This window comes from Carettochelys insculpta, chromosome 4 (assembly GCF_033958435.1).
Source record: "Carettochelys insculpta isolate YL-2023 chromosome 4, ASM3395843v1, whole genome shotgun sequence".
Lineage (NCBI taxonomy): Eukaryota > Metazoa > Chordata > Testudines > Carettochelyidae > Carettochelys > Carettochelys insculpta.
The window spans coordinates 66693723-66837901 of NC_134140.1; the positions used below are offsets into that span (position 1 = coordinate 66693723).

The 144179-nt window shown below is 40.6% G+C and overlaps 1 long non-coding RNA gene across 1 annotated transcript; it reads left to right on the top strand.

The window, feature by feature from the left end:
* Positions 1 to 478: 478 nt before the first annotated feature.
* On the top strand, positions 479 to 71636 carry LOC142012557 (uncharacterized). The gene is made up of 5 exons (XR_012645394.1): positions 479 to 636; positions 41158 to 41269; positions 41749 to 41874; positions 42213 to 42436; positions 70299 to 71636. It is a non-coding gene; the product is annotated as an uncharacterized LOC142012557 (long non-coding RNA).
* Positions 71637 to 144179: the final 72543 nt, after the last annotated feature.

Sequence of the window (144179 nt, forward strand, 5' to 3'; positions counted from 1 at the left end):
GCTGCCTCCCTATCATAGCTCTGCTGGTTGCTTTTGGAGGGATCCTTATTCTTACACACACACTTCTGCTTGGGTGAGTTGGGGTTGAGTCAATCTGCTTCTGAAACAAGCTGCAGAGTGGTGACAGAGTGCAGTTGTTCGTGGAGAGGGGAAGCCCTAGTGTTGGGTTTTCCAGAAGATGGATTTTGTGGCTTCCAACCCAAACAGAGGTGAGGTCACAATGCAGGAGTGGGACCAAAATGCAGGATCTTGGGCTGCTGTTTAGTCTGGCCTATTAGTTGTCAACATCACGACATATTATTTTGTATACAGGCAGGGAAGTAAGAAAGATTTCTATTTCTAATTTTTAGGAGAATACTTGTTTACATGGTATGAAACTATTTTTGCAATACAAAATGTTTTAGGAATCAAATAAGGAGTTTTCACTGAATCTTGAATTAATTAGTTTGTCCTAATATGTACTTACCACCACAGGTACTGTATTGGCAGCTTACGAACCTACTTGTTATCATATTGGGATAAATCTCTCTGTAACTAAACTACTTCAATAAGTAGGAAGGAAGCAAACCAAACTAAAACCAGAATTCAAGACGGAAGTTCACCCAGACCATTCTGAACTCAGGAGCAGTCGTCAAGGTGGGTTTTGTTTTGTTTTGTTTTGTTGAGTTTCTGACACCTCAGGTAAACCTAATAAAGATTTAAGTGCACCATGCATGACCCAGTTATAACAACTCATATGGGATGAAAGATGGGGGAATGTATGCCTCCATGTGTACCTTGAGTTCTCATAGGGCTGTTCATCCAGTTCACCCGTAAAGTTAACAATATATAGTTAAGGAGATGCTAAGATCCGCTAATAATTTGCTTCATCCTATTTTACTTTTCTCTCTAAGCCCTGACTTCCTTTTCTTAAAATTATTGATTAAAATTAAAACCCTATGGCTCTTATTTATTTGATTTGGAAAAAGACAGATTTGGGATGAATGACTCAGAATTATTAAAATACCTGGTTGGATCTGGGCTGTGTGAAACTTCCAGAATTAATTCTCTAACTAAGCAAGCAGCAAAATGGCAAATGAAATTTAAGGTGGGTAAGTGTAAGGTAATGCACATTGGGAAAAACAACCCCAATTATACATACAATATGATGGGGGCAAATTTAGCTACAACAGATCAGGAAAGGGATCTTGGAATTATAGTGGATAGTTCTCTGAAAACATCCACACAGTGTGCAGTGGCAGTCGGTAAAGCAAATAGGATGTTAGGAATAATTAAAAAAGGGATAGAAAATAAGACGAAGAATATCATACTTCCCCTATATAAAACTATGGTGCGCCCCCATCTTGAGTACTGCATGCAGATGTGGTCTCCTCACCTCAAAAAAGATATATCGGCGTTAGAAAAGGTTCAGAAAAGGGCAACTAAAATGATTAAGGGTTTTGAAAGGGTCCCATATGAGGAGAGGCTAAAGAGACTGGGACTTTTCAGTCTAGAAAAGAGGAGACTGAGGGGCGATATGATAGAGGTATAAAAAATCATGAATGGTGTGAAGAAAGTGAACACAGAAAAGTTATTTACTTGTTCCCATAATATAAGAACTAGAGGACACCAACGAAATAATGGGTAGCAGGTTCAAAACTAATATAAGAAAGTTTTTCTTCACACAGTGCACAGTCAACCTGTGGAACTCCTTACCAGAGGACACTGTGAAGGTGTGGGGGAAAAACTGCTATAAGGGTTAAAATTTTTCTTTTTCCCCAACAACAGCAGCAACGCTCACTATCTCAGCCCTGGGGACCCCTAAGAACTGGGCAGTGTCACTACTGTGGCAAAAATGGCCACTGGAAAAATGAATGCCGCAAACGCCAGCAGGACATGCCACAACAAAATTGGGTTATCTTACAACACCAGAGCTGGGGTACACTGTCCCCCAAAGGTCCGAGGCTGGAGGTCAAAGCAGTGAGGCAAGAGTGAGATCTAAAAGGAAACTTTATTTGCATGCATGCAGGCTACCAAGCTGCAGGCTACCAAGGCTACCAAGTATCATGCTACCAAGCCTGCATGCATGCAAATAAAGTTTCCTTTTAGATCTCACTCTTGCCTCACTGCTTTGACCTCCAGCCTCGGGCCTTTGGGGGACACTGTACCCCAGGGGAAAGTGGCTTCCCTGACAAAGGCCAGGACTCTAACAGAGTTTAAAAAAGAGCTCGATAAATATTTCGAGGTCAGGTCCATAGATGGCTATTAGCAAGGGGTAAAGTATGGTGCCTAGCCTTTTGTCGAAGGCGAGAGATGGATGGCAGGAGACAAATCGCTTGATCATTGTCTTCGGTTCACCTCCTCTGGGGCACCTGGCAGTGGCCACTGTCGGCAGACAGGACATTGGGCTAGATGGACCTTTGGTCTGACCCAGTATGGCCGTTCTTATGTTCAGATGTGTTCCCTGGTTCCCTGTTCCCAAACTCCGGCTGAGCTGAATTTCAGGTTGTTTCCTTTCTCTCTCCTTTGTGAAATCCGTTATACTTACCACCCCCCGATCACACCCACTGCAAGAGGTCATTGGTAAAGCAGCTGGAGAAGGAAGAAAGAGGCTAAAGGTTTCATGGTATCTCACAGCTGCTACTATACTGCCTTTTTGAAGTATTAGGGATTGTTCAGAACACACACAGTGCATTCTCCTGAAGTTCCTCATCTTTCTGAAGTCACAATCCCTTATCTTAGGTTTTTGTACAGCACCAAGTACCCGTGCCATATTGCCAGATTAAAAATGAATTTTAAAGAGGTCATGAATAATTCCAAGTTTATTGTTTTGCAGTGTGACTCTTGAATTATTACATCTCTGCAAACAAAGAAAAAAATCAAGTAAACACTTCTTTACTGTTAGCTCTGCTTTTGCCATTCACCCAAAGGTAGTCATTGCCTGTGGCACTGTGTGAAGACTGAAAAACAGAATGTCATGAACCAAGGCAGGGCACATTCTGAGATCCTCTAAGAAAGATGTAGGACAGTGCACAGAATCAAGCTATTTGCAAGGAATTATGCAGCACTGACAACAGCTGTAGAAACAATTGAGAACCTTATTTCTGAAATGAAAGGCACCATGCCAGCTGGCAGACAACCAAAAGAGCAAAGGATTAAATAAACCCCCTAAAGAACCAGGAAATAATTCTTTTGAGGGATGCAGTTCATTGTGTATCATCTAAAATCCCATACCTGGTTATTATTTTTCAGAAGAGCAAATTTTCTGAAAAACCTACAATCAAAATATTGCAAAATATTTTCTATTTGCAAATGAGAAAGCTGATCTATTGAGACAAAACATTTTCTTTGGGGGAGGGATTGGCCATTTAGCTGCTCTGTCATTTTTCTTGTCTCTCTTCATAATCCCTATGTAATCCAGAAACAGCCAGTAAAAAGAGAGGACCTCTGCTTGTTTAATTACTTCCTGAAACTTTGACAGCTACTACTTCAGTCTCATTGGTTAATCTACTTTTACATAGGCTAGTTTTTCAAAGACAGCATAATTATTTGAGTACATTTACTTCCCTAGCTATATATCATGCCTATCAAATTTAAATGTTTCCAACATACCATTATGGTGTTTTACTGTTTACTTCAGTAATGCATTTAACAGTAAAGTGATCCTGTGTTTTCTTGTTAACTATTTTTCAATCATTTAAGAGTGACAGCAGTTAGAAGACAGATTTTTAAAAGGTCTGGAAAATAAGTGACTAATAGAATTAAGACTTAAAAATACAAAATATAAACACATTTTGTGATGTTTCAGAATAACTTCCTTTAATTTTTAAAGGTGGGAATATTTGAATAATTAGATCTTTTCCCCTCGAATTTTGAACAAAAATGTTAGCATACATAACTCATTATGCTTACAAGTTTATTTTCCATGTATCCAGAACATAATCGCCCTCTCAAATTAGGATTTTCCTCAGAGATATTGACATTTTTTTAAACCCAGCATAAAAGCAGCTATTCACAAAAATAGAGAAATTGAGAAACATCTTAGCGTACAAATATAATTAATAGGTTTTCTATCCAAGTGGAGCTCATTTTTAGAAAAATAAGATCAATAATATGAAAAAAATATGTTAGTTCTATTTATAAACACAGTCATCCATGCATACTCCTGGAGTCGTAGGACTATGTGATTATCTAAGCATAAACAAATTTACTATATGCTACGGCCTGATCCTGGTAAGTTGCTGTGTGCACAGGGCATGCACCACTGGGCCTTCATTATAGAAATTACTATGTAAACAACTAAAGATGGCTAAAGTATTCTGAATAAAATCAGTTACTCGCATAACAAGTTTGAAAATGGACCCTATCCTTTTGTCAAAGTCCATTATTCTAATTTATGGATTAAACTACACTTTTAAAGCTTCCTCTCCCCACATGTTATCAGCATACATGATTAATGATTTGGAAGACACTGAGAAGAAGAACTAGACAGCTGAGGGCAAGCAAGAATGTATACCTCTCTCAAGTAACAACATCTCTTATGACTATCCCTTAAACAAATATACTCAATTCCCCTTTTTCAGAATTGTCTGCATTTCCTGGCCCTGTCGGCAGCAGGATCTCTCCAGGGCTCTTGTTTATAATGCTGGTTTATGCACCACATACCTAAATGCACTTGAGAATCAGAGCAATACATATGGTGCATCTGCATGTGGGTTGAGCATAAGCAAAACTGAATGAGGTAAAGTAACACTTTTGAAAACCTGGCTCTGAATCAGCAGAGACTGCACTGCCTGTTATTTATTGTACTAATATATGATACAAACAAAAATGCTGCTTCTTGGTGGATACAGTGAGTATCAAGTATATTTTTACATAGTATATAAAAAGTGCAAAACAGACAGTGCCAGTACTTTATCTATTGAACAGTGCAAGCTTCTTTATGTTAGCCCTGCGGCGAGAGAACTGTGAACAGAAGACAGTAGCTCAGTATCCATGTTCATTTTGTGCTAGTGATTTTGTTCTGGTAAGGCCATGATCTGAAGAAGTGGGTCTGTCCCTTATCATCACCTAATAAATTATTTTGTTAGTCTTTAACGTGCTACATGACTGCTGTTTTGTTTTTGTATAACTGTGATGATTTGGGAGGTGTGGATACTTGTCCACGAGGAACTGTGCAGAGATCGTTGACAGTCACCAAAAGTAATGTTGAAAGAGTGACTATATGCCAAGGAACTTTTGACCACTACAAACCTGAGCCAAATTCATATCGGTGAACTAGAAGTGAGAGACTTTGCACACTTATCCCAATGAATTTTTATCACTTCAAGACAGAAGAAAGATGGAAGTGTGTAAATAAGAAGCTTTTGCTTTGTACTTTTGTCAGGTGACAACAAAAGCCTTTAATCCTTTAAAAAAAAAAGTGACTCCAGTCTTTCTTGGATTGATGTTAGTTTTAAAGCAAATATACAGCCAGCACTTTGTTCTTTTCATCTTCCTAAAATTCTTCCTGGATTCTGTTAGTCATGATCTATTTTTACCTCTTTCTCATTGATATTTGGAAAGAAAATGCTCCAGTAATGATCTGAAAATAGTTCAATTGAATTGAGGGACAGAAATGATTCTGAATTTAAAAAAAGAAAAGAAAATAGCCACTCATTTGTTTAAAGGAAGTATGGATTGCATCATTGACCTATTAAATCCAGTTTCTGCTTGCCATGAGTTGGCCAATCCAGTGGGCTCACTTTAAAAGTTCCAATAGTTTGTCAAATTCCATTGCTTTCTGGGATATTATTATCTTTTCAACAGGGGAACTCTATTAGAGCTGGTCGAGCCTCTAAGAAGGCAAGATAGAAAAAAAAGACATGATAGACAATACTAATGAATTGTATGCAGAAAATAACAGAACTTATACTCACCACTTTTTTCCAAATATAAGAACAGAGGAACACTTAATGATAGCCCCATTCTCAGCTGACTGTTAGGCAGTAAAGTAATAAACACTATTAATTATGATAATGAAACTGAAGATAAATTTAAAACAAACAGAAAACCTCTTTAATATAATACATAAATCAACCTATGGAACTCATTGAAACAGGGTGCTTTGGCTCCAAGAGGATAACAGGATTTTTGAAAGAATATGCCATTTATATGGCTAAAATGACTCACATTTCCATTAGATGGTATTAAATATTATACATACAGGGCCAACAGTTTCAAAACCACATGCCTGAAGCTGAGTCTGAAAACCCTATTTAGTCATCTACGTAAGTTTGGTCTGGTTTTCAGAAGTGCCTTACACCTGTGACTCCCAATAACTGATCAGGGCTCAACACTTTTGACAATAAAGCTGCTTCTCTAACTGAAAAAAGAGTAAAGTTAAGAATTGGTGACTTGCTATCCTTCTGACATCTTTGAGGTATAGCCCACTTGTCTTTTCCATGCCCTGGATGAGCTGCCATAGATGATTACTAATCTCCATACTCCAGATAAATAATTGAGAAGTGGCAAAAAAGGGAGTGCACACAATTCTTCCCATTTACTTACCCAAGTTGTGATCATTAATATTTAAGAAATGAATGGTAGCAGTAAACAGAAAGCTTTATTCTTGATGTGATCAAAGTTTCTCGAATGATTTATAAAATAAGCAAAAACATTTTATATGTTAACAATCTGGCTAGTTCAAAGAAATTCCAACCAGTTTCCTGGTTAATTGCAAAATATAAGAATAACTCATGCTTAAATATCTGTATCTTATACAGTTGAAAGGTATTTTACAGTTGATGAAAAGTAGTCCTGGGTCTCCACTTTCAGAAAACCAGAATATCCTAAATAAATAAAATAACAACAACAACTCCTCTGTCTTTAACTTGTACTTGTTTGTTTCCTCTTGGGGGGTAATAATATTTGTTGGTTAAATGGAAACCTCAAAGGAGGGTTGACCCTCCTTAGCACAGATCCCAGGACCCAAATTCGAAGCCTGCTGCAACCCCTGAGACGGAACAGTGCCACCCGGTATGCTCTGGATCCGCTAAGGCCTCCTGGATAGAAGTGGCTAGCAGAGACAACGAGACTAGGACAAGGGTGGCATTGAAACAAAGTAACTAGTATCTCTATTGGGTAACTCAAATCAGATCTACAGTATCAACACTAAAAAACTAACTATTACTAAATGTTTTATCAGTAACTAAAACTTACAATTAACATTGTTTCCATGAAGTTCCTTGACTGTTGTCTTAAAATTTTATTGTTCCGGAAAGCAAAATGGGTTAGGTTAATAAATATAGGTAAATATGCTTAGGAATGGGTATTTAAATCCTCATTGCTTCCTTAAGGAGAGGGGTGAGGGCGCTACTCCTCACCTCCTCCTGGGGTTGGGGTGCTAACTCGACCCAAAGAGAGGTTGGTACCTAGGAGGCCATTGGGGCTGTTCCGTTTTTCGGAGGCCGCTGCTGCTCTCCTTAGGCCCGACCTATAAACTGTGATCCTGGGAGGCGGTTGCTCTCCTACAGGCCACGGAAGGCAAGCAATAAAGGGAGGCAGAGAGGCTGCACCTATGCCTGCGATATATAAAAAGGGATGGGTAAGAGGGTACGGGAGGTTAAACCTTCACCTTATCACTAAAACTATTATAACAACTAAAAACTACTATACTTAACTAATAAATATTAACAATGCTAACTATTAATTAAATGTGCTTTGGTTTATACAAAGTGAAAACCCAGCCTGGGCTTTCAGGCCCAGCCTCAGGGGTCAGGCCCCCAGGTACTGCCCCTCCCCCGTCGGGGAGGGTACACAGCAGGGGAGCTACCCCTGCTCCCTCACGGAGGGTCCCGGTGTCCCAAGCTGGTATCAATATGGCTCCACACAGTGCGCGGGCCAGGTAAATAAATTACGTGTCTAGTCCAGTTATGTCATCCAATCCAGTAGGTGGGTCTTGTCCAGTGTAAGTCAAGTCCGGCTAAGATGGCGGCCTCAGGGTTAGGTGACCAGGTACGCAGTACCCGCCTTGCGGCGGGCCAGTTCGCCACCTGGCCGCTGTCCCACTGAGGCCTCTTGCCGCTCCTCCGAAGCGCTGTGCTGACGAGATGGCTTGGGAGCGCTGGCGCCGTGGTCAGATGGCGGCGCTAAGTGATTTCAGTCAGTGATTCAGCTAGGTGATTTCAAGCTCTTCGCTCCTAGGAGCTGGCCTGAGGAACTGGGGGACACTGCTGTGCAGCCACACCTCCCTCTACAGGGTCACAGAATCTTGTCTCTGTACCCAAGGGCCGGCGAATGGCAGGTGAGCCCTGCTTATATAGCATGATTCTATGAATAATTCATAACCTGATTATCATACTTAGCAGTTCTCAGTCAGGTCCTCTTTAAACTTAGAAGGTTATAGAAAGTCAGGTGTTCATCCAATCAGAAACCATGATTCAAACACCTGCTCATTGATTATTCATGAGTTTAGGTTGCTGGGGGAGCTAACTGTCAAAAAGTGACCGTTGGTAATGCTGCCAAATGGCAGCCTGTGACACTTTAGAATGTCATGTGTCTGCATTGATTTTACACAGCCAAAGGCATGTAATCCCTGGCCCATGGGGACGATTATGTCCTTAGGTATTAAAAATCCTGACAGTACTTCAGTCTTACAAAGGAGGCTACAAATATTAACTAATTCTCACCTTACTCCTGAGAGGTAGTTAAGAAAATATGTGTATTATCCCCCCTTTTTCAGATAGGAAGATAATTTTTTTTTTACCAACATTTTAAAACTTGTGGGAAATCAATGGTAGATTGTGGATTCTCAGTATGTCTGAAAATCAAGCCACTTATTTAGACTTTTGTAACTATTTTATGGATCGAACTCTGAAATTTTTGAATTATGTTTTTGATCTTTCTAATATCACAATCAAATGAGTTATCATAGTTTGAAGCCAACATATACCTAAGATCATAGTGTGACAGCTTGATTCATTTTGGTACTGTCCATAATCAGATAATTAATGGTTCCTGAAACCTCCGCTATGCAGTTTCACAAAGGTTCTATTAACCCCTTATAGCCCAGAGTGGGGCAGGATCCCCTACGCAATTTGTCAGACTTAATTTGATTGCAAGATCCTTGGGGCAGAGATCTAAGTAACAGCCTAACTCCATCTACATTAATTTTTCCACTGACTTCAGCGAAGCCAGAATTTGTGTGTGTGTTTTCAAGTTCTATGTTAATGTATTTGTACATTGCTCTAAAAGTAAAAACTTGGTTGCCCCTTTAGAGTGAAATACTTTTCTATACTTATTCCACTCTTTTGCTCTAAAACAGTTGTGAATAAATGCACGATTCTGTGACATTCTTCAATGAGCAGCTACAATATTACAGATATTTTCTTCTTTATTTTTAAAGGGAAAGAAATACTTGTTTTGTTAAAAAGACATCTATAGAAAAATATCTGCCCTTACATTTCAGTTATTATCACTTATAGCAGGAACTCCAAAGAGCTGGTATCTTTTTAATTAAATCTTTTTATCAGATAACCTAAACCTCCAAAGTCATATATTTTATTTTAATTAAAAAAATTCTGGTTGTGATCATTGTTCGGAATTAAAATCCCAAATAAAATATGGGAAGAAAGGAGGTAAGGAGAGGTTATATAGTGTTACCTGATAAAAGGAGACAGTAATATTTAAAGTGAGGTAAGTGTTGTACCGATTTATGATGTATTTTATCTTCTAGAGAAACCCTAGTTTATCACAGTGTCATTCAGTTTGAAATGTCAGCTGTATATCTTTCTGCATTTGAATGCACCTCTGGGTTGAAAGAAAAAGGCCTGCAGAAATGTGATGTATAAGCAGATCAAAAGCTTTTAAGCAATTTTGTCTCGGTAGTTCAAATATATTTTTATTGACATGTGTCCTGTGATCATACATGCAGAAATGTTACAGATCGGCTGAAATATTATTAATGATTAACACTTAGCACTTCTCATCTTCAAAGTGCTTTACAAATATTTACTAATTAGAAAGGATGAGACTGCTTCCTTTTTTGTTTTACTGGGGGCTTGAAATATCACATAAATGTCACTGGCAAGTAATTGACAAATCATGACTATTTCTTTTCTCCTTGTCTTTAAAACAAACATGTAAAACCTTTTGTGGTGTGAGTGAAAAAATCCTAGATCTGATTCTGCTCTTTTTTATACTGATGTAAGTTAAGAATAACTCCATTAGCAGCACAGGGAGTAATAACAATATACAACTGGAGCATGTAATAAGCAAATCAACTCTCTGTGGGTAAATGATTCCGCCTGTAGAAAATATAAATATAAATGATTCTCCACTTCTGTTTCACTTTAGAAACGCCACTGATTTCAGTGGTTGTACTCTCTATTTACACAACAGTACCAGATCCGTGTTCTCAGCTACCTGATGTTATTATTTGTTTTAAGGGTTATGTACTGACCTCTATACCCTCCAGCTCTGAAGAGCAGAGAGGTAATTAGGCATAGCATAGCAACAAGACAGCATCTTCCCTTAGAAAAGATAGTGAGGGACTACCCCAGCACATCGAATAATTTAAGGGTTCTGCCAGTCAAGGGGCATGCCTAGCTTATAATATGTAATCAGAAGGATGGCACAGGATGCTCTTGTTTATATCAGCTGCAAACTGCAGTCCACACATTTTGGGTGGCAATACTCATATTAAGGAGTTTTAAATGAACTTGCTGATGGCCAGGCCGCTAACTTACAGAGACCACAGTGTCTCATGCTAAAAATATTGTCTCGTTGTTTCCTTGTAGTGTCTATATCCACCTCTTGTCTTAGATTGTAAGCTCCCTGGAGCTGGGACCGTCTTTTTGTTCTGTGGTTATAACACAGCTAGTACATCAAGTGTATATCTTCTAGCCTGTATCATTTGCACCTATTTAGTTGTTAGCCAGCTCACACATTATAACAATGGCAGGCTATGTCTACATTAGCCCCCACCGTTCGAAAGGGGGATGCTAATGAGACACTTTGGGATATACTAATGAGGTGCTTCCACGAATAAGCAGTGTCTCATTAGCATAATGGCAACCTTGGTGATTCGAACGTGCCGCTTTCGAATTGCATGCAGCCCATGTAGACGGGGGCCTTTTGAAATGACCCCCCCAGTCTTTGAAAGCCCCTTATTCCTATTTGGTTTTAGGAATAATGGGCTTTCGAAGATGGGTGGGTCCGTTCAAAAGGCCTCCATCTACACGGGCAGCATGTGATTTGAAAGCGGCACTTTCAAATCGCAGCAGACACCATTATGCTAATGAGGTGCTGCATATCCCTGGAAGTGTCTCATTAGCATCCCCCTTTCGAAAGGCGGGGGCTAGTGTAGACACAGCCACTGTGTTTACAGATAGTTGCCATAAATGTCAGTGTAGTAAAAAGGTCTCTGTAATCAAAGGCCCTGTCAGATTTTGGTCTTTAAAATGTAACTTTCATGTATCTTGGTATAGTTTGTTTTTAACATGCAGCCAAAGAATGAACAAGATGATTTTACCTTTGATTAATGTACTGTATTTATATGTTTTTCTGAACTCCTATTTCATAGTTTGTTCCTGGACCAAGTCAGATAACTATTGGAATGAGTGGAGTAATTTCAGTGTCAAATTGATGCAAGGTCAAATCAGGGCCATATTTTATGATACTTCTTAATGTTACTATTCTGAAAGCCAAGTATTAGTACAGGTGTGTTTTACGAAAAACTTTTATCGGAGCTGAATTGGCCATTTTCTTTCTTAAATAAGAACTTTAAAAAGCTGTATGAATTTTGCAACTTAGGAGGAGTTCATTTTGCAGAAGGGTGGTAAGTACTTGAAAATATACTCTTAGACACTTAATAAATCCACACAGATGAAATAGATATTCATTAACTTATGATTATGTGGTTTGATTTATTAACATTTAATGTCTTAAGGGCTGTCACACTTCTGTCTGTTTAATACTTTGGCCTGACATCCCACTGATATCCATGGAAAGACTCCCAATGGCTTCAGTAGGCTTTGAATTAGGGGCTTTTTTCAACACCTCTCTCTCTCTTTTTCTCTCTCTCTCTTTCTGATACTCTGCTCTATAAAAGCATTAGAAAGTGCTGATGAGATGTGCTGTCTTTGTTCTTATGCTTTTCCTTTCACAGCTGTTAGACATAGACATAGATATACATGGATTAATAGCTCTCTACATCGATATGTTAATAAAAGACATAATAATCCTATTTTGGTGAGATAGTTTATACTATCCAATCTTTCATTCATCATTCCAAAAAGAAATAATACAGCCCTCCAAAGGCATATCAGGCTATTAGTAACACACATCACAATGCTGGGAAGTAAGGCAAAATAGAAATGTACAAACAATCCTTCCTTCCTGCTTTGAAGGCTATCATAATACTGACTGCATGTTAAAGAGAGACATTCTTTTGTCTACCTCTCAATATATACTTTATTAGCAAGTGAGAACTAGATGACAGTAGAAATGGAGTGTTTCCATTTTCTGCAATATTCTGTGTAGATGACATGTTTATTTTGTTTCTCAGGTACTAGCAACACCAAACAGTTTCTTAAAAAGTATTTAAATAAAAGCAAGAAAGCTTAAAGGGCAAAAAGGTTTAAAGAGAAGCCCAATTCACATCTTGCTCTCTCCTCCCAGATTTCAGTTCTGTTCCCAAGTCTTAATAGTGAATTTTGACACCAGTATGCTGTTTTCCTCTCCTGAATAGCTGGCCTGAAGAACAAACAAAAGTAGCAAAGATTCAGGGCTTTTTTACTCAGTCCCTAACCTAGCAAACTCAGTAACTTTCAGAATGTTGTCAATAGAATCAAAGGAAAAGCAAGCGTGCCTGCCAGATCCCACTTTCTCCATGAGGAGCTCAGGAAAAGGCAACTCCCAATGTTATTTTTGCAGTTCTACAGCTTGGGCCCCCAAAATTGTGAGGCCTTCTCCTTTAACAGACATGAAAGGAAAACAGAATACCTGGATCCCATGCAGCTCCAAGAGGAGAAGTTTGTTCTGACTTTCTAACATGATTTTAGTTAAGGGATTTACCCTTGGTACTCATTATTCTCTCCACTCTTTAGAGTTTGTTCATGTAATTAAATATACAATATTAACAATATTTAACAATAGTATAGTTGGTATCATCTGCAGATCTCAAAGTACTTTATGAGCTGCATATTACAGGTAGGGAAACTGAGGTACAAATAAGCTGTAGTCAAATAACAAATCAGCAACAGAACTTAAAATAGATCCCTTTCTTATGGCTTTAAAACCATTGTTCAGGCTATATGCATGCATTATTATGTATCTTCTTGTAATCCAACAGCAGCCAGAGAAATGAGCTTTAATACTTCATGTGAACCCATTTTAATTCCTGTAAAGAAAAGCTTTGACATATTTGTTATTTTGCCTTCAGGTCAATGTTCAAAATGGCCTCACATACCAGTTCGCATTCCTACTCCATAATAGTACAGAAAAATTAGAACAATGGAATCTTTCTACTATAGATTATTTTGAAGTACCGTTGTTTGCCTAGAACACTAACAGTGATGTAGTTAGATTTAAAAAAAATTTTTGTCACTCTATATATTTATATTAGTTGTGAGAGCTGAATGTCTGGGAAAAAAATTAATGAAATTTTTTGGTTTTAATCATACATTTAATCATATATTTTTTATATATGTATAAAGCCTTGTCATATCATACACTACCTTCTGAAATACCATTTACATACAATATGTCTTGCAATTATTAGTGTATCTATGTGCAATTTATGAAGTTTTACATATACAACTTTTTTTGGCAAATGAAAGAGGTAACAAATTTGGCACAGCTTCCCCTTAGAACGTATTTAAAGTCATTGTCTCTTTTCTTTTTCCTCCTTTAGCCATGCCCATCAACAAAGGATCTCGGAGCCTTGCAAAAGAGTTGCAATATTTTACACCAGAAAATAACATTACTTTTCCTTAACAGACAGACAATAATGAAAAAAAAGCAAGCGCAAAAACTTTACTTCAAACAGGTCAGTCAGAAAATCTGATTCACTTCAGGTGAGTGGGCCAGTATAGTTTAGTGATAAGGATTAATCAGTGATCTGATAAAAAGCTTGAGTTCTGAAGAATTGTTATTATTTCATACAGAAGATCTAAAACACTTTTGTTAAATGGCTCGAGTCCTTTGGTAAGAAAAACAGGGATGGAAGCTTTATACTAGCCTTCAATGCTGCTTGAAAAATAGCAAAAAAACTCTGTGGAAATGTTGAACTCCTTTATGACTAAAAAACAAACCTTTAATGTAGTTTTTGTTTACTGTGTCATAAGTGCGGCGTTGGAAGTTGTTGCCAAAGAGTCATTGGAACAGGCATCACTAAAGCAGCGTCAGCCTGCCAGTGCTTTGAAAATGATTCCGTTCCCCAAGCCTTATGACTAAAATAATATCCAGTGGCTCCAGCCCGAAGCCTGGTTAATACATCTGTCCAGAACACATAATTACTCGGTCATAACATTCCCCCGGCCACCAGCCAACAAACCAATCAGCATTTCTTACTAACTCACTAGAATTTTTGCTGTGTCAAACTGTTTGATCTCTAGGTAGTAAAAATGCAAAAAATGGAAGGACACTGCACTGGAAGGTTTTAATTTAACACAGTTTCTCATGGAAATTAACTTTGAAGAGAAACATGTTTTTGTTGACATTGTTGAAGTTGAGATTTTTCATTCCATTTAGGGAATTGTATTAGCATATCTATCCTGTAGCTTTCTTTCTATATTTTTTCACATGCTAATGTACTGAAATTCAGTTTTAGTTTTATTAAAATGTATTTATTGTTTTCAGAAAAAAATCAAGTTATGGACAGGTTATTATACTAGTAAATTAATGTGGCGATTATTCGTGCAACTGCAAATGATTACATAGACACAAATATATAATGTATTGATATGTTGTAAACTATATTGATCGAAATTTAAAAAGTGATATATGAATATAGTACTTTTAATCCATAAGTCTCAAAAGTGGTTATGAAGTTTCTTGTATTTATTTACATAGTCATTTTTCTGAAGCTAGCAGTTGAAATTGTGAGCCTGCACCACTGAAATCAGTAAGAGTTTTGTATTGGCTTCCACAGGATCTGGCTTACCAAGACCACGTTGCAGTGCTTTCTGCCCAAGTGTATCAAAGCCATTGTCTAGAAAATTATTCCAGATCCTCTCGGAGTTAAGTCCATCTCTTCTGTGCACATTCATTATATTACCCAAAAGAAGCTATTATCCTCCAATACCAATAATCATGGCTGCTCTGGATAATGCTGCTAAACCTACAGCCACAAGGAATTCCCACAGATTTTAAAATGTGGAATTTACTGTTCAAATTCTAGCACAGGGTGGTACTAATTTGAAATAGGAGGCCACCCTTTATCATGGCCCTGCCCAGGGCACACTGAAGATTCTTCCATCCTCATATGTAATTGGAAACTATTTCTCTAATCTCTCCACAAAGAGTCACACCAGTGGCAGATGTGTCATTTACTCTCTTTTTCCTTCAGCACCCATCTCCCAGACTCAATATACCAAACTGCATACGAAAATGGAGGCTGAGGCCATCTGTAACATGGGCTTCAGCCAAATGACTTTAAAGGGGTCTTCAGTTGTTTCAGGAAGATTTGATCATAAGCTCCTTCCATATTTCTTGTCTCTTTCTCTGTGTGTGTGTATGCTTTCATGCTCTAGAATACTTTTGTACTGGGGTGTCTTTCATACATAACCAAAACCTTTGTTTGACCATTGTCAGATGCAACATGGAGGGAAGCCCCTTCTCACAATGATTTTCATTGTCAAAATAAACCTCTGCCCAAAACATGCTTTGACTTTATGAGGTTCAAATGACCAATCTACAAAGCAGAGTCATCATAGCAGTTTGGTCAAAATATCTTACTGTATATTTTATATTTACATCTGAAAAAGGGACATTAAGAAAACATTAAGGCCTCAAAGTCAACCACTCATGTTAGGATAAATGTCACACAAGAAACCTTAATTTGGCCCTCTTGTGGATATGCATTGTGAGGTTCTAATTACATAAAAGCTGTGTCTACACGTGCACGCTACTTCGAAGTAGCGGCACTAACTTCGAAATAGCGCCCATTGCGGCTACACGCGTCAGGAGCTATTTTGAAGTTAACTTCGACGTTAGGCGGCGAGACGTCGAAGTCGCTAACCTCATGAGGGGATCGGAATAGCGCCCTACTTCGACGTTCAACGTCGAAGTAGGGACCGTGTAGACGATCCGCGTCCCGCAACGTCGAAATTGGCGGGTCCTCCATGGCGGCCATCAGCTGGGGGGGTTGAGAGATGCTCTCTCTCCAGCCCCTGCGGGGCTCTATGGTCACCGTGGGCAGCAGCCCTTAGCCCAGGGCTTCTGGCTGCTGCTGCGGCAGCTGGGGATCCATGCTGCAGGCACAGGGTCTGCAACCAGTTGTAGGCTCTGTGTATCTTGTGTTGTTTAGTGCAACTGTGTCTGGGAGGGGCCCTTTAAGGGAGCAGCTTGCTGTTGAGTCCACCCTGTGACCCTGTCTGCAGCTGTGCCTGGCACCCTTATTTCGATGTGTGCTACTTTGGCGTGTAGACGTTCCCTCGCAGCGCCTATTTCGATGTGGTGCCGCGCAACGTCGAAGTTGAACATCGACATTGCCAGCCCTGGAGGACGTGTAGACGTTATTCATCGAAATAGCCTATTTCGATGTTGCTACATCGAAATAAGCTATTTCGATGTAGGCTTCACGTGTAGACGTAGCCAAATACATGTTTCTACAGAATCCCTGCCTCATTCACTGAATGGCTGGGTAGTCAATATTTCTTTTAATTGTGCTCATTTAATATGTGGCCCTAGGTATTATTTAACATACCATCCAAACCCGACATTGAATATACAACTATTAACTTGCTTGTGTTTTTTTTTCCATGATACTCTCACCATATTATTTGAGTGCCTCAAAACATTAATGAGTTTATTTTCAGAACACTTTGGCTAGAATAGATCATATTATTTTCATTTCACACCTGGAGAACTGAGGCACAAAGAGATTACAGCCAGATAATTTGATTTGACTGCTAATTTAGGGTGCATAACTGGAGGGAACTAGTTCCTGATTTTTCAAAGTACTTAGCATTTTCCCATTAACAGCTCCAATCAACTTTAAAATTCCTGCTGTAAGCATCCTGGACTTCCACAAATCAGATGCCACGTGTCTCAAGTTGGGCACTCAGAAAACGAAGGACCCAAAATAGTTATCAAATGTGAAAATTCTGATGTGAGTTGCCCAACATCACACAAGAACTCTGTGCCAGAGGTAAAGACAGAATCCAGTTTTTCAGGGAATCATTCTACTGCCTTAACTGTGAACCTGCCCTTCAGCCCCCAGCCTCTTTCACTATATACCTTCTACTTTCTGCAACAAAGAAATCTGGGTACATTCAGATAACAGCCTCTTTTATTTCCACATCCCTGATACATCCTGAGAGCAGGTCCAACCCATGCTCTGAAGAAGGCTTCTGATTCTTTCCCTTCTTTATCAGCCATTGAACCGGTCTCCCAGTTCTGTTTCCTTCTTGATGGGTGAATAATTTTTTCAGTTATCAAAATCGATCTTTGTTTTTTTTAAAACAACACAGGTCCCAACCTTTAGCTCTGGCTGAGCTCCACCTCGACCTGCTGATATCAATGTGTAAAATCCTATATGTTGTAGCTGCGAGGTATCTGAAAAACTGCCCTGTTGCCTCATGTTCCAACATGGCAGGTAGGGTCAGTCAGGGCATTCAGGATAACTGTTCCAAGTTTTAAATGCCTGTAGGCTGCGGGCAAGGAATTTTCAGTGAAGGGTTTTCACATATGAAATTTGCTTCCCACACTAGTATTGCTAAACAAGCATTTGACCTGGAGGGCCAGGTGCCCTCTGTGTGTGTGTGTGTGTGTGTAAACAAACCCATGTACAAGAACGTTCAGCAATTACAAAGAGCACATTAGTACAAATAAGGAAAAGATATAATTTCTGGTACCATTCATCAGAATGTGAACCAGGGAAAGCCTCTGCTTAGAGGTTTCCATCCAGATTATGACTACCCTTAATAAAAACAGTTTGAACAAGAGGGCTGTTTTTCAGGCTAGTCTCAGTGGGTGAAATTGAAGGCTTAAGTGGTATACCTGCCCTTGGGTCAAGTGAATTCAATGAGAGCATGAGTAGGGTTTTTTTTTTCTTGATGCCTGAATAAGCAAATTACCTTGCTCTTTCAATGAATTGTATACAACAGTCCCCAGGGTAAGCAGTGGGGCTTTGCCCATTTGGAGCTCCCTGTAGGATCAGCATCACAGACCTTATAATGGTTATATTAACATGTTGAATATTGTTACTTCAGGCTGTGTCTATGCTAGTAAATTCTTTTGGAAAATCACGCCTTTTCTTAGAAGAACATATAGAGCATCCATATACAAAATGAGCTCATTTGATACAAAATCAAAAGAACGTGGATCTGCTTTTGGAAGTTGTCCTCTGCTCCCAGATCAGGAAGAGCACCTCCTTTTGAAAGCTTGTTTTGAAAAAAAGCATGTGTAGATGCTCCTTGGTCCATTTTTTTTTTGAAAAAGCAATCCTCATAGAACTGGATTTTTTGATTCTTGGCCCAGTCTTTTGAAAGAGTGGGGGCTGTGTGTATGCTCTCTAATGAAAAAGCAGATTGATCTTTCAATCTGCTGTTTTGTGTGTGGACTGTAGTGTAAACAACCTCAGGGTCCTCTTCTGCATGCTATAAGCAGGTAAGCATCACTGCATATTTTTAATACTAAATTACTGTGCTTACAATGGGTGATTTCATTAGGGATCAATACACTCTCATGTGGCAACACTGAGCCATAAACTTGGGTACACATCACAATTCAAAAAAGCCAACAAATGAAAATAAAATAAAATAAGAAGCTTTTCTACAGTTGAATGGATCAATGTAAAATGCAGCTGCTATTCACTGCTGAGATAGAGCAATAACAACTCATGGAAGTTCCTGAGTTCTTTTAAAGAGTTGAAGATAAAAAAAATAATGTTTATGGGGTACAGTCTCAGAAAATGCAAACTAACATAGCATCATTGACTTCAAAGGAGTTATGCCTCTGGCCCTATGTTTTCATCTACTTACACTTGACTAAGTAGTTACTCTTTGAGAGTAGAAATAGCCAGAGGCTGAACATTAAGCACAAAAGCTGCTTACTGGGGCTACTGTATCTTGTTTTAAGATAAAATGCACTTTGAAAAAGACCCATATTCTCTGTAACTCATTCAAATTTCTGTAGAAAGAAGCTAGAACCATCTCACTAATCCATCTTTGGCTAGGAGCATGTATAAGTAAGGTTGTGCTTCAGCAGCAACCTAGAAAATAGGGCAACTGTTGTAAAGAAAAAAAAGATGTAGAAATTCCAACCAAAGATAGTTTATTTGCCTATCTTTTAATATACTTAACAGCTGTGAAGTCTATCCATAAAAATGGCATAATGACAAATGAGGGGAAGACATTTAAATGCCAGACTGAGCACTTGAACAAAATAGTTAGTCATGTGTTAATTCAGTTTAATTATCAAAATCAACAAACAGTGGATGTAGGAGAAAAATAGTAGAAGAACATAGCACATGATTCTCATTATAAACGTTCACTTCTGTCAAGAAAAGGGATATGTTTGGAGGTAGGTTTTTTGTTTACACTAGTTTTTGAAAGTATACTTCTTTACATGGCGTCTGACAGAGTCCACTGAAACCTTGACTCTTTTCTAACATTTGTATTTGGGTTTTGTTATGAATTTCAAGTTAGCATCAACATGGCCAGGTTGACAATAAGGGACACAAAAAGGGAGGCCTGCTTCCATAGCTCTTATGAGGCCTGTGTTAAAAGGTGACTGAATAAGCTGTAGAGGGGAAGCTAGTTGCAGTGCACAACAAGATATATTCATCCTACAACACTCAGGTACCGTGCTCGGATTATCTGCTTACACTTTGTCTCACATAGGAGGTCACAAATTTTGGAGCTTCCCTCCTGGATGCTCTGCTGATTCCATTGGGCTTGTGTGCTTGCATGGTGGAAGGTGGGTGGGTGAAGTTATATTGGATGAGATACAGGGGCAGTAGACAGTGAGGTGAATGGTGAATTGTGAGGAGTTTCGATTCACCTTGGAAACATGAGGGGAGTGGCATTTTTACATGTAAAAGATTATATACATTTAAAACTCTTAATCTGGATGCAAAGTTCCACCTTTCCCTGTTCCCCTCCAAGTCTCCTATACTCCACCTCCATGCCAACTCTGGTTCCCTACATTTCTTTTCAGATCACTTTGTGGACCTTCTAGTCCCATTCCATATTCCTGTCCACATTAATGTGGACCCTCCACCTCACCAAGATCCCCATATTCTGAGTCCACGGACCCTGAACTCAATGTCAGTCCTCCATGTGCCCTTCAGTCCATGGGCTTTCTAGTCCCTTTCCTGTGCCTAGTTCCTTTCATGATTTCTTTCCTCCCAACTCCAACTCAGTAGCTGCAGTAGCGCAAGATGGAGTCAGTAGCGGCTCAATAGTGACAAATAAATATTAAAAATTGCTTTGTATACACATGAAAACAGCCCTGTAAGAGTGTGATTCATGCTGTAGCCACAGAGCAATATTAAAAATACTGAATGCTGTCATCACTTTATGGTCCATGGACCTTTGTGAAGAGCTTTTCTCCACTTTCATCCAACATACTGGAAGACAAAACCAAAGCTTTCTTTTACTTCATCCAAGAATCAGAGCAGAAAAGGCAGCTTACTTCAGCTGAGAAAAAATTGTCTTTAAGTTAGAGACTCTCAAAAACATTGTAGCTCTTAACAAATGAGATGGAAAATTTCCTAGCTCAAGAGTTACCTGGGCCAGGACATTTGTTGAATCTGATACTCCAGGATTTGGAAAGAGAAAATAATATTTTGTTCCCTCCATCTTCTCTTTATGCCCCTGCTTTTGTGATTTTTCATTTAACTCTTTCTTTTTCTCCCTCAGGCTATGTCCACATTAGAGGATTTTGTCCACATGATCTGTGGAGTGTCTAGATTCCCAAGGCCTTCTGTTGACAGTAAAAAAACAGAACACAGCACTTTTGTTGACAGTCTTATCCCACTCTTTATGAGGCATAATGCTTCTCTCCGCAGATATCTGTTGACAAAAAGCCTGTTTGGAGGTTTTGTTGAGAGCTGGCCATGATCTGTTGATAAAAGTTTAGACTTAATGAGCAAGGACTTCACAGTCCTCATATGAGTACATATTCCACTTCTTTCTGAGAACTAGAGCAAAAATATATATTGAACACTTCTGGTTTTTCTGGCACTTATTAATAGTTTTACCAGCTCTATCTGGTCTACACATAAGAAAATAGGACTAAAAGAGACCTCTTACATCATCAAGTCCAGCCCCTGCTACCACAGGCAACCACCTCATATAACCCTGCTTATTTACTTATTAACCTTTTGCTATTAATATTTCTTTGTTCTTAACATATCTTCCAACGAAACTGTTGACAAATCATGGCCACACATGAAAGCAGATCACCCTGTCGATCCGCTCTCTCGATAGAATGGCCAACCAGAAGCACAGCACATAGGACTGCCCAGTGACTCAGAAGCCCTGTCTGTTGACAGAGAGCCCCCTGGAACATCCACATGGCTTTTTGTCTACAGATTCTGTCGAGAAAGGCATAATGTCTCATGGGAGAGAGGCAGATGGCTGTTGACAAAAGTGCCTAGTTCTGTTGATAATTTGTCTACAGAACGCATTTTTGTGTGGATGCTTCTTGAGTTTTGGTAACAAAATCCCCTAGTGTAGACATAGCTTTTCTTACTGTCATTAGTCCTCCTGGCCTGGATTTTCCCCTGTTGTCTTATTTTTCTTTATCAACATTCTACACTTTATAGCTTCAAATTTAAATTGCTTGCTATTTATTTGGGAAATTATAGCTTTTTTGCCATTTAATAAACTCTTTTAAAAGAGTTCTCAATTATCATTTCATTTTTATTGCCTAAATTTTTTTCCTCAATCACTTATAGTTTTCATCACCTTAAGAAAATTAGCCACTTTGAAGAAACAGTTATATATAAGTCGCTGGTTAGCACTGTCCTCTGTTTGCCCATACTGGATATAATCAGGACATGGGTACTGATCCCTTGGCAACCACCAACAACTAGTAATTAATTCACCTTTATCCATTGTAAGGAGGTGCATAACAAATTATTTTGTGCTTGGCACAATACTTGTTGTATTAAAACTCATCTTCTATAACTTTTAGTATGTCTACATTTTGACTTGGAGGTGCAATTTACAACTTGAGGAGACATATTCAGCTTGAGGAGCATGCTGTGAGTGAGCTAGCATGCTAAAAATAGAAGGGTACCAAGGCAGTGGGAGCAGCTAGGTGCCTGAGTATGTACCAACCATCTCAAGGAAGATAGTACTTGGGCAACTTGGTTGATATACTGTGGCTACATTTCTATATTTTATGCACAAGTTTGATCAGAGCTAGCATGGGTATGAAGGTGTACTTTTAGAGATGTTTTACTAATGATGGTTTTCTACCAGCTGTTACCACCAGTATACATCTCACAAATTTATGTGGCCCATAGCAACACACATTTTCTTTCCACACATTACAGGCAGATATTTAAGGAATCAACTCATCGGCTTTTCTGGTTTGATTCAGTGGTCTGTAAAAGACTCTTGCCAATATCCTCTCCTGGGCTTTATTACTCAGCATTTTGAGCTAAATGCATTCAAGATCCTGGAGTTATGAGTTAGCAGTGTCTGTAAAACAGGCAATAGTATCTTTAATCTTGAGTGCCACCCCAATGCGCACACTTCTTTTCACATTTCAATCTTCCTGAATGGGTTGTAATCAATATTTTGACATTCTAATTGAGAAAATCATCCAACCTAGTTTCAGTTATGCCAATAATATCAAATTTATTTTCACCATGAAAATTCCCAAATTGTTTTGCTTGTTACCCAAATTCCTGAAATTGTTATATAAACAATTTAAAATGTGTCTTTTCATATTCCTCAGCTCATTTGTTCATGGCACACTGAACTGGACTTTGTACCACATTTTCCTTATTAGCACTGTTCCCTTATTCACTCCTTGCTGCTCCAGCCAAGTGGGATAGCCCCCTTACTTGCCATCCCAATAAAGTCACATTGAATTGAACTGAATGCAGAGAGGTGTTCCAGAAGAAGTACTTGCAGAGGAGTCATTCTGGATTTTACCCATGTGGATTCATTATCTTAACGATTAGGAGGTGAAAGTAATTCTTTGATGCCTGTTATAAGCTTCCTAGTACTATTTGAATAGGTGCATGCGTAGACTTCTTCAGGGTTCCTAATTGTAGAACCTTCACAGTTTAATTGTGTCTTTGTATTGACAAGATGAAGATCACTGGTCTGAATTATGACCATGTCACTCAGGTAAAATCTAATGAAATCACTGTAAATTTAACCCAGGAACTAGCTCAGTGGCTCCTTTGTGGAAACAACAACAAAAAGTCCATTTGACAAAATAGCAATACTGTGTACACCAAGCATTACACCTTTTCCTCAACCATTGACCTCATAAACTGAAGAAGAAAGGCAGCAGTGCTCTCTGGGGATGTAAAGGATCAGAGAAATTGGAATCTCAGAAACATACAATCCATACACATGCCACACTCACTAGTCTCTATAACAATTGGAACGGCACAGGGGAAATAAAAGCAAAGACTATAACTTTCTTGGCTGGTGATGAAATATGAAGACCATGTGAGACAACCAGTAGCAGAAATAGTCAATACCTCTTTGAGAGAAGGCCGACAAATGGAATAGTCCACCAAAACTCGAGAAGTCAATGCATTACTACTGCCTTTGCTTGCTGAATTTGCTCCAAATGAAAGAGATGATCGTTCAAGTTTTCACTTTTCAGTGAGAGTTTTTCTAAAATTTGTGAAATTACGGCTGTATCTACACTAGCTCCCAACTTTGAAGGGAGCATGGTGGTGTCGGGAGATTTACTAATGAAGTGCTGTGGGGCATATGCAGCACTTCATTAAGCTAATTCTCCCTTGCGGTAACTTCGAAGCGGCAAACTTCGAAGTGCCGTCTCGTGTATAGCTGTGGCTAACCCACCGGCACTCCCAAATTTTTGAGGAATAAAGGGACTTTGAAGTTGCCCAGACACTTCAAAGTACCGGTGGGTTAGCCTTGGCTATATGCAAGCTGGCACTTCAAAGTCTGACGCTTTGAAGTTGACGTGGGGGAGAATTAGCTTAATGAAGTGCTGCATACACACTGCAGCACTTCATTAGTAATCTTCTGACACCCTACTTACCATCCTCTCTTCGAAGTTGAGAACTAATGTAGACACAGCCAAGGAGTCAGAAATCCCTCCTTGCAGAAACTTGATATTTGAGCATTTCTCTTTATATCAGACTAGCTAAAGGACTTTCTAACCTGCTTGGCATTTCTGTAGCTGCCACCTTTACAATTGTTTCTGGAAATATTTATCTTTATATTTGTGAGATAAAAATGAAAGTCAGGATAAGGCAGAATGCACTGTATGATCTAAAGTACTTTGTGTCATAGTAATAAGCAGCTAATGAAGAGCATGCCAATGATGATATCATTTAAAGACAGAAGCTAATCTGACAGTACTTCTAGAGAGAAGTTAATATGCCTTGTGTTATGTGATCTTTTAATGAAAAGCCCTAGCATAATACACATATGCAAAAGGATAGAGTTAAGGTTTCTTAATTTTGGGCCTAAACACTAGAAAATGTATTACAGGAAATAACCTTGCATTACTTCGTAGATGGATTAGATGAGTTAATAGGTTTGTACATTCTTCGCTCTCTTTATCTGTGTGAGCTTTGAATTTCCCATGTTCTGCAGGTTGGAATGTCACACTTGACATTCCATTAACAAAGTGTTTGTTGTTTAATGTAACACTTATACAGCTTTTCTGGAGCTTTTGTTATCGTCTCATACTGTTGGAACAACAATAATTTAAAATTGGTATTAAATATACCTTTGACTGAATCCAGGCCACAAGGTAATGAGTGGCTATGTACTCTGGATGAACCCTGAACAAAGTGTCTGATAGTTAAAATATTCATTCTTTCAAGCAAAAAAATCCATTGGACTTTAGGGAGTATATATTACATTCTATAAAATCTACGTTTATAGATGCTATATATATTACTGCTTCCTTAAAATAACAAGAAAAGTCATGAAAAAAGATATAAAGAATAAAGATGAAAGAGATAACATTTGTAGCTGGGAAAATAAACATAAATTGATGTCGGGTAAAATTTTTATTATTTATTTAGAGCCCAATCCCATTGAAGTCAATAGGGAGACTGAAAGATTAACTTTCTACTCTAGAGTTCCAATTTGGATTGGATTGGATTTGGATTGAAACAATGGGGACAAATCCTATCCTTTAGAAACTTTCAGGGAAACTTCATGCAGGGAAAAGTCATGCAAAGGAAGATGTGTACTCTTTCTTCTAGACCCTACTAGCAAATTAATTGCACATTTACACCTATTGAGGGGAGAAAGGAGAGAGAAGGGCCACCACTAAACAGGGAATACAATTTGTTTATAAATATTCACTGGACAGCTATATCTTCAAACAAGAATTTCAGGAGCACCTGGAAAGTCATCAGAGCAGTAATCATACAGATGGTCAAATAGTGACACACGATTTGGGGGGTGATTCTTGCCCACTAACTCCAACCTGCAATGGCAGCCAGTCTCAATCAGTCCTGGAAGTATGTGGGAGATTAAATATTTTCTGAAGCTCAGCATGAGGTAACTGAGTGAGACCAGGTACCTCTGGTATGCTTGCAAATTAGCTGTACTCTCAAATGCTGTATATGACACACAGATTATCTTTTTCTGAGGCCTTGATGGCCCTCTCACCAGTTCCAGCTGGCTGAGATCTATTCAGGTTAGAGCCTGGACAGAGGTCATCAAGCCCCACTCCTAAAATATACAATTTACCCCAGAGTATCCAACTTTCTCACCAGAAAGGCTGAGCAAGTGACATGGTCCTGTAATATTTAAAAAGTATGCAATATAACGCTCTATGGGACAGGGCCTTTAAGGGAAAAAAAAAGTTTCCAATGCCTCAGAATGAAACAAAAATGTATTTAAATGTCACATGTTTTTCCACTGACTGCAAAGGGATTACGCAGGGCATAAGAGAGGCAGTTGTGTCAGTGTGTTCAATCTAAGAATTTTTAGCATGAGATACTGGAGTTTTTCTCTTAATTTTGTTTTATGTTGAAACAGCTATGACAAAAGAAAAGAAGCCCTAAGTTGCTTCCCATTTTGTTTTACATCAAGAGCTAGACATTCTGATAGACAGTCCACTGACAACACAAAGGAAAGCTTTTGCCCAAGGACTATTAACTAATGTGATATTTCTGTTAATGTAGGGTACAGTCAAGTACATCTGTCAGTCAATACCTGTGATGACAGTCACTGAGTGTTGAAAAATATTATTTAATTCATTTATATAGGGCTGCAGTCCTGAACTCTTTCTGCTCAATTTTGATTGTAAAAAGCCAATAAGAAAAAAAGATATGTTGAGGTTGCTTGTGAGATTCCTGGAAAGAGAAACTGGAAGCAACAGAAGTTTTACAGTTAAAAAAAAATCTCCCTGCAACATAGCCCCTATACTTGTTCACTACTTTGAAAATACAATCCCAACAACATTAAAAGTTGTTTCTAGGTTAAGTAAAGGCACACTAGGTACAATTAGAAGAGATCCAGTTATTTTATAGTAGAGTTTCTTAAACTTTTTGAGATGACTGAATACCAAACAATAATATTTTTTATGTGGAACAGCTGTGAAAATTTTCTTCAAACAAAAAAACACCCCCAAACAAACAGCAACATATACAGCAAAAACAAAATGAAATAATTTAACAATGAAGTAGTAACATTGTATCTGGTTTTAATAACAGAAAATATAGACCATCAGTCAGTGTATGATATCAAAAAAGCATTAGATGCTCATGGCATATGGGTGTTCCATGGAACATAGTTTAAGCAATTCTGTTTTATAACATCACATTTTGCAGTGTTACATCTGAAAATGTTTCTTTAAAATCCCCCTATTCAGAAAAGCTGCAAAAACCACAATACCTTGTTTAAATAATGAAAATCTGACAGAGTATTTTTTATGTTTAGATTCATCTAGGTGGAAATAACTAGCAATATATGGGTAAAACTAAACAGATATAGTGCACTGCTGATGGGAAATAGAATTCTTACTTGGACTAGGAATGTCAGTGTCAGGTTCCTATTGCAGAGTAGCTGAGAATTTCAGTTACTTCAACTTCTTTAAACAACTTTAAAAGTAACCAAACTACAACTTCCATTCAGAGATATTAGCAATGCCAGGCATTTTGTCTTTAAAACTCTAGTGTTAGGACCGAATTGAGGGAAACTTACGTTTTTCTGATGAACTCTAGTCTGGGTATCTTTAAGTTTCCTCTATACTTGTACTGCTGAAAAAATACAAAGAAAAACATGCACGACTATCAACAATTTTCAAATCCTCTTCCCACCCCTTCTGCCCCCAAACATGGAGAAGGTTGTAATGAAACAAGCATCTCAGGCCATGTTTACACTATGGAGCTATTTCAAAATACTAAAGTATCCCAACATAGTAACTCTGCATCTAGGTAGCATGCCCCGTATTTCAAAATATTTTTCAAAATACTGGGCATTCTGTTTTGGTATGCCTCTACCCCTTGTCGTGAGAGGTGTAAGGGATGCCTAAAAATAGTGCTGTATTTTGGAATTTGGTGCTGTGTAGACAAGCACCAAATCCCAAAATAGCTTATTTTGAAATTGACTCAAAACAGGAGACACTATTTGCTTAGCACAAATTGTGTATCTTGTTTCAAGTTTGAGGAACAGTATAGACATAATCTCAGCCTCTAGATGCTTTCTTAAATTTCCCTGTTCCCAATTACGGGCTTGAATGAGGTCTAGATATCACTCTTGTTGCTTTGGTTGACACTTTTTTCTGGAACTGTATAATGATGGGGTGCCCTTGAAGATTTCAGCAGCTCTATTAGCTGCCTTTACTAGCACTGATGGCCAGGAGCTGACTCACTTGTGGTTACATACAGTAACAGGGCTGCTTTTGAGTGGATCTTTTCCTTCCTGGTTCAGTTAGGCCATAGAACTGTATTAGGGCAAAAGTCACCTAACGTGGGATACCTCTGTGTTCCATCTGCCTATGGGCCATACAAGATTATTGAGGGACTTGGGTTACAGTGTTTCAGGTTCTGAGAATAGGAAGTCCCAAGTTCTGCCCTTTGGGGACAGGTAGAGACATACTGACATTCCTTTCCTGGCCTGCAGAGATGAGGTATAGAGAAATCCTTGAATACTCATATGCTTTGTGAGAACAATTGCTTTCACCTGCATCATTTCAATGCTGGAATGCATATGCTTATGCCCAAGAGGGAGTATGTGTCTTGGTGAGTATTGATTTGTGTGACAAGATACTCAGTGTGTTGGAGACAGAAGACTAGATGAGGATGCTAGGAGATGTGTGCATGCACTGCTGGTGGAGTGGGGGTAGGAGGTGAATCAATAATGTGGTGGTGGTTGTGCGGGAACAGAACTCAAGTGTAACTCAGTCCTGATTTTCTATCAACACATGGAGAGGAATGTGGCCATGACTGCATCCTGCCCTAGAGAATGGTTCCCAGAGCTTGTCTCTCACCCACTCACTTCCCACTCATTTGTACGGTGAAGAAGGGGGACAACAACCACATCTGCAGCCTAAGGCTTGGCCATGATTCTAGTCTGCTCCTTTAGGGGCTAGTTAGGGCAGAAAGAGAGAGAGTTGTCAATAGCAGTGATTCTAGCTGAGGAGTTCTGACCAGAGTTCTACTCCAGCCCTGTACTGAGGGCAGCAGGCACAAAACCAGTGTATCCTAAACAAAACGTCTCCCAAATTAGATTTTTTCTGCTGCGCTCTGCCCTCAAACCTGGGAAAGGCTGGAGGGTAGGTGTTATGCCACTGGAGAAGAATTCTACCACATTAGCCACAATACTGCTATTTTAAATATATATCCAATTACCACTTTGGTGACTTTATTTGTACTCTTTCCCACTCTGCCCGTTAGCCTGTTGCTTAGATGGTCAGCAGTCATGACAGAGGACTTATTTCCTATTATGTCTGAAAAAAGTGTCTAGAACATTTTGGATGCTACCAGAAGTAAACAGGTTACAATAATAAGAAAATTTATCAGGGCTACAGCTGGGCTTCAGTCCTTTTTTGGAAGAATTGTAACAATAATTCTTTTGGGGTTTATGCTGTAACAACTCAGCTTAGGAATGGAAATCAGTAAACTTTCGATCTGAACAGTCAGTCTCTCAATAGTGTAATTTTAAAAAACATGGTAAGAACATTGGCCTACATTTCAATATTGCTTTAGTATAGACATGGTCACCTCTTCCTGTTAAAGATTTCCCTGTGGTTCTATTAGCAGAAGAAAATTTCCTAGGAACTTAGGCATCTAAAATATGAATCTTTTTACTGCAGTATTTTTCATCCCAAATTATCACAAAATGCTTTATAAATTGATATTCAAACAATATACTTATGAATGATATGAGAAAATACAGAAGAATAAAGATAATGGACTTCTAGATGGCAGTAAATTTAGAGGATTAAAGCAAAGCTGATCGGGAAAAAAGAGTTTAGGAGTTTTTTAAAGAGACATTATTAAAAGACACAAGAACAAACTATTTCAATGGGTAGAAAGGTAGGAAGTCTGGTAGAAGACTCTTCTACTCATTATCGAGTAGAAGACTGCTGTGGCTTAATCAGTAGATTTTTAATGACTAGAAAAATCAAAAAAGAATTGTACAAAAAGTGGAAATTAGATGAAATTATGAAGGATGTATCTTAAAAACCCAGAAGTGTATAGGGGCAAAATTAGAAAGACCAAAGCACAAAATGAGATTTAACTAGCTCAGGTTATCAAGCTAACAAAAAACACTTCGCAAATACTTTAGAAGAAAGAGAAGACTAAGACAGAGCAGGTCTAATACTCAATGAGGAAAGAAAGAGACAATGGAAAAGGATAAACAACAAAGGCTGAAATGTTTAATGCTTCTTTTGCTTCAGTTTTCACCAAGAAGGTTAGCAGAGATCACACCTCTAGAAAGTTAACATCAGTGTAAATGCAGTAGGATCTGAGTCTAAAATAAGGAAGGAACAAGTTAAGTATTACTTGGAGCTTGTCTCACTTACAATAACATAGCATTGCCCAAGTGCTTAGTGAAGATTCTACTAACACCAAAGAGGAAGCTTCTCCTGTCGGCATAGGTACTCCATCTCCTTGAGAGGGAGCAGTGATGTTGATAGGAGAAGACGACTGTTTACATTGGGATTCTGATTAATATAACTGCATCATATTAACTGACATAATTATACCAATATACATGAATAGACCAGGGATGAGACAAGTTAAATTTGTTCAAGTTAGACTGTTAATCAGGAACTGATTAAATGTACCCTAGAATACTTAAGGAACTAGCTGAAGAGGTCTGATCCATTTGCAATTACCTTTAACAGCTCTTGGAGATGAGAGAGATTCCAGTGAACTGGAAAAGGGCAAAAGTAGTGTCTTTCTATAAAAAAGGGAATAACAACAACCCAGGAAAATAGGACACATTCAAAATACTACATTTAGGCAGGACCAAGCAATTGCACTAATAAAAATGGGAAATGATTACCTTGGAAAGAATACTGCAGGAAAGAATATGGGCGTTATAATGGATCACAAACTAAATTTTAAAATAAAAGTAAAAACAGGTTGCTCTGGAAGTTCCTTTCAATATTCAAATGTTTGCCGAGCTTAACAATTTTACTTACAAATGTTTCATTACTAAACGAAGTAATATCATCAGTGCCTAGGAAGAGATCTTCTAAAACTGGTCTTTATACAGTCCTTTTACATAGTCCTAATCAATGATTAGTTCTTAATTGGTTACTCATGCCTTCCAATTTAAGACTATTACCAGTGACCACATTCTCATGACTTCTTCTTCTTTTATTATCTCTTGATCTCATAGCATAAAACATCAGGTCCAAGTCAATATGCCGGTTAATTGCATCATTTCCAGAAAACCACACCTCCAAAAATTCTCTTCCCTGCCTAGATCCAGCTTGTCCTACCACCTTCACGTTATTACAGTCAAATTTATGGCCAGCGTTATCTTCATGCAATGAAAGCAATGATAAGAGATCATGCCGTTTTACAGCCATTTGATGTTCGTATATATGTGTACTTAACTTCCTTCTGGTTTGTCCAACATAATGTTTGGAACAATTTGAGCATTGGATTTTATAAATCACTTTAGTTTTACAAGTATGTTCAACAGAGTCTTTTGGTTTAGATAAGATGTTCCTCAATGTATTTGTCGGTCTGTGTGCAACTTTAATTCCAAACAGCTCTAATAACCTCAATGTCATTTCAGAGATATTTCTAACGTACGGTAATCCTATTCTTTTAGCTGAAGATTCTGTGGTTATAGGTTTTTGATTTTTATATAAACACCTTCTAATAAAATTCATTGAATAACCATTCAACTTAGATACATAATTAAGGTACTTCTCTTCCACTTCATGTAGCAAGTTCGTACTACACTGTGTATTAACTCTACCAAAGAGGGTTCTAACACAGCTTCTTTTATATGATCGCTAAAAAAAGTTAAGAATTTGGTCCGTATGTGTCTCTTTTACATATACCAATGTTTCAAGGTGCCCCGTTTAACTGCAATTAACTAATACATCAAGAAACGGGAGTTTTGGTTGCACTCTTTTTCAATAGTGAACACAATACTCTTAATTATTTCATTTAAAATGCTATGCGCGCATTCTATATCAGTACGTTTAATGACAACAAATGTGTCATCGACATAAGGTATCCAAATACTTGGTCTAATTATTGGTAGCATAATTTGTTCCAGGTGTTGCATTACCACTTCTGCAATTAACCCTGAGAGCGGCGATCCCATTGGAGTCCCTTTAATTTGCTTATATATCTGTCCATGAAACTTAAAGTTGGTACTGAGGCATAAGTTTACAAGATCCATTATAGAATCATAATTAATAGTTTGTGCTAGATGGGACTCATCAGTCTTGAAAAGTTCCTTTAGCATTTGCTTAGCTAACTGCAAATCAATTGATGTAAACAACGCAGTAACATCAAAAGATACCATTAATTCATCAGCTTCAATCCGATTACCTCTAATTTTTGACAGAAATTATATAGAGGATGTAATTGAATATGGATCTGGGCAGGGAAGAGACTTTTTGGAGGTGTGGTTTTCTGGAAATGATGCACTTAACTAATAAGGTGTCTATTAATGGAGTACTGTGTCCAGTTCTGGGCACCACACATTAGGAAAGATGCGGACAAATCAGAGAAAGCCTGGAAAAGAGCAACAAAAATAATTTAATGTTTAGAAACCATGACCTATGAGGAAAGATTGAAAAAAAATGGTTTGTTTAGTCTTCAGAAAGAAGATTGAGGGAGACTGGACAAATATTCAAGTATGTAAAAGGTTGTTAGAAAGAGGAGGGTAGCAAATTGTTTTCTTTATCCACTGAGGAGAGGACAAGAAATAATGGGCTTAAATTGCAACAAGGAAGATTCAGGTTAGACATTAGAAAGAACTTCCTAACTGGAAGGGTGGCTAAGCACAGGCACAAATTACCTAGGGATAGGATGGAATCTCTGTCTAACTGTTCTTAAAAACCTGCAGTGACAAACACCTGTCATGGATGGTCTATATCAGTCTTTCTCAAACATGTTTTTTTTTAAAAGTACCCCTTTTTCAAAAAAAAAACCCAAAAAACCAAAAAACAAAAGCTCTAAGAGGCCCTAAACTTCTTTCACGCACCACTAGTTGACAAACATGGTCCTAAGGTAACCTGAGCTCTCGAAACAAGTTCCATTCAACCTTTCCAGATTACTGTACGCTTTCCAGGAGTCAGAGTTGTTTTGCACACCACCAAGTTACACCTCACTTGAAAACTACTTACATACAAAAACTTGCAAAAATATCACAGAAGACTACTACTGAAAACTTATTCTCTTTCTACCATCTTCTTAACAAATAAATGAATTGGAATAGAAATATTATACTTACATTTCAGGGTGAGGCATATGAAGCAGTAGAAACAAGTCACTGTCTGAATGAATGTTTAGATTGTACTGACTTTACTAGTGTGTTTGTGTAGCCTGTTGTAGAACTAGACAAACATCTAGATGAGCTGACATACCTCCTGGAAGACCTTGGTGTACATCCAAGGGTATGTGCACCCCTGGCTGATGAACACTGGTCTAGATAATACTTAGTCCTGTCTCACTGCAGGGGGCTGGACTAGATGACCTATCAAAGTTCCCTCTCATCTTTCATTTCTATTACTTTACCCGCCACTACTTATACGTAGTCGCCTTCCGAGTGGAAGCACAACAGTGACAGGCTGCATAACAGTTTAAGATAGGATAAATGCCTAAATCCATCAGAAAGCATTTCTGACAGTGTTATAGCCCAGAGGAATGTCATACTTCACAACACTGGAGCTTTACTGAGTGACCCATAGAAGACCGAAAAAGTTAGAACAGGACAGAGTATTTTAGCTTGCATAGTAAGTAGTCTTAGAGGGGGTAGCCATTTTACTCTGTAGCTTCACAAATAGCAAGCAGTCCTGTAGCACCTTGCAGCCTAACAAATTTACTAAGTCATGAGCTTTCATGGGTAATATCCCACTTCTTCAGATAATCATTATTTTACCTTGGTTATCCCAAATATAATACACGAACAGGAGATTATCCAGAAGGTAACAAATATGGAAAATATGGTTTTAGCTGCAAGTAAAAATGATTTATTAACTAATTCCTCAGGCACTCCTATTATTTAAAATTGCTCAGTCAAAAACAATTATTTGAATGTGTGCAAAACATATTATAATAAACTAAAAATTGTGGTTATAGACAATTAATTATTAGCTAACATTCAAAAGAGAACCTCCAGAAGAACTGTAGAAATTATGAGGCATATGTGAACCGTAATTAAAGTGTCCATGAATTGTAGGTGAAGAGATGAAGTACGGAAAAGAAACAAATGTACAATTTGAAGAATTCAGATAACTGCAATGACAGCAGAGTGTCAGGTACTCAGTCTTTAAGAGAAAAATCCTTTTCTGCTTTGACTAATAAGCCGTGTCTACACGTGCACGCTACTTCGAAGTAGCGGCACTAACTTCGAAATAGCGCCCATCACGGCTACACGTGTCGGGCGCTATTTCGAAGTTAACATCGACGTTAGGCGGCGAGACGTCGAAGCCGCTAACCCCATGAGGGGATAGGAATAGCGCCCTACTTCGACGTTCAACGTCGAAGTAGGGACTGTGTAGTCGTTGCGCGTCCCGCAACATCGAAATTGCGGGGTCCGCCATGGCGGCCACCAGCTGAGGGGTTGAAAGACGCCCTCTCTCCAGCCCCTGCGGGGCTCTATGGTCATCGTGTGCAGCAGCCCTTAGCCCAGGGCTTCTGGCTGCTGCTGCCGCAGCTGGGGATCCATGCTGCATGCACAGGGTCTGCAACCAGTTGTTGGCTCTGTGGATCTTGTGTTGTTTAGTGCAACTGTGTCTGGGAGGGGCCCTTTAAGGGAGCGGCTTGCTGTTGAGTCCGCCCTGTGACCCTGTCTGCAGCTGTGCCTGGCACCCTTATTTCGATGTGTGCTACTTTGGCGTGTAGACGTTCCCTCGCTGCGCCTATTTCGATGTGGTGCTGCGCAACGTCGAAGTTGAACGTCGACGTTGCCAGCCCTGGAGGACGTGTAGACGTTATTCATTGAAATAGCCTATTTCGATGTCACTATATCGAAATAAGCTACTTCGAAGTAGGCTTCACATGTAGACGTAGCCATAGAGAGGCAGTGAATCTCATACATGGAAGCCAAAATTCTAATGTTTTTATCAGTGCTTCAAGTAGTTGGGCCAACTTTATCATTATCATAAACGCGTGCAACTCCATCATATTCAGTGGAGTTGCGTGCTCTTACCTTAGAGGCAACGTTGACTTTGTGTTCATTGGGGGCGGTGGGGACCCTGAAAAAGAGTAAATATTTAAGTAAAAGGACTGTGCAGTAGGGGAAAGCATGCAGAACTGAGAAAGGGAATCTTCAATCTAAAATGCAATAGCTGCAGGGACTCCTTGGAAGTGACTGTGGCTGCCTATGTGGAGCAGACAATGTAGGTCAGCATTCTTTCCACTCCCTACCTCACTCTGGTTTGAGTGACTGATGCATACACACTTTCCATCAATAGCTTTGTCTGCCCATGACATCCTTTCCACAGGTGAGCATAGTCAGCTGCCAGAATAATCAGTTTTATGCCATGGTGGGGTGAACAGTCTCCTCAATCAGAAGGTCTCCACTTCTCCCACTGGCGAAGTGAGATCATGGCTTTTCTGGTGTTTTTCATACCTTGCATGCTCCCCCATTTTGCATGGAGGGGTGGGAATCGCAGGCTTTTGTAATGCATAAAGGACTTCTTTATATGGCCAAAGTTCTATGAGATCTATTCATCTCATGGTATTTTATTTCTTGGATTGTAGAAGTGCTATGTGAAAAATCAGAGTAGGGTGAATACATATAGGTCACGTCTACGCTACAAAATAACTTTGAAGATGCTTATTTTCAAAGTATAACTTTGAAGAAAGCAACTTCAAAGTAGAGCGTCTACACACAAAAAGCATCCTGCCTACCTTCGAAGTTGGCACCCTCCTACTTCAAAGTAAAACATCTACACACAATAGCTCCTACTCTGAAGTAACAGGCCAGGAAATGATGCAAGCAGGGGGTTGCATGGCTGACAAGCCCTTCCAGGCGAGCAGCCAGCTGCCCCCTTAAAGGGCCCCTCCCTACACACCCACCCTGCATGTGCTCAAGGCTGCCAGTCTGCAGATAGTGGCAGAGCACACACTGTGGAGAAAAGCTGGAGACCATGCCCACTCACACCCTCCCTGAGGACGATGTCCTCTCCACTCTGGCCACTGCCAGTGGGCCTTCACCACAAGCACTGAGTGGTGAGACCGACTGGTACTGGAGTACTAGGACAATGAGTGGTGGCTGAGGATCTTCAGGATGATCCACCAGACATTTGAGGACCTCTGCCACTGGCTTGCCCCAGTCCTCCAGCACCAGGACACATGGATGAGGCCAGCACTCCCAGCACAGAAGAGGGTGGCCATCACACTCTGGAGGCTGACCGCCCGCCAGCCACCAGTCCATCGGCCACCAATTTGGAGTCAGCAAGGCCATTGTCGGAGCGGTGCTGATCGAGGTAAATCCGGCCCCCACCACAGAAATGCCCTAGCGAGGGGGATACTAGGCAGGGGACAGGGGGAAGGGGCACTGGTGAGAAGGGGGCAGGGGGCCCTTGGCGGGGAGTGGGGAGGGAACAGGGGAAAGGGGGGGCCTCCTGGTCAGGCATTTATGAACATGTCTTCCTTTTCCCGCACCCCAGCAGGTCATCTGAGCCATCAACCTGGTGCTCCTGCAGCACATCATCACGCTGGGGGACTTAGATGCCGCCCTCACCAGGTTCACGGACCTGTGCTTCCCCTATTGTTTCAGAGCCTTGGATGGGATGCACGTGATAATCTGAGCTCCAGATCTCAGCGGGGGCACCTACATTATCAGGAAGGGGTACCACTCGGTAGTACTTCAGGCCCTGGTGGATACAAGGGGCCATTTTCTGGATGTGTGTGTGGGGTGGCTGGGGGCCCATGATGCCTAGGTGTTCCAGAACTCAAGGCTGGGATGCCGGATGTTCTCCTGTGGGAGCTCCTGCTTGAGGACACCATGGCTACGTCTACACATGCACGCTACATCGAAATAATCTATTTCGATGAATAATGTCTACACATCCTCCAGGGCTCGCAACATCGACGTTCAACTTTGACGTTGGGCAGCACCACATCGAAATAGGCGCTGCGAGGGAACGTCTACACGCCAAAGTAGCACACATCAAAATAAGGGTGCCAGGAACAGCTGCAGACAGGGTCACAGGGCAGACTCAACAGCAAGCCACTCCCTTAAAGGGCCCCTCCCAGACACAGCTGCACTAAACAACACAAGATCCACAGAGCCGACAACTGGTTGCAGACCCTATGCATGCAGCATGGATCCCCAGCTGCGGCAGCAGCAGCCAGAAGCCCTGGGCTAAGGGCTGCGGCACACGATGACCATAGAGCCCCGCAGGGGCCGGAGAGAGAGCGTCTCTCAACTCCTCAGCTGATGGCCGCCATGGCAGACCCCACTATTTCGATGGTGCGGGACGCAGATTGTCTACACGTGCCCTACTTGGACGTTCAACTTCGAAGTAGGGCGCTATTCCCATCCCCTCATGGGGTTAGCGACTTCGACGTCTCGCCACCTAATGTCGATTTCAACTTCGAAATAGCGCCCAACATGTGTAGCCGTGACGGGCGCTATTTCGAAGTTGGCGCCGCTACTTCAAAGTCGCGTGCATGTGTAGACACGGCCCATGATGCCCTCCAGCATTGTGGCTGACGCTGCATACACACTGCACCTGTGGCTCATGTGGCCCTATACCAGATGCACCATGCCAGCCCAGGACACCTTTAATGGTTGCCTCAACCATTCCAGTGGCACAGTAGAGCAGGCATTTGGGATGTGAAGGGGAGGTTTGGCAGCCTCCTCACCAGGTTGGATATCAGCTTCCCAAACATCCCCTTGGTCGTTGCTGCCTGCTGTGCTCTCCATAACCTTGTGGAGAGGCAGCAGGAAGCCCTTTATCCAGGGCCAGTCCACGAACCCGAGGGCCAGCTACGAACAGACATCCACTACCCCATGCTGAGAGGCCTAGAGGGATGGGGTCAGAGTCCCACAGGCCTTGTGCCAGGCCTTCACACAGGGCTGGGCCTGCCCTGACCCTCCCAGTCACACTCCACACCACAGGCCCCCCCTACTTCCCCACCCCTCATGTTCCCCCACCAAATGTACCCCCCCATGCCCCCCCTCTACACTCTCCCACCATGCACCAGGGACAGAGGGTTAGGGTAGGAACAATGAACTTTACTTTGCACAATAAATGTAATTGGACAACAAAACAAAACAATGCATGAAACTATTTAAAATGCACAGGGAGAATGTTCCACAGGAGGGAGGTGGGGGTCTATGTGCAGAGACTGAACTGGGAGAGGAGCTGGGATGTGAGACGTGTCAGTCGCCCAGGGGCATGGGGGGCTGGGAGCCACAGAAGCATGACTGCCCCTGCTGCTCCAGGGCTGGGGCCCCCTGCAGGGCTGAGACGAGGCCGGGACCCCGGGAGGTAGGGGTGGGGGTGCCATGGGATCAGCCTCTGCAGAGTGTGTGGGGGGCCCACTGGAGGGGGCCAGGTAAGCCCAACCAGGCCAGCAGCCACTGAGCCAGCTCAGCATGGGTGGCTGGTGACTGGTCCACCACGCAGTGAGCAGCTGTGGTGGGGGAAGCTGCTGCCAGAGGGTCAGCTACCAAAGTGGTGGCTGCTGGAGGGGCTGCAAGCTGGGCCGGCGAGGGGGAGGGAGGTTGGATGCGGCTCATGGCCAAGGCATCAAGACTGTTGGCCAGCTGCACCCACACAGCCCGCTCCAATGCCAGCGAGTCCTGGAGCAGCCCAGTCACCTCTTGCACGACTGCCCAATTCGCACCTGCCTCCTTGTCCCTCCAGCGTCATCTCCAGGAAGCCTGGCCACAGTTGTGGGGGGATGCAGGCGGGGCCAATGGGGTGGCCTCCCTGCCCCCTGCAGCTGTGGCCTGCTCCAGTGGGCCATGCTGACTTCCCGATGAGGGACCTGTGGAGACAGAAGGGGGCAGGGGCACAGCCCATGAGTCCTGGGTCCCAACCCCAGGGGGCGAGGGCCCCTTCTCTGCTTGTCCCCACCCCATTCCTTGGCCATCCAATAGCTCATAAGCCTCATGGGATCCCGGGTGCATAGAGGTTCCCACCTGGTGAGGGTTGGCCTGTGTTCCCTCCCCCTCCCCATCCCCAGGCATGTGGGCTGCAGGGTTTTTCCAAGAGTGGCTACATTCCCGGCCCTTGTGACATCCCACTTGCCCCATACATACCAGCTGCAACCTCCTGCAGCTCGGGCAAGGTGAGGCTCGATGAGACTCATCTGGGATGTCCCATTTCTGGAGCCCTCATCATCACCCTCAGTCTTGGTGGGCCAGTCCCCACATTGGAGAGGTGCCCGCCTCCCCATCGCTGTCCACGGGGCGGGGGGTGGGGCGCAGAGGCAGCAATGTCAACAAGATGCTCCAGGGTGGCTGCCTCCCTCGGCCCCACAAGCCTGTGCAGCTCCCTATTGTGAGGGCAGTGCTTGGGCCATGCCCCCAACTGGCGGACAGTGTCATGGGCTTTGCAGTAAGCCTGCCTCAGCTCCTTGACCTTTATCCTGACACTTCTACCAGTGTGATCAGGGTGACCTCAGGTGGCGAGGCTGCTCACCAGCTCACTGAAGGCCTCGGTGTTGTGATGATAAGTGCAGGTTTGCTGAAGGACTCCTCCTTCCCCCACAGAGCGAGGAGGTCTTTCCGCTCCCCCTTGGACCAGAAGGGTCCTCTCCCAGCATGACCCTTGCCTGGGTGCTGTGAGCCCTTGGACTTTTCGTCTGGGACCCCCTGGGGAGCAGAGGGGTCCAGGTGTGCTGCCATGGTGGCCAGGGGATGCGGAAGCTGGCTGGTGCTTTGAGCAGGAACAGTCTGAGGGTGAGCTTGTGTTGTCCCTATTTGTGACATGGGCTCAGCTTCTCCTGCCTGGGGTTGCCAGGCAGCCACTTCCTTTAAGGTGGCAGGCAGGAACCATAGAGTCCTGCCTGGACTGGCCAGAGCATCTCCATCTTCTGGGGGGGGAGCCACCTCTGTGGTGGACCCCTTACTTTGAAGTAGGGAGTGCAGAACGTCTACATACACCCTACTTTGAAGTTAAACTTCCAAGTAGGGCACTACTGCATTCCAGGAATGGAGTGGTGACTTCAAAGTTAGCCTCCCTTACTTCCAAGTTACCTTTGAAGTAAGGAAAAGTGTGCATGGCTGCTCTGTGGGCTATTTTGAACTAGCCCCTTACTTTGAAGTTAACTTCGAAGTAAGTTTGTAGTGTAGACACAGCCATAGATAGGTATATGTATGATTTGCTTCGTAATCATTCATTTGAGGGCATCAGTCATGTTTCAATTATAGCCATATCTCAAAAGATTATCTGAGATTTTTTTTTCCAATAACTAGAAATTTTTGTCTTCAATGACTGCTCTTTATTTCAACTTCCTTCTGTCTGATTTGGATTGTTCTTACTCTAAAGCTATGATATTACTTGCACATTACTTATCCTTGTATACAGTTGTTGGAAAACAGATCTTTTTAAAAGAAACCTTTAATACTGACCCCTAAAAAAGCCTGAACTTCAGCTTTTAATGAGAAAATCCATGCGGCTGTACATACAAAAAAACACTCTAATGTTCTTTAACCTTGTGTCATTTGGACTGGCCTTTCTAAACATCCACATTGCAGTAAGTGGCCCATTAGCATTACATAGGGGAAGAATCCATTTAAAAAAATTAAACCAAACACAATGTCCTTTGCCCTGGTGTTTGTACTGATGTTACAGCCACTTCTCTAAATGGAAGCTCTTCAGCAGATCATCTTGCTCCAACTTTTGGCTAACGCAGACTCCAGACATTGTTTACACAATAGTAATCAACATGGTAAATTTAGAATATACTAGAATAAATGATGAAACATTTTCTGCCTTGGGATAAAGATAACATGATGGTAGAGGCCCTGGCTATCTCTTAAGAGGAGGAAATTGATAAACAGACATTTTTTCCTCCAGGCTACCATTGTAGATTTTCTTTTTCATCTGGGATTTGTAAGAGAAGAAGATGAGACATGTGGATCTCATGAACTATGAAGCTAAAAATGGAAGCACGTGTTTCAGACTGTTTTCTTCATATTTCAAGTTGGACTCCTTTCTCTTCTCCAGAAAGTTTGGAAGTAAACAAGGCCCTGTCTGTGAGCAAAGCAGCATAATTTGAGATGGATACGACAACGTCATGGACAGGAAGGCTGACGGACTTGCAGTGCTCCTGATCAAGGTCAGGAGGGCACCTCAATGTCCCAGATGGGGGCGGAACCTCAGGCAGAATGGGCAAGGCTGGGGAGCAGCCAGGCCTTAGCACTTCACAGAGTGCACCGCACAACACTCCAGCGGCGATTAAAAGAGCTTGGGGCTCCAGCTGCTGCTGCCATTGTGGCAGCTGCATTGCCCAGGAGCTGCAAACCATTTGAATCTCTGGGGATTGGGGCCGTTACACCCTTTGTCCCTTCCTGCTCCCTGCCCCACAGCCCTAGTTATGTAGCATGTCTGCTCCCAAATCAAATCCCAGGATAAAGTGCCTGCTGAAAAACAAGGTCCTGTTGTGTTTGGGACATGATGCAGGACTGCAAGACCCTCTGCAAGACCCTCCGCTTTACAAAAGCATTTCTACCATAACCAAATGAATGGGGGAAACACAGACATATGTACTCAAAAGCTCCTCCAGATGTGTAACTTAAGCAGTTTTTCTTCTTCCAGGGATGAGAGAAGCATTATGAAGTTTACTAGCTGCCTCATCATATGCTCTGCCGTCGAGATGAGGACCAGTAAAATAGATACAGAGAAAGTCTTATAATACAGCTGGGATTCACACAGACACTGCAGGTAGGTCTCACGTTGGACAAATGGGAAAAATCACATAGCTATTTTCATTTTTTTTAAACAAAAAAAAAAAAAAAAAAAAAGAGGAGCCAGTACTTAGCTGACCCCCCCGCCCACCACCAACTCCAGCCAGTCCTTCAGCTGGGGCTGCTGAGGTTCAGGTATTCAGTACTGGCAGGTACTGGCACCAAAAATGCCAGGCTGTTATTCAGTACTGGCTATTTTATTTCATTTACTATTTCTATCCTAAAACATACACAACCCTTGCCGTCCAGAAATGGGATTCATTATTTTCATTCATGATTTTCTTAACTATTTCCTTACTTATATACCTACTCTAGGTCTGTTTCCCTCAACGCCACTCAGTTGCAATGGGAGTAGGACAGAGGACCTGAGGTGGGAAAAAAAAGAAAGAGTACAGAGATCTCTACCAGAAAATCAAGATGACTGAATGCCCTGCTGCAGAGTAGGAGCCCAGAGACTTGGTGCAGTCTCTGAGAAATTGTTCTTGTCATCTTCCTCATACTGGCTATCATGGGATTAGAAAGCAGGAACTCTTCCAGTGGTAAGTCAAGCAGCAGGTGAAGGTTAACACTTTTATTAACTAAATATTAGGCTACAACCTAATTATTCAGTTTCTCTGGTTTCTGGACAAGTACACTATGCAAATTTTCATATTATTCCAGCATTTTGCACTTGCCACAAATGTCCTGTAGGTTACAACATACCCAGATTATTCTTTTAAACTTTTCAAAGGTGTATTATATTGCACCCCAACTCTGGGGAAGTTTCTTAAATCTGATTTCTGGGAGACCAAGTGCTTTTCTAATGTCCATTTTGAGGAACTATCGGCCCCAACTCAGCATAGCACTTAAATGAATGCTTAATTTTAAACATTTGAGGAATCCCATAATCCCAATTCAGCAAAACATTTTTAAGCACTTGCTTCAATTTTCTTGAAGTCAATGTGCCCAAGACACAATAACCTCACTGTCTTAGTCTCTTTGACTTCGGTAGCATTTAAGAATCCGAGTAAGTGGTTTGCTGAACTGGTCTTCATACTTTATTATATCAGAGGTAAGCAGCTGTGTGAAGCCAGATGATTGGAGCCATTACCCATCTTTTGAATGGTTGTTCTGCCTTCTGAAAATTGTGAAGATGATGAGCTGAGAGTTAGTGCTGTGTCTGCATGAGGGAGTTTTACATTTCACATTCGCAACGTGTAAATCCAGACATAATGAGGGTACAACTCCACTTAGGTGTTGATCTTCCAGAATGTTCATGGCAGGACTCAGGATACCACACCCACACAGCTGTGAAGAACTGAGATCATACACAGCCAGCACATAATAGTATCTGTGACTTTTATTCCTGAAAGCAACACTATGTAGTCTTGGTATCATCAGAGTGATGTGCGTCACATCCCCAATTCCCAACACTCAGAGAGCAGAATTATTTTATGTTATGGTACAATGGTTCTTGCCTGGTTTCTGACTGTTTTTGCATGACTACCAGAAAGGTGATTTATTGAATTGCTCCATGCTTCATAGTAGTAAGACAGACGTCAAGTTGTATCACCAATAGTCTTCTGAAATGGCCTGAAATGTCTAAGGCAGCAATGATGTGACTAGCACAGAAATTTCTGTTGTGGATTTGCCTCTCCAGATTTCCCTTCAGCACATGAGAGAGAGATGCAGGGTGGCTTCAGACGTAAGCCTCTACACCTTTGAATAACACGGGGAACAGAAGGTTCCATCATGGTTCATAGCCCTGTTAAGGGGGCTCTTGGCACCTTCTCCAACTGCATTTTGGTTAGCTCATCCTTTTTCTGAACTGCTTCATTATATACAAACCTGTCATGGTTGGATGTAGTATGGCAGTCTCCTTGCTAGCTTTTCTAATCCAGTGTCCCCATACACAGCACTTCCCTTTTTCCTATATCCCTGTATTTATGCGCCTGTCCTTTAAACCTCCTATCTCAGCCTCTCCAAAATCCTCATCAAAATCTGTCTCATTCTCTTTTTTTCTGCTCCTTCACTGTGGCCCTGAATACACCAGAGCATTTTAGGAAATAAATCCCAGCCCTGGGAACTCTTGTGATAAACATTTCCAGTGTTCTTAGAACACCTGTCAGTTAATTGCTGGATGCTTGTCATGTCACCACAAGGTGGGAGGGACAGACAGAGACAAAGGACCACCATTCCAGGCATAGCTGCTAAGATTTTGTTTCCCAGCTGGTAGTTCTGTTGTTGCTATGGCATCAGAGGCAGTGTGGTACCAACATGGCTGATACCCTCCACCTGCCCATCAGGACAACAGTGTCAGAAGAGCTTGAGCTGCTAATACTGCTGGTGGTTGGGAGATGAGGGGAGACCTTCCTCCAGAGCTCCTTACCTGCTGATGAGGAGGGAGAAGAGGTGCCCAGGAGCTGGCACTGGAGGCAACAATGACTTGGAAATGAAGTTGCCACCGCCCACCCTTTTTTATTGCACAGCTTCTGCAGACCCCACCCAGGAGCCCAGACTCCACCACCACCTCATAGTTATGCCTGAGGCAGCACAAGGTGGGATTGGCTCAGACCCTCCCAGTCATCTGACTGAAAAGTGTTCACAACCATATTTAAAGATCAGCAGCAGTAGTAGTAGTACTGTAACATAGGCAGATCTTCATTTAAAGACAGCAACAAACATGGTTGCGGGCACCTTAATAAAAAAAAAAAAGATATAATGGAGAGACGAGCGGGCTTCGGTTTTACCTCACCCACTTTATTTCTTTAACATGCTGGGACTGACACAGTTACAATGACACTGTGTAAAAACAACACACAGCGAACAGATTTATTAAACTCCGAAGTGAGTCAAAAATTTTTTTCTCTCAGTTAAATGCACCAAATCCAAGAAAGAGAAATCATTTAAGAGAGGTCAGTTACTTTTACAGACACAAATTAATATATACCAGTGCTTTCACCATTTTTTCCCCATTCTGTTTGTTTCAAACTTAAAAACAGTATTTAAACTGAGGACCGGGTACAGGAATGAACACTTTACAAGAAGATAAGTCAACCACAGCTGAATGTTGCCAAGACTGATTTTAAAAGAAAGATTGGTTATCATTCATTCTTCACTGTTTCACCCAATTCAGACAAAATTCATGCTTAACATTTTAAATTGTATTTGAGACAAAGTTTTAAAACATGAATCTGATTTGTTAGACTACTATAAAAACAAAATGACAATTACACATATGAAAATACTTTTTTAAAATAAAGAAAAAGGAGTGATTTTTCAAAAAAAAACTTTAAATAGACTAATAAAATTCCAGCATAAGGTGCTTGTAGAGGCTGGCATCATGCAGTATAATCTATATCACATAACTGTATTATTCAGATGAGAGTTAGAACAAGGGAAAATGCTTGGTTTTCATTCAGGTGTGTGTCACTGAATTCCAGATAGAAAGCATCAGAAAAAACATTAGTTATTTTACGTACTCCACTATCAAGAGAAAGATACAAAAACAACATGAGTGCTATAAAGTACTCTGTGCAAGGTAAGCTACCAGTCCAATGGAAATTTTTTTTCTAAAATTTATAGTAGTAGTAGGGCCAGACTCAGCTGCAAGTATAAATCTGGAGCTATTGCACTGAAGCCAATGGGGTTACACAAATTTAAAACTGAAGCATCAAGCCCATAGTATCTACATTGAAACACTTTTTATTTTTTACACAAATCATCATTGCTGGATCCTGCATTTATTTTTAATCCATATGAAACTGAGTTTCTGGTACAGATTACAGCTAGTCTTTATGCATGAGATAAATAAACATATATGATGAAGGTTTCTAAATACAGAGGATCACAAGAAAGATGAGCCTAACAATAAGTATTAAATCATTAGTTCTCAAACAACATCACCCTTTCACATGCTATTAAACTATCCCGATCCAGAACAAGATGTCTATTTTCCAGAAAATTTAATATGAAAAAAAAAAACTACAGCAGCCACTAGGTGGCAATAGAAACCCCTCAAACACACTAGTATTACATCAGCTGTTTATTATATAGAACACATATCTATTTCAAGTGAGAATGAAAAAGCTGAAGGAAAAGATCCCTTTTTATTGGTCATTTAATAATTTTTTTGCTTCAATTTCCCATTACGAATAGGGGACAGAACATATTTCCCTTTTCACAAAATTATACCTTACTGTTATCTCCATTACCAACAATGACGGATAATTATTTAACATACAACGTAGTAGAAATGGAACTTTCGTTGTAATTAGAATTTCACCATGGATGTAAAATATCATTGCATAAAAGGCCACCATGAATATTTTTACAAAATTAGCTAGTACTAGAGGCTTGTTACCTTAGTTTGATATATGATATGATGAAACATCTTGGCTACGTCTACACTAGCAACCCCTTTTTGACAGGGGGATGCAAATGACACACTTCAGGATATGCCACTGAGGCACTGCAATGAATATGCAGCACCTCATTAGCATAATGATGGCCACAGCACTTCGAAAGCACCACTTTCGATTGCGCAGGGCTCATCTACAAGGGGTCCTTTCCAAAAGAACCCCGCACACCTCAAAATCCCCTTATTCCTATTTGGTTATAGGAATAAGAGGATTTCAAAGTCTGCAGGGTCCTTTTGGAAAGGAACCCATGTAAACGAGCCACGCACGATCAAAAGCAACACTTTCGAAGTGCTGTGGCCGCCATTATGCTAATGAGGTGATGCATATTCATTGCAGTGCCTCATTGGCATATCCTGAAGTGTCTCATTAGCATCCCCCTTTCGAAAGGTGGGGGCTAGTGTAGACATAGCCCTTTGTTCAGACTGTTAGATATTTAAGATCAATGGCTTTTCAGCTCACTTCTTTTTTCTACAAATACCAAATTTTTCAAGAGTCCAGATATAGTACATTTTCCCTGTATATTTCAAATTTAATTTCAAAACATTTGTAATATGTTTGATATTATATTAAAAAATGGTGGCACATAAATATTAGTTTGCAAAGTCAAACACCCAAGGGCTCAGAAAGTCCACATTTATTTGCTCAGACAGCGTTAATTCTGCCATGTTCTGTGTTCATCTTGTGTACTGAATGAGTCAGGGACCCTGTGAGAGTAAAAAGTAAGTGACTGTAATTAAAAACTGTAATACATGTGCCCAAGAGGACAGAGCTGAGGTTGCATGAGAAACCATACATCTGGCACTTCCTGACTTTTAAGTGCTTGAGTTGCAACTTTTTAACATAGCTTTTATGTATGTAATTTCCCAGTCTTTTTAACGTCCTCTGTACTTGTCTTTAGGGCTGAAAATCAGGGCTCAAATATTCAGCCTTCACTGCTGCAACACAAACTGCAGTGCCTGAACTTCTAAACTAACAGCTGGAAAAATCTGTTATCCCAGAGGCAGAGGTGGACTGCTCAGGTCCAGTGCTGAGTCTGAGGGTGCAAAGGGAGAGTCTTACCTGGCTCAGCTCTCTCTCTTCACTCTGAGGTTTTGGGGAGCTGATGACCCATGTGGTTTACCCAAAGTTACGGGAAAGAACTATCAGAGCCATATGCTGGTTCCAGGATGATTGGGGGAATGTGGCCTGGCTGTTTTCCCTCAACTCCTCCACCTCACTTGCTCCAGTAGATCTCATGCACCACCCTGTCTGCTGCTGCTCTGGCAGTGGCATGAGCATGGCTCTGGATTGGAATATTCAGGCAGGTATTATGCTGGCTCATGGTCAACATTTGGCTGAAGTATGCAAGTGAAGGAAAGGCAATTTCAGTGTTTGACAGTTGATAATTCAACTACACATGAGCAAATTCCATGAGAGAGAAAAATCACTTCTTTAGCTTAAAGGTTCCTCCTTCGGTGAATTTCAACAGCTGGCAAAAACAAAACAAACATACAAGTATTTTCACATTAAAAACACCGTTATAAGAATCTTTTAGTGTCAGCCACGTAAACATAGAGGTTGCTACCTGCTCCCCCATTATATACACCATGGAATGTCCTGACATGGTAAAGAGTATCAGAGGGGTAGCCATGTTAGTTGGTAGCTTTGCAATTAACAAGCGGTGCTGTAGCAGTGTTACTTATGAGGCAATGAGCTTTTGTGGGTAAGACCCTCTTCATCAGATTTCCCATGGAAGCTCATTGCCTAATAAGTAAAATTGTTAGTCTTTAAGGTGCTACCGCACTGCTTGTTTGTTTGCTTTTTAAAATAAATGATAGAGTCAGAACACCAAAGTCAACAAGAAGTCCTGTGGCACCTTGTTTTTGAAGATCCAGACTAACTCAGCTACCCCTCTGATACTTAATGCCAAAATCAAACACCAGAGAAATTTAGGACAGGAGGAGGGAGGTCAAAGCCTTCATTTAAAACTGCATCACAGTTTCATAGCTTGTTCCCATATGTACATGGGCCAAACCAGAAACCTCTCTCAGGCACACTGTGAATTTCAGAGAGGTCTGAAATCCAGACCTTAAACCTAGATTTGATTTTGTGACTCAGAGCCATGTCTGATTTATACAGCCGAAATAGTTGCCAAACCTATGAAAAATGTGTCTCGTATGTAGCCTTAAAACTCAGGAAATTTTATTACACTTTTAATAAGCTAGAAAATAGCTACAGAGGAACACTGACTGATATTTAGTACAGAGATGCTAACCACAACTGGACTGAAGGTATATTTAAAGAGATACAGAAGTTGGCTTGAAACTTGAAACTATTATGCCCATGTGTGGCAGCAGCACAATGTTTTGCTCGCAAGAGTATCAAACTACCCTGTCTAATACTTTCAGAGCCTTAAGCTAATACTTTTAATCTCAGCAAAGTTTCCTGATACAGTACAATTATCTACAACATCATTCAAAATCTGTTAACTGAAATGATGAATCCTGATTGGATCACAAAAAACTTGTCTTTACTTGAATGACAAAGGACCATAACAGTGGACACCAAAGCAGGAAATACTGCAAAAGGGAATCTGAGAATATGTGTTTCAATAAAACCAATTAATTTACTTCAGCTGTATACACAGCCCCTTTAATTTTTTCATGAATATTCATGAACAAGTCATTATTTTCGTTCACAAGAATGTTCATACAAAATTAAAATTTCACTTTTTCTGTTCAATTGCTGTATATCACTATATAAATTTACTTTTTACCTATCTAAAAGATACACTCCATTGGTATTCATGTACCCATCTTGGAATCTCTGATTCCTCTCCTGCTTATAAAAATGAATTATTAAACACAAAGAAGAAATACCACATGACTTAGGTTACTGACCAGACAGTAGCTATAATGAACAGTGGACTGTAAAAGTGAATAGTTTACAAACAAACCATGAGCTGAAATATACATATATAAAGTGTTTGTCAGAATATGATGAACGGTGAACAAATTAGCACAAATCAAAGAGTGATCATGGGTAACACACAAAACAGGAAAAAGAGGAAAAATTTGTTCCTTAAATGTTATTTTTACAAATGCTTTATCCAAGTTGTACTTGATAAACATTCAAAAAGTTATTAATATGATCCACTTTCATAAGGGATAGCAGAATATGGCAATACAATGTACAGTGAGCATTGGTCATAAGAGAAAAAGAAAGTCAGGTGAGAGTTACAGAAAGGACATGAAAGGGTGGCTTGGCAAGAAGAGGGGAGGATTGCCTAATGCAATGTTTCCTAAATGGTGTTCTGTGGAACCCCAGGTGCCACCAGAAAATTCCGTTACAACAGCTGACTCTTCTGTGACTCCCTGCCTTGATGCCACTGAAACAGTAGAACCAAATTTAATTAGTTTAACAGCTGGCAGGAAGGATCCAGCCAGTAAAGTAACTGAATTTAGCTCTATTATTTCAGTGGCAGCAGAGCAGGAAGTTGTAGAGAGCCTTTCACTTGCCCCACTACTTGAGTGGCCACATCCCTTCACACCAGCCTTGCTTCCACTGGGCGCATGTGTCCACCTGGCATAGGCTCCCCAGCCAGAGCCACAGATGGGCTAGTCTTGGGGGGCAGTTTGTGGCTTAGGTGGGTTAATCCTGGGGATGGAGGAGCGGTTTGAGGCCAAGAGGTGGTTAAGCCTGGGGCTGGGGGGGCGCAGCTTGGGGATGGGGTGCAGATTTGGGGGCTGATGGTTGAGCCAGGTAAAGCCTGGAGATGGGAGGGTGGTTTGGGGGCTGAGGGAGATAAAGAATGGGAATGGGGTCCACAAAATTATTTTGAGTTTAAAAGGGTTCTGTGACCAAACAACTCTGGGAAACCCTGTCCTAATGGCTTGGGAGCAGAGAGGTTTCAAGACTGTGGCAGTGACTTAAACTGGTGGGGAAGTAACTGGACATTAGTGGCACCTTTGGAGACGATTGGTATTTTTAATTTGTTTGTTCTACGGAAGAAACTAGTAAATATAAGAGCTAAAAACTCCTCTTATTTGAAACATTGTCTGTTTTTTCTGGTGTTGTTTTGCAAAGGGTATGTCTACACTTGGAGCTAGGGAGAAATATCCATGCTAGATCTCCTTGAGCGGGCATGGTGAAAATAAAAAGCATATCTGAAGCAACCCCACAAAGTACAGACACCTGTACTCAGGGCAGCTAGCTTATCCTTCAGCTGGGATGGCCATGGCTGCATTTATTTTTAGTGTGCTGGCTCAATGAAAACTAGCATCCATAGTTCTCCTCAAACTGGGAATCACATTCCCAGCTCCAAAAGGTATAGTCCAAATGTTAGCATTTTTGCCTGCATTTAATCGTGGGCACAGAACTGCATCTCAACAAATTGGCCAGATTGAGTGTTTTTAAAGCTCAGAAGGTTTAGAGTGTTCAGATGAACTTCAGAAAAGCATCTGATATATTCTAGGCTAAACCAATTTGCCCACTAATTTTTGCTGAGTCATCATTAGTCATCACTAATGAGCACAGAGAAGGCTCTGATAAGCATTAACTACCTTTACACACATCCACTGCTGTGTCTTTTTTGATTTGCCTCTGTGCTTTGTCAGGCTACAACTGAGGAACTATAATGTATTTGCTAGCCTTGGTGCTACTTAGTGCAAGGACAGATTCAGCAAGACTGTGGTAGTAAAGAGAATGGTAATAAAAATGCATGCTTGTTTCAATTGCTGGAGTATACTGAGTACTGAAAGAGACAAAGGCAGCCATGTGAACAATGAAGAAACAGAAGCAAAAAACTGCTAAGAGGGAAACAGAAAGAAGACACCAGCATCATCAACATATACCTGCAGGCATTCTCAAAGAGCAGTTCTGTATAAATCCACATCAGTGTACAAATATACCAGGCCTGATGATGGGTGCAGGGCAAAGGGGGCAACTGCCCCAGGGCCTGCTGAATAAAAAGGGGCCGGGGCTGCAGCAGTGGCTAGAATCCCAAGTCCTTTAAATCACTGCTGGAACGCTGCACAGAGCTTTGTGCGGTACACTCTGGGCGGCTCTTAGGATTCTTAGGTGGTTCTTAGGACTGCCTGGGGGGCAACTGGACAGCACTGAAGGATGCACCAGCCCTGTCCCTTCTGCCCAAGGCCATGCCCCTTCCTAGAGTGTAGAGCTACCCCACTCCTACCTTACCCAGGGGCTCTGCAAGTCTCTCAGCCACTATGAGACACAGTTAAAATGTGATGTGTGTTCACACAGGGATTGCATTAGTTTGAACAATAAGCAGATAAGTCCAAAGTGAGAGGGAGACAGGAAAAGCCAGACTCCATAGTTCAGTCTGTTGCCCAGATTTAGCATTTTATTCCAAAATGCCTCCCAATTTCATCCCAAAACACATTCCTCCCTTTCATTTTAGTATCTCACCATGAGAAGCCTGACTGGGAGGTGGGAACCAATGTCAGGGAGCTCTTAATTACCCCACCTGAGGCCTGTGAGGTGGGTACCCTCTCATAGACGTGGAGGGGCTGGAGGGGGAGCAAAAGAAAGAGCTGCAGAACCAAATGGAGCAGCTGCTACGCAGATGGCTGCAGTGTACAGACACACTTCAACTGCACAGTGTAGGACAGGGAGAGGTACCAATCTGTCTCCAGATGTGTAGCTGCTCTTATTGGACAGCAGGTGGGGGTAAGCCTGTGGAAAGGTTGGCAAATAGATGAAGGCTCTGCTGCAAGCTAGGGGTTTTACCCAAGGACTAACAGAGCGTCTGAAACCCTCAAGGGGCTGACATGGTCTGCAGCAGCTGCTACTGCCATTTCATCATTTCCGGGACAGCTTGTGGTCTCACTGTGTAACTTGGTGGGCAGGGCACTGACCAAGGATTTGGGGTGAGTTTGGGCCAAATCCCTACTCTATCTCACTCAGAGATTGCGAATGAAAATCTCTGACCTGAATCAGGGATTCAGTCCTGGGTCTCCCAGTCTTTGGCTCCTCACAGCTCTCTTTCATCCCAATCTCAACAAAATTCTGTTTCTCTGGAAACATCTTAGAAGTCTTGTTTTTCTTCCAGTGCAGAAGACAAACATCAAAATTGTGAGTGCTGCCATGAAATGGGATTGTCATCTTTCTGAGTGGTCACTGATGCTCATGAAGGCTCCAAGTCTCCTTCAACCTGCTCCCACTGTATAGCTAACCCACTCCACAGGCTTCTGCTCCTTGTATTCTTCTCCCCACAGTGCATCTAACCACAGTCACAATTTGGCCCTTTTTATCTCAGCATTGTTTTGAGAGGCATTTCTTGGCTGCTGGTAGAAGGGATCAGTCTTTGGCTCTTCAGTCATTTTGTTCCCTCAGTCATCCCTCCCGTTTTCCTCATTAGTCTTCATCACTTCTGCACCCTCAACTGAAAATAAAGACCTCATTTAATCTGCTCTTCCTTTAAATCAAAAAGCAAAGAGGGGTGGGAGAGTGTTAGGAGATTTTACCAGTTTTTGGTGTGTTTCTCTTAATCGTTTCTCCAGACACTCGCACAGCCTATTTTTCTCTCTCCTGCTGCTGACCATGTGAATATAATTCAAATCAAGAACATACATTGTGTCTACTCTGGCAACTTTTTTTTTCTTATTTGCTTAAAGTGAAAACTCATGGAATCACTGTTTCTCAAATTTTCTACATAACTAGTTGGGGAAAAAGTGCAGAATTTTATGCCCACGTCTGCTTTTATCTTCAAATTTCTATTAAATATGAAGTGAGAGATCAACACATTCTTAACACAGACCATTAATTAAAAAGGTACAAACTACAGGGTCTACTTACAGGAGAGTAATTGAAAGATATAGCTGAGTCAGTGCCATGGGGAGAGATGTGTAGCCATTGGGTGCCAAGAAGTTTGAGAGAGAAAGCGGAAAAAATAGATTAAAGTAGTACTAGGCCTGGGAGCAAAAATGGAAGGGGGAACAGATATTCTGAATGTTTCATTATAAGTTGTAAAAAAATTTATTGAGCCATGCATTGTAGAGGAAATTATTACCATTTTTGTCATTGACTTCTCCAATCATTCAACACTTCATACAGCATTTCTCCTACCTACTGATTTTTTTAGTTGCAGATACTTTCCTTCAACTATTTTTTTTCTAAATCGGCAGTTTTCCAATTAAAAAACCCTTTAAATATACTTGAGAACATCTACATTTACCTTTCACCTTTTGTATTTATTAGCTGGCTTTGCTTTTTATAAAATGTCTGATTCCCTTCCCATATACCAGTTTTACATTCTGTAACCCCACTGACTTCATTGGAAAGGGGCCTACCTTATTCCAGTGAAATCCAGATGCAACCACTTAGATGAATTTGAGCCCCTTAAGATTCAATGGCAAAACTTCCACTGAATTCAGTTGTTCCAGGATTTCATCCTCCATGTTGACAAAAAGGGTTATCTTGCTTACTGGCCATCTTCCCACCTGATCCTTCAGCTAAGTTCAAACACTGGATCTGTGATATCACACTCAATTTCAAAACCTATAACTGTTCTGAAATATTTAAAAGGTGTAAAGAAGGGTGAGAAATTAGAGCTAAATTTGTAGAATAGGTTGACTCTTAGATCGGGAACATTTATAAGCTATCAGGAAAAACAGCCCGACTGCACATTAATCTTCCTAATGGTTTTAAGCAAGGCCAAGATAGATGTCTAACGTTAGGCATTTAAATTCATAGTTAGGTGCATAAATTTAAGCCACCAGGTTTTAAAATCCAGTCCTTAAGATAGAACTCAGATTTGTCTTTCTACTTTTGCCATATTTTAATATTGTGAGAGAATTAAATCAAACTGAGCCCAATATACCTACACATGACAGGGAGAACATATGTTCTGCTTCTGAAATCAATATGGTTAGAGAAATTATGTCACCAATAATAGTACTTTCTCAGTCAACTCAATAAGCATATTGTATTAACTAAACAAATTTTTGCACATATACTCTAAAACTCATTAATCTGGATGGCAAATGTTGCAAGGAGGAAAACAAATACTTATTCCATAAAACTGTTACTTTTAATATTTTCTGTATTATGAAATTTTGAAAATGCAAGTATTGTGGTTCTTCTTGTGCATTACACGGCTTCACTCCAGAAAATAAATGCCATTTTAGATTCATCTCCTCTCTCACTACATATCAAACATACTGCAATGAAACAATATATTCATAAGATTTCCCATTTTAATGCCAAAAAGGCAAGAAATTTTGTTTAGTTTTAAAAGTTGTGAGATGTTAACACCAGAAAGGAAATAGTTTCAAAGACGACAGCTAAAAATAATCTCTAAAATATCGTGTAAGTTGATGTCTCAGAGATGAGTAAAAGTTAAACTTGGCAAAGATCTTGGATCTTTTTGTGTGCTGGATATGTTTAGCTTTTGTATTTTCCTAACAAATGGTTACTATTGGACCCTATGTCTCAGGAGAAAAGACATCATCCTGCAGTGACATGTTTCTATACAAACATACTCAAACCAAGGTCATCACTCACCTTCTTAAACCCGCAGCAACATAAGCCAACAACTTAATTTACAGAGAGAAGTTGTGTGGAGAGTGGGACTAGCAGATCCCAGCCTCCATTTGAGAGCTGCCACTGACTGAAAGGAACAGATGGAGTCCCTCAAACTGGAAGTATTTTTTTTTTTTTTGCTTTTCTTTTTCCCCTCTATTTCACCCATATATTTTCACATTCGTTGCTAACTTGTGTTTAACCCTCTCTCATCCACTGATGTATGTGAATGCAAAAAATAGAAACACTATTTGTTTTTCTATCAAAACAAAAAAGCAGTCCAGTAGCACCTTAAAGACTAACAAAATATTTGTTTTTCTATGCATTACTTGACCAGGCTCTCCTGTACAAGATCATGCACATGTATCAGGAAATTCAGAGAAAAGCTCAGGTTCAGTTCCTTTATAATTTCTCTGCACATCGTCATATCCTTTAATAATTGAGGGTTTTCTTTAAACTTTGGGCAGCGAAGGAAATGGGAATCTTCAGTATTTAAGTTCACCTTTTGTGTGTGTGGGGGAAGATTGGATAAATATATAAAATCTGTGCACTTATTCCTTATTTTATACTCAAAGGCTGTTTCTACACAGGTCACTTCCTTTGGAAGTGGCATGCTAATACACGGAGCGACAGATACCAATGAGGCACGGATGCAAATTCCCCATGCCTCATTAGCATAATGTCATGTGATTTGGAGTCCAGAAGACCATTCTTCGGGACTCCGAAGTGCTGAGTAGAAACACGGCCCCCAGGGGAGCTTCCAGAAGGAAGTCCTTCTTCCAGAGGCCCCTTCTTCATGAAAACTTTTGGGAACAGTTTACATACAAAGATTGTACACCTACAACATAACCCATCTGCCTCATCCCAGCAAGTGTGAAATAAAATTACTATTACCAGACATTTTTGTATATCCGGTCCCCTGCACTGGGACAAATTTCACCACACAGTTGCATCAGTTTAGATCATCTTGTGGCATTTGGCTGTGGGTCAACATATTACTTACATGCTACTCTGGTGATCTGCAACTACAAGTGCCAATTCTACTCAAAAAAGGTCCAGCGCAAATGAGGAAATAATGTGAGACTGCCCCCCCAACCTGCCCATCCCTAATCAAAATGCCCTACAGGATTTTAGGTTGGGGTAGAGACTTTGGACTCTGGCTTACTGGCAATTGTGAAAAAATTATTTTGGGTCAAATTGGAAATGATTTTTTTCCAAAAAAATTTTTAAGAAAAGTTTGATCAAATGAAATGTTTTATAGTCTACCTGAAACAACGAGTTTCATTTGGATTCTGATAGTTTTAAAATGATTAATTTAAAAAATAAAACAAAAGTATACTTAAAAGTGAAAGTCTTTTCAGGCCAAACAGTCAAAGCTTCTATTATCTCTTGCCCTTTGCCCTGGCTCTCTCTAAAATGGACTTCAAACTATGTTTCAAAATTATTTTAAAATTATTTGAAATAAAATGTGTTTGAATGTGGGTGTCAGTCCACAGTGAAGTGAACTGAATTACCCAGACTTCTGAGGCATTTTAATGTCATTTTAACATCATTGATTTATCAGTTGCACTGTCTGGAAAGTCACATGTCTTTAGCACAAAAAGGAGGGAAAAAGGGAACAATTTCTTGCTTTTTTTTCCTTTAAAGTCCTGTCAAGACAAAATAGACATTTCATTTTCATTTCATACTCTAGCTACCTTAATAACAAGGACAAGCTACCATAACAATAGCATTCAATGTAAATGCCATTTCGGTTATATGCTTTTTTAAAAATAGCTATTATATACCAACTTCATTTCTGAACTAATTATTTAGCATGCTAGTTGCTGATAAAGCTCCATTTGAATAGCAAATCTTGGAACTAAAAGGTTAACAAACATACATGGATTTTTTTCTGCACCATTTTTAATGCTTACAATTGTAATTTCAGTAATGAAAAAACTGATTGATTTTATTGGGGAATTTGACCTAACACAGAGTGGTGTGAAATGCGTAAAGAAACAAAGGTGTGAGTTCCAATTTGGTAGTTTTATTAATTAGTCTGAGCTAAAAGTAAATATTAAAAGTTACAATTTACCAATTTAGTGAGGTCTCTTCAGGTTTTATCTAGCCAGGTGGACTAAGTGAACCATCTGACCTGTTGTAAATCCTCTTATTGGATTTGATCATGGAAAGTGCTGAGCAACGCCCACTAGTTTAGAGGCGGGAGGTGACCGCTCAGCTCCTCCTTGCAGGATTAAGCCTATATTTCTGTATCTTTCTTTAATCCTGGGATTTGCTGTGTCATAGTTTCTCTTAGAATGATGTTCTTGCTAAGTGAAAATTAACATAATTGAACTTAATCCCAGCTCCCTTCATGAACTCCAAAAATATTTCACTCCCTGAGCCTGTGTCCACGTTTACATGGACGTTTGGACATTGAAGTATTCTATTGTAAAGCAGCTAAGGATGGTCAGCTTAATCATTGCTTTACTAGATAAAATTCTGATACTTACTTTCCATAATAAAAACCACAGCCCTTGCCATTGGCACTGATGGGAGAAGACGGTTTATTAGTTTTAAACTATTATATTCATTAAATAAAAAGTCAATTTTTTTTTAAAAAATCCAGTTAACTTGGGATGCACCCTGCATAAGGCATGATTCTTTACTTGCTCACTTTTGCAAGTGACTATTCAATTCCGTGTAATCACACGAAAAAAAATATTTGTAGGAGACCAGAATCCGGCCCTCTCTCTTTACCTTAGTTTTGACGTGAGGTTTATCAGGATAAACCAATAAGTTACATATAACATACTCTAATGCTCTGATATTACACACAGAAATAATACATTAAAGAAGTTAACACACAGTAAGTGGTTTTTTTGAGATGTATTGTCCACATAGATTCCACTCTTACTGCATTATACACCAAAGCATGAGAGACTGAGCTCATGTGTCTGTGCACCAAGAATGAAATCCATGTGGGAAACCACTTAAAGAAAGCCAAGTTATTTAGGGTGCAAAGTCACGCATTCAGCATTTTGGAAATGCCAGATTTATGGTTGTTCCTGCAATTTTATCATCAGTGGAGATGTGCATGATTCACTGTCACAAAGTAAGAAGTCCAATTCCCATTCCTGAGCCTTCAAAGTGTATTCATGCCAAGTGCTTAAAGAACATGTCGCTCACACAATGCTAGAAGCATGATCCTCAAGTTGTTATTTTCAAGTCAATGTGAGTTCCTTATATCCTGCGATAGGAGACTAAGTCCCAGGTGTATGTGTCCGTCCTTCTCTTCCAATATATGCTGGCTTGATTTACATTCAGTTGTTTTTCACATACATAAGAATCTTTTTTATGTGATCGAGTACCCAGTTAATTGAATTAGATTTTTATGTCCAGTACTTTGCTCTGTCACTACAAGACACTTCAACAACGGCTGCAGAGACAGACCAGAAAGATGTCTCATCTTGCTGCTTCTACGTGCCCATTTGAATTAACAGCATCTTACATTCTCTCATTTCCCCCCACCCACTCCACCACCTTTTGTGTCCCAGCTGTCCAGCTAGATAATTAGGTATACTTTTATCCAACAGGAGGGTGGGTTGCCTAAGGGGATTATGAATTTATCAACCTTCTCTTATGTTCAAAATCAGACTTCTACAACAGTGTTGTAGGATCCCCAAACAGGCCTTCTTTGTGCAAGTGGTGCTTGCATTACTTCATCCCAGTCTCTGGGCTATTAGCATCCATAAAGCTGATAGAGTTTAGTTGTTTCCCTCTATTTTGCTTGGACCACAGTTTAAGCTTTTGATCCTCCCCTCAGCTTTAAACTCATCCTATACAGTCCTATACAGTGCTTCCTTACAATACTACCTAGGAAGGTACATCGTTGAGTCTTTTAAACACTATGGAATCCAATATACATTCAAGATAAATATTAACCTGTTAAATTGCAATTCAAATATAAAACGTTCCACAATAGGAATTTAAAACGATAGGAATTTTAGAAAAGTCTGATAAGTTTAAGATGAGAACCTACCAAGAGATTGTGTGCACTTAATAGGCTATAGCTAGACTACAGTACATGGTATAGATGAATATAATAGGCACAAAAATTTCTTATTTCAGTATCAGCAGCAGATTTTTATTTACATTTTTATAAATTTACAACCATAGTTATGCTTTCTTGTAACAGAAATGGATAGCACCAGTTTGAATGGTGGGTGCGATTTTCATATAATTTAGGACACAATTCCACATCTATTCTTTATGTTGTTAGTACAATTGCACATGCAAATTAGGTAACAGCACATATGTGTGTGGCCATTCATAGGCACAGTTATGTAATTTGGGCTCACACTTAAGAGAAATACATGTGAAAACTAGTCATCAGTTAAAACTCACAACTTCCAAAAATTAAAACTAGAAGGGACCATTGGTTCATCTTGATGGCTCTACTATATGTATCACAGGACACTGTTATTTCACCCAAAACTTGTGATTTACGCGTGAATATCTTTCAGAAAGGTATCCCATCTTGAGCTAAAGTCCTCAAGGCATGGAACATACACCACTTCTTTTGATAGATTGTGCTGGGGTTAATAAATGACTATTAAGAATGCAGACCTAATTTCTGATTTTAATTCTTCTGGCTTTGACTTCTAGCCATTGTTTTTTGTTATGCCTTTGTCCACTAAATTAAAGCATCCTTGACTACTTAGTATTTTCTTCTGCATTGAGGTGCTTATACACAGTAAGCAAGTCACCTCTCAATCTTCTTTTGTGTCAGGTAAACAGATCAAGCTCTTTATGTCTTGAACTCTATGGCATTTTCAACACTATTTGTACGTATATCTTTGCTTCTGTGACAATGGTAGATTAGGTGCCAGCACCTGCCAATGTCCCCATGTCTCATCTGTACGCTGGCAAATACATAGCTAAAACCAATCTGGCTCATTTAATACAGCATTTAGACCTTATTGGATGCTTGTGAGTTGCTGCATGTATTAATCTCACTTATAACCTCTGTAATATTTGAGCAGTTGCACTGCAAGCCTCTGTGACTGTAGATCATCAGATTGGAGACAATAACTTACTTATGTTAAGGGCTGATTTCCAAAAGAAGATGTTACATCCTATCTAACAGGGAAGGACCATCAACACCAGATAGACTACTGTAGGGCATTCCAGAAGACAAAACGTAGACTGTTCTGTTCTCCTCCGTAAAGACAAGTCATACAAGTGGAATCTTCATCTCAGCTGATTTTGCAGTTCAGAGTACAAGGCAGGAGTAGGATAGAACCCCTAAACAAGAAAGAACTAGATCTCAGTGCTACATCGACCCGTGTGCTTAAGCATAAGCAAGAGATTCCCAGCTACTCAGCCTGACCCAAACTTAAAAGACATGTAGCACTTGCTTACTATAGAAATTTCTATTATCTTTTGAAACTTAAAATTTCAGTTTGTGTGTATATATGTGTTTACCCACTTTAACTTTGTAAATAACTCTAAACATAGAATTCAGGACCAATTTGGGGACTGTGCCCTGCTTTTTAACTCTGGGCTCTGAGTTAACCCTTTTGCTGCCTGTAGTGACTTCCCTCCAATTCTTTAACACCCTTTTGTGAACAGACATCAGAGCTGCATGCAGTATTCTAGTATCAATCTCACCAATTGCACTTACAGAGGAAAAAACATCTCTCTATTCCTATTCTGCAATCATATATCCAGAGCATAGCATTGGGAGCTACGTTCAGTAGCTTGTTCATTATGATCCCTAAATCCTTTCTGGAGTTGTGTCTTCCCAGGTTACAGGCTCATGGTTAAGTTGGACCTCTATTCTTTGTTCCTAACTATATACCCTTGCCTTTAATTTTGTTAATGTGCATTTTGTTTGTATTTTATCCATATCACTAAAGCATACGAAATGATGTTTTTTGAGATAGGTGGAGAATGACCAAGAGAGAGCCGTGTTCATGCTATCTTCAGTGTGGATCTAGAGGAGGGAACTTTGCCTGAAATTTAGGACTTAATTGTTTTACAGTTCTCTCTTTTTCAACTTTTGTGATAACTGAGTAATTAAATGTCTTTGTAGTCACCCTAGAGTTAGTGAGGCCACAAATGGCCAAAGCAGGACATTTTTTTTTTTTAGGACAAAAGATAAAAGATGTATGTATTTTACTGGTGTTAGCAAAAGCCCCAGAACATCCAATCTCTGGAAATGGGGAAGAATACTGATGACTTTTAAAGATTATACTACCTCTCCAAGGCTGTCGTATGCCGTCTTATTTACAAAACTAAAATTAAATAAAGACCCTATCCTGGAAAGGTGCTGAGTCCTCTCAAATACTAGTGGGCCCTCTGCAGCTTATTTAGCAAAGTTTTAATGCTTTTGCAAGTTAATTTTTAAAACACAATTATCATGCAGCATATACTCTGGCAGAGAAGCCAGTCCTAATCTGTTTAAAAAAATAGATTGTGTACAGCTGTCCCTATAGCCAAGACAAAATGATGATTTAATGTTGATTAAGAGAGAAGGCCTTTGAAGTGAGTGAGGCAGGAGCCCATAGTATGTCTTCAGTGATCATTATCAGTCTTTCCCTGAAGGGTGACTTTGTGCCAAAAGCTCTTTCCCCAAACTGGCTGAGGTAGATTCAGGAGCAAATGCTTCATGAATTTAAAAAGACCTTCTCATTCACAGGCCTGTGATGTCTTATTCCTTTAGTTGCATTACTGTCTGAGAAGAAGCAGATGTATCCCTTTTCATTGGTTAACTACAAAAAGGGGTAAGCTCAACTGCATCATGGCATTATTTATTCATCATGTGCATAGCAACTGAGCATGGATTCTGCAGTAAAATCAAATCAAGCGTTTTTTTTTTAAATATATGAGCAGCTGCTTTAGTAAAAGACAAAATATTTGGATTTAATTTTTGGTAACTAAATACTTATGGAAACCATTACATAAAAGGATGCAAAAGAGCAATCGTGTTTCTGTCTCTCTTTCTCTCTCTCTCATCATTGTCAGAGGTAAAACTCCACTGGTTATATATTTTGTATATTATATTTATACGTAGACATAGATATTATATGTTGCCATCTGAAAGAATCTGAATGACACGTCAATTTAACAAATAACATCTTGCCTTTTTCTGACCATGTGTGAATAGCTTGGCAAAAATTCACAAGTGTCAGTGGCTCAAAAGGGGAAATCTACATTGTTGTCCATGATCAGCTATAAAAGATGCAGTTCTTACACAGAAGAGGGCTTGGTGACTGTAATATGGAGGCATCGTACAAATAAGAGTTCCCCTTTGCTCTTTAGTACTGCCAAGCTTTACTTTTGTGTTAGAAAATGTAATTTTCTCTATAAAATAGATTTATACCTCAGTATAAATAAAACTCAGTAGTTCGTTTCCTGATAACTTAGTCTTTTCTTTTCAGTTCTCCCACCCTTTTCCATAATGGTAAATGTAGGAAAAGTCAGAGAACGAGAAGTAGTCTTGTGGCACCTTATGGACTAACAGATATTTTGGAGCATAAGCTTTCATGGGCAAAGACCGACTTCATCAGATGCATGAGTCGGGGAGAGGGGGCGGTTTCAGAGGGGTATTTAAAGAGTGGGGTTCCAGTAAGAGGGAGGGCCAGAGCTGACAAGGTCTATTCAGCAAGGTGGAAATGGCCCAGTATCAACAGCACTTATAAAAGAAGAAAAAACAAGTCAGATCAGACAGGGGATGTGAGCCTTTGTCAGAGACTAATGGGCAGATGTTAGCACCCAGAGCAGAGAAACTGCCTTTGTAAACTGCGAGCCATTCCCAGTCTCTGTTTAATCCATGGTTAAGGGAGTCAAAAGTCAGTATTACTTTGTTCATTATTTTGCATTCTGTCAGTGATTGTCACATTAAAAAAAACCTCTGTTTACACTGGTCACCATTAAAAGCATCATAATGATTGTTTCTAATATTTCTACACTATTTAGCATCATAATGATTGTTTCTAATATTTCTACACTATTTAGCGTATTTCAAACACTAATTCTAAGAAATTTCATTGTGATATAAATTAGTCAAAAAGTAAAAGCGTAAATATTCTAAATGAAGCTCACTCTACTTTTGCACCATCACAATGAAACTCTGGGGACTACTTTCCTCCCAAATGACGCAGCCAGATCACCCTCCTGAAGCTGCGCACTTGGTCAAAGAGGACAACCTTCCCAGATAAAGTAGTACCGATCTTCGGTCAAGGGTATACGATAGCTGCATGCCCCTGCTAGACCCTACGTACAAGCTCCGCCCAAATGACAGAATGGAAATTTTGCCATTGTCTTCATGGAGGCAAGATTGGGCCTTAAGCAGATTATAGCACTCTTTTTTTTCCCTATATAAAACAGGTAAGTAAATTTTGTACAAATTGACAGTACTGGTGATTTAAGTAGGTAGGAGTAGCGCAAGTGCTACAACACTGATCTACCAATGCACTTCTAACAACATCTGCAAGAACCACCACCAAGTGTAAGCATTAGCTGTGTCTTAAGCATAAAACCAGTGCAAAACCGCTTTACATTTTTACTAATCTTCAACAAAATAGCTTTGATGCAACATTTGTCTAAGCTTGTGCATGTGATTAATTCTGGGTTATTGCTTTTATTTCACGAGCAAACATTAAAAACATGCAAACGTGCTTTTCAAAATAATTTTCATAAAAACTTAATTTTGTTAATGAATTATATCAAGATTTATCTGTGGAGTGGTTTAGCTAGCAAAGTAACTCTAGTAGGTTCTCTTTATTTAGAGAGCAGCTCTATTGATTCAGTAAGCATATCTATTTATTCATCTTAAATATGTGGTCTTTTGATTGAAGTGTTGCATTGCTGCAGTACAATGAACATCATTAAGCTTGTCAAAAGTTTTCAACCCAGACATTTTCTGCCAAAATTTGGGGTTTGCCAAAATATTTTTGGAGCAAAACGCAATTTGACAAAGTTTTGCTATTTTCCAATGGGAAATTTTGAAATCTATGAACACGTTTTTGCTTCTTAATTTTGAATTAAGATTTTCATTTCTTTATGACTCCTGAAAATTTTGACTTTCCTTTTCTCCTTTTCATTTTTTGCAAATGAAGTAATGCTATGACAGATCAGTAGGTTTTTCCTTTGTTTCCTACTTTTTATTTATTTATTTTATTTATTTTATTGTTTTCTAGTTGAACGCTTCAAAAATTCCCCACATTTGGGGAAGTTAGTTTGGGAAAACAGAACAAAAACTATCATTTGAAAGGACTGAAAAATCACAAAGTAGCAGAGTTATGAATTCTTGAAGGTTAGAGACATATTTGTATGGATCTAAAGAAAGAACTAAAAAATTAAACAGACAGCTCACAGGAAGGCTTCAGATAAAGAAGTGTAGAAGGCATGAATAGACAATTCTGCAATTCATATGCGGGATCAGCAATTGATAAAGAAGGTCTAGCTCCTGCAACTATTAGGCATCCTGCTTACCACCACATATGGTGCTTATGAAATTTATGGGATTACATTACACATAGTGTTGAAAATTTGTAGACTGGGTCTTTAGTGACAGGGGCTAGCTGACCAAGTAGGCTTGTGTATCATTCTACTTCATATATCTTTTATTGTATTCTGCCATCCTCATTAAGGTCATTGTCATCAGGGCAAATAAGCTTTTTATTCTTTTCAACATTTTGAAAATGCTCCTCTCACATTTTGGCGCAATTTGCTAATTTTATATATACCCTAACCCAATATATATCCATCCTTTCGCCACGTGCTACAATTGCTCAGTGTTCCAGGATGTTCTCCAATGTCCATTTCTGTGATGAAGCCCTGATGCTAGCCAGCCCTGTTGTTGTATCTTCACACATTAAACAATTTTGATAACATGTTTACCAACACATATATGATGAGAAAAAAATATAGTTTACAATGAATCAAAGAATCTACTGCATCTGCAGGCACCATAACCACAAGAACAAAGCTGAAAATATTACATAGTGAAATTAACAGGACTATGAAGTGAGTCATGTGCCTCCTGAGAGGTGCTAAACTCTCCTCACTCTTTGAATTTACTGGCCATTGAGGTCACTCAACTTCAAAAGACTCTTCATGACCCCATCTCTTTTAAAGCGTCTTTCCCCCATTTCCTTGACTTTTCCTACCTACTCTGTTTGTCCTACTCTTTTTATATTATATTGCTGGACATATTGGTTACATGTATGTATACCAATTGGCTTAAAGGGAATTCTGCCAGAGTAAAAATCAGACCTGGACAATTTTTTTTTTGGACAAATAGTTTATTTGACAAAAATGCAGATTTGATTAACTGAAAACTACGCATGAATTTGACATGAACCATTCCAACCATTCACGAAGTAGCTGAAGGAGGCAGAGATGCTACTGCTGTTGTGCCCTCAAACTCTAGCACACAGTGGCAGGCCACTTGGCTGGAATGCAAGACACTCAGGTTGAAATCCCCACTCTGGCACTGCCCTGAAATAGGTTTTAGAGTCCCCAAGAATTTCAAAGCATTTCAGATTCAGTTGAAAGCAACCTACATTGTTTTCAATCTTTCAGAAGTGCCACTGAACCCAAAAATTATTTAGTCCACTTTCATAAAGAGTAAAAGATCAGGCCTTTTTGAACACCTTAATGATTTGTTTTTGACGTATGTGTGGAAATCAGAACAATACAAGATGAGGAAGTGTCTGTAAGAGTGAAGATTTTCAGTTGGGAATTGACTAAGGATAAAGAGTCAAAAGTATGACATCTCCTGCACTTCCTCAATGCTTAGCACACAGTTTTGATTTAAAACATTTACTTCTCAATGTTCAGAAATGTTAGGGGTTTGTTTTATTCATTAAAAAAAAAATCTGGCAGGTACCTTAGATCACAGTATTAGCTCTAGAGAAGGAAAGCTTTAGAAAAAAATCTAATATTAGGCCACCTTGGGCCCTTGATTTTTAGGTAGAAACCTTCACTGATTTCTACAAGGATTAAATGAAACTATTTTGTATTAGAATTTGAAATTCTCTTTTTTACTATTTGTCAGTGAAACGCTGCACTAAAGTGCTAACTAGTACAAGAAAAGAATGTAATGAGGCTATCTAGAACTAGACCAGGCTATTTTTTCTGAACAAATATATAATAGATGTTCCACCACATGTAAAATAATTTATATTAAATTTTAAATCAGAGGAGTTATTTATTAACAAAGATAAAGCAATTAAAGAGTGATGTTCATGCTGTTTACTTAGACTGCACCCACTTTAAGTTAACTGGAATCTATCTATAGGCCCTAAATGTACCCAATGCAGTGAATGAAGAGAAGTCATGCATTGAGATGGACTGCTCTGCACCTTTAAACAGGGGAATTTTTGGATAATCTTGCCAAGTGAAGGGAACAATGCCTTATGGATGGAGGCACGGGAAAGAGAACTGAAAACTGCTACCCAAGTGGCATGCTGGTCTGTAGCTCATCCCTTGGGAATGCAGGATGCATTTTACATAGACCAAGGCTGAGGCAGGACCAACCTCCCTTCCCTTTTAAGTGGTAAAATAGCAGGCTTGGCCAACATCTGCTGTGGGCACTACAGTTGCCACTTTTTTTTAAGGGGACTGGTAGGGAATTTTTCCTTATCATATTGGCTTGGGTACACCTGAGGGTTTTTGCCTTCTCAACAATGCATTCAAGAAGGGCTTTGTTTAGGCTTGGCATGACAGGTGATAGACTAAGTTGACAGGACTCTCTTGACGGACAGGTTATTAATATGGGTATTCAAATGAGTCCCTGAACAAGGAGGGTGTGAACCTCCTGCTCACAGATCCCAGGACCCAACCAGAACCCTGCTACAACCCCAAGACGGGAGAGTGCCACCCCGGTACGCTCTGGTTCCCGCTAAGGCCTCCTGGAAAGAAGTGGCTGGCAGAGACAACGAGACCAGGACAAGGAGTAAGATTAAACAAAGAAACTAGTGATTTTATTAAGCAACACAACAAGATCAAACTATAAAAACCAACCGTGCTAAATGGCAAACTTAACTAAACACTATTAACAGCACCCATAACTTACAATTGAAACAGTTGCCATTATGTTTCCTGTACTGTGGTCCTTAAATTTGTTTTATTGATCCGCAAGGCAAAGAATTGATTATTTGAATGGGGTTAATAAGGGTGAATGGAATTAGGAACAAGGGTTAAAAGGTTTAAAAATCCCTGCTGTCTCCATCCAAGGCTGGGATGGGGATGCTAGGCCCCACCTCTGTGCAGGGTCGGGTTGCTAGCCCGACCCAAGGGGTTGATACCTGAGAGCCAGTCGGGGCTGACCCTCTTCTGGGGGGCCCCCCCGGTACTCCCTTGTGGATTCAACTGAGAGTACCTGGGAGGCCTATGCTCTCCCTCAGGTCACTAAGGGAGGATGCACAACTAGAGGAGGCAGGGAGGCAGTGCCTTCTTCTGCAATTTATTTTTATATAGAGATAGGATAGGTAAAAGGGGATATGGGAGGATGAGCCTTCACCTTATTCTTGGATAACAATTAGAATAAATGAGAATCTATCACTAAAAATACTAACTACTAATTAAAAGTATATCTAATAAATATTAACGAAATTATTAATTAAATGTGCTTCTAGAGAATCTAAATTAATATTCCAGCCTGGGCTTTCAGGCCCAGCCTCAGGGGTCAGGCCCCCAGGTACTTCCCCTCCCCCATCAGGGAGGATGAACAACGGAGGAGCAACCCCCCTGCTCCCTCACAGAGGGTCCCGGTATCCCAGGCTAATCTAAGAGGAAAAATGTCTATGAGCACCATGTCAAAACGCAGGCTGGTGTGCAGGTTTACGTGTCAAGTCCGGTAGTAGTAGTCTAATCCAGGTGAGTTGTCCAACCCGGTGAAAAGCCGCTAGAGAGCGCAGACAAAATGGCGGCGGGACAGTGATGCCGCAGGAGTGGTGGCGACCTCAGGGTTCAGTGGCTGGGTACGCAGTACCCACCGCAAAGCGGTGGGCCAGTTCGCCACCCAGCCACATCCCCACTGAGGCCACTTGTCGCTCCCTGGCAGAGTTGTTTGGTGGCGCCGCTGGAGAGTGCTGCTAGGGAGCGCTGCGCTGCTGCAGGTGTCTTCACTCCTTGGAGCTGGCCTGAGGGCAGTGGATGCTGCTCGAGGCAGCCAGCACTTCCCTATGCAGGGGCACAGAATCCTTGTCTGCGTCACCCAAAGGCCCGAGAATGCCAGGACTAGCCTGACATATATAGACAGAGTTCATGCATAATTCATTAGGCAATTTAAATGTTCATGATTCTACCTCTGGTTCTCAACCAGGTCCTCTGGACCGTCGAAGTTACTAGAAACTCCCACCTGCGCCCAATCAGAGGCCTGGATTTTAAATCCTTGATCATGAATTATTCATGAGTTCAGGTTACCGGGGAAACGAACTGACCCAAAGTGACCATTGCTGCTGCGACTAAATGGCAGCCTACGATACTTTAGATTTCTCATGTGCCTGCGCTGATTTTATGTAGCCAAAGGCTTGTATTCCCTGGCCCACTGGGGCGATTATGCCCAAGGGTTGTTACAAATCCCTGACATAAGTCACACCTCATAAGTGTGAGTGTAGTGCAGTTGTCTAGTGCAGGTGCTCCATCAGGCAGGCATGCAGTGGAAAGAGAGATGGCTTGGGAAAGTGAGGTGGAATGAAGAAATGAACAAGGAGCGGTTGAAGACTCCTAAAATCGGTGAGGCAGGGAGTCATGCTCCCATTTTTTACAGCCCTCATTAACTCTCCTACGAGGCTGGAGTAGAGGGTAAGGTCCCAACAATGGATTTGTTGAAGGGACTGTAAGAAAAATAAGACTCAGAGATGATAAAAGTCTTCCAGGTAAACATGGAGTAAACCTGGGGATACCTGCTCTATATACATCTCTGCTCGGTAGCTCCAGATTTGTAACAATAAAGTTGCAGCCTGATTAAATCCATGTCAGACATCTCCTGTCCTCCTTTCAGCATAACCTATGTGTAGTGGTCCGTAGAGGAGACATCTGAAGATGTGGCAGGGATTTAGTTCCTCTCTGCAATAGTCTGTCTGGTCACAGTAGACTCAGGGAAAGCACTTGGATTTTAATATTTGTTGTTGTTTTGCTCAGATTTGTCTTCCAACAAAGTCACTTAGGACTGAATTCTGAAAGGTGATGAGAAGCTTCAACTTCCATCAAAATCAAAGGCCCTTTGCAAGTTGGAACCCTTAGGCTACGTCTATATTTGTCCCCTTCTTCGAAGTAAGGGGCAGTTTGACACTTTGAAGTTGGTCGGGGTGAGAATTTGCCTAATGAAGTGCTGCGTATGTATCACAGCACTTCATTGGTAATCTCCCATCACCCTGATTACCATGCCCCCTTCAAAGAAGTGGGCAAGTGTGGACATACCCTTATTGTTTTTTCTGTTTGTTTTGCCTTTAAACTGCATTTAGCTTTAACAATCCTGCTTTAATTAAAGGTTCATTTTTAAATAACTTTTGGTTGCTAGTTTGTAGCCTTAATAATATTAATTTTATTTAAAAATATTTTTATGAAAAAGAAAATACAAGAGAAAAAAACCAAACTGACAATGCTATAAAAACATCTTATATGGCTTGATAAATATAAGCATTTCTGCGGTGAACCGTGCCTAGATTTTTTGTATCTTTTCATTTTATTTTTATAAAAATAGTTGGGATACAATATTTTTAATTGTCCAGTGATAAAAGCTGTCTAACCACAAAAAAGTCCACATCTGCTTCAACAGCAGACATATAAAACCTGTGTGACAAACATGATCATTAAGTAATCTGATTTTCTTGTTGGGAGGGTTTAATGCTGTTGGGTATAGTATTAAAATGTAGAATTTGATAGGACGTCTTAAAATTTTAATGATGTGTTCATGAATATAAAACATGTTTCCTCCAGTGACTTTATGACTTCTCGTCTGCATAATTAGTGCTATCTATTTTATGAGCTTACTGCTATTGCCTTGATCCCATGAAAATGTAAAACCACTGTAATAATTTACACCATTCCAGACCTTTAAAGATACTAGCTGGGATTTTTTTCCTTTTAATTCTAAAATAGAAGTTATTACAGAGGCCTATCTAAAAGTCAAACAAACACACGCACACAAAACAATATAACAAAACCAAGCAAAAACAAAAGGAAAAACAATGCAGCATTTTTAACATTTCATAATATAGTGTTTAGATAAATACTACTATAAGTTCAGATAAAATCTTTCCTTCCCCAGAATTAATAAATACAGATAAACTCACTTGTTGAGGGAACAATTAGAAGCTCAGTTGTGCACTGTGGAATAAGATTAATTATCATCAGTGAGAAAGTGCTCTATAGGGACTCATGCAACTGGAAGTGGCACACATATTGGGGTCTATTCTGTTGTTGCAACATTTGGTTTGTGGACAACCTCACTCATTCCACATTCTTGTTCCCTCAGACTCAAGACCTAGCTGGATCTGGGCTATCAAGAGTCTCACTGAATTTACCACAGAAAGCATGGGTCTTGTTCTCTTCAGTGCACCTGGTCCACTGATTGGTACGGAGGAGGTGATGAAGCCAGGACATTTTTATTTTTCTGAAAAATTTTGATTCTTCATTGACATTAAATGATGTGCCATTGAAATGGTAGAGTGTGTGCTTTTTACCCCCTATTCTTTCCTATGGGCTTGGTTCCTTGGCTGGACTGCATCTCCCATGACACCCTGCAGTCTCCCTTCTGACCATGCTGTGCATTATAGGAGCATCACTGGCAGGCAGCTCTGAACTACAGTGCTCAGGAAGCAGGCCACATCTAAATACCACGCTGACATCATCAAATGTTTTCAGCTTTCTGAACCTAAATTGTTGAGGTTTTCCCCAGCCAAGAATACTGTGATATGCTGACATTTTGAACTGATTGACGATGAAAAATGTCCAAATCAGAATTTCCCCTGCAGGAGAAATTCCAATTTTAATTCAGGTATCATGAAAAGCAAGAAGATTCTAAGTCCAGGCAGACAGCCTCAGCTTCCCCATTAATGAAGCATAAGCCAGTACCAAACTGACAAACCCCTGTTTCCCAATGTCTTCATTACCACCAGCTGGAAGAAACCCAATTTTGCAACTGCTTTTATTTATTGCAGCCTGTAGGTCTCTTCGGCTCATGGGACCTGGATACCAAGGAGCTAAGTTTAACTTCTCTTGCACAGCAGTAGCCAGTTAAATACAAGTCTGCAATTTTCCCCCTTAAAAAAAAGTTGCAGTTGCTTCTTGAGATTTACTGCTTTTGTTTGATTGGTTGGTTTCTTTTTCTCTCCCTCCCTCCTTTTGTTTTTCTTCTGTTTTGTTTTAAAAGAGCACTAGTTTTGCTGCTTACCCTACTGGGATGTTCTCTTTTTCCTTTGAAGTTTAGATTGTGATTGGCAGTGAGTCAGAAAATGTCAATCAAATGACCCTGATATGGAAAGAGTTTGAAAAATCATGTAAAAGAGAAATGCTAATGAAAAAGGTTCCTAAAAGAGCAAAACTGACATGATCCCCTTTAAACAGCCCCTATAAATTATTCAGATGTGTTGTTTTCACAATTTGTTCACTATATCCAGTGGAGTCCTCATCTTGCTGTTTGCAGGAGTTCAGGATCAAGCTTTATATATGTACAAAGTGACAGCTCAGTTTGCCAGACATTCACTAAACCATAGCTCAGATAGTGAGTACATAGCGCTGGCAAAGACTTTATGTTGGTTAAAATGATTATTTATTAAAAAATGCCAAACAGTAAGACCATTTTCACTAGGTTATGTCCAGAACCACTGTTATGTTGTTTAAAAATTATATTTCACTGCTACATAATGTAACTAATAACTTTAAATAAATTTGTTTAAAATAAGTGCTTTTATGATGCATAACTTTTTTCAGAACCTTAATTTTACTTGCATTTTAAATAAATCCAATTAAAATACTAATGTTACCTAGCAGGAAGAATATATTCACATTTAAATATCACTGTTTTCTGCCTGCACTGAATTGCATGTATACTTTAGATTGCAAAGGTGTTTAGGGCCAGGAACTTGTCCTTTTTCTATGTAACACCCAATGTGAAGAAGACTATTAGTATTTAGCATAGGACAGTCAGAGATAAGGATATATTCTTTTCTGATTCAGGAATGTAACTCTAATTAATAGTAATGGAGTTGTACTCACTCCCACCCAGGTGCCTTTGTCCCTTAGATTTAAGTGTGCCTCATCTGATTTCATGGGACCCAGTTAGCAGCTGGTTGAAACATACTACACCATAGGTGCTGCATCTCAAAGCCACAGCCAGGGATTTAAAAAAAATGAAGTGTCAGGCTTCATTGTTTTTAGCAATAATTTTCCATTAGGAATTTTAAGAACAAAAATACTCAAACAACAGGGGTTTTATTGGAAGTGACAACTCAACTAACTACCATTATAGTTCACTTCTAGCAGAGTTTTACCCTTGTGTTAGTCCTCTACATGGGGTATAATAAATACATTTGTACACTGCTGCTTAGGACACAGGCAATATATTTATTGTTGTTACAACATTCAGATTTCGTTTCCTTTCCTAGTGCTGTCCAAAATTATAAAATTGTATATTGCTATTGTCCCACAGATTCTGAACACAGAAATTATCATACCAGATCAGACTACTGTTCTGAGTCAACAGCAGCATCCTGCCTTCAAAAGCCGCCAGTCCCAGATGCTTCCAAAGCATGTACTAGAATCATCAAAGTAGCTTTATTCCATGAATGCTTATCAAAAGGGAAGTCTCTTCTTAGTCCCCTTCAGTCAAAGGCTGGGCTATCCTCAAACATTTTTTGGTCCCATCTAATGGGAATCTGGATGTTCTCTTATCCAGAGAATGTGGAATCCTTTTTTGAAGTGCTCTAACCTTTGTCTCAGTGATGTACATTTAGTTCAAAATATTACTTATGTCTTCTATGAAAAATATTTCCTTATATCAATTTTAAATTTTCTGCCTGCCTTTCTTGGTAACTAACAGCTACCTTGCTCTTGCAGTAGATGATCAAACAAATGTTTTAGAAAACTGTACTTTAATCTTCTTAAATTATTTCCATTTAAAATTGAAATATTTCCATGCCAACACTTCTAGCTAATTGCATACCTGTTTTTTTATCATTGTGCTCCACACTTTGGAGATGCTAGTAGGTGAAGAAATAAACTGCTATATTTTAGGAGATTCACCATCCAAAAAGCTCATTCACACCTGTCCACTTTAATTAAGTCCAGGAAAGAAAAACTACAGGTCTCCTAATCTAAACCCCTTTGTCCACTTGTGGTGGGGCCTCCAGCCCCGCACTTCTCCTAAGCGCTTCTAACCCATAGTCATGTCTCAGTATCCTAGTCAATCACCCAGTCTGGCCTCAGTGACCTAGTCAATAGCCCAGTCAGGCCATGTGGCCTAGGCAGGCCTCAGTGGCCTATACAATCTTAGCATGTTAGTGCTCCCCCTTCCTTGGGGTCACAGGGGTAGGGGATTCTGGGCCCTCCCTCTCCACCAGGCCCCAGCCCAGAGCCCTGTCAGCAGTGGGCATGCTGCCAACCACCAGCTCAGTGGGGAGTCCCTCTGCAACATGCCAAGCTCACCAGCAGCCTCCTGGCTCCCTGCCCTGGGCTTCTTCCTACCCCATTCCTGATGGGACATGATGCTCAGGAGGCTGCTCCTCATTGTGCTGCTTTTACTGCAGCTGCTGCAGCTCCACTTCAGGTGGCACTGGTGGTGGTTTCTCCTTCTCAGGCTGCTGCTGCTGCTCCCTAGTTAGGGCAAGAGCTCCTTCTCCCCAGTGGCCCGTCCCAACTGACTGGCTTTTATACCTGGGCTGCAGTTGGATGCAACAAGAATGTATGTTTTTAATATTTTTCCCCATCTTTGCTTACTGAGGGAGAATGTGATAGTGCACAAAACCAGGAGTTACATTCTTGCACTACCCAGATCTCCCAGTCCCCTTTGACCCATCACTTAGATTCTGTCTGTAAAAAGTGATAAATACCTACTTTACAGGTGACATTTAATGTAAGGTGCTATATTATTATTGCTATAATAGATTAATATATACATATTGCTGTGGGAAAAAGACCAATGGTGTGTCTACACTAGCCAGCTACTTCGAAGTCGCTGGCACAAGGTCGAAATAGCATGCGTCGCATCTACACGTGCCATGAGCTATTTCGATGTTGAAATCAACGTTAGGCACCGAGACGTTGAAATTGCTATTGCTATCCGAAGATGGGAATAGTGCCCTACTTTGACATTCAACGTCGAAGTAGGGTGTGTGTAGACGATCCGCGTCCCGCTACGTCGAAATAGCAGGGTCCTCCATGGCGGCCATCAGCTGAGGGGTTGAGAGACGCTCTGTCCGGCCCCTGCGGGGCTCTGTGGTCGCCATGCGCAGCAGCCCTTAGCCCAGGGCTTCTGGCTGCTGCAGCTGGGGGTCCGTGCTGTGTGCACGGGGTCTGCAACTGGTTGTCGGCTCTGTGGATCTCGTGCTGTGCAGGATGAGTGTGTCTGGGGGGGCCCTTTAAGGGAGTGGCTTGGGGCTTTGCTGGCCCCTTATTTCGATGGAGAACGCTTGTGTGTGTGGATGCTCCACCTTTCCTTCCGGGGCATCTCCTTTCGATGTTCTCTGTTGCTACTTTGACGTTGAACATCAATGGCATCAGCCCTGGAGGACGTGTGGACGATACGTGTCGAAGTAGCCTATTTCGATGTTCTTACTTCAAAATAGGCTACGTCGACTTAGTGTGCTAGTGTAGATGTAGCCCAAATGGTTAAATATGAAATGATATACTAGCCCCCATTTGAAATGAAAAATAATTGTTCTGTCAAACCACCCCTTTGCCCTATGGCCCTATTCCTCTCACAGCTGTAATAAAACTTACCAAACTTGTTCTGAGGGGCGATCCTGGCAGTAACCACTGCATATGAAGTCACCAGGGTCTTATGTATCTGATAATGAGCTAGGAAAATAAGAGAACTGAGCTAAATATCTTAGATATGTTTGCTAAGTAGCATGCAAGTAGCAAGCACGCACTCTGTGATAAAATGTATTTTGATGGATTCTTCATGAGTTCTACTTTTTTTTTTTTTTTTAATATGTTCTCTCTGTTATGCTAAATGTGGTTAATGTGTGTCAGGCTGTTCTCTTTCCTGTATGAAAAAGGACTAATAAAAAGAAAAGTTAAAGAAAGAAAAATCCGTACTTTTACTCGGGTTCCTTCACATTACGGACAAAATTCCCCCTCATTTACATGAGCAATTTTTATAAGTTCTGAGAGCAGCATCTGGCTCGAAGGCTGGGTCCACATGGTGCTGCTTTACTTGCAGACCCATGCTAATGAGCAGCATCAAAATTGCAAATGGCTGCTCATTAGCATGGTCCCGCCGCTCATTAGCATAGCTGCATGACAGCGTGGTCTCAGCAGAAGCGGGTGCCGGCAGTAAAGAGGCCATGTGGATGTGCCCCTGCCAGCAAAAGCATGAGGATCTGGCAACAGAGGGGATTTTTGACAGCAGGGGCATGTCCACACATCCTCTTTACTGCTGGCACCCACCTCTGCCAAGACTGAGCCCTCGTGTGGCTATGCTAATGAGCAGCCATTTGCAATTTCAAAGCTGCTCATTAGCATGGACCTGCTGGGAAAGTCATGCTGTGTAGACCCAGCCTCAATGTGGCTTTAGCTATTTGATCGTTGCCAGAGTCCTCTCTATCTTTGGAAAGCCAGGATTATACTAGAGCTGGGCAGGAAACTGTTTTCCATCCCAGGAAAATTTTTAAGATTTGAGAAAATGTCCGCATCCCAGTCATAAGGAAAAGTCAAAGTCTCAACAGCTTTCACAAACTCAACTCTTCCCAATCCCCATTTCAGGTCAACTGCAAAATTTCATGTAAATATTACACACACACACACACACACACAAAATTTTGACCTGTTTAATTTCATTTTAAATACCTTAAATTTCAAAATGAAAATTTATCTTGAATCAAAAAGTTGAAAATTTCATTTGGAAGATATTTAAAAAGGAGCTTTCAACAACTTCAAGAGAAATTTGCAGTTTTTTTCCCCAGAAAGAGAAAATTGTCAGCATCAACCCTTTCCGTAAAAAAATTCACTTTCATTGAAATGGCATTTTTCTGAAGAAGAAAAAAAAAAGTTACCAGCTAGCTCTAGTTGCTACAAGTAATGGGACTGAATACTCATGTGAATTCAACCAACTTGGTATGTTTGGCAGCATGAAACGAGATAAAGTTATCTTCTCTGTGAACTATGTTTACATGATGGGAGAACCAATATACTGGCTGGAACAGGAGAATGGAAGCTCAGAGAATGTGGTCTGTTCCCAGTTCAGCCACTGACAGGTTGTGTAACAGGGACTATAAGACTGTACATATATCTAGGAATGCCCTCAGCTCTGGCTTAAACAAAGACTGCGAATGGCTGGCTAAATACAGAAGCAGCTTCCCCTCCCTTGGTGTTCACACCTCCAGATCAACTGCTGGTAGTAAGCATCACCCTTGCTGACTGAGCTAACCTTGCTATCCCCACCCTTGCTCTGGCTTATTTATACCTGGCCCTGCAGATTTCCAAGACCAGCATCTGATGAAGAGAGTCGACGCTCATGAAAGGTCATGCTCAAAACTTTTGTTAGTCTATAAGGTGCCACAGGACCCCTCGTTGCTGTTACAGATCCAGACTAACATGGCTACCCCTCTGATACTAGGAAGAGTTTGACAGCTTTGTGGCATGTACAATTGCAAAACCATTATTAAAATTATCATAATATTCAAACCTCAATGTCTGAAAATTAGACTCTTATTTTCACATTTAGGCACCAAAGTAAAAGAAACCCGAACGAAGAGCACCAAATATTACCACTGACTTCAACAGAAGCTATGGGTGCTCAGCACTTTTGAAAACCAGAATAGTTTTATTTAAGTGGCTAGAAATGGACTTACAAGCCTAATTCAGAGACCATAAGTTTGAAAATTTTGTCACCTCTTTGAAAAGCAAGGAAAAGACACATTCCCCCCCTCATTTGTTGTTGTGTGCAGGCGAGAGAGTGGAGTTGTATGGCACAATTTGACAGAACAGGCTAAAAGGATTATTTTCCTATTTGTTATTTTAAACAAGGTCAGTAAATCCTGTAGATATTTTATGTCGATTTACAATCTGAAGAAGTGGGTCTTTCCCATGAAATAAATAAATAAATAAAATTGTTAGTCTTTAAGGTGATAGAGGACTGCTTGTTTTGTTATGCACTGCTTGTTTTTAGTTCAGTAGAATTCTGATTTTGCTGAGAAAAATAAATCCAAAAAGGAGAATCGGACCATTTCTGGATTCTCCCACACCTTCTTAAATGTGCTACTTGGAACAGTTTGCAGTAAAGGAATTAGTGTTGTCAACTAATTAGCACGAGCCTTGGAAAAATCCCTGAACTCTATACATGCCTAATAATTGCATACAAATGCATTCGCGAAGCCCATGGAAAATGTAGTCCAGTGACCTGGCATGGTTACAGCACAATTTAGCAAGTATGTTAGAACAAATTACTCCTTTTAACCATAAGCCATTCTGTTTCACACTTTTTAATGAAGGCCTGTGCCACACACTAGAATGCTTCTCACCTCATTACTACCCATAAAAAGCAATGATCCATTCAAAGGCTCCTCATATCTCCCATATGAGATGTAAAAGAGCCCACTCTTTCTCGACCTGGCAGAAGAGAGGGAACAACTTCTTTCTTCAGCCTTTGAAGTTGATCATTAGGATGTTTACTAGATAAAAGCACTCAGAAATTTATCTGCGTAATTTCACTGCTGTCCTGTGTTAGTGTTGTCTCCGCTTGCCTCCCCCTCCCTTTATAAAAATGTAAATCTCTGGTGCTGTTTAGGGAAAGCATAAAAGAGTTTTAGGATTTTTCATGCATGGGTATTTTCCTTTTGTGTATATATACAGTGAAAAAAGAGGTGGGTAACAAGAAAGAAAGAGAAGCGAAAACAGTGAACATGAACAATTCAATACGACACAAATGCAAATTAATAAATTTAATAAAAAAAGAAGTCATTCAAGCTCTCCAATAAGCAAACTTAAAATACTCTGGCCTAAATTTCAACAAATTCTCATATTTTTTAAAAACGCTACAAAGGATAAAGAAAAAAATGTTATTTTCTCTGCGAGGAGTGGTTCTTGTTAATTATCACTAAAAACAAAGCCTATGATTTCATATTTGCTCTTGGTGTTTCTAGCAATACCTTTCTATTTCAGGAGACTTTGTGAAAGGTATGCATTGTCACCCAAAACAGAGGTCTTTGTGGATCAGATTCATTAGGCTTTGCTGGCTGCCATTCAGGCAGACCCCAAGGGCAGCAAATCTGGCCACAGAGACTTTGCAATCAATGATGCAAGGCTTTCACAATTTCTCTACTGCAAAAGAATGGCAGGTTTCAGCACTGCCCCACAAACGGGGAATAAATACAGTGGCTGGCTTGTGAGTACTGTGGGATGAAAGAGGCCAGGGCTGATTCAGGGTATCCCCGCTGCAGGTTACAACAGCAGGCACTTATGCACACCATGGAAAAGAAAGCTGTTTTCCTCCAGCAAAATCCCTAGAGGAGGCTTACAGTTGACGCATCACACACACTCCTGCACGCGCTCTTCAAGGGACTGTAAGTAAACTTACTGAGGCAGAGGTTCACAAAACAGAGTGACAGAGGAACACAGCCTGGGACCTGCCATTCCCAACCAGACCAGTAGCTTGTCTAGTTCAGTGTCCTGCCTCAGAAAATCACTGGGGTGAGATGCTTCAAAGGAAGACACAACAGACCACATAAAAGTAATTATGTAATAACCTGCCCATAGAGGAAGTTTCTTCCTAATCCTAGGCAGTTAGATATGCCAGGAAGCATAAGCATTTATACCCCTTAGACATTTTTATCTCATCAGAGCTAACCATGGATGTTCTTATTACCTATATAAATGTCTAATCATGTTTAAATTCCATTTAAACATGTCTAAAACCCAACATCAAAGTGTGGTATGAGTATTAACTGATTATCCCTGAAACACCCCCAGGAGGGAGGTAAGTACAGTGTTACCAAAAGCAATTTTAAATACTGAGAAAAAGAGGCATAGCAAGAGCTTCAGTTACGTTCCCTAGGATGTACAGAAAGTCAGTGAAACAATCCCCAGGAATCCTCACTCTCAGTCCCATGCTCAGACCATGAGCCATAATGCCTCCCACTTGCACAGAGTTTACATTTAACTATCAAACACGATAGCAGTATTGCTTTTTGCACATTGCCCACCTTGTTTCAGTTCACCAGACATATCCAAGTGAGGGCATGCAGCCCTTCACTGTGGCCAGATTCTGTCACCCACACCCACCTTCCACCAAAATAGCCTTTACCTCAATGCTGATTAGATTCTAATCTGACATTTTACCATGAAATTTCCATGTATCTTTGCAATGCTTAAAAAGCACCCTCCCTAACCCCACAATTAATTTAAAAGGGACTGCCTTTTTCTGCATAGGCATACAGTGCAAAACGGGCCTCACCATGCCTGGGGACTCTGTGCATTACAATGCAAGAAATAATCAATAGTGAGAGACTCTCCTTTAAACTAAACTTTTTAATTGCATTCTTTTCTGTAATGCCCTTCTGCATTTAATCACCTGATGCAACTTCATAGGTGATGATACCAAACCCCAACAAACACTTGAGCCATGCTGCTTTTAAATTAAACTGGTATTCTCCAGGCTCTTACACAGAAACAGAGACTGGGCTCAAAGCACTTTATGTACTGAATAGCCACAGAAAAAGTGGAGGTACATTAGAAGAACCAGAAAAAAAAGTGTTTTCATGAAATGGGTGACCTCTGGAATAACTACTGCACAGCTTTGTTTCATTTGGAAGCATAAATCCACACACACATACCTGGTTGGACGTATATTTATCTAGGAAAAAAAAGACCACTGAATTATAAAGGAAAGGAAGAAGGAAACATTGGCAAGCAACATGTTGACAGCATTATTCAAACTTTTCAATATTCTCTTGCATGCATAAGCTTAACTTTTGTTTATACATTCCATTTAGATATAATTCACAACTTCTGTTAACTTAACCTGGTGATTGTAAAATCTGTCCAAAAACATCAGAAAACAGTTTGATCTGTCACAAATATGTCTTAATACCAAATGCTGTCATGATATTTACATCCACGTCGGAAAAATCTGCGTTTATTTTATAGTCTAATGTTTTGAATGACAAAGAAACAAATTAGATACAAGAGGTGAACCATTTCACTGTAGTTTCCATCAAAGAGGAATCAATATCTCTGAAGCTATAGTCGCTGTCTCTTGTACATACAACCCATCATGGAATAATAAATGTTGACTAGAACAGTCCGAAACATGAGGAGAAAAATAGTTAGGAAATATCCCCCAAAAGACATCCTTTTGAAGATTAACATAAGGCAGACAAAGTACAGGGAATCACAAATTTTAATTCTTCCTTTTCCCAAAATAAGCATCATAAAGTCTCCTGCTATCCTTTTGCACAGCTGATGTACTCGTATGTTATTCCCTAACAATGAGAATTGTCAGTTGTATTGGACTGTTTATTAGTTTGACAACTTGATTCTGACTTTTCTAGCTTGATTTGCCAGGATCAGCTTTTATTTACAATGTTTTATGTTCTGAGATGAGGTGAAAGTAGGAACAGCAAATACATCTTTTCCCCTGACATCTCCAATAATTCTACCTGGTCAAATGTTTGGATTCACTGAACTGCTGTAAAAATACATACATCCCTCAAGGATTATGAGCAGAAAGCATGTGCTGGGGTTACACAAAGCTTATGATTTACTCACTGTCAACTACAGAGGTATTTTCCCTGGCTCTGTAGTGTCTTTGGTACACTTTTCTTCTTAAAGAAGACAGATACCAATAGACAATGGAGATGAACCTGAGCCACAAAATTCAAATCTAGGTTTCAAAGCACACACACTATTCAAAATTTGGAGGTGCAAGAGGCCAGTGCTCACTGACAAAAATAGGTTATGATGACAAACCTTATTAGTAAGTGCCAATATACAGAATGTCAAGATCATGTTTGTGTGTGACACAAAAATAAAAGTTTTAGAAATTTTCTGCAACCTGTTAGCATAATGGGTCTTGGAGTGAAACAACCAGTTCCTGTCGTGCATGGCTTCTGAGTTGACCACTGGCAATCATCAACAGCTTCAGCCAGATTTAAATCAGTAAATCAGAGGCAAGAGGCTTCAGATTCTATAACAAATTCTCTGAACCATTACAGAGGTTAATACGTTTAATGACTGGCACAAAACCACTTTCTTGTCCACTCAGTCTCAACAGATAAGAGTGCTTGATAAAATATAAAAATCTGGAATTTTTCTTATGTTACAAAGAGCACACCAAACTGAGCTTTTCACATTGGTCTTCTGCTCTATGGCATTGAGCTCTTATTTGGAACAAAAGAAATGCATGGTATTTATTTTACACAAGTGTAACTCCTCAAGAGTGGGTTATTTGAAAGTCTCAGTGCACACCAATTATGATTGTTGCAGATTATGTACTCCCATGGGATCTTGCCTGAGCAGGATGTGGATGACAGGCCTCCAAGGAAAGCCTAGATATTGCAGGAAGTGATGCTGATGATTCTATAGATGGCACTCTTCTCTCTAAATCAGAAAGTAGCCAAATGACACAGCAGGGTGGTAAAGAGCTCCACTGTATTGAGGATGCAGTCATTCATTTGCATGAAAAAAATAAAATCGGAAACAAAAATGCCCATGTGACTTTTCATGAAGAGACAGATCTTGAGTCATTGCTATTGAGGCACTGGTCCTTCAAATGCTAATGCGTGTGTGTAATTTTACAGATTGTGCATAATACCAACAAAATCAATAAAGATTCCATTGAAATCAGTGAGACTACTCACCATACATAATGTTAAACACATGAATAAGTCTTTGCAGGACCGAGGCCTTAGGCTGTAAGTACTTTGGGGCAGGAGCTATCTATATATATGAAGCACATACATTTTTTTGTTTTGTTTTTTTTTTTTCAAACCAGCCTAAGGAGTCAGCCTAGAATTGGAACTTTAGTCACTTTACACTGCTCTGCTGTTCTTGCATCAAGTTCTCCTCACAAACAGGACTGAAATTATGAAAAAATTATATACCTCTCCAATCAGAGAAAAATTTCTACTACCCACTGAACACCCAATGTATTTAAAATAGATTTCTATCAGAAAACGTATACATACATTATTAGCTTTCTCTTTGTCTTGTACACATACAACAAATAATAAACTGTACCAATCACATTTTCATGATGGGGATGAATAAAAAAATGGGATAATTAGTTTTTGACCATCTGGTTCTAGTAATAAGCAATGCCAGGGTATATGTAAAGTGAGCATATTTTCAAAATAAAACCTAGGATACTACTGTGACAATATTTTTTAGATCATTAAATACTCAAGTGCACTGAATCCTGGCTCTTTTCTTTGATCTGTTCTGCCTGGGTCAGGAAAGCTCCACCTGGAACAGATCAAAGAAAGTCCACACTCTACTTCTTCCTCCGTGTCCATCTATCCTTCACTTCCCTCTTCTCTATGGTGCTGGAAATTAAGGACAGAAAGGCCTCCAGGTTCAGAACTTCTCCTGCAACTTCTGCAAAGCCAGAGCAGCACTTCTGACTTGATTAGTGGGATCATCACCACCTAATCCACGTCACATCACAATACTGTTACCTGAGAAACTATGACAAGCTTTGGCTTCAATGTAGATAGGGATGGATCAAATACTTGCTGTGTATTTGCTATCACACCAAAGAAATTAATGGAAATGTTTGCATTAGCTTTCTTGGGAATAGGATCATACCTCACAGGTGGGCACACAGGCCAGATACAGTTTTCATGGGTTAGCTGTTGGTAGGCCGCCAGCACTATATTTACTTGTGTGTTTAGAGCTACAGCCATGTGCAGCTCCTGTTGGGTGCAGATCGCCATTCCCAACCAATGGGAGCTGTGGGAAGTGGTATGAACAGGGACACCACTTCCCACAGCTCCCATTAGCCAAGAACAGCAATCTGTGGCCAATGGGAGTTGCAAGTGGCCGTGCTTGCAGACAAGGAGGTAAATAGAGTGTCGGAGGCCCACGAAAGCTAACCCTGGTGAACTGTACCAGGCCTGTGGGCCATTTATTGCCTATCTATGTCTTATGGAATAAGACCGAAACAGTGATATTTGATATTGGTGAAGCAAAATGCCTTGGAGAAAAGTGTTATAAAAACCATAAATACTTTGAATGATATGAAAAATCCAGGATATTTTAAGCTTTCCAAAAATAGCACCGGGGATACCAGGACATCACATGAAAAACAAGGCCTGTCCTGGTAAAATGAAATTGAATGATCATTTTAGTCATATATGAAGTATAAAATGAAAGATTTTTATGGAAATAAAATGAATTTTCCCTTGGGTAGAAAGCAAAAAAGTAATGAAGTATCTTGGCTAACTGTAAACATGTACTTGAATGCCTGCAGCCAATTGGAAATCTGATCACTTATCTTGCAGGGAAAAAATGTACAAAAGAGAAAAAAAACATTTTGAGTTTCAATTTATTATTATAATTATAATCATTGAAGCAGAATAGATTTACTTTCTTACAAGCAGTCATTGAGCGATTGGTTCTGTATTTGCTTCTCTAATAGCCAACTAAAACAAAACATTATCCAGTGGAAGTATGAAGCACTATTAAACAGAAGAGCTTTGCTTCTAATCCAAAAGATGCCACAAGAATTTTTGTTAAAATTACTTGAAAATAGACCCAGTCCAGTCAGTTTAACTGATTGCTTGACTGCTAGTGAAACATACCAGGTACATCTTCCTGACATTACACTGGCTTCAGTGGAATGTCAACACAATAAGCAACATGAGCAGCTAGAATGGAAGACCAGCAATGAAGTAGTTAAAGATCACAATTTCTGCAGAAATGGGAACTGTCAAGATGCTTGCCAAAGTCTTCACAGAGGAGAATCCCTAAGAAATTTACCCTGTGATGGTTAAGGTGTAAGGTAAGGACAGGTACTCACCCTCCTGTAAGAAGTTTATTTCACTTTGAGATAAAATTTTCAATACAACCTTTACAACTGGAAATAAAGAACTTCTGAGTGGCTATTTGCATGTAGAAATAAGATAGCATGGAAAGTGTTCTTTTAAGCTTGAAAATATTTTATACATATGTGAAAATATAGGTTGTAGGCCTGTAAGCATCAAATCAATAAACAAAACTCAGTGCTTGATCACAACAGTGTAAATCCTGAGTAACATGATTTTAACAGAGTAGAATTCAGTACATTTAGTTAGACGGGCATTTGACCAGAATCAAAAATGCAAAACTGAGTTCCAGGATGGGGCTCTAGAAGACCTCCATGATTCAAGTTGGTTTAATAACCTAACCTATGTCCTGAAGGCTTGGGCATTATGTAGGTTTTTGCTCAGTAGTACAAGGAGTGTTCTCAAGCTGCTGTTACTCAGTTTAGTCATGCACACGAGAGATGATTCTCCTGCTGCAATATTTTCTCTCGATTCAAACTTCCCCAGTGAAATAAAAGGGTTCAGATTTAATATTCCAATTCAGACTTGGTTTTGATTGCTATTTGAATTTAGGTCCAAAATAAAAGCAAATGTAAGCCTGGTATTAAAGACAGGTGTGGACCACACCCTTAGAATTTGAAGAAGTTTAGACATGGATTCAAATTTTGTGGTTTATACTCATTTCTATTTTACTAGGAATAGTCTGACACCCATTTCTTTTCCTGCAGGCTGAGCTTTTTCTTTCCAAGCACTTTTGTAAGTGACAAAAACCTAGTAGGTAGCTATTTTTAGGGGTGATTTCATTAGTAGTTTGACATCTTGGCAGAAAAGAGGGTATAGCTGCTTTGCTTGAAAGTTAATCTATGCCCAGGCAATGTTAACTATTATGATGTTTTTGCATGGATAGTTTTAACTCATGAAAAACCAAATGAGAAAATAAAAACACAACATTCTGTAGCTGACACCCAGAAACTGCTAAAACTGTTTCACACGTCACCTTTTCACTTATTTCACACATTGTGGTTTAAAGTTGACTGCTCCCACATACAGCAGTTAGTATTCTAAAATTCACAACAGTTTTCTTGAATATGTATTTTCAGGGCCCCATGAGGTTGTAATTTATATCTGCTGGTCAACAGAGCTACTGTAGTGATCTAACAATGCAGCTTTGCCTCCTTATAATAGCAAACATCCACAGTTCCAAACAGGGGTGTGACTGAAGTGCATACCCAAATTAGAGACTGGATTCCCCAGGGGTGATATGAGGACTATTGGCTATGGATGCACATACCCAGGTATGTGAAATTTTTCTCAGTGTGGTTGTGTGCTCTAGGAAATTTGCATACACCAGAAACTATGGGGGAAAATATCAGAAAAAGATGTCTTCTGAAAGGTCATTTTTCAGAATATTCTTTTAATCCCGTGGTTTCCCTTTTCAAATGATGCATCTTACACTTACTAGGTGATAGTCTTGGTGACCTCAGGGCCTGTCTACACTGCATCTATATCTCTGATTTTGTAAGTGCTTAGAAACATAGTTACTGTAACGAGTTACAAATAACATAGCTACATTTTCAATGACATGCAAATGCAGACTACTTCCCATAGTATACTTCAGCCAGGGAGCATTGTGGGATGTTTGTGCCACTTGTTGAATTCAGAGGGTACTTTCTTTTATACTCCATGCTTATGGAATCTGGTAGAAGTGTTCAAAAGATGATTTTTCATCTTGTTTGGCAACTACCAGGTCACTAGCTAATTAAAATGTTGTCTTATTATTTTCATCTCTTGAGTAAATCCAGTGTACTTCTCACATACCCTAACAATTCAAATACTTAGGATTTAGGGACCGGTATTACAAGGCTCTGAGATCCATCAGCTGCTACTGAGTTTCACCTCAGCATCTCAAGTTTCATTCTACTCACTGAATGAGACCCGAACAAGGACTCACATCTTTTCTAACATAACAAATCATGATAGCAGAACCTACCTTTGATTACTGATGTGAGTCTACTGTTGCCATTGTGTATTATACAATAAACTGTTTACATAGCAGCCCTTTGTTACAGGTTTTAAATCTTCTCAAGCTGCCAGTTTCTGAGGCTGAGCCTGCCAGCTGGCAGACAGAGAGGTGCTTGTATTCCAGTTGATTGAGGTAATTAACAGCCTAAACTGTCAGAAGGTGACAGCAGGCAGAAAGTTCCTGCCCTGGGGTCACAGCTGGACTCTGGCAACTTACTCCTTGATTTACCAGTAAAACTAATAATGTGAGTAATATTGGTATTAAATTATAAATCCAAGAGGACTGATCTGAAATAGTATTCACTGGCAAACAAATTCACTGGCAAACAAACTAGCAATAATATTTTGCAGCAAGTGAGCAAGAGTTTCCCTTTTCACAGGTGGGTTAGCAAACAGTTCATAACTTTTAGGGAATAAATATTAGGATATGTGCACTTCTAACACAGAGATTGTAATACTGATATTCTGAAGTATCATGTAACTATAAATGGCTGTCTGATGTGAGTGTAATAATTAATAGCTTTAATATTAATTTAAATGCTACATCAAAAGTGATATTTTCAACAATGTACAGTTAGAATTATTAATTTTGATTTACTATCACTTATTTCTTTTTAGATAGAGTATTATAATTCCTAATGGTTTAAAGCTCCAATTCAGCAAAGCACCTGATGCATATGCTTAACTGCGGCTGTAGATAACAGCATTTAAGCACGTATTTTGATGAATTGGACCTAAAAGTTTACTTGCAATTTCTGGTTCAGACTAGAAGACATAATAATGCTGAATATGTATGTTTGAATGGTAGTATACAAATGTAATTTCTATGTGCTATTTATCCTCTTAAGAAATGTAACACATGAATAGGGACAATGATAGTAGTATAGTTTTTCTGTTTTGAAAGATTCCATGAGACTGAAAGGTATTGCTGATTCTTAATCACGTGCTCATGGAACTTTGCTTTGCTCTAGAGAGGTGGTCTGCTGAATTGCTAACTTCATGGAATATTAGGAGTACTGAATATGATGTTAATTGAAAGGTGCTCCTACAGAGCCACCCTGATTTTCATCTTCCACATTGGTCCATATAAACTATCTTACCAGAGGTCTTATGTTCATCTAGTAAGAAAATATATTTTGCCCTGTGGACAATTTGGACTATTTGGTTAAAAAAAAAATCAACAACAAAAATATTTAATCTGAAAACTGCAATATTTGAATTCAGAAATGCCGTAATGGTGCCTCAAGAGAAGTTTGGCAGTGCCACACTCCTAGCTTACATAGGTCAGCTTCCTGGTCAGATTAGTTCTCCTGTAACACACCATAGTTTCCCATCTTGTTGAGGGAAGATGGTGCATCATGAAAAATTAAGCATGTTTGGAAGCATGAAAGAACCAAACTACAATTTCCATAACATATCACAAGGGATATCCAAACCAAAACATTTTAGTTTTGAGGTATTCATTTAAAACTGTAGAAAATTTCTACAGAAAGCAGACATTCATCTAGAAAAAATTTGTTTGACCAAAAATCCACTCTCTCTCTCTCTTTTTCTCAAAAAACAAAAAAAGTTTTTGATCAGCCCTGGTCTTAAGTGTTATGAAATGCTTTTATTGGCATTTTACCCTTAGAACTATATCAGCATGTATAAATTGGTATAAACTAAATTAAAGGGTGCTATGCTCATTCACATAATTCAGTTGAATATTTGGCAAAGGTATGCATCTGAGATGAATTATCTATTAGTAAAAGAAGGAACTGGAAATCTCAAAGTTGTATTCTAAGCTCTGGCATTGACTTGTTCTTTGGTAACACAGAAGTCACTTGATTTTTCCAGACTTTAACTATTCATAGCTCCAGAACCAGGTGCAATAATATTTGCATGCAATACCTCATAAAGGTGTTGCAAGGATTAATTAAATTATATTTCTTCAATCCTTGTTCACCCAAAACTCTCTTCCTGAAGTTACAGATAATCTTTGGTGTCCGGGTTTGGGCCCTAAATGTCTGTAAAGTGGTCTGAGATATTTGGACAAAAAGTAGGCCAAGGTATTATTAATTATTATCAACTGTCCATAAATCAAGACAGTGAAATATACACTACTAATTAAAATTCAAGTGCAGGCAAAAACAGAAATGTCAGCTTGATCAATGTTCTACCATTAAAAAACGGTCATTCATTCCTTTTAATGAGTCCGTGGACACACAGAATATTCAGAAAACAAACCCACTATTTGGAAGGAGGAACTGTTTGAAATTTTTCTTTCAGTACTAATTCTTCACTTTGGCTCTGATTCAGGAAAACACTTAAGCATGTGCTTATGTTCAAGCCAGTTTCTACATTTCAGTGGTGTCACTGGGAATTAAGCCCCCTTTTAAAGTTGAATGTTGTTTTTCTAAATAAGGATTTAAGAGTATCTGATATAACTAGTTAGTGGCTGTTGTACACTTACTGGCGTAACTTAATGGAAGGTTCTGTTTTTCCTTGCTGTTTTAATATGCTTTCCCTCTTTAGAAGGCATATCTTGTTACAAATCAACTCAGAATTCTTAGTAGCCTTTGCCGCACCCTAACCTTCATTATAAGAAGGCTCATTAACATCAGTATCTTTTGGGCCTGATTTTGCTCTCATTTAAGTCAATGGGGGCACCGCCATTTATATCACTGGGAACAGGATCAATTACAGTATTTTAAAGCAGCCCGAAGGAGCCATAACTTGACTGAAAGTTGGCATATAAATTCTTCGTCCAGGTGTTCACCCATTGTACAAAACGTTAAGAAAAACATTTGGATAACTTTCATTTCACACTTACCAACTTCGCCAGCATCATTGTGTTCATTGCACTTCAAGAAAAATAATAGCAATAAATATGTTTGAACAATGTGGAAATAAAGGAAAAAAAACTTAATGGCTATTGACAGAAGAGGTAAAGGACTACTTGGGAAGTCTGAACGGAGCGTGAGGTTTCTCCCCCTGGGGAAACAAATTTCATACTGTGAGCACAGGGTTTAAGTCTACCCAGTAAACTTTACAGGGAAACCCAGACTAACTTATACCAACAGGATCAGTGCTTACAATCCAAGGAGCCAATAAATATACACAAAAAACCAATAAAAACATAGAAGATGGGTTATTCACCCATCGCTTCATTTAAACTAACAAGGAGGTAGAAAGACTGAAAATAGAAAATAGTTCATGTCCAATTAAATAATTGTACAACAAATAGGCTACTAATGTAAAATCTTAGTATCCAACCTTTCTGTCACAGTGACACTCATACCAAATAGCTCATTCTTTACAAAAGGCTTACTTTCAACAGATAGTGTGTGTTAATTAGGGTCAGTGAGTTGCTGCCAAATGTTTAACACACATTCTCTTGAAAGTTTTCTAACTTGCTGAAATAAGTGACATTCCCAAGGTAAAATACACTTCATCAAAAATATCCACTCATTCCTATTCTTTTCCCTCACATACTCCATTAACCCCAAGTTCTTTTTTTTCTACCCATCCCTCCTTTAACACACCATTACCTAGCTCAGTGTCCTTATGTAGTAAAGGCCTGACATACAATTGCGCTGGTCACAGTTATAATGTGATGTAAATCTGGATTTTAAAAGCTTAGACCTAATTACATATCAGAAATTACAACCCATGGATGTCAGTGGCTACCTTTTATAATCTCACCCCACAATTCTTCCTGCTCCCCAGCATGTCATTTGGGCTATTCTAGCTGAGTCTTTAGCAAATACAGAATTTTCCAGGTTGGATGAGACTTTCCCTGTTGTTTGAGGTTGTGATATTTCCACCAGTAATTCCTTCTTTAAAAAAAAAATACGGCTGCAGACTAATATAAATTGCTCAACGATGTTTGCTGTGAAACTTTTAATACAAGTTTCCACAAAAATATCAAATTGAAGTGAACCTTCACTTACATTCATACTGAATCAACAACAATTGTATAGTAGTTACTTTCAATACAAAAAGGAATCACTCATCCAAAAAACCTGTGAGTTCTCTATCATGTGAAAATGTCCACCAAAACAGATACATAGAGCCAGATCCAAATCCCATGCAGTTAATGGAAGAATTCGCACTGATTGCAATAAGGCCAAGATTTGGCTCATCATCTTTAAGAAATGACAAATTTGAATATGGATATTTTAGAAAAAGTCAAGTAAATTCATCTTCAAGAGATATTTTAAAAAGAAGAGTCAGAAATCTGAATTCCCTATTGTTTCTGTTCCTCTAGTCTTTACAAAATTGTATAAATGAGGAAATAGCGCCAAAAACCTATTAGTAATAGTTATTTCCTAATTGCAGTGGGAAGCATCCTGCATGTTTAAATAAATATTGTTAACTCTGACCTCTTGGTTTGCCAGGACTGATAAGGCAATTGTTTGACCTATATGAAGCGCATACAGTATGCATGGGCTGAGTGCAGCAGGAAAACAGGAAACAATAAATCAGAAATTAGAGTACTGATTGTTGTAGCTAATTACATCAGACTTCTGCTTAATTTCTCACTCTGTCATTCTAACCTGATTTTCTTGCCAACAGACATTGCAAATTGCTGGTGTCACGTACATACTGCAAATAATAATCTTTAGTTACTATGATTGACAAATGAATGAGAAGGAGAACATAGTTTATAATGGAAGAATGAACTGTGACACACACCAGATACCTGATCAGATGCTTTTTTAATTCACTTACCTTGATGTGCTGCATGATGCATTTCGCCAGGAGCGCAGGTTTTGGCATCATAACTACTTAATTGGATTTGTGCCTTGGTTTGATAATGCCGAAAAAAATTAGACTACATGTCACAGATTGATTTGCACAGTGAAAGAGATAGAGTGATAACGAGAACATTTAAGTCAAATCTGAAAATAATATGTTTAGAACTAGCCAGCTTAATCACATTGGGTAATCTTAAAGTTGTTGATGTACCTCAGACATCTTCATGTCCTCATTGCAATAACTTATTTTGTCACCATACTTTCCAACTACACCATCTTTTCTGTTTCAGGCTCATCATATCAATATTCAGATGGTATGAATAAGCATCATTTCATTGAAGTCATTTTACCTTTTTGCCATTCTACACCAGCTGAAGATCTAGCCCCACATGCCAGATATGTTTGAAAGCACCCAAGCAATTAATTTTTAATAAGCTGACTTCTGCTTACCAGCTTACTTCAAGTGAGGCTTTAGATCCACAAAGAAAACATCTGTTGGGCTGCTGACTGTACTGTACAGTACTTCACTTAGACATATCCAGCACTCTAGACCCACGACTCTCTGTACTTTTGGGGCATCTTCCGGGCACAGCATAGTTCTCATTTGTGACTTACAGGTTTGTTGTCTTACCTCTCCATGATGATGTCCTTGTCTCAGCTTAATGCTGATGGAATTCTAATAGCCAAGAAGAGCCAAATGGGTGCAATGGAGAAATTATTCTCTTCATAACCACTCTGTTGTCAGACTAATCCCTTTTCTATGGTATTTAAAAGGGCCAAATCCCAGAAACTGGCAAACTGCCCAAGAGGCTGTGGCTGTCAGCCCTGTGCTCTCACTATGTCAGTGACAATTAGTCTCATTCTTTGGATTACTCAGCCACCAACTTAGTACTTTAATACTTCAGCCACAGCAGGAAAAGCCTTCAGAGATAAGCACTAAATACAGGGATGCACTTCCTTGGTACAAACTACCAAATATTCTGTACGTCCATGCAGACAACTCATATGCTAAGTATTGCTTTTAGAGATCAAGGCAGGATTTGTCCTTTAATATTCTTATTATTTAATCTCACAACAAAAATGTTGTTACACTATGAGCTAAAATGGAAAGTGAAATCTCCATGTTACTCATGCAGAACCAAAATTAAGCCAAGGTTCTCCTTTTTGCTCAGTCACGTTGTACTGAAGTTTCCTCAAATCTTGTCTATTTATCATTCCTAAATATATATATATAATTCTAAGATTTTCTGCCTGCTCTTTCAGATTTAATTTGCATCATATACGAGGAATTGGTTTTACTGTCATTATTTCTCTTCTTTTCCTACTTTTAGTATTAACGTCCTGATGCTCACCTACATTAAAATCTGGAACAAAAAATGAAAATACAAATTCTACATTAAAAAGATGTAGGACACAAAGGCTGTGTCTACACGTGCCCCAAACTTCGAAATGGCCATGCAAATGGCCATTTCGAAGTTTACTAATGAAGCGCTGAAATGCATATTCAGCGCTTCATTAGCATGCGGGCGGCAGCGGCGCTTTGAAATTGACGAGCCTTGCAGCCGCGCAGCGCGTCCAGACGGGGCTCCTTTTCGAAAGGACGCCACCTTCTTCGAAGTTCCCTTATTCCCATGAGCTCATGGGAATAAGGGGACTTCGAAGTAGGCGGGGCCCGTTCGAAAAAGAGCCCCGTCTGGACGCGCCGCGCGGCTGCAAGGCTCGTCAATTTCGAAGCGCCGCTGCCGCCCGCATGCTAATGAAGCGCTGAATATGCATTTCAGCGCTTCATTAGTAAACTTCGAAATGTCCATTTGCATGGCCATTTCGAAGTTTGGGGCACGTGTAGACACAGCCAAACAGACACAAAGAGAAAGAGAGAGTGTACACAAGAATGAACATAAAGGATGATAATTTCTACAAACCAACTTTTATTGACAAGAGGTCCTTTATCCGCATACATCAGACATATTAGCAAAACTAAGAAGTTTTGTTGCTGGTAGAGGTAGGCTTGTTTCAGAAAAGTTCTGAATAGTGCTCATCTTAAACAATTATCTTCCATCAGTTTAGGCACCAGGTCAGGTAGTTAGTCTAACTGATAGCTTAATAATCCTAGTCTCCAGAACTTGCATGTAAGGAATTAACAACATACAAGTAGTCTGCAAAAATGAGATAATCACTTTCTGACTTCTGTCATGTTATCTCATTGAATTCCTGGCCTCACACTAAAAGCACGCAGTTCATTCATCTCCAACTAGAAGACAACCACAGTCTTGTTTGTGGCATTCGTAAGAAAGACTCATACACAAAAACATTCAATACTAGACAGTGCAAAGCTAGTTTAACTACTATATCAGAGCTAGGAAAGTTGGCAACATTTTGGTGGTCCATTCTTAAGTATAAGAGTAGTCACACTGAAGTTAATGGACCTGTTCAAATTCTTTGATAGATTAGGGCTTTAATTTTCTCAGCGAGTCCATATTGCCTCTCAGTTTCTTGGAGGCAATGTTGTAACTCTGAGGCCATGGCTACACTGGCACCCCCCTTTCGAAAGGGGGATGCTAATGAGCCACTTTGGCAGATGCTAATGTGACACTGCCATGCATATGCAGCGCCTCATTAGCATAATGGCAGCCAAATGTGTTTCAAAAGTGCCGCTTTCGAAACGCACACTGCCGGTGTAGACGGGGCCTTTTGAAAGGACCCCCTGGATTTCAAAAGCCCCTTCTTCCTAAAACCAGTGGTGCTTTCGAAACATGCACGGCCGTCATTCTGCTAATGAGGCACTGCATATGCATGGCAGTGCCTCATTAGCATTTGCTGAAGTGGCTCATTAGCATCTGTCTTTGAAAAGGGGGGTACTAGTGTAGTGACGGCTGTAGTGGATAAAGCCTACTTAATAAAGAATTACATATCAATTTAAATCTCTCCTCATTATAGCAATGTATACACTGACCAAACAAACAAACCCTCTGATACTATAGCAGCATACTATAGAAGGCTCCGGGTAAAACTTCCAGATAAGTGGTGGTGGGGAGGAGAAACACACCCTGGTGATTTTGTGTGGCCTGATTCCCTTTCTAGAACAAAATAATCCCTCAGTGAACAACCAAGAGAACATACCAAGATAAAAAGGAAGTAATTGCACAGTCTCTTTATATTCTTTTGACCCATTAAAACGTTGACATACACCTGCCACCTCTGAAAGCAACACACAGAATTAAAAGCAAAAGAATGTGCGTATTTGCTGTATTTTATATTTTCTGTATATGGGTCTCTATTTTTCTAATGTTTATGGTTTTTAACCTTGAACATTAAAAACAAACGTACACCCCCTCAGAAAAGTGTCCATATATGTTTAAAGCAGCCCTATAACAAGACCACCCTCTTTCAAGGGTAAGAAAAAGCCATTAACCTCTGTGAATTTTCACAGTGGATTTTCACAGATTAATTTGGCACAGGTGTTTCTGCAATATGGTGCATGGGAACATTCACAGTGTCCCATAGCCCTTTCTCCTGTGGTGGTCTTAGTACACTCTGGGCTCTAATCTAAAACATGTAAGAATACCAGCTGCCTCAAGGCTTTGTATATGCATTTTGTTATGCTAATTGCACCACTTTGATGTGTTTCTTTGTTTTACATATGCACAAATACAAAAACCATACAAATTACCAGGAAAACATGAAAAGTCCATATAACAGATCAAGAGACACAAGACAACTTTTGGAACTGTCATTATTCCAGTGCAAATGGGATTTTGCCATAGATTTTGTATTACGTGAGCAGATGAAAGTATCATTATTAGCAGTGAAACAATTTAGAGTCAAATCTACTCTCATTTACACCTATGCTATCCTTGCTGAAGCCCATGGAGTTGATTAGTTGTAACTGAGATCAGAATTTGTCCAATAATGTCCTTATTTGTACAACCGCTCCTCAGTCAGATTTGCTTACATTTCAAGACATTCAAGATGAGCATTAATACATAAATAATTAGATGTGAAGATGAGGGTGGGAGAGGGGTGTTGTACCTAAAATTGCACAAACTTGCATTTAATACAAATAAATATATTTCAGGAAGAAAAGAAATTGTCTTTATTAGTAGATTGGGGTGTTAAAGAGCTGAGTCTCTGCAAATAAAGGACTATTAGTTATCCCAAAATGGCTATGTCTACACTGGCTTTTCCCTTTCAAAAGAGGCATGCAAAAATGGCTGATCACAAATGCAAATGAGGGACTGATTTGCATATCCAATGCTTCATTTGCAAGTTGGCAGCCACTCACCATTCTGCAAGTGTTGTTTTCGAAAGCCAAAACAGCCGTGTAGATGGGGTTCCTTCGAAAAGAAGCCCTGCTTTCAAAAGCATCCTTCTTCCTGAAAAAAAGTAGGAACAAGCAAGCTTTTGAAAGTGTGGCTTCCTTCTGAAGGAACCCCATCTACACAGCTATTTTGGCTTTCGAAAAAGGCATTTCTGGAATGGCAAGTGGCTGCCATTATGCAAATGAGGCACTAAATATGAAAATCAGTGCCTCATTTGCATGTCCAATCAGCATTTTTTGCATGCCCCTTTCAAAAGGGAGGGGCCAGTGTTGACATAGCCAATATGAATATTACTGTTATTTATCAATCATTTATTTACAGAGTTCATGGAAAGTCTGTTAGAAAAAATCAACATTTTAAAATGAACCTGGGCTGGAGTACAGTAGGACGAAATATTACAAGAACAGTGGTAAGGTAATTAACAACAACAGACCAGAAACTTTACAAGGAAGGAAAGATGTATCTTCAGAGTCTCAGAGCAGTAGCCATGTTAGTCTGTATCCACAAAAACAATGAGAAGTCCTGTGGCACCTTATAGACTAACAAATATTTTGGAGCATATGCTTTCATGGGCAAAGACCCACTTTGGCAGAGGCAATGTAGGGGAGTTTCCAGAGGTCTAATTATACAGGCTTATGAAAAGGAGGGAATCCCAAATCAAGAGGAAGGCCAGAGTTGATGAGGTCAGTTCAGTCAGGGAGGGTGTGGCTGACTTCCAGCAGCTAATATCGAGGTGTGAGAGGAGAAACTGCTTCTGATTCTGACTGTCCTCTCATGGTGGTGCAAATTCAAAAGTAGCTCTATTAAGTCAATAGATTTGTATCTGTTTTAAACTGGTGTAACTTAATCTGGCTTGTGTTTAGAACTAATTAGTTGCAGTGCCATAGTCCATGCATTCTGATTTCATTTAAATCAGTGGAAAGCCTGGCTCAATTTGTACAGTCATTAGTGTAAATAATATTAGCATGTATCCATGTCTTAAAATTAAAATCAGACATAATGTGTATGACTGCAAAAAAATGCAGGCAGATCAACAATGTAACCTTCCAGCTCAGACGCAGTTAATTTAGATGCTGTTTGGAGTGTTCTGCGGAAAGAATTCACAAGTGTTAACATAACGTAGGATCACCAACTAAGGAATTCAGAAGCCCAGCAGCTTCGTGCACAGCACTTCCCTGGATTCGATGACCACAGTCATGCAACTGTCAACATGGTAAAACTGAACATTTCTTTGCATTTTAAGAAAAATCGCGAAAATTACGAGCCGCCTAGACTATTTAATTGTTATAAACCTCAATTGCTTCTTCACAGATTTTTAACTAGTTTCAAAAATTAAACATAATTCAAAGTAACAAAATTCCCTAGACAACCCAAGCAATTTTAAGGTACCCTGTTTATCAGCTGCCAGAGATTTGTTTTGTTCCTTATGCAATCATATCAATAAGAGAAGAAGCCACTTTTTCAATCATTATTGCACAGATAAACTAATAATTATATGAGTTGGTTTGTCTGTTCCCACATCTCTGATACCTTAAATCACTACAGAAAAGAGCCTCTTGTATAACAATATAGTAAGAGGCAAAACAAATGTACCTGTTCTGAAATGTTAACTCCAGGAAAGATTTGTACTCAGAATTTATGCCATCCCTTAAACAAGAAACTGTAATCTCTGTTTGCCCCCATCCTCTCTTAGAGATAAGATTCCAAGCATTTCTCAGATAGTTGGGTATAATTTATTGTAGCCACACAAAAGTCAGATCTAAATCCTTTTGGGCCTTGGTGCCACAAAGCAGCCATTTAGAGTTCAAAGGGGTAGGCCTACACATGCGATTAAGTTATCACTGATGGAGTAACTGTAACCCTTGCTGAGCTCTTTGGGCTTCTGGCATCCTAAAGATTGTGTGATACACAAAAAGCCCTCCTAATAACCATTATATATTTTTTATTGCATAAATCACAGCAGTCACAGCGAAACACATTCAGTGAATTATTTCCTGCCACTAACGGGAAAAAAGTCCAAAATCTTGTTTCCTGATGACTACAAACTTCTCTTGACAAACCTCCAGTGCCAAATGTGGTTTCCATTTGCTGTTTTGGGATTTATTTGTCTATGCCAAAGTTCAGGTGTGCCAGCTCTTTGTAATAAGCCATTTGGATGAAAGCTTGGCTAGCTCAAAGGATCCTGATGTATTTTATTGCTGCCTTTTAAGATTATTGTTCAGAAATACCAAGTCTAATTTTGAAATCAATTAGCCATGCAGTCTGATGAGGTGTTGGCCCAGCTCAGGTTCACACCCGCTGTCCACAGATTATTGTTAAATTGAGTAAGGTCCTTAGTGCTGCTCTGCTTGCCAGCATCTGGTATACACATGTTTGATGTCTTCACAAAATGCAGCTGATGGCTTAAATTGCAAGGATCTAATGAAGAAATCCTAGCAAATTTGCTCCTGTTTGCCAGCAAAACATGCCATTTACAGTATTCTGTAAAATAAACCAAACTTTTTCATCTTTTAACTCTTCCATTTCAAGAAAATATAAATCTTCCACAGGAGCTGGATATTAAACAGATGTGATGAGAAGAAAATTTAATTATCTACTATCAACAAATGCAAAAAAAACAAACAAACACCTTCTAATTCCTGTCTCTTCCCAGCAATCATGCTGCAAGCATGCTAAGGTTCCCATAAGTGTTGTCTCCAGAAGAGAATGACATCTTCTAACATCAGCCAATGAGCATTTCAGAAGGTGAAGAGTCCACTTTCCTGGTGCAATGCTTTTGGGAATAGAGCCAAAACCACGTGGAGACGCATGCTGTTCGAAAGGAGTGACAGGTAGTAAAACAATCCACTGGCCTCCACACATACTGATAAGTGAGAATACACTGAGGTTCCCTCTCTGTTAGCATTACCAAAGTTTTGAAACTGGTCCATTACAAAATGTTTCATATTAAGCCAAACAATAAAATAAATAAATATCTTTCATGATCATTTTGTAGTTTAGTAAGCTTTTCTCATTTTTTTCCTAGTTTTGTGCAAAATATCTAAGATTGTAATCTCTAAAACACTTAATATGAATAAAAACAACAACCTGGAGTTTATGGCACTCAGGTGCCCACCTTTCATTTTCTGTGGTGCCTCAAAGTCTCAGTCTTAGTTCTTCTAATACAGGAGAATGAACAGATCACATCAGGAAGACGGATAATACAGTGACTAGGACCCTAGTTTTCAGTCATTGGCAATGTAGGTTGAATTCCTGCATTTTACCACAGTTTCCTAGGGTGACCCTGGGCAAGTCAATGAAGTCTGTCTGTGTCTGGGAGATCCAGACCCTGTCCCACCTCCAAAATAAAAGTCCAAGGGGTCTGAACAATGAGCATTCCCTTCTCTGATTTCTTCCTTCTCCTCCTCTTCTACAACAAACAAACATTTCCGGGCAATTAATTGTATTTTTTTGGACTTAGACTTCCAAGAATATCTTTCCAAGCAGAAATGTCTCTCTCTTAGACAATGCCAGTAGCCTGATTCTCAATCTCTCTTTCTCTCTCATAGATGGCAAGACACACATTAACTCATTTGTACATTTGTCAGGTCACTGCAGACTACCTGTCTCTGGAAATAAAGTCAAAGGTGTTTGAGGTACAAGTCATGTTCTTCTTCACCTTTGCTTCTGAAGGAAAAAAGCTCAAGTAGGGGCCTTTTTACTGTGGAAGAAAATACATGTTTCAGCAGGTGGTATGAGAGCGGACTTTGAACTCTTTGACCAAGGGGTATCATTCCAGGAAGAAGTATCTAGTGTGACAAGGTAAGGCTGGGAGGGGGTGAGAACAAGAGGGAAAAGCAGGGCTGGCAAACAAGCAGAGTGTGAGCACCTGGGGAGGAAGCCACCCCGGGGCCAACTGGGGCCAGCTGGTTCCACTTTTAAAAGAACCCTTTGCCCAGTAGGACTGGGAGAGAGAAGAGTGATAGAAGAGGTGATAGAGGAGATGATAGAGAGCAAGGGCAGAGAGGTAAAAGGGGCTTTTCAAGAAGCACCAGAGGAGGAGAGGAGTGCTCAGCTGCAAGGGGCTAACGCCCTGCCCAGGAGGCCCTGAGATTCGGTGTAAGGCCAAGCAGACTGATCACACAGAAGGAGCCAAACCAGGACAGAGAACATACTGTTGCTGCTGCCACTGCCTGGAGTATGTATGGGGGCAAGGAAGGAATCATCTGGGGAAGTGGCCCAGGTAAGAGCTGAGGTGTTCATAACAAGGGGAGCCCTTCCCCATCACTAGCAGCCATGCAGGATCCCTGGGCCGGAACCTGGAATGAGTGGGTGGGGCCCAGGTTCCCCCCAGACCACCATCTTCCCCCCCCCCCATCTGAAGAATGGGATAGTGGACAAAACAGAGGCCCAGAGCCCAGGAGCAAGGTGAGCCTTGCCACACGTGGTGTCATGGGTGGGATGTGATGCACTGTCGTGAGACCCTGCAGCAAACCCACCTAGAGCAGCTTTAAAAAAAATAAAAAGAAAGAAAGAAAAAAAGACGGAGGACGTAGTGAAAGCCCTCGTACAAACCACCACAGTGCAGCAGGAGGCCACCCAGGTGTATGCAGCTACCCAGCAGGAAACTCTGCGGCTACAGCAAGAAACTAATCAGCTGCTCATGAGCCAGGCAGCCCAGGACCGAGCCACCCTTGGAGAGGTCGTAACCCAGCTGAAAGCCCTGACTGCCTGGGTGCACAGCCTAGAGGGGACTCAACCCCTGAGGGCTAGCAACTACCTCCAGAAAACGACAGGAGAAGATGATGTAGAAGCATACCTCTTGGCCTTTGAGAGGATGGCCATTCGGGAAGGCTGGCCTGAGACCAGTGAGCCAACATCCTGGACCCATTCCTCTGTGCAGAGTCCCAGAAGCCTACTTCAATCTACCCAAGGAGGTCGCCGCAGATTATGCCCAGCTGAAGGCACAGATCCTGGCCCAGACCAGAGCGACAACAGCCATCAGAGCCCAGAGGTTCCATGAATGGAGGTACCGGGAGGGGAAAACACCAAGAGCTCAGCTGTTTGAATTAATCCACCTGGCCTGGAGATGGCTACAGCCGGAGACCCATGACCCAGAGAAGATCCTGGAAACTATTGTGTTGGACTGATACATGAGGGGGATACCACCAGACCTTTGGGGATGGGTCAGCCAGAATGACCCATCCTCGTACGATGAAATAGTGGCTCTTGTGGAGAGACAGATAACAACACAGGGTCTCTCACAGCCCCATGCGGAGGAAGCACAGTGGGGCAAGCGGCCCACTCCTGCTCCCTGGACCTGGCCATTAGAGACCCTAGGCAGGGTAGTGGGGAGGAGAAAGGAGAGGGATGGGCAACTGGATGTTCCCAGGGGACTTAGGGGTCCAGAGAAAGAGGATCCGGGGGTGAAACCCAGCAGCTCCAGGGGTAGGCGGATGCCCCATGTGAGGTATAAGTGCTACGCGTGTGGGCAAGTGGGGTACGTAGCAGTCCACTGCCCAAGCATGGACGAACCTTTGCAGTGCAACCTTAGGGATCAGAGGGGTCCTCACAACCTGATAGATGTGGTGGGTATGGTGACGGCTCCCACCGGTATACCCGGCCTGTCAAAATGAATGGTGTGGAGACAACAGCCCTGGTGGACTGGGGGAGTGTCCTCACATTAGTCTCAGGGCACCTGGTGCGGCAAGACCAGCTTACCTGAGCCAAGCGCACTGGAATATCCTGTGTGCATGGGGATGTGTGTTATTACCCAGTCACTTGCATAAGTCAACATCAACATCAAAAAAATCAGAGTTACCCCAGTGAAATCAGCAGTACAAAAGTCAACCTTAAAAGAGCCTTAAAATCCACCTGTTGAGCGCTGTGGTGAAGACTGTTGGTTTATAACATCAACCCAAGATCTTTAAAGTTGATTTTATCCCTTAATGTAGATGGACCAGGCTTAAGAGAGCCATAGCTGAGGTAGATAACCATCCCTTGCCCCTGCCTACTCCCACAAGAACAATGAAGACTGTCAAACGCAAAACATTAAAAGGCCAAAGTTCTATTTTAAAATATATTCTTAAATTCCTGAAAAGTGAGTCTGGTGATCAGAGTTCTTGAAACATCTGTATTTTGGATTGGTCAGTACTTGTAAATAATATATTTCTTAAAGGATCCTGGAAAGAGTATTAAGAGAAACTGTATTATCTAGAGGGCTGAAGAAAACAGCAACCAATGTTCTGCCAAGCTTCTATTTCACTTAAATGATTAATAAATTCAATTTCAGATTTGGAGCCAAAATAAAGGTGTGCAAATGACAGTAGTTTGGCTGCCCCAGCTGCAACGCTGGAATATTTAAACTTGTCTTCCTAGTTCCTGTTAGGTCTGTGAAACATTGGAACTTTTTTTTAATTAAGTTTATTGAGAGGTTTTATTAGGATTATATTTATAGATTTGGGATAGTTTATGTTTCACTTAAGCCCAGTTATCTTATTTTTAAGTAAGCTGTGATTCATATACTGTGTATCACTGACATAATTCTGATAGACTCACTGATTTTCTTATGATGGTGCTAATAGTAGCACAAATATATTACTAGTAGCATAGCCAAATTACCATGGTTAAGACAGTTTCCCATGAGAGCTTTCCTCAAATGATATGTGGCAGACCACTGCTGGTAGAGTAAACTCTGATATAATCAATTATGCATATAACATGTACATAACAAATGCGGGAACCAAAGCTAAATCATCCACAATCCTGGCAATTTTTTCAGAATTCTTTTTGTACAGTCTGAGTGTTGAAAAACAAGCTTGGCTGCAGGCACTTAATATGCTCACATCCATGTGTTTCCCTCCATTATAAGCATGGTTATGGTCATTAATATTTCTATCCAACAAAATAGTACAATGCAAATGTCCCTAGTGCATAGTGATTTAAAATGAAAGTCACAGCTATGATATTCCAGCTAGAGGGAATTTCTTCTGTTCACTTCGGCCACATCTACACATGTGCTGCTGCTGGCAGGCTCATGCAAATAAGGGCACTTGACAATGCAAATGTCCACTCATTTGCATAACTGTGCACCTCATTTGCATAGCCACATGAGATCACTGTCCTGCCAGAGGCTTCTGTCATCACAAAACAAGCTGTGCAGATGTGGCTCTGTTGACAAGACGCCCCCTTGTTGGCAGCCCCTTATTCCTAATTTTTTTTCCAGGAATAAGGGGCTGCAGACAAGGAGGGTTTGGGTTGACAGAACCCCATCTACACAGTCTGTTTTGTGACAACATAAGCCTGCCATGTAGATGTTGCCTTCATGTTTATGGGACCTACTTATCATAGAGCAATCCTCTAGTCACATCCGTATGAAAGACTGGGGCAGGGAGGTTTGGGTGTTTATTAGCTGTTGAGGTTGATGTTTGATGGCAAAAGTTATATTTGGGAAAACCTTTAGAAATCAGTCTCTCAAATGCTGTTTCCTTTGCTCTAGCCCAGTGTTTCCCAAAGTGTGGTCCATGGCCCAGTGCCAGTCTTTAGAAGAAAAATACTGGTCCTTAGAAAATATACAACTTATCAGTACATACTATTATTGTGAATAAATAATAGTGAAAATTTATTCTTTTTTCATTTGTTTTATGCGTGTTTATATTTTTGGACTGCAAAAAAAGGTAGTGAAAAAAACAGGGTCCCAACTGCTCTAGCCCATTTCACTAGGTGACACAGATTTCCTACTTTCTGGTGTTTCTGTAATAACAGCATAGCAAGGTAAATAAAAAGCATACAATTATCCTTAATTTTGATCTGGGTTAGCTCTCCCAGACTGGGTAGCACAGAATTTGCCTTTGGGACCAGCTGTATGGCAATTGTCCTCCTGACCACAGAACTAATGTTTTGTCATGAGGAAAAGCAAGTGTTTTCTTGAACTCCATTTTTATTCTGTACTCTGCTCAGCTCGCTTGTCTATTTTTACCTTCCCCAGAAACTTTATTTAGGCGTATTCTCTGCTGTACAGTGGGAGTACTTTCTGTTCTAGAAGACATTGCTTACCAGTCAGCAGGATTTTGACAAAGATTCTGAAGAAATCCTATTGGCTGTCAGCCCCAAATCCCTGGTTTTGTTTGTTAAACCAGTTTGGAAACTGAAGCTAACAATTGCTATCAATGAGCAGCTATTTTGAATAATCCTAGATTATCTGATTCCTCCTATCCCACTATAATCTGCTGCTGCCTACTTACCCGTTTACTCCTGTGCATCATCTTTTTTCTTGCTCTGACCTCACCTACATCAGACAAAGTACAGAGTCTTATATCCCAGTAGGTGGAAGAAGATGAAGTAGAGACCACTCATCCTCATCTGTAACAAGAAGAAAAGGCAGATCCTAAATCCCAAAGCATGCTCTCCCATCCTGCAAATTTTACAGTATGCCAATATTAGATCTGGAAGCAAAATGGAAGCTCGACAGTATTGAGAGGGTCTATGCAAATACAAGCTTTTATTCAAGCACCCTGACCTTACCCATGATTTACTATTGTGATTTTTGGTACTAGTCAGATCATAATAATAAATAAGTTAAGTAATAGTATTTTGCATTTGTAGACCACCTTTTATCCTAGGATTTCAGAGTGCTTTATAAATAATGAACCTCATCACAGCCACAGCTGAAAGAGTCTGGCCTAAATAGTTCTAGTACAAGAGATCATCATTTTTACTGAATAGATGCCATGAAGTAAGAAGTATTAAAAAACAAAACAAAACAAAACAAAAACACTAATCTGCAACCCATTCTCCATTGCCTGTACTTGCTTTCTTTGTAGTTGGTGGCAAAACCCCACAGACACTAATGGATGTAAACATGGGCTTCATAGAGAGAGAGAAAAGTCTTTGGAGCAATGTTCTAGGACATTTAAATAACTTAATGTTCATTTACTTCAACTATATTTAAGTGTGTCTAGTGCAAGGAACAATGTCAAATTTCCACAAGACTGAATTCCTACCTCTTCCATTGCAAATGACCTATCTAGGTTTACAACTGCCTGCCACTGATGTGTTTTAAAAAAATCCATAGGTACAACCTATAGATTAGGTCATACATAGTCAAAAATCATGACATTCAATATGAAGGCTACAATTCTATCTTTGTTTCTCCTAACTGAATCTTATGAACAGCACCAGGGGCTAAAATGTAGTGTCACCCTGAATTGTGAATTCAGTATATTTTGCTGTTATGCCACTATATTAAACATTGTATCTTTCATAAAATATAGCACTGATTCCTGAGACTTTAGGGATAAAAGTCATGAGAATGAAATATTGTAAGTTATGTCAGTAATCTATAAGTCATAGAACTGATTTGAGAATCAGTGCCTTATGGCTCGAAAAGTATTAATTGCTATTAACTGCCATTTATCAGTATAAAACTGGCTAATTTAACTGACTGATTTATAAATTGATACATTAAATTTAGTTCAATACCCTGATTTAATTATGAGATCACATATGAATGTTTAAAAATATTACTTTCTGGTTGGTTGATGCCCTTATTAAGACAGATTGTCTCCTTTCCCTTGTCCTTTTAAGAGCAGGATAAAACAAATTATCTCTCTCTGTCATTCTGTCTGACAGAAAGGCCAGGTTTCCTTATAACCCCCCCTCCTCCCATAATATTGAACGCTTGGCTAACCACATCATTCATTCCCTTTAACCTCTATGATGCCATAATCTTTTGTAGCAGTAAGTGCTGATTCTTTCCTGCAGACCATTGGAAATTGTAGAAAAATCCTCTTCTGAGGTGATTTATATGTCCCTGTCCATGAGCCGTGGTGTGGTTGCCCTGCATCCTGACCAAACAGCCCTTAAGCTAAGCATTTAAAATTTATAATCTGCTTTACCAGCAGTGGTGACATATTTCCCTCACAAACCACATCAAAATTAGATAAAGTGAAAAATATATTTACTGTTAAAATGGGGTTTAGATACACAAAATGGCCGCTGGAAAATGACAGTTAGAGAATGACAGTTGCAATTAATATTCGGCGGGCAATGAATATGTATGAAGTTATGGTTTGAAAGGTTTCAAACTGATTGGTTAATTTAGAATCGTTATCCATATGTAACAGTCAAATGCCCCTTTGATACATTGTGGCACTGAGGAGGACCTAGCAGGCAGAAGTTGTCAAACAGGTCCACCCAGGCTGCATATATTCAGGAGAGCAGCCCTGCTTGGGGCATTCCGGACCAGACCTCGGAGGAGAGCAGACAAAGAAGAAAGAAGACTACAGAGAAGGACTGAGCTAAGAGCTGGACTGAGCCTGTAGCCGAACATCGCTGGCGGAAGAGCCAAAGCTGACCTGCGTGTCAGTCATCGCTCGCTAGCCGCCGTGGGCCGACGAAGAACAGAAGAGTTCCAGCCAAAAGACCAGAAGAGCTCCAGTCTACAAAGAGCAAAAAATCACTAGTAAGGCTCCGGTTCTTTTATCCGGAGGGTTTGCCTGGCAGACTGCACCGCCTAAACAACGGTGCCCTGCACGGGGAAACCGCAGCAGCGACCCTGCCCTTCCAGTCACCGACCCTAGCTCAGGCCAGTGTCTGAAATATCACGGTCGTTCCTAAAAAACACAGGAGGTTTTTGTTAACCAAGCCGGTTTTTCCTCCTGGCTCTCTTTTTCTTCCTCCTTTACTATCTGACCTGACGCGGCTGCCGTACAAGCGCGCTGTGAGGGTCATAACTTCCTAGCTCGAAGAGAGCTACAGGCCCAGCGCCTGGATTACAGAGCAGGAATAAGGAGGTATTTGTGGTCTGGGTTTAAAGTCAATATAAGTAATTAGGTGAGCAGTTAATGTTTTTATATAGTTTTGTAACAGAGAGTGGATTGGGACTTCCCCAAGTCCATAATCTACGCCTTATATTTTGTACCCCTTGTCTCTTTGTAAAGGCACAGGAGGCCAATGCTATTGGTCTAGCCTAAAACTATTACATGCACACAGAAGAATAGTTAGGCAAACTGCTTTATAATTATAATCCAGAGCTATAAGCTCCCCCCTATTTAGGAGGGTAGAGTGGTCAGGGATAACCCTATAAAGGGAAAACCCTGGTGTTCTTAGTAACCCTTTAAGGGTAATGAAGGTCTGCAATAAAGGGCTACCATAACAAGGTGGTCAAAATAGGCAGTACCATTTTTGAGGGGATAACCTTTAACTAGGAAAACCCCACCACTTAACTAAGGGGATAACCTCTCAGAAGGAAACCACATATACTGAGCTCTCCCCTGCTTGGCCAGCAGGGCAACCCACTTAACTAGAGAATTGACCTAGCTTAGCGCAGGCAAATTCTTATTCTAAGTAAGATCTGCTCCCCGCGGTAGTCGGCCAAGGGTTGAGCGACCTGGTGAACCTCAGGAAGATCCAGGAATAAATACAATACAGCTCTGAAGTTATCCTTTCCATTTTACAGCACGCATCTAAGGCTGCACGGCCCGTCCCGAAAGCGCAGTAAGTAGCTGAAGGGTTAGATAGCAGTGTTGTTATAGCAGTTACCTATTGTTTAAGGCTATAAGCCAATTAGTATTTAAATCCTGTGCTTATTTCAGAAAAACAAGGGTCCACATATCTTGTGCTACTTAGCTTACCATAATCCATACTTTTGTGTTATAAAGTAAACCCTTTCTCCCTGGTTGAACCTGACACCTTGTCTGTATTTCTTCCTTGGGTAAACACACCACAGCAGCGCAGTTCACACACCCTGAAACCCCGTTGTGACTAGACCCACCGTAGATGGCGAGCAGGGTCGCGGGGTAAAATCCTGGGAGCATTGGAAAGGACTTAGTTTTAGTCCAGTCCATTGCTCTGGTGTGACTGACTTAGCCTAATCAATATTCAAATTTATTCTTACGTCACTCACATCCTCGATAGAAATCACCACAGGGAGTCAGATTATCGAAGTGAAATCAAGCAATAAAATCTGCTGAGTAAGCTTGAGAAGAGGCACAGACAAGAATTTTCATATATAGGTTTCTACACTATTTCTTTCTCCCAGTAAAGCCTTGTAGGAAGATGAACCTAAATCATGTGGCCTGATTCTGATCTCATAGATATTGGTGTACATGGCAACTAACTCCACTGAAATCAATGCAGTTAAAGGAGTAGAATAGCAATGTGAAATCAAAAGTAAACCCTTCCGACCCTGTTACTGCTCTGAAATTACAGGAACACTTGAAGGTCTGTACCTAAAACAAGACGGTAGCTTTGGTGAGTGTTAAAGAAAGAATTCAGTTAGCTTAAACCTGGGTTTAAAATGAACATTCATCATGTAGTCTATCTTAGGAGCTGGGTTCATCTATGATACTATGTTATTATTTCTATGACACTTTCTCTGTCCGTGTGTTAAACTAGATTCATCCTTTCTAGCCATGTGGTATGTGCCCATTTTCCTGGACATATGTTACACATCCATGTATAGTGAGTGAGAAAAATAACATTTGATTAAAACCAGAAAAAAGCCATTGAAGATACAACCTCAGATTAAAATAATTGTTTTTAAAGTATTCTTCTGTATAAAAGAATTCATTGAAATGCACTTCCCAATATTCCTGACAAAAAGAACTTACATGGTACAGAACAGGAATACCGTATGAAATGGAAAGTGTGGATTTTCAGCAGGAAATGTTGGAAGCTGAGACTAGTAGGTAAATGAGTAAATAGTGATGAATGACATTCAAAAGGGTCTTGGGCTAGGTCTACACTACAGTGATCTTTCAAAAGAAGTTCTTCCAGAAGATCTCTTCCAAAAAAAGTCTTTTGAAAGATGTGTCCACACACAAGAAAGTGGATTGAAAGATTGATTCGCTTTTTTGATAGAAAACTCTGGTGCCATGAGGACTGTACTTTCAAAACACAAACAAGCCAACCAACCTTCTCCCCCCAAAAAAGAACCTTTTGAAAGAAGGTGCTCTTCTGATCTGAAGTTGAAAGAATGCGGCTCTTCTTCCAAAAGCCCTCTTCTACTCCCAGATCAGGAAGAGCGCATTTTGTGTGTAGATGCTCCATGTGTTCTTTTGACAATGGGCCAGATTTTCCAAAAGAACTTGCTAGTGTAGACGTGGCCTTTGTATTTATCTGAAGATAACGCAGCCTGCTGTGGTCTAGAAGTCTCCTGAGAACCCATCTATTCCTATCAGCAAGTAGGAAGTCATTTTAGTCTGCAACCACATCTGCTTTTTCATATGCAACCTTACAGCCAATTAATACTGTCATTTAAACAAAGAAAGCTTGAGAAATATCACTGGAACCAATAGCATTATTCCTCATTTACATTATGTGAATTGGAGCAGAATTTAGCTCTTAAAGGCTAATTACAAAAAAACAAATCTGGTTGACCACAATTTAGCAGCAAATGTTTAACCCAGATTTAAAACTGTGTATTGTTTGTGTTCACACAAAGCTTTTCCTAGCTTTACTCCACTGGCAAATATATTATTCAGTTGAATTATCCTGTCCCAGGATGAACATATGAAGATTACTGATCTTTTTAATTACAATTCTTTTTGGGCTAATTGCATAAGTTAATTGCAATTAAATGACAACCCTATGATTTCACAGAATCATAGGGCTGGAAGGGACCATTGAGTCCAGACCCCTGCTTCAAGCGGGATCAATCCCATCTAAGTCATCCCAGCCAGGACCTTGTCAAGCCAGGTCTTAAAAACCTCTAGAGATGCAGAATCCACCTCCCTTCTCGGCAATGCACTCCAGTTCTTTCACCAGGAGTGTGGTGAACAGTTTTTCCTAATATCCAATCTACTCCTCTCCTTCTGTAACTTCAGACCATTGCTCCTTGTTCACCTCTGAGAAGTTTCTGTTCACCCTCTTTAGAGCTCCCCTTCAGGAAGTTGAAGGCTGCTATTAAATCACCCCTCATTTACTCTTTCTACTCATTTGCTAGCTAGTGTATAGTACAATTTCTTTATCCACAACATTAAAAAGTTTAACCCAATTCATTTCTGTGTCTATGATTAAGTCAGTTACACGTGTTGTCCCATTTCTTTCCATCGTGATTACTGCAGCCTCCTTCTCTCTGATCCCAAATTACATTTTTGTTTGCAATGTTCTAAAGTGTTGTCACAGTCTCCTCCAGCTTATTTAATACAGTACAGCTAAAATAATTTTCATTCCTCTTCACTCAGTTCATTTACTCACCTATTCTAATTCTCTCATTGGCTTACCCCAACCCCTTCCCTTACTGTGTCCTGGTTAAACTTCTTTTCTGCTGCTTTAAAAGCCCTGAACAACTCCATTTGACCTAGTCTCTTCCCATTTTTATACCTGTCTTCATCAATCAGTCACCAGCCTCCTCATCATTTCTTTAGTTTCTATCTCCCACTCTCTTCATCTTGGTTTTTTCCACGCCACCATATGCCTCCATATTCTAGTCTGCTCCCCATCCCTCTCTTCTTCTTGCTGATCCTTTCTAAAAAACACTTCTACGTGGTCCACAAGAAGGGCTTAGCAAGTAATAAATATTGCTACAGGTGAGCCACGAAGGAACGAGAATTTTCATTATTTCAAAATTTGTGTACATGCCTAATTAAAAGAAAGGACTGAGTTTTGACATTTCTGAAAACATTTTGTTTCATCTTGATTTTGACAGTTTTACTTTAGAATTGTGCTTATAATAAAAACATGAAATGAAAAACTATTTTGAAATGAAAATCTCGTCTAGTAAAAAAAAATCAAACTGACACTTGCCTTGTGGAAACATGTTTCAATTAAAAAATAAATAAGATTTCATTAAAATTGACACATTCCCACAAAACTATACAATTTTGATGAAATGACATTTTCTTTTGGAAAATTATTTTAGATTTTTTTAGTAGCTCTAAGAACAATAATTTATCAGAAATTACTGACCTTTTAATGGTGACCCCCTTACATCTTTTGTCTCCCAGAGTTATCTGCTGCCTTTCCATTCCCCCTTTACAAATTCTCCTAATTCCTCAAACATTCAATTTTTAATGTCCATGAACCAGTGCATTTACTCAGTGGTGTGAAGAGCTCCTACATTGCGTTCACATATGAATTGTAGAGTAAAGGCCATTTTCTCAAATAGTTACAAATTTACAAAACTGAAATGAATCTTTTACAAACAAGCCACAGGCACTGTTGTTGATGAATTCTTGTATCGATGCCGAGCTCACTACTTCAGCTATTTTTCACTGTAGCTTGTCATAAAAACTACCTATTTTTTAAAAAGATGATATATATATTTTACCATAATCATCTTGAATTCAACACACTAAAGAAATTTTATTCAGCTCAAAAAAAGCAATCTTGGGGGAGACAGCAAGCATATGCAATATTTCACAACTTACTGATGTGTTGAAATGAGGAATCACAACAAAAACTTGTGAAATAGTGCTATGAAGCACCATAAGAGAATGCATAAGACCTATGCTCAGAATCAGGCTCCTAGGTAGAAAATGGTTCTCTGTGACATAGGCCAACCGTGGGCAACCTGTGGCCTGTGAACCACACACTACTAACTGGAGCTCCACCTTCAGCCTGTGGATTCCCCTGCCTGTTCCCATCCCCCATGTGTCTCTTGTGTGCTGGGGCATCGGATACCTGCACTTTCTACAAACCCCAAGACCCCCACCTCCACCCCACAACAAGCACTTTTAAGTGACAGGTATCAACTGATTCATGCTCCATCCCCACCCCTTGCCCTCCCTCTCAGAGCTGGAATGCTGTGAATCAGCTGTTCACAACATTCCAGCTCTGGGAGGGAGGAGGAGGAGTGGAGACAAAGCAGAAATCAGACAATCTGGGCACTCCAAAAGTGCTGGGAGGGAGAGAGAGGAGCAGGTATGTGCGCGGCTCTGGGGCCCCAATGCATGAGAAACATGTAGGGATGTGGGGAGACAGAAAAGGGGTCTGAGGGGATGCAGGTGGAACCCCAGTGGGCTTCAGGCTGCCGTGGCCCACTGAGGTAAAGGAGGGCTGCTCATGAGGCCCACTCAGGATTCATGGCTGTGGTGTATAAGCTTTTTCTTTGAGTTTGTGTTAGAAGAATCTAAGCTAGAGCCCTCTGAATGAAAGCAGAATTGGCTGTTGATTTCAGTGGGCATTGGATGAAGCCCCACATGCATGCGTAGGCATTAGAAGCACCAAATATTCAAGTGTTATATGTCAAACAAAGTGTACAAAATCTATTTTCTGGAACCTATTTGTTTTAGAAGATGAACAGCATTAGAAAATACAAAAACGAACTTTCGAGCTCCAAGTGCAAAGCAGTGCAGCTGCAAAGAAAGCAATTCACAAACCAGCTACCTTTCAACCTGTGGGAAGAAAAAGACCTGGAAATTAAGTGCAAATACAATAGCATTAAACCAATTCTAAAGTAATAAAAATCAGGCAAATTCAGGACATACTTCAAATATCAAGATTATTCTAGCAATGTTTGCTCAAGCATCAGAGCTCAGTTCATCACCTGCATAAACAGAGCAGCTCCACCTTTTTAGGTCCTGATTCAGCAAGTTATTTAGAGTACATGCCTAATTTAAATACAAAAATATTCCCGTTGAAGTCAACGGGGCTATTCATATGGTTAAAGTTTGGTACGTGGTTAAAATCTTGCTGCCATACAGAATCAAATCATCCCATTCAGAAGACAGTCACAGAGAGGTAGCAGTGTTAGTCTGTAGCTTCACAAAACAAAACAAACAAGTAACCCTGTAGCGCTTTAAAGACTAACAAAATAATTCATTAGGTGATGAGCATTCATAGGACAGATCCACTTCCTCAGATCTGAAAATTCAGAATTTTACTTCTACATTAATTCTCTGTATACTTCAAATTATACTTCGAATTATTTTTGCCAATATGGATTACTGCGTTTATAATGAATTTTGTTTGTCCTATTCTTCCCATGGCCTTGGTGAGTGCATTGTTTTGCACATGACAACTGTGTAAGTTAACTTTCTGGAAATATGAATATATTACATTATTCATATTTAACAGTATCTCTGTTCTCAAGGTGAAGTCTATGTTGTATCTTTTCCCATAGCACTATATTTTAAATACCACGAATATTACACCAATTAGAACCATAAAATACTAGCTGAACTCTGCTTCATTCTAACATAAGTAGAGTAGTAATCAACATTTCCCAGAAAACAGTGACTCACCACAGGAAAGAATGAGCCAGGGATACAGCACGTCTTTATTTTAGAATACCAGACATTGCAGATTACCCAGTGAACAGCTAGTTTCTTATAAATGCCAGCATGGTCAAATGAAAAACTGATTTATGAGGAAACAATAAAATTTCATGTTTCTCTATTGCTTTTATAGAAAAAAAGAAATTGATATTCATCAGAACAAGGACCAAATTAGGATGCTGGTTAATTGTAATATAACTTCTTAAAGTTAACATCCTTAAAAAATTATCAGTGCTCTAAATGGATTTCTGAAAAGCTTTTTAACAGTGAACAATAAAATAAAAGCATAAATCCAGGGAACTGCTAAAGCACAAAGTTACAATTTTTATATTAGAATACTAACATACATTTGTGTGTGTTTGTCTGTAGAGCTCTCTCACTCTCTCTTATTAAAGGCAATACAAGTAACTATAGGTTAAGCCTCTCTAAACCTGGACTCTCTGGTCCGGCAACATCTGTGGTTTGGCAGGACTATGATGTTCCTGGATCAGACAGCCCTTGCATCTGGGAGTCTGGCCACTGGAAGGCCAGCAGCTGGAGTCCTGCTGGAGCTGTGATTCTGGCTAGCCTGGTGTCTGGGATCCCAGCCAGGAGCAAAGCCGGGCTGCTGGTGGAGGGGCCAGTGGCTGGGAGACTGGTTGGGGTTGGGAGTAGAGATGGAAGCCAGTTTAGCAGCCAGGAGCCTTTTGAGGGATAGAAACACAGCCAGGCCAGTGGCTAGAAGAAGCGGATGAGGGGGAGGGGACTGGGTGGCTGGGAGGCAGGCCACAAGCAGACTGAGGCTTGGGGGCCGGTGGCAGAGAGGCCAGAATTGACCTTCCTGGTCCAGTAAACTCCATCCTTCAGGACCAGTTAAGTCTTGAGGGTGCCAGAGCAGGGAAGTCTAAGCTGTACACCTGTATAGCACATTGCCCCAGCTACAAAAATTCCACTTTCCATTGCTTGTAATTTTGCCAAGCTTACACACTTTGGGCAGAGCAGTACTTCCCTGGAAGCTGCTCCTACCAACTTCCAGGGGGTAATGTGGTAAGAGACAGAGGAAAGAGAGGAGCAACTGTGTTTTATGCTCTCAAAGCTCCCCCTCTTGATATGGGGATCCTGCAACACAAAGAGAAGAAATAGCCTGACTTGGATGCAGGAGGTCAAGAAACAGGGGAGAGGGAACTATTGGTGGGACCAGTAGCCAGGAGAGAGACATGGGGCAGAAGCCAGGAACAGAAAAAAACAGAATGGGGGAGGGGGCGTATTAACAGCGGGTTGGGTGATAAGGATCTATAGCCTCTAGAGAACACTCCCCTAAAGACCCTGGACTAGATCTTCTTATTTGTGAATTTCAACATTGTTTTATTATTTAGCAAATAGCTCAAACTCCCTGGCCTCTGCCCTCTCCAGTGGCAGGTCTATACAAAGTTTTTCACCTTCCGCTGCTGCCATTTACTATTGCAGCATAGCCCAGTGATGACCTAGGGGGTGGGGGTGGAGGAAGGCTGGGGGGCGGGGCAGATAAATATGGAACCTGGGTAACAAACAAGACCTAGAATTGCTCATTTGCTAGTACTGATTCCATTATTAGAATATTAAAATCAATTTGGGAAGGATTGACTGAGTAAAAGAGGGAGATGGGGCATATATTAAATATTGTGACAAAGTCCCTCATCAGCCCCTGTGGGTCCCTGTGCTTCCTGGCGGTTCTCTGTTGTGCCTCAGAGACTCACGGAGACCCCTTATCTGCCCAGGCCTTTCCAAAGGCAGGTGTCACAGCTTAGCGAGCCATCCTCATCACAGGCAAGTCCAGAGTGGGGAGGATAAAGCCAGTCCCCTTGCAGGCCTGCACCTGCTCCAGTGGAGTAATCCCTCTGGGGAAGGGTGGTGGGGGGGTCCAGACCCATCCTCTACCCTGGACTCCGGTCCAGGGTCCCTACAAGGACAAGAGACAACTGGCAGGCCTTTACCCCTGACCCAAAGTAGCAACCTCACCCTGGGCCACTTCACCCTCACTCGCTCTGCTGTGCTCCCCTTCTCTGGTGCACCTTCCAAAACCTTCCTTCCTGCAACCAGCTAGGGGGAACCTTTTATAGGAAGTGCCAGACCTCAGCTCACCAATGAGGGCTGATTCCTAATAAGGCCCCAGCTGGCTGTCCTAATTGGCCTAGTCAGGGAACAAGAATGCATTAGCCCACCACCCTACATATCTTCCTTCTAGAAGGTTCCTGAAGCTTCCAGGTAGGGGTCTGCCACAATATAAAACATTAGCTAGTTTCTGATTTTCCGATAACTCAGAAGGAAATGTTCTTGGAATGCCTTCACAACAATGTCCTAACTGATAAAGCACAAGATGGGGTCTTATCTGGTGTTTACTACACTGTACTGTAGGGCAGTATTTCCTAAACATTTTGAGAGCATGCAACACCAAACAATAGTATTTTTTTTTATGTAGAACATCTACGAACATTTCAAAAATTTCTTCCAAAAAATTGTTGTCAGACCAAAAAATACTAAACAGCAACATATACAGCAAAAACAAAATGAAGTAATTTAATCAGGCATCATTGAAATGAAGTAGTAACATTGTATATGGCTTTAATAGCAGAAAATATAGACCATCAGTGTATGATGTCAAAAAAGCATCTGATGCTCTCAGTGTACCTATGAGTTGTTCATGGAACACCAGTGCTCCATGGAACTTCGTTTAAGAAACAGGCAATAGGGATGGCAAGGTCTTTATACACCTTCACATAATGTATAGGTGGAATAGCTGAATGATCACAGGAGATTTCAATCTGAAGCACAAATGCTGGTGGTCTCAACCTGCCAATACTAAGACACTTGGAAATAATATTGTAGATATCAGATTCCTAATCAAAAAGCATTGCATCCAATTTTATACACCTCAATACTTGGAAAGATACTGAAATAAATTATTAAACAATCAATCTGTAAGCATATAGAGGATATGAAGGGTATAGCCAGCATGGATTTACTGAGAATAAATCATGCCTTACCAGAACAATAATCTTCATTGATTAGTGCCTAGTGATTGCAGGTGTAGATTCAGTAGATGTGTTATATTTTCATTTTAATAAGGCTTTTGAAACAGTCCCAGATGATATTTTCATAAACAAACCCGGGAAATGCATTCTAGATTAAACTACTATTAGGTTAGTGCACAACAGCAGGTATCAGTGGTTTTGAAAAGCATGCTCAAAGAGCAGGTATCAGTGGTTTTCTGTAAGAGTAGGAGGGTGTATTCATTGAGGTCTGGCACAGGTTAGTTCTGGATCTGTCACTATTCAATAATCTTCTTAGTAACTTGGATAATGGAGTGAAGAGCATGCTATACAATTTGAAGAGGACATGAAGGTGGGAAGGTCACGAGCACTAAGGAGCACAGAATTCAGAATGACTTACAAAAATTAAGAATTGTTCTGAAAAAAATCAGCAAAATGAAATTCAATAAAAACAAGTGCAAAGTAGAGAACAACAAGAAGTCTTGTGGCACCTTACAGACTAACAGATGTGGCACCTTATAGACTAACAGATATTTTGGAGCATAAGCTTTCGTGGGCAAAGACCCACTTCATCAGATGCATGAGTGGGAGGGGTGGTTTCAGAGGGTATTTGAAGATATACAGATTAACACGGCTACCTCTATGATAAGTGCAAAGTAATTCACTTAGGAAAGAAAAAAAAATCAAATGCACAACTAGTAAATGGGGAATAACTAATTAGGAGGTAGTAATACTGAAAAGGCTTTGGGGGTTACAGTGGATCACACATTAAATAGGATTCAATAACAATGCGATTAAAAAGCCTAATATTTTGGAGTTAACAACAGAAGCGTTACATAGAAGACCACAGAAGGCAATTGTCCCTCTATACTTAGAATTGGTGAGATCTCAGATGGAGTCCTGAGACAAGTTCTCGTGCCAAATTTAGGTAAGATGTGGGCAAACCGGAGATGGTCTGGAGAAGAGCAAAAGGGGGCAAAAAAAAAAAAAAAGATAAAAGATTCAAGCAACTTATGAGGAATGGTTATAATCCTGAGCATGTTTAGTTTTGTGAAAAGTCTGAGGAGAGAACCTGGTGATAATTTTAAAATATGTTAATGGCTGTTAAAATGAGGATGAGAGCTATTCTTTACCATGTCCACCAGAAGGTAGAACAATTAGTAATGGGCAAGGGATATTTAGGTTAGATATTAGGAAAAAAAACCAGGTCCAATTATAAGGACAGTTAACCTCTAAAATTGGCTTCCAAAGGAGGGTGTGGAATCTTCGGGATTTTTAGAAACAGATTCAACAAATACCTTTCAGAGATGGTCTAGGTTTCCTAGCTTCAGCACAATGGACCTGACTTGAGGACTTCTCCAGATCTTTCCTGGCCCTAATTTTCTATTATTCTATATTAGACTTCATCTGGACAGATACAGAGTATGGATCACAGATATAAAAATTAATGGTGACATAGGGACAAGAGATCATGACTTCTTTGTATTGATAATGTGCCTAAAGAATAAAGAGCTAGTATCACAAAGAGGAAAACAATGTGAGCCAAACCAGCTGGGAGGAAAAACTTTAACAGAAAAATGTACATGATAATTGGGAACCACTAAGAACACTGTGCTAGATCCCCCAAAAACCACAATCCTACAAATCAAAGAAAGTTATATTCGCTAAAAACTATCTTCGTTCAGAGGGAAAGAGAAGACAGTTATAATCTAACAAGAGAAAATGTACTTAATACCATTAATCTACCTCACATAAAACATTTTTGAAAAGTTAAAAGTTTTGTTTTTGGTTTTTGTTAATGGTTTTGACTTGCAAAAAGTCAGTTTGTATGTTACAGATGGAGGTTCTCCCATGTTGAGCAGCAATGCATCCATCATCAAATAAACATCACTGCATCATTCACCAGACTGTCTTGTGTGGTAACTATCCTGAAGACTTGAAAACTCCAGTGAATGTTGTGATGGGAACTACACATGCTGAACTGCTAGCTAGCAACCTTGTCTTTTTAAAGCTCTTTTACAAGATGTTTCAACTGAATACAGTGCAGCATAGTAATGATCACTGGTTAAAGTGGAAGTGTTTGTTAGAGAGATTGTGTGATTCAAAAAGAAATAATAGAATTTCTTTCAAACCATAAGACCAACAAAGCTTGTGAATTTCTGTCATTTACAAATGATGTTCCTTATGTCATAGATAGCTTTGGTGAGCAATATTACTGGTCACTTGAATTCCCCCAACGGGCAGCTCCCAGGCTGTGCAAACAGCATCAGGGATTTGTTTGAAAGTGTGTGTGTTTTTCAGAGGAATATTGTAATCTTTCAGACACACTTGAGAGGAGAGATGTTGAACTTTCTCATTGCAGGTTGTTGCTACAGATACAACTTTGATGAAAACAATTCAAAAATTATTAAACAATCTGATCAAAAATTTTAAGATGCCATTCAAGAATTTTTAAATTCCAAAAGATTTGCTTGTATTTGTCTGTCATCCATTTGTTCATCTCTGCCAATGGACCTTGCCCTTCTTAAGCAAAGGCATTATAGACTGAATTGATTAAGGTGCATTTCATTTGGAAATTTTAAAGCTCAGTAGCTCAGATGCTTTAAAGGCAGAACTCAGGGAACTGGGACTTTGTGATCTGGACTCAATACGCTGACTAGTTTCAGAGTACCCAGAATCTAGCCATCTGTCTTTTAATGCTGTTTGGATCAACTCTGTCAATCTGGGTTTTTCTACCATTAATATTATAAAAATAAACATTGCAATTGTCTGACAGATGAGCATCTTCAACAGTTTTAGTGTCCTGCCCTCACCTACAAGCTACTTTTCACAAAGCTTGCCAGAGATTGTTGGTGTCACTTTTCCCATTAGAGAATGTCACAAACACGTCATAATGTTGATTTATGAACTTTATTATGTTGCAATCAGGGTCTTTATTTATTGGCAGCTGGACTTTTTATTATTATTTTGTCAGTCTTCTGTACAAATGGCCCACCTCTTGTTATAAAATTCTCAAATCAGTCGGCAGGTAGAGCTAATTGAGTGTTACTGACGTAGTTGTATCATATAACATTCTCTCTGTTCCACAAGCATATCACAGAATGTGAAACACCAGCTATTAAAGTTAGACATGTTAAAAACAGCAGCACCAGGTCACTGCATCCAAGAGTTTTAAAAGAGCTAGCTGAGAAACTCACTAAACCATTAATGTTGCTTTTGAATGCGTCTTGAAACGCCGTGGAAGTTGCAGAAGACTAGATAAAAACTAATGTAACTATATGTACTAAGGGGAAATGGGATGATCCAGGCTATTCTATCCATGTCAGTTTAACATCAGTCCTGGGCAAGATAATGGAGCAGCTGATATGAGACTTAAAGAATTAAAGAAAGGTAATATAATTAATGCCAATAAAAAGGGGTTTATGGAAAATAGATCCAATTAAACTAACTTCATATGTTTTTTATAAGATTACAAGGTTGACTGATAGACATAATAATGTTGATGTAATAGACTTCTCAAAACCATTTGACTGGGAACCACATGACATTTTGATTAATATGGCACACATTATATGGATTATATGGCAGACTGATAGGTCTCAAAATGTAAATATAAACATGATCACCATTGAATAGGTGTGTTTCTAATGGGTTCCCATAGGGATCAGTTCTTGGCACTATGCTATTCAATGTGTGTCAGTAAGCCTGGAAGAAAACAAAACCACTATTGGTGAAGTTTGTAGCTGATACAGAAATTGAGGAAGCAGTAAAAAATGAAGTGGATAAGTCATTCCTACAGTGTGATTTAGATCACTTGGTAAACTGGACTCAAACAAACAATATGCTATAACATGGCTAAATATAAACATATATATCTAAGTACAAAGAACATGGAGAAACTATCCTGGAAGCAGTGACTTTGAAAAAGATGTGGAAGTCGTGGTAGATAATCAGCTGAACTTGAAATGCTATGGCCCAAAAAAGGCTAATGCAGTCCTTCGATGCATAAACAAGAGCATCTAAAGTAGGAGTACAGTAGAAGGTTTATTTTACTTCTGTATTTATCACAGGTGCAACAGATGGTAGAATTCTGTACCCATCTCTGATGCCCACAGTTTGGGTGGGGATGTGGACTAATTGGAAAAAGTTCAAAGAAAAGCCATGAGAATGATTTAAAAAAAATAGAAAACATGCCTTAATAGTGATGGACTCAAGATCTTCAATCTGTTTAGCTCATCAAAGAGTTAAGAAGGATGACTTGATTGCATTTACAAATATTTGCCAATGGTCTCTTCAATATAGTATAGAATAGAATACCCCCATGTGGCTGGAAGTTGAAGCTAGATAAATTTAGACAGGAAATAAGTGAAAAATTTTGACAGAAAGAGTAATCAAACTTTGGAAAAATTGATCAAGGGTTGGGGTGGATTCCCTATCACTGATTTTTTTTTTTTGTGAAAAATCTGATTTAGGAATTATTTTGAGGAAATTCTAGGGCCTGTATTATACAAGATGCCAGATTAGATGATGACAATGGCTCCTTCTAAGCTTGGAATTGCCAAATCTGTGCTTAAATTTTTGTTTTTTCCAATGTTCTAAGTTTTAAAAAGCACGGGAAGTTACACACACCAGGCCTGACACACATAACCACTCAATTTAAAAAAAAAAAAAAACATTAAAAGCACTGGGGTTGACTCAGAAGTTGGAAGGCATGCCGTGTATGAAGCAGAGGATTGGAGGCAACCAGAGAATGGTTTTGTGGTAAAGAGAAGTTAATGCAACTCTGGAGAAAAGGATTTTATCCTCATCTTTACCATGGTATTTCTGTGATGCTGGGCAAGCCAAAACATTTTAAGAGTTGGCTACTGTATTCCTCCTTTTCTTGGTGCCCAGTGTGAGAGGTCTAATTAGCAGAAGTGCTGAGTACTCACAACATCTAAAGTTAATGGAAACAATGTTTTGAATATGAAGTGGCACAGACTGCTAAGTACTGTTGAAAACAAGCCAGCCATACGCATCTCAAATTGGACAGCCAACAATTAGTTGATATTTTGGTTTTTATATCTGCATATCAGTTCCCCATGTAGAAAATGAGGACAATCTCACCATCTCCTCTTAAAGGGGCTACTGTGAATATCTATTCCTTAAACATTTATAAAGAAAAAACCAACAATGAGAGCACCATTAAAGAAGTAATAAGTCTCTACCTTGTTACAAGTTTGATGGCATAGAAGAAATAATACCTGGGGCCACAGACTGAATGGACTGCATAGAATGAAAAAAAGAGTAGTTGTCCATTCAGAGAACACTTTCCATCCTGTGTATTGAAAGAGTCAATAATCCAGTGGCAAAAACAATAAGGCTACAGCTATACTGTAGCTGTAACTCAAAATAATATACAATTTGCATAATGCAAGTTGCATCATTCAATAAGTTATTCTGATTTAATTTATTTCAAACTTGGTGCCATCTACACAGCACCAAAATTTAAAATAAGTGACTATTTCAAAGTTTTCGCTACCCCTCGTACAAAAAGGGGTACCAGAACTGGAATACTGTGTTTAGCCATGGAGTTGCTATTTTGATATACATTTATATCCTGAAATAGCAACTATGGTGTAGCTGTAGCCTGTGATCTCTGTAATTGAAGACAGCTACAATACATTTACATAAGGGAATCAAATTACAGTTGAATAGGTAACCTTAATTTCAGCATTTGCTAACAATTGCCTTTGACTTTGGGATTGTGTGTGTGTGTGTGTGTGTGTGTGTGTACACACACACATACCCCTATCCCTGGAAAGGGAAAAGAGAGAGAAAGAACATGCATGCACATATTAATCATGTGGCTTTAAAATGATGTAATGTACATAGAAGTAAAATTGAGAGCTTTAGCATAATCACTGTTAGCATTCCTGACACAAACTCCCTTTTTTGCGAAGCATAACTTAAAAAATAATATAGCCATGGTGTTTTTACAGACTATTCCCTAAATTTATCATTAAAAAGCCTTTGGTGGGAAAGGAAGGTAGAATCAGTCTTATGCTGTCACAATACTCTGCTACCATTGCTGAATTTTGTTTAGAATAATACGGCCTTAATGCCCCCATCTCCTGCTGAATTGCTCAGACTGGTAGTAGATTAGAGTGGAGAGAGGTGCCAGTATTATCTGTGTTAGTGCTCCAGAGGTCACACTACACTAACAAGACTGCCCCAGTCAGGGCTGACAGAATCCAGCTGTTGGATTGCAAGCTGGGCCTTCAGCTAAGTTAGACGGATCCACTTAATGCCAGGGATGTGTCTCAGAAGATTAAGTATTCTAACTAGTTACTTTCCACCTCTGGAAAAAGTGGCTAGCTCATCATTACTGTACTTTTTCAGAGGGGGCTTATAGTATACATGAAGCCATTTACCTCTTTAACCCTGTGAACCTTAGACACACGATGTACTCATTTTTAATGAAGAGAGCAGAGTTGTGGCTTCTACCTAAAAGTGATCTAATAAACCACTGAAACTCAAGGTTAATGTCTGATTTTAAGAATGCCATATGTTTTAGAACATAAAAGGGGATTCATCTAAATGTTCTGTGTCACTTAGTCTCCAGGATATCAGCAGTGAGTCAGAATTTAAACCTACATAAAGGGATTGCTTTAGCACATATGAAATCATTTTAAAGTGTTGTAACAATATAGTATGAAAAACTTGCTTCCTTAAACAGAGGCCTAATGTAAAATGCCGTTTTGAAAGATATCATATCAAGTACATTATTTATTACTTTGTGGTTTGAAGTATTCCAGTAAAAACTTGAAACTTTTCCCCTCTCTGTTTTCGTGTGTCTTATGATTTTTAAATAGGGTGTAAGCCAGCATGGCTTTGCACTATTTGCTTCTGCCTTGTTTGTATACAAGCATCAGTGATGAAATCAGCATGGTCCGGAGACTAGATTTTATTTTTGGTTGTCCAGCAGAGGGTACTAGAGTTTTTTAATGACTTTGCAGCTCAAGAGCAAAACAATTGTAAGGTTGAACTGTACATATTTGTTTTTAAAATCTCATAGTGGCAATGATTTTTTTTAAAAGGGGGGAAATCTCATTACAGTGGCCAGCATCAGTCCAAAGTATTCACCCATTTAAATTGTTAGGTGTATTTTTGAAGCTTTGTCCTTTTAAGAATAAAAGGATGTGGGGAGGGTAATAATGATTCTTGGACTCTTTTGCTAACACCCCAATAGTGCATTATCCAAGAGAAAAGGAATTCACTCTCACGTTTCTACAAAACATTTGTGAATCCCTTGGGACCTCCATTGACATGAACAGGAAGATTTCAGAGTACCACCTCTGGCGGATTTGAGAAAAGATGCTTCTTCTCATTAGCTGGAACTACTGCTTATGAATTTATAGAAAATGTTCTTTCAGAAACCATCTGTAGGAAATTATTGTTTATGTTGCTGTTCCTTATTAAGTGTACATCATTATCCATATTTATTCCCAGCCAAACAGTGAGTTTTGCACAGGTAGATGGCAATTGAGAGGACCATAACCTCTCCTCCCACATAGGCTGCTAGATTACCTGCAGATAAAAAATTAAATAACCCCACAAAGGGAGAAAATAGAACAGCATTATTTATGTAATTATGAAGTATAAAGAAGGCCTCAGGCATTGTGGTAAGGATTTATGTACCATTTTCAAGGGCTCCCCCTCCACCCCTGCCACTTACTTTATGGCAATAAAAATTCAAAATTTGCTTTCTTCTGTTTTTCCTGGAAATTACCATGGTTCTGGGAGAAGTAGTAGGATTAGAGCCTCAAGAACTACAACCATGATACCTGAGCAACAGAGAGAGATGAGGTTTTTAAGTAATTCAAAGATTTTAGTGGCAAAAGAAACCATATCACTAGCTAGGCTGACATCCTGCATAGATGAGAGAATTTCAGTCAGTAATTCCCTGCCCTGTAGTCAACCAAAACATGGTGGAATTATAGGATAAAGTTTAGAATGTCATCTGGTCTCAGTTTAAAAGACTCTGAAAAAATTAAAAAAAGTCATTCCTTAGTGCCTACGTCCACTCAAACTTGGATTTAGAGGTCTAAATCACTTAGGCATTTATATTTTTATCCTATATACCTTGATAAGCTGCTAATAATTTCCTTTTTATTTCCAGGTTAATTCTGCTTACAAGTTGTGGTGTGTTTTCCCGTTAACTTTTATAGCATGAAAATAGCTAAAAAACAGAAAAGTAGCATTTTTTTCTTTTTTTGCAGCATACTGAAGAACCTGGGTAAAAATCAAGACTATGTTGAACTAAAGGATCCTAAAATAACCTCTGTATTTAAGAATTTCTTTTTCTAGGAAATGCTATGTCTAGATTAGAGCATTCCGTTGATAGAAGTTTTGTTGGAAGAGATCCTCCAACAAAATCTTCTGGTCAGCAGACGGCGGCCAGACAGCCAAGCAGATCACACACTCAATCCACTCCGTCGACAGAGTTGCCAGACTGCCTGGCCACTCTCGACAAAACGACCACCTAGAACACCATCAGACCGGATTGTATGGCTGGCAATGGCTTCCGGGAGCCCTGGCAAGATGCACCCTGAAGGTGCGCCACCAGACACCTGTTCCCTGCCCATGCTGAGGCATGTCTACCTCCACGAGGGACAGCACAGCTGCAAGAGCAGGACTTTAACGCTGGCTGAGACATGCAGCTCTTTCCATCTAGCCATAATATCCCCAGGGCTTGCACTGGTCCCACCCACAGGTGCTTCAGTACCTGCTGCACCTCCTGACGGCTGTCCTCCTCTTCCTCTGACACCAGCTTTGAGGGACATGCCATTTCTGCCACACAGTCCCACCTATGCCCCACCCAGGTGCACAAGTGGGTCTGGAGGCACTGCACGAGTTCTGACTGGTGGGACCGGCTGGTCATGGGGCAGTGGGATGACCAGCAGTGGCTTAAGAAGTTTGGAATGAGGAAGAAAGCCTTTCTGGAGCTCTGTGCCTGGCTTGCCCCCACTCTCTGGGGACAGGACACATGTCTGGCCTGCCATCCCTCTGGAGAAGTGGGTTGCAATTGCTCTCTGGAAGCTCACCCCCGCAACAGCTACTGCTCAGTGGGAAACCAGTTTGGTCTGGGGAAGTCCATAGTGGAGGTAAGGCACTCTCGGGCTGAAATCCCTGCACAAGGGGTGTGTGTGTGTGCGTGTCCCACCAAAGGGGAACCCTCAGAAAGTGAGGTTGAGGTGGGGGGGAAGCCCCATCCTCAGGGGACCATGCATCCCACTCTCACACAGACATGCCACGGGGGGGAAGAGGTGGCCTCACAGGGGGATCCTGGAGAGCTTGGGGGCAGAGGGGACAGGAAGGGGCTGGGGACCCCCCAGGGCCCAGGGACTTGCTCTCTCAGTCCCTGATATGTACATTTAGTCTCCTCGCATTGCAAGTCAACACCACTCTGCTGTGGAGGGTCATCAGTCTAGCACATATAGACACAGTCATAGCTGGATTCACTGCCCTGGTGTTCCTGAACTGCTTCAGTGCTACCAACAAGACCCACATCCCAAACCATACCACAGTGTGGCCAAGTATATCAACAGAAAGGGGTACTTCTCCATGGTGCTGCAGTCCCTGACCAGCCACTGTGGGTACTTCATAGATGTTTACATTGTGTGGGCAGGCTAGGCACATGATGCACAGGTGTTCCACAAATCCAGCCTGTGCCAAAGGATGGAGGCAGGCATATTCGTCCCCTGCTGTGAGCTGGTGGTTGGGGATGTGCACATGTCACTGTGCATTGTGGGGGATTAGGTCTGCCGCCCCCCATTCCATGGCTCATGAGGCTTTACACCAGCCAGCTGGACCCAAGCCAGGAACTCTTTAATCCCACCTCAACCTGGCCCAGATGCAGGTGGATTGCACCTTCAGCCACCTCAACAGCAACTTCCAGTACCTGCTCACCCAACTACACATGGGGGGAGCACAACGTCCCCCAAGTTGTGGCCACTTGTTGTGCCCCACACAATATAGTGAAGGGGAAGGAGGGAGCCTTCCTTCTGGGGTAAGGGTGTGGTGGGTGATGGGGTGGCAGGGGTGGGGGCAGCAGCCATGAGTGACTGGGCCATTATGTCCCTCCAGATGCTGGTGACAGCATCAAAGGGGGACATGAGCTGGTTCCAGACCCATGACCACCACTCCCAGTTGTCCTGCTCCTACCACTCCAGGAGCTCCATCATTCTCCAGAGGGCCACAGTGTGGGGCCTCTAGAGGTCCTCCTGCACCCAGAAATGGCCCCTCCAGCTGGGGGTCCACCCTGGTGCTGGGATGGAGATGGCTTGCCCTGGTGGGTGGAGGGGAGAGGGGAGCTGGCCCAGCACTTTGACAGTGCAGGTCCAGCTGTAAGGAAGACAAGGAGGAGAGATGGTGAGTCATTCATGCAATGCAGCTCTTGAGGTCTCACCCCGCCCCCCAGCACATGCAGCAACCGACACCCCTCCAGACAAATGGAAGGGTATGTCCTGGGAGCAAAGCTACGTGTGGCCTCGACAACAGGGCCTGTCACATGGGGGCAGCGCAGAGCCTCTGGAACTGTGACGACCACATCACACCACCCCCCACTTGATGGTATAGCATCCTGGGGGCGGGGATGTCCAGCCAGTGGGTGTCCCCCTCTGGGTGGCAGGTGAGCTGGAAGCAGCATGACACTCCCCAGGAACCCCAACACCCCTGTGGCTTACAGTGCTGTCCACATGAGTGGGTGCTGCTTCTCATCTGTGGGCATGCCCACGTACCACGAACCACACTCCTGGATGTGTCTGGGATCAGGCTGTTGCCCTTGTAGCTAGCCCACTTCCAGCCATGACAGGTGCTAGCATGCTCCACCCCATCCTAGGGCCTGCGGCTTGTCCGGCCTCCCATGGCAGCAGGGTGGCACCCCTGCCTAGGGGCTGCCTGTGCTGCATCTGGATGGCACAGACTACCTTGCATGTGGTTCCACATGCCGGGACCTCAGTGCAAGGTCCTGTCCGAGCTGGCCAGGTGACACTCACAATATGCCCTATCTGCGCCCATGGCCTGGGGCATGAGATGCACGGGCTACTTGCCAGAGAGACTCTCATCCAGCTCCAAGGATGCTCTGCAGGTAGCCTGGCTGGTGGGGAACCTCCTCCACACAGTGACCAGTGAGTGTGCTGCCGCTTGCCTCCCAGTCAGCGTCTGCCTCTGGCTCCAGTGGTGGTTGGGGCTCGGATTGCTGCTTCTCCTCCTCCGTGGACTCTGGCTGCAAGGGAGGGCAGCCTCCAGCACCATGTTTATGGGGCACATGGGTGATGATGTTTCCACCTGCAAGATGTCATCCAGCTCATTGGAGTAGGGGCAGGTGGCGGGTCCTTCCCCAGAGCATTGGGCTGTATCCCAGGCCTGAGCATTAGCCTGGTGAAGTTCTTCAACCTTCTTGAACCTTTGCTCAGACCTTCTCCATGCTGCTGGTGGAGTGGCCCTGTTCTGCTAGGCCTGTGGCCATCCAGGCATTGGCAGAGGCTTTGTGGCACTTGGCCCTGGGTTTGAGGAGGGTCTCCTCCTCACCCCACAGGTCCAGGAGGGCCTGCACCTTGTGCCCAGCCCAGGAGGGGGCTCACCATTTGGTGCCAGGGGGTGGCTCCTGGGCCCCCTCTGGCTGGTCCCTCGAGGGCCCCAGAGGACCTTGTGGTTCCTGCCTGTATGCCACCTGTGATGGCTGTAGCGCAAGTTGTGGCTATGAGGGTGTGGGGGACTGTAGCCTGTAGCTCTGCTGCTTCCATGCTCTCAGCTTCCTGCCATATGGATTCCTGGGCACCCTGCAGCTTTAAGAGGGGCTGGCAGCAAGCACCATAGAGCGCTGATTGCTGTGGCTGGGGTATCCCCTGGTGCCCCTTCACAGAGGGCTGGAGGCCTTTTCTATCAACAGAAGACTCCCCCCCCAAAGAATGTCCAGGCTGGCTTTCTGTCAACAGCTCTCTGTTGACAGAGGTGTTATGCCTCATGGGGAGTGGGATAAGACTGTCGACAAAAGTGCTGGGTTCTGTGGATTTACTGACAACAAAACACCTTGAGAATCTCGACACACTGTGGGTTTTGTCAGCAAAACACTCTACTGTAGACAGCCAGAGTAGTGCCAGATTCTGGGCCTGTTTGTAAAGACACAGTGGATGTGTAAGCCCCAGGCACTAATGCATGCACATTCTGCACCAGTGCAGCCAATGTCAAGGACGGCTAAGCTTACCTGGAGAGAAAGTGTGTCAGTGATTGATGCAGACGTGCTTAGGGAGGAGAGGATAAAGCATGCAATGTCTGTGAACATTGTAATTCACACCTTCTGTCTTCCCTCCTGCAACGTTTCATTCCTACTAAGATTTCTGTAGTCCTGGGTCTGAAGTAATCTCCAAGGAGCATTTAGGTGGAGCTGAAGACCAGCTTACGGTGGGCTCCCTAACCTAACATGCATAAAAAGAAAACATTTCACTTCTGGGGTATAGAGGTTTTAGGAGAATCAGGAGGGGGTGTTGAACAGTCCTTCCTACCCTCCACATGTCATGTACTTTGCCCTAATAATTCCACCATTGTTCAGTGGGCAGTCACTTTTTAATCCCTACCTGTTACCTCAGGAGGAAACTTCTTCCCCTTAGATACCCCTTTGTTAGGATGTCCCTAGAGGCACTACCTTCCCTGTTTTTAATCACCCTGTGTTCTGACTACCACTTACAATTAATTATTCTTAGTATTTTTATGTCTGAAAATACAACTGGATCTAATGTATAGTCTCATCTTAAACATAAAAGAGCCAATTTGCACACAGCTAATCCAGCATATATTGTTGCCCCTCATGTGAGCACTGGTCATTTCTGAGGACCTAAAGCAGGTCATTTTCTGTTGTTGAGACAAAGTGTTTTCATAGACTTAGTACGGTGCTGTATATCCATGAGATGTGGAGCTCATACAGCTTTGCACGGAGGTATCCAGAAACACCAGAAGCTACTTTTGCTGTGTTCTTCTGGCTCTTAATTTGTTCTCTCAATTCAAATAGATTCTCATCTGGCTGAGCTATGATCAGTTTTAGAAGAGATTCACCTTCTCCACATTCAGCAGATTCACCACAACACCCTATGCTGACCTCTTACTGCTCCACATATTCCCTACACTATTACAAGGTGCTGTCAATGTTTAAGTTTTTACAAATTACCTTTACTTTTATAGGGGAAGAAGCAACAATTGTTTCAACTAACAGATAGAAACTATTTCAAAATAATTGTGAAAAAAAATCAACAGGGGGATCTGCTTTCAGAAAAAGAGTTGGACAAAAACCCCGACAATACGCCCCTGTGTTCTGACCCTCCACTACCCCGGTAATAATTTCGTACAAGGTATGTCTTTAAGGAATCGTTTGAAAGCTCTGAATTTGCTGAGCTGTAATATCATGATAAAATGTATGTGTATGTGAAGTTATAAGATTCCCTTGCATGATGTTATAAACCTACGTTCCAAAGGACAAACCCCTGACTGGGCAGAAGTTGGCAAACAGGCCTGTCCTACACAAAGGAATGGATGCTTGCTTTAATTGCAAGTAAGCAGTAAACAGAGTGATAAATCAGAAAGACAGAACAAAGCAGGCTCAAAGGGGTGAAAAATACAAGGAACATCCTTACACATAGACTCTGTGTTTCCTAGCTCTTAGCTAAAAATGTTTTTCAGAAGGAGGATTGAAACTATAAAAGGAGGGACAAACACCTCAAATGACCCTCTGTACTTGAGGAGAAAAGTGAAATAATTCATTTCCCAGACCTGAAGAAGAGCTCTGTGTGAGAGCTTATGTCTCTGACCAACGGAAGTTGGTCAAATACAAGATACTACCTCACCAACCTTGTCTCTTTAGCTGCGTTTGCATTATAGAGTTCTGTTGACAGAAGTCACTGTCAACAGATATTTCCCGATGGACCCTTTCTCTACAGAACACATCCACACCTACTGGGGCTCCCTCTGTCAACACCCTCTGTTGACAGAGTGGCCAGACTGCCCAGCCCTCTGACAGAACAGACAAGCAGAAGCTTTTCAAACAAGGCAGTCCAGTGTCCCGGAAGGGCTCTCTGCTAACAGAGGGCCCCCCCAGAGCATCTACAGTATGTTTTTGTCAACAGAATCTGTCGGCAGAGGCTCTAAGACGCTGACTGACAAGACAGAACTCTGACAGGAAAACTGCTGCGTTCTGTCGACAGATTCTCAACAAAATGCATTTGTACTGTGCATGCTCCCTAGTTTTGTCGACAGAAGGCCTTTTCTGTCAACAGAACTCTGTAGAGTAGATCCAGCATCTGTTTTCTGTCAGCTGCCAAGAACCAGTCCATACGTGTATGTTTTAACAGCTCTCAGACTCCCACTTCTCAGGTTTTAAAAAATAAAACTGATGCTGATATATTGAATTGCAGGAAGATTTATCACCCCATTGCTCTTGTGATCTGTATCTGCCCAGCGATTCACAAAGTGTTGTTAATGGTCTGAAGAGCGAGCCCACTCTCTGTTGCCTGCATGGATGAAGAGAGTCTTTAGGGCAGGTGAGACAGCCTACAAATCAGGAAAAGAACAAATGCAAATAATGGCACCTCAAAATGAATAGGTGAGCCATATTCTAGGTTTGGATGCTTTGAAAGAACTGGTAGATAAAAACAGTTACTTGAAGTGTCAGAGGTTATCCAGTATACAACAAAAAGAGACTTCACTAGTATTCACTCTACATTGAAAAATACTCAAATACATGGAAAGTCATAAGGAGCTTTACTCTGATTATTGTAGAGACTATTAAGGAGTCAAAATTGGTTTCTTAAAAGACAAGACAAACACAATCCCCTGGGACAACTCCCAGAGTTCTTAATTCTCTGTTAAAATCAAATGAGGTTTTGGAACATTGTTTCAGTGGGAATGATTGATTACAATATGCTATTTCCCCCAGGGAAAATGAATTGTATGTATAGTTTCACTGACTTTTTTGCACACTTGTAGCTTTTTTTTTTTCCCCCCAGCTAATGTCTTTACATGAGAACTTTCTATTGTGCTATGGAGTAGACAGCATGGAAACTACTTCAGTGTTTACTTTCGGAACTTTCTTCTTACTTGATCCTTCATTGCAGTACAATCTATCCAATGTGAATTTCCATCTGGCATATCTTATGTCAGATATCACATCCTGATACATGTTACAAAAGCATTTTTTAAAACTTCCCATTCTTTTAAGTTTTATTAAACAAGGTAAGATAAATTTTAATCCTTTTTTGTTTTGTGTAATTTATATCTATTTGATTATTTTTCCCATTTTTAAAGTCTTGTTTTGTGAAGGCTGGACTCCAAAGCACAATGGAACTGTAGAAATCAGTTAATGAGGATCTATTTTGGTCATGTAATTAATCCTTTTACCAGTTATTATACCACCCAGAGACATGCATATATATAGAAAGATAGATTGCTACTTTATGTTGTAAAGATACCATTTAAATAATAATCCTACAGTAGAACTGGTTTGAGTAAAGATTTTACCAGTCAGTGAGGGTTTCTGAAACAAGTTATTGAGAGTTCAAATATTTAAAAATTGCTTCCTAATCGTACCATAGTCAGCCAAAATGTTTTCATAATAGAAATAGGTCAACTGAATATTAAGCCATTCAAAATACTCTGGCTTAATGGTCTCCTTAAGGACTTTGTAAAAAGGTAACTTGTGAAATGGAAAGAGAGAACTGCAATGTTATTCAAGCTCAGCAAAACACTTTTTGTGAAATGCAGCATTTTGCTTTTTAATTGTTACTGTGTTACTTGTGACTGTGACCATGTGACTGTAGTTTTTGTGGTTATGGCGTCAGTCTTCTGATAATGGGAAAGTCTGTTTGTTTAGACTGTGTAGCTCTTCACTTTAATTCACTGTGGCTCCAGTGTGACATGTTAAAACAGTTATCAATGGAAAATCCAAATTAGCCAGAAAAACTTTAGAGAGTACCCCCGTGAACTGAAATTATCTCCTCTTAAAGCTAATGAGAAACTAGTAGTATAGGAAATCTGTTCCTTTACACTCTCTTCTGTCTCATGAAACGCTTAGTTGATATGTATAGTTGTTTAGCTTCATTGCACCTTTCACTTATTCATTTACAATATATGCGAAAGGACATAAAACTAAAGTGACTCATTAAATTAGGAGGAAAATTTTTGAAACAAGAATCCTTAATTAGAAAAAAAAACCAGTATTTTCTCCTATATTTGGAAGAAAACACTGAGGTTTCCAATTAATAAAAAACTTTGAGTCTCCCAGAGCTGTTACTACAAGCAAATATGCAATACTTCCAAAAATCAAATAAATTTTCTGTTCACCAAAGGACTGAGCCATGCTGCTTACTGATGGTAATTCCATCGAATGCTGCATTCTATACCACTGTCTTCCAAATGTGACTTTGCCCAACTCCATGACTGAATATCAATTCCATCTTATTTCTTTTATTGGTTGTAGATTCATTGTCTGACAGATATCTATGAAGAATAGTACAACTGACAGTCCTTAAAGATTTCATGCCATCTCAAGTTCTCTTTTAAAGGTCAGCCTGGGAGATAAAACAAAGAATCTCTCCATCCCCAGGCTGTGGGCTTGACCTGAAGTTCTCTGAGGGGATTAGGCCCTTTTGGATGCATAGGCTACGTCTACACGTGCACCCAACTTCGAAATAGCTTATTTCGATGTTGAGACATCGAAATAGTCTATTTCGATGAATAACGTCTACACGTCCTCCAGGGCTGGCAACGTCGATGTTCAACTTCGACGTTGCTCAGCCCAACATCGAAATAGGCACAGCGAGGGAACGTCTACACGCCAAAGTAGCACACATCGAAATAAGGGAGCCAGGCACAGCTGCAGACAGGGTCACGGGGCGGACTCAATAGCAAGTCGCTCCCTTAAAGGGCCCCTCCCAGACACACTTTCATGAAACAGTGCAAGATACACAGAGCCAACAACTAGTTGCAGACCCTGTATATGCAGCACGGACCCCCAGCTGCAGCAGCAGCAGCCAGAAGCCCTGGGCTAAGGGCTGCTGCCCACGGTGACCACAGAGCCCCGCAAGGGCTGGAGAGAGAGTATCTCTCAACCCCCCAGCTGATGGCCGCCATGGAGGACCCCGCTATTTCGATGTTGCGGGACGCGGATCGTCTACACGTCCCTACTTCGATGTTGAACGTCGAAGTAGGGCGCTATTCCCGTCCCCTCATGGGGTTAGCAACTTCGACGTCTCGCTGCCTAACGTCGATTTCAACTTCGAAATAGCGCCCAACACGTGTAGACGTGACGGACGCTATTTCGAAGTTACTGCCGCTACTTCGAAGTAGCGTGCACGTGTAGACGCAGCCATAATGATGATGAGAGCAGCTTGTTGGAAATTAGGAATTTACTTTAAAATATCCATGTAAATGACTATCATTCTGTTCAAGTTTCACCTCCCAAACAACTTTAGCTCTGCCCTGATTGCTGGCATAATTACATATAACTGCAAATCTGTAAAATCCCACCTCCTTCCACCAGCACCGCTTCCTTTTTGGGTTAACAGCTATGTATAACACGAGTCATGAAAGATATAGATGATGATCCAAAGAAAGTTCACTTTCTTTTACATGAAATAAAAATTGTTCAGGATTCTCTCCTTTCACCTACTTCCAGATCAACACTTTGCCTTTAATGAATCGTATCAGTAAGATATATTGGTTGGACACTTGCCTTTTCTCTAAAATTACAAATTTGAATGGCACTCAAAGGCAGCCCCATTTTGAGCAGATAAAAGGGAATAGTTTTCACCAAGCACAATTAACTTTGGAATTAATGTGCACGGCATATTACTTAATACCAGGAACTTTGCAGGATTCAAAAAAGCCAGGTATTTGCATGGATAATGAGAACATTCAGCATTCTAACAGTAAGGATTAAAGTAATAAGACTTTAAGAAGAGAGGTAAACCCTCTGGCTAACAGGTAAAAACCAACTTCTAACTGATAGTGAGCGTATGCTTTCCCTGTTGGAAGGATACTTTGTAACTGTCTACTTCAGGATTGCATACATCTTCCTCTTGAGAGAGACTTTTAGTGGCCACTCAAAGACAAGGCACTGAATTAAATGGACCACTGCTCAGATTCAGTTTGGTATTTTTTATGATGTAAAGAGCTTATAACCTAATGGACTCATTCTTGTGAAAAGAGAGATTACAAAAGACAGAAAATGCAGAGGAAGAAATACCTTTAAAGAAATAATGTTTTTTTGTTTGGTTTACTGCTTGTGGGCATCTTGGAAAAAGCGAATCTTTAGGAGACACTTAACAGATGGTAAAGGTCTGACTTGTTGAACCATAATGGGGAGTGTACTACAAGGAAACAAAGGCATAGATGTGGGATATGCTAAGAATAATTTCACACTAAAACCCCAGCCAGAAGAGATGTTATTGCTTGTAGAGAGAATATCTGGCCTACAAAGCTTGAGTTTCACCTGGATTCATTCTGATAATAAGAAGAATAAACTGGCAGAAAACTATCACTTTAAAACCCTCCCCCCACTCTGTTTTCTGTTTGTCTGATATATGTCTAAAGGCTATGGCTACACTTGAGAAAACATACACACTGTGTTTTGTTAACGGTACGTCTATAAAAATTGGCACTTTCACCGACAACCTTCTGCCTCTCCCAGATGAGGAAGAGTGCCTGTGTCAGTACACCCTCCCATTTTACACAACCTGCCTGTAGTACTGACCTAAAGATTTTTAAAGAGCTGCCATTGGCTCATGTAGATTAATTCTAAAGTTAAATGAAAATTCTCTGTTCATGAAATGGTAATTGGTTGCTGTTGAAAACCTGATTTCACTCCTGGTAGTAAAAATAGCACCTGCAAATGAACACTTTAAAATGAAGATGCTAGTTTTCATACAAATGTCCTCGGTAGGCAGAAGTGGGGGGATGGGAAGGGGACAAGCTCACATGAGTTTGTTTTTAAAGAGAATATATATTTTAAATGAAGTAACAGATGATTGTTAAAACAGGCATAACCAAGGCTGATTAGTCCATTTGTTTTGATTTCCTAATATGCTGTACTTGTAGACAGATCCGATAACCTTTCCTCCCTATCTGCCAAGTTTCATCCTTGATCCCAGACTAACACCATTCTCTCCTTGATGGAATTGTGATTCTTTCCATCCTTCTTGCACTGCATTTTTTCCTTCCATTCCCCATTGGACAATCTGATAAGGATTTCCTTTCCCACCACTGCTTTCCTCACACTCTTAGCAAAGCCTCGCTGAAGTCTCTCAGTTCCCATCCATACAATTCCAACTTCAGCTGTCTTTTCCTTTCAGTCTGCTGTTTAATGGATCATCTGCTCCAACACAAACATGGAGGAAAAGATCAGTTATCTCCACTTCTCCAACAATGGGGACAATATACATGTGGTCAGAAGTTCAGCTCATATAAGAATCTGTACTTTAGGATGTTTATCTGAATCTTTTCCAAATTCCGAGATAGGCCATTGGTTGGTTGTTTTGTATAGTTCCACTACTGGTGCCTTCAGCATCCCAATAAAGAAATATATTCCCCTCTGTGGTTCCCACCAATGACTGTCCTTTACCACCCCTGCCTTGGATAATCCTTCAACTGATCCAAAGACTGGCAATCTACGTTTCTGATGCTAAAATAGCCATATCTTTTTTCTAATGTTGGGCTTTCTTTGGCTTCCAGGTCAGAAGAACTCTGGAGTTCAAAACATCTGTGATTGGGCAAGCACCAGAATGCATATGAGCTGCCACATGGGCAGTGGTTGAAGCTGCTGCTTAAGGAGGCAAGCTCTCCAGCTTGTGGCTGTACCCATACTCCACCCTTGCTCTGCCCCCATCCCACCCTTGCTCCACCTCGGCCATTCCCCCCTCACTGTCTCCCTCTTCTCTTCCCCCCCACTCTCTGCTCATCCCTTCTACCCAAACTCCAGAAAACAAACATAGCAAATACTATTTGAAACAAAACCCCACTCTCTTAAAATTTCTTTTTAAAGAAAATGGAGCATATTTTCCACTGCATACCAGATTGTGAACACTGGACAGGCAGAAGCTACCTAATTAAAAACACTATATTTGGGGACAAAAATGTCAGTCGCAAGTTTTTTTATATACCCTGAAGGAACTGAGAGAATTATTTGCAACAGCTTCGTAAGTAAGGGCAAGTCAACTGTCCAGAAAATTGAATATTGTAGAATACATGATGCAGCTCTTTTCTGTTTTACATTTTCTTAATCAGTATTTCTAAACTGATTTTATATTTTAAATGCACTCTTAAGCCATCATAAAGTAATCATTGCAGATTACTACATATTTAATGCACTGAAAGACAGACATTATTTTAAATTAATCAGTGGTTTAGTGTGTTCATAACAAAGTTCATTGCTTTTAGAAAAGGGAACACTAATTTATTTTGTGTGATCTCCATAACAGACATGTTTATGAAATTTCATCATGTGTTTATGTTAAAAATTTGTTACCAAAGATTTTAGGCATAACAAAGGATTTTATATCTTACTAAGGTACTGACTTTGTGGATGGTTCTCTAAAGACTAGTTCATCAATTAGACAGAAGTAAAGAAAGGGAAATCATTTGTCCAGCTATCTGGAAGAAAAGGAATGTTGTTCCTGTAAGGGCTCTCTTGTACGAGGGTGGGGATGCACTAAAAAAGAGAGCCAGGATGGACAGAAAGACTTTGGAAGCAAGATTTTGTCCTAATTAAAATGTGCATTTTAGATAAGGGTGGTCATTTGAGAAATTTATTTAAAAAAAATATGTCTGAAAATCCAAGCATTTAAGCCTAAAGTAGAATACTCAGATTGTGCATCTAAAAATCCTCGCATGGATTTTTTAAGGTTGTGATTTTTATAATCTTTGGCAACAAACTAAATATTTAAAGCAAATTGTAAACTATTACAGTTATGCACAGCTATGCTTGTTGGTAAGCTCAGAATCTCTGGATTGGCATACACCTGATTGGCATACACCATGACTTCACTGTCACTTAATGGCTCTTTCACAGGTTCTATGCTTTTCTAACAGGTCCAGCAAGCTGGGAGGCTTTTTACTTTTATATTAACAGATCCATGTGGCAGAGGGAGAGGGAAAAGACTCAGAAGGCTGCAACAGCCCATTGCAGGAACTGACAGAAAAGAGACAGGAAGAGGAGAATGGTTGCGCACTAAGACCCAGGGAGGGATTGCCTGCCCTGGCTGGGTCTACACTTGCTCCCTCCTTCGAAGGGAATATGTTAATCAGGGCAATGGGAGATTACTAATGAAGCACTATGTGAATATGCAGCACTTCATTAGGCTAATTCTCCCCCATGACAACTTTGAAGTGTGAAATTTCAAAGTGCCAGCATGCTTGTGCAGCTGCAGACACTTTGAAGTGTCCGCACTACTTCAAAGTCCCATTATTCCTCAAGGAGTAAAGGTTGATGTTTCAAAGCTGCTGTGGGGGAGAATCAGCCTAATGAAGTGCTGCATATTCACCACAGCAACTCATTAGTAATCTCCCGTCGCCCTGCCTAACATGCCCCCTTTGAAGTTGGGGGCAAGTACAGACAAGCCCCTTGTCTCATACCAGCTGCTCAAGATCTAAGAGAAGGAAGCGTACCATGCTTCAGAGAGGGTGAAAAACTCTTGGCCCTATGTATAGTACACATGTGAAAAAGCTATTCTATTACTCTACAGCTACATCTACACTAGAAGCATCCATCTACAGAAGATACTGTTGGAAGAGATGTTCTGACAAAACCTCTGTTGACAGATTGCATCTACACATAAAGGTGGATCGATCTTTTGATCCATAATCTACAAAAAAGGCTCTCTGGAGCACCTACACAGCCTTGTGTCAATAGTTTCTGTTGACAAAATGCAGTGTGTGTGTGTGTGTGTGTGTGTGTGTGTGTGTGTGTGTGTGTGTGTGTGTGTGTGTGTAGAGACACTCCAAAAGTTTTGATGGCGGAACCCCAATTTTGTCTACAAAACTCTGTAGGGTAGACATAGCCAACATGTTCTGATTCAGAGCTCCGTCAAACAAAACTGCAAGACATTTAGGAGACAGAGCCAATAATGTATTTTCTTCTTAATCCCACAATCAGAGTTCAAATGCCTTGGGAGATCTCAGTAGCTGCCTATGTAAGAGTTTTGAGTCTTCTGGGGGCAACTGGTGGTGTCTTCACATCCCTCACCCCTGGAGCTACATAAGGGCAATCACGGGCTCTATTTTCTAAAAAAATAACAAGGAAACAACGGAGATGGAGCAGTTGAAAGGGTAGAAGGCTGAAGAGAGCTATAAAGCGGTTAGGAACCACTTAATTTATCCAAATCAGTATGAACTTTTAAAAGATTTGGGAATCTGACTTAGTTTTAGGCTGGGTCATTTTTTTAAAACCAATTAACTTAGCTATCCCTCATTCTAATTGTAGCTGACCTAGTGATTCATTTAGTTACTCCGAGCAAATCCAAGCTTGACCACCCTGTGCTTTAGTCCAAACATGTGGTCAATTTTGTAAATTAGGAGATCGTCATTAAAACCAGATGCTTTGTGTGAGATACGATATTCTGGGGAAGTCCAAAAAAATGAAGTTGCTTGAGCTGTACTTTCACCCCAGCCCCAGACACAAAGATGAAAACCTTAGAGGAAAGCAGTGGAGGGAAAGGAGGAACCTGCTGTAGTTGATATGAATAAATGCATAGGTGACAAAGAAAGCACACCTCTAATTCACATATATATGCTATGTCTCCCACAGAGATTCCTTGCAGTTGCAAAGATTTTGGAAAATAGGCTACATGTAGCCCCAACATAGTAGATACACATCCTATGGGTGTGCTGGATACTTAGCAGCCCTGTAAAAACCAGCCCTTTTAATTATATTTACAAAATTGAACATCCAGTGCTTGAAATGAGACATCCAAGTTTCAAATTTTTGGCCACAGTCTTTGTCAGATTTCTTGTGCTGCCCCTACTGGCTCAAACTGTTAGTGTGTGCTACACCAAAATGATTCAAATTCCATTACATAAAATTATGGCTTTTTAAAAAAAATTGATGAGTCAACAGTGTAATGCTTTTGCAAAAAAGGCAAACATAATTCTGGGATGCATTAACAGGAGTGTTGCAAGCAAGACACGAGAAGTCATTCTTCCTCTCTACTCAGTGCTCATTAGGCCTCAGAGTATTGATTCCAGTTCTGGGAACCACATTCCAAGAAAAATGTGGAGAAATTGGAGAAGGTCCAGATAAGAGCAACAAGAATGATTAAAGATCTAGAGAACAAAAGCTACAAGGGAAGACTGAAAGAACTGGGCTTGTTTAGTTTAGAAAAGAGGACATGATAACAGTTTTCAAGTAACTCAAAGAGGGTTACAAGGCAGAGGGAGAAAAATTGTTCTCCTTGTCCTCTGAGCATAGGACAAGGAGCAATAGGCTTAAACTGCAGCAAGGGATGTTTAGATTAGACATTGGGAAAAACTTCCCAACTGTCAGGGTGGTTAAACACTGGAATACGTTACCTTGGGAAGTTGTGGAATCTCCATTGGTGGATATATTAAAGCGCTGGTTAGACAGACACTTATCGAGGATGGTCCAGATGGTGTTTAGTACTGAAAGGGACCTCAAAAGGTCATTGAGTCCAGTTCCCTGCCCTCTTGGCAGGACCAGTGTTCTATGACTGACTATGATTGATTTGGATACCAGCGAATCCAGTAAGATTACAGTTCACAAACCAAAGTTTTATTTTTGAAATGGAGAACTTTGATAAAACATTATCTTGCATCCAGGCTAGGATGAGGCTCTGACTTCCATTATTTATTATCTGTTAGAGAAATAAAAGCAAAATCTCTCTCAATAGCACTGTGAACCTTCCATACATTCAGCCATTTATAAATCTGGAAACCACTGATTATTCTCAAGTCAAGGTACTAATGCTAGAAATTGAGATGAAGTCTTTTCCCATAGCTGGGTTGAAATAAATCTACTCATGGGGAATAGCTTAGAATGCACAGTATATCAAAATATACTACACACTATGTCAAATAAGGCTTTGGCAGTGACGCACAATTAAATTCTACTCCATGACTGGGGAAAAGGGTAAAGACAATATATGGGTTGTGTCTCTTGCCCCCTACTCCCAGAAGTTTCATTCCTGGCTGATTTTTCTTCATTATTGGACCATCTGAAGTTGCTTTCAGAGGAGTAATAATTATCTGTTAATCCCACAATCAGTCCCCATTTTCTGGAGCTAGAGGAACACTTTCATCATCAGTAGATGCCAAAAATAGCTGGAGGAAATGGGATACTTAAAAATAAAAGGAGTGAAGGGAAGTGCAGAAACTATGAATTCCACATTAAGGCAATTAGTACTACATAAAAGATTTCCTTATAGGTGCCTTCCCCTCCCTGATACTCCTCAGTTTCCATTTTATTCAGCTACTATGGGCCTAAGCCTTCCCCTCCTTGCTTTTGGTGAACTTGAACCTGTCTCATTCCAATGAACAGAACTATGCTACAGGGGTGCTTCTTTCGAAAGAAAACATGTGCAGATGTGCCACAGCACCTTTCTTTTGAAAGAACAGTCTTCATTTTCGATCCCTGGCCTGTTCTTTTGAAAGGGTGGGGGCCATGTGGACACTCTCTTTCGAAAGCGCAGATCTCTCTTTTGATCCGCTTTTTTTCTGTGGACACACTTTTTTTTTGAAAGAAGCTCTTTCGGAAGAGAGCTTCTTTCAAAAGGTCTCTTTAGTGTAGACATAGCCTTGCAAAAATTAGTACTCTCTCTCACTGGATTTAAAGCTTTTTTATTAGTTTTCAAGAACCCAAACATCTAAAATTTACTTTTCCAGAAATAATCAACTAACCTCTTTAATGATATGTTCAAAACAAAAACATTTGCCGCACTATAAATCACCACGGGTGATGCTGGCTTTTCAGCTGACTAATCTTCTGGGATCATGGAATAAGTTACCTTGCATTAGGAGGAGCATTTCGAGCAGATCTAGGGAAGTAGTTATTCCTTTTTATTCAGCGCTGGTGAGGCCACATCTGGAATAGTGTGTCCAGTTTTGGGACCCCCAGTATAAAAAGGATGTGGATTTGCTAGAGCAGGTTCAGCGAAGGGCAACAAAAATGATTAAGGGTCTGGAGCACAAGACCTATGAGGATAGGCTGAGGGATTTGGGCTTGTTTAGTTAACAGAAGAGGAGACTTAGAGGTGATTTAATAGCAGCCTTCAACTTCCTGAAGGGGAGCTCTAAAGAGTAGGGTGAGAAATTGTTCTCAGTGGTGTCAGATGGCAGAACAAGGAGTAATGGTCACAAGTTGAAGAGGGAAAGGTGTAGGTTAGATATTAGGAAAAACTTCTTCACCAGGCGGGTGGTGAAGCATTAGAATGCGTTGCCTAGAGAGGTGGTGGATTCTCCATCCCTTGAGGTTTTTAAGTCCCAGCTGGACAAGGTCTTAGCTGGGATGACTTAGTAGGGGTTGATCCTGCTTGAAGCACAGAGCTGGACTAGATGACCTCCTGAGGTCCCTTCCAGCCCTATGATTCTGTGAATCTTAAAGTAACTCTACTAACTTACCACTGCCTATTTGTTTCATCTGAATGAACCACACAAACTCATCTTCATACCTCCTAAGAGGAAGAAGCCACAATGCAGGAGAAGAAATGATATTTCATAATACTGAATTGTCAACTATACCCATTGCATCAATACCTTAGCTTGCAAACCTTTGATTCCAGAAGTGTCACACCACAGCAAACATCTCACTTCCACTGAAAGAGCTAATCTCAAATTGCAGCAACAGCATTAATATGTGCATTGGAAATTACAAATAGTTATAAAAATAACCTCCTTTACCTGCCCTTTGTATGCCAGAATACGTGTTTTACTTGCACCATCTGTAGATAAGCTTCATTGTCATTTTAAGTGAAAAAGCAATAATATTTTTCTTTACAAATCAGTATTTCCCAGCATACACTTCTACTGCAAAATGCACTGCTGCTATACAGTTCCATTTTATGGGTACACATGTCAACTTTTACTACGGACCAACTAAGTCATCCTCAGGCAGATATGATTTTGCCTAGTGTGCTTTTGTGTGAAGATTACAGTTGGATATCTCGTCTCCCAAAGGGGATTTTTAATTTGGAGATGGATGAATCTCAAAAAGATTCAGGGTTCAGTTTCAATAAGCAGCTAAATATTCATATGCTTATGTGAATGTCTAGGCTACGCAAGTCAATGTCTATAAGCTAGAACGGGCAGGGATGGTGTTCCTAGCCTCTGTCAGAAGCTGGGAATGAGTGACAGAGGAGGGATCACTTCACCTGTCCTTGTCACTCCCTCTGGGGCACCTGGCATTGGCCACTGTCAGATAGCACAATACTGTGTGAAATGAAGGTGAGCAGACAGCCCTTCTGGGCCACTGGACCAGGTGGAGTGGTGGGGGAGGCAGAGGAGGGGAGGGGCCATTGTCTCCATGATCCCAGAAGGCATGGGGCCTTGAACAGGAGAGTTGAGACTAGGGACAACCAGCACTCAGTGCTACCTGGAGATTGACACACAGTGCCCCAACAGTGATTTAAAGGGCTGGGGCTTTAGGTGCTGCCACTGCCCCAGGAGCAGCGCCTGAGAATGATATGCCCTTTTGAATCACTGGGTCTCAGGACAGTTGTCCCCTTTGTGCTCCTCCCTCTCCCCCATCCTTGGGCATTGCTAGGTGGACCTTTGGTCTGACCCAGTATGGCCATTTAGTGAGAGAAACATCAGACACCAATGGGCGCCGAGCCCATGGTTATTGATGCTGATCAGGAGTATGGCCATTCTTATTGAATCTAAACCTGCTATGCTGTAGTGTTGTTCTGCCTTCTATGGCAAGACCGAACAACTTGACACGATCCAATCACTAAGCTGTCCGAGTGTCTAAGAATACCTCTGCTGCCATTCTGCTCTCTGGATAATTTATTGGTGTCCACCATACTTATTTGGCATGAGTTCTGATGAGGTTTGTCTCCATTATGGATGAAACACTGCCAAAATAGCTTTCTAAGAGACAAACCAACCTCAATGAGATCTTAATGTTTATGGTTTTGGGGATTTGCTTATATCCTGAGTATGATCCTAAAGACTATTTGTCTTCCACTGGAGTTCCACACAGACTGCTTGAACTCTTATTTCAGCTTTCATTCATGTGTGTTTACACCTTCCAAGTTTAAGTTTCAGGTTCAAGTGAACACAATTTCAAATAAAGCTAACTCTCAACTGCTGAATTACGCTCCATCATTTGTAAAACCACACATTTTGGATGATCACTGTAAATTAGGTTTAATTTAAGTAGATGTAGGTTCAGCTGAAAAAATTGTAAAACTGAGAATCTTTAAATTAGACCTGCTGATTTCAAATTTGTAACAAAATCTGAGACCAGGTGAGTTTAAAATATTTTTTAAGGTTATGTTGCCAACGTTACACATCGCTCTGGTAACTCCTTCCTGATCAGGATATGAGGGTTGGCATATGTTCAGTAACCTCCATTTGAGACAGATGTTTCACTATGGGCAGTGGTATGTTTTCATTTCTCCCAGAAGTGCCATGCCTAAAAAGTGATACCTCTAAGTGGTGAAATATAGTTATTTCTTAGAAGCTCACAAAGATCAGGGACTAATAGCATTGTCTAGAATACAAGAGCAAGAAAGATTTATATTGTCCTGAAGGAAAAAAAATAATATACATCATGATCATTTGTGAGACATGGATAATCCTGCTTATAAAAAGGAGGTCTAGATAATTCACAGTTTTATCAGTTCTGAGTTACGAAAGCTTCCCCTCAAACAAGATTATTTCTGAATCCCAGCAATGAAGCAGAGAATACATAGCAAACACTTTCTCAGAACACAGTGTACTTACTTCCCATTAATTAACTCTCTCTGCCACAGAAAGTTACTCAATAGGTTGCAGAAAGGCCTGGTGACAGGTCTTGCTATGTGTGCAGGGGATTTGACTGAATGGCTATGTCTACACGTGCACACTACATCGAAATAGCTTATTTCGATGTAGCGACATCGAAATAGTCTATTTCGATGAATAACGTCTACACATCCTCCAGGGCTGGCAACGTCGACGTTCAACTTTGACGTTGGGCAGCACCACATCGAAATAGGCGCTGCGAGGGAACATCTACACGGCAAAGTAGCACATATCGAAATAAGAGTGCCAGGAACAGCGGCAGACAGGGTCACAGGGCGGACTCAACAGCAAGCCGCTCCCTTAAAGGGCCCCTCCCAGACACAGTTGCACTAAACAACACAAGATCCACAGAGCCGACAACTGGTTGCAGACCCTGTGCAAGCAGCATGGATCCCCAGCTGCCGCAGCAGCAGCCAGAAGCCCTGGGCTAAGGGCTGCTGCACACGGTGACCATAGAGCCCCGCAGGGGCTGGAGAGAGAGCGTCTCTCAACCCCTCAGCTGATGGCTGCCATGGCGGACCCCGCTATTTCGATGTTGCGGGACGCGGATCGTCTACACGTGCCCTACTTCGATGTTCAACTTCGAAGTAGGGCGCTATTCCCATCCCCTCATGGGGTTAGCTGCTTCGACATCTCGCCGCCTAATGTCGATGTTAACATCGAAATAGCGCCCAACACGTGTAGCCATGATGGGCGCTATTTCGAAGTTAGTGCCACTACTTCGAAGTAGCGTGCACGTGTAGACACAGCTAATGACTGCTTGAAGTCCCTTCCAGTTCTTTGATTATATATCCATATTTAATATTTTAAATTAATTTTGTGCTTCTGAAATGTGCTACTGAATTGTACAAT